Consider the following 140,880-nt stretch of genomic DNA (forward strand, 5'->3'; position numbering starts at 1 on the left):
TTCACTAAAAAAAAAACTCATTTTTTTAATTATTGAAAATTAAGTTTCATATCTAATATATATAAAATATTTATTTCTGTAATAGATAGATGAGAAAGATATTAAATAAGAATAATTTATTAATTTAATTATCAATTGTGTATTTTAAATTTTTTGAATTAGCGTATTTTTATAGAAATTTCTGTTATGTAATTTTGTTTAATAACTTAATTTACATAAATTTTTCTTTTAATCTTTAAATTATATTTTAACTTTTTTAAGAGTAAAGGTAAAATCATAATTGAGAAATATATAAACTCATTTAAATTTATTTTAAATAATATTTTTTGGTCTTGATTTATATTTATTATTATTTAAACTATCATCCTTATAAAATTAAGTTTTATATTGGTTTTACTGTTTTCAATAATAGTACTTATGAAATGTTACAAATTTTGTACCAAATTTTAACAATTTAATAAAATATATTTTAATTAATACAATATAAAAATCTAATGTTAAAAAGAGCCTTCTACTGTTGGTGTACTATGTAAACAGCAAATTTCAACTCATAAAAAATTCAAAATAGATTTTTACTTGTCTGTAAATTTTAGTGAAGAGCCGTGCCACGTGTCATGTAGCCAAGGTAAGTTGTTTAGTGGCAAAGGCGGCTAAGGACAAAATGATAAGCTTCAATTTTCACAGTTACTCCGCAGCGAAAACATTCTTTATACAGAATCCTTTGCCATCAGCGCCCAAATCTTGGACCCCACGCTCCAACTCAGTTTAACACGTTGTCAAATGGGTCCATGCTTTTTCCCTTTTCAAGCCTCTCCCGCGAAACCCGTATTAAGCCGTAAAACGCTGTCGTATTGCTCAATCATCTTCCTCCCCATAATTTCAACTTTTCTTCAACCCCTCCCTCTCTCTCGATCTCGACGAGACCAACCGCTCCCCCTACCCCTAAATCTAGCGCAACTGAGATAAGTAAATATTAGTAGAGTGATGGATCGGAGGAGGACAGGGAGTCCGGTGTACGGGCGGCAGTGGAGCGGGGGATCAAGCAGCTCGGGGTCATCGTCTCCGGCACATCCTCAGTCGCGTGTTCAGCTAGGTGCAAACAGTGGTTTCTCAACTATCAAACGCACACAAAACGTTGCCGCAAAAGCCGCCGCTCAACGACTTGCTCAAGTCATGGCTTCGCAGACCACCGATGACGATGAGGAAGACGACGATCTAGGGTTCCGGTTCGGTGGTCCTCCTGTACCTTCTAGCTTCTCCAATAACGGTTTAAATCACAGTACTTTTCCGGCGATCTCAATAGCTCGGCCTAATAGATCTCCCTCCCCTGCGGTAATAACTTTGAATTGAAGTGAGATAAGGAGGTTTTTCTTCGCTCTTTTTGCGGATTTGAATTTTTTGATCTGATTTTCTCTTTTTGTTTGTTTTGATTAGTTAGGTCGGAATTTTGTAGAGCATGCTCCATCGGTGCGGTCAACGTCAGCAGGGAGGCCGGCAGCAAGGTCAACAACGACAACTTTGATGCCGCCGAGTAGAACTTCAGCTCGTACTCCAATTACTATACCTCCGATTGATCCTCCTAAACGGAGCAGAGATAAAAGGTTCGAGTTCATGAAATTTATTGCTTTAACGATATATATGTATAAATTTTATAGATGCTTAATTAACTTCAAAACTTCGAGGATGTACTTCATGTAAATATTTACTAAAACATTTCAGATCATGAAGTCGTTTTCACCCTACTTTTAGCTATTTGCACAAGTAGCATGCTTCATAATTTGACTTACTTGTGAGAGAAAACAGGAAAACGGTGTTTTTGCACGTGGTGGTATCTGAAGTTGTAGGGAGAGTAAAATAAGACAGATGAATCTTTTAATAGATGGACACTTCAAATTATGTTTAAGATTTATAGTAATCGAGTTGGCAAGACAACAAGAGATTGGTAGATACTAAGAATTTAAAATGATCAACCGAATCAACTGCTTTCATGTTAGTACGTTTCTTAATGTTGCATCAGTTTATGGCAGTTTATGGGAATCTCACGTGGTTTTTCTGTTCTACTTTTTCTTATGATACTGTGATCCAAACTTTTATAACTGGAATTATCGTAGATCTTAGGATGTCCTGCCATCATCTTTTTGTTTATGACCTATATTCTTCTATCTTTTGGCAAAAACGTCTAAGCCTCAACTCATATTCACTTTCCTGTTCTCTGTATGCCTAATCGTTCATATACTTTTGTTTTTTCTCATTGTTCCGTGGAGTATTGTTGGTTTCAAATGCCTGCATTTGAAAATCTTTTATGTTGTGTAATGGGGGAAAAACAAGGATTTCAATCTTTTTGTAATACAATATATTTTAAGAAATAAAATTATGTAATTGGAAAGCATTGCAGGTTTACAGCTGATGTAGGACAACTCAAAGCAAAAGATGCTGGAGATCAGCGTGAAGCTTCTGCACTCCGCGATGAAGTAATTCACTGGCATTTATCTATTTATTTTTTGACATCTGAATCCTATTAACTCTCAAATTTATTATTCTAATATAGATTCTGTCGCTGCATAGTTTAAAATGCAATAATGCCTGTGAACGTGCACCAAACCTTTTGTATATAGTTCATATTTGAAGCTAATGTATGCTATGTTGCAGCTTGATATGCTACAAGAAGAGAATGAGAACCTGCTTGACAAGGTGCACTAGCTGAGTCGAAAGAACTAAATTTTGATTATTAGGCTTGTGTTATCTGTGACATGTAACACTTATGCCCGTTCATGCTGTGCAGCTTCATTCTGCTGAAGAAAGACGTGAGGAAGCAGAGGCAAGAGCTAGGGAGCTTGAGAAACAGGTGTGTTACTCTGTCTTCAGTTGCAAGATCTTTGTCTCCCGCTTGTTACTGTTTGAATGGCTTATCCTATTAAAATGTTTAGCATCATCTGACTTGTTTCATCTAAAGTGTTTCTACTCTATGAACCATTTTTTGTTGATGTGGGGCACTTAAGTAATTTCAACTTGATGACACAAGCTAAATGCATATGTTAATATTTCAGAAGTCTTTCCTAGTTTTCCTTTAAGTACATATCCTGTCGCTTCCTGTGCTGTTTATCTCTTGGAGGGCTTAGCTTTATGTATTTGGTGGATTTCGTTGTATAATTCATCTTACACCTACATAAGTTAGGTTCTCCAGCTTACGAGGTGTCTATTTGTGTTGTTGGTTCTTGATATATAAATTCCTTCCATAGGCATATTCTTGAATAAGCATGTTCCATTTTAAGCAACTTTTTCTTTTAACTTGTGAACATGTTTCATCATTGAGATATAAGTGAAGTCAGTGTTTGAGTTGTGAACTGCAAGGTTGCATAAATGAGCAATATCCATTGTTTATTAGGTTTACTGCATTCATTCATCTGCTTCTTAAATTCAATGTTAACAGGTTGCTTCCTTAGGAGAAGGTGTATCTCTGGAAGCCAAATTATTAAGTAGGTAAGTGTGTGTCCTGTGCATTTGCTAGCGGTGTTATTTATCATCACTGTATGATGCTGTGTGATTTTTCTGTAGGAAGGAAGCAGCTTTGCGTCAAAGAGAGGTAAAACAGAACATCATACTATAGAGTCTAAAGATTGGTTGGACCAGGTTTAGCTTTACTTCTTTCATATCATCAGGTTCATGAATTGAATATTATGTCATTACTCGACATATTTTTCCTATGTATAACTGTGCCTGGAACAACAGTATCGGTTACGTCTTTCTGTGTCTCTTAGCTCTCTATAGCTCTTTATCCCAAAGTGCTAAAATTGAGTTCTTTGTTACTTTATTTAAGTTGCCAAATATTCTTCTCATTATAAGCAAAGAAACTGTAAATTGTTCTTCCTTGCAGGCTGCTCTTAAGGCTGCAAAACAGATGAAGGATGGTAGGGAGGAGGAAATTGCAGCCCTTCGTTCAGAACTTGAGGTAAAGTGTGCCAATGATGCTAACGCATAGGAGTGAATTGATTCGGAAAGTGATTCTATGACTTTCTTTTGATCAGAACTTGAAGGATGGGACTGCAACAGCGGTGGAACAGCTTCGTGAAGCAGAATCTGAAGCAAAAGCTCTTCGCTCAATGACCCAAAGAATGGTTTTGACTCAGGAAGAGATGGTTTGTCTACTCATCTTCAAATCACTTTTTTTGCTACACGCTTATATTCTAATTGTATGCTAAATCTATTTTGTAGGAGGAAGTCGTCCTGAAAAGATGTTGGCTTGCTCGTTACTGGGGATTGGCTGTACAGCATGGTTATAAACTATCACTTTCTTCTTAAGCAAGGAAATAATTTACATCCTAATTGTACCAAATATCTTTCATAAAAAGTAAAATTTAATCCCATGCATGTGATTTAGTGCACCTTTGGCATGAAATTTTGACCTTCCCTAAGATTCATGAAGTTCAAGAATCTTATTGTATGTATGACTTGGTCAGTAAAGTTTTCCTTTTGTCGATCTAAGATTTGTATTGCTAATGGGCACATTCTGCAAGTGCGGGTGCCAACTTTATTATTGTTCTTTTTTGAGCTAAGATATACAGTGCTTTGTTGATGGAATGTTCATTTTTCACTCCTATAGAATTGATTCATTCTATTCCTTCTTTGCAGTCATTTTATTTTTTAAAACCGAACAGGACTCATTTTCCTGAAACTGCTACTGGATTTTGCAGGCATATGTGCAGATATAGCAGTGTCAAAGCATGAACATTGGTCTGCATTGGCTCCTCTTCCGTTTGAAATTATTGTTTCTGCAGGACAAAAGGCTAAAGAGGAGGCCTGGGATAGAGGCTAGTTCAAATTCTCACCATATCCCATTTACTCCCTCTTTTTAAATGTTAATTTTTTGGTCATTAAAGTTGTAGAAATGGTACAGGCGCTGGTGATCTAGACCGGAGTAAACTTGTCCGAGATCTGAATGATCTGACAGGAGAAGGAAATATTGAGAGTATGCTTTCAGTTGAAATGGCCCTAAGGGAATTAGCATCTTTAAAGGTTGATTCTTTTTTGTTGCAAAGGAAAATTAAAAACATAAACTTTTTTCTAATCCGTTTGCATGCCTTTAGTATATGTACTTTTCCTGAATGTTACACACTAGTTCTTCTATATAAATTCATATATGCTACATCCATGATGGTTTATGCCTACTTATTAATTATTTAAAATTTTTGTTGTAGTCATACGTCTTCCCCTCCATCATGCATTTACATGAAGTTCCATTTTCTATTACCTATTTATTTCTTGTGCACTGCTGTAAAATACCACTTTATTTATTCAAATTCATTGCTGTTTTCAGGTTGAAGATGCTGTTATACAAGCATTGGGAAGACACAGACGCCTGAGTTTGCATCGTCAGTCTGTCTCAGGTTCGATTTATTTATACTACATGCAAACACCCTTAGCTCCTTTCTTTTTCCACTTTATCTTGCATTTTTTGTTGATGTCCTATAAAATGGAGTGAAACTAGTGACAGTCCTATCCACCTTTTCGTCCTAAAGAAACAGTCCCCTATAATTATTTTGTTTCTTCGCTGCCAATTCTTTCCCTTCTACATTACATTTGTTGGAGATCATATTCTGATATGAGCAAAATATCATGCTTTAGTATTTATCCTTTGTACTTGTATTTTATTTTCAGATTCCAAATCTCCTGGTGATCCGAAGTTGATAGATGCATTTGGTAAGGGATTCACTTTGTAGTCCGTCAATAATGCACTATCATATCAAACAGCATTTGTTCATTTTGGTTTAGGGAAAACTCTTGCCTCGATTAGTTCAAGATGATTTGCTGGTTGTTTATCTTTTTTTATTTTATTTATTTATATATTTTGCCTTTCAACTGCAGAACTAAGTGAAGAGGAGGGAGAAGATGTTCTTTTCAAAGAGGTTAGTCACTCTTTTCATCGAAATCTTTGACATGTTGGTCATATGTGAACCTTCAAAGCAAAATCTCTTTTCTCATTCTATGATGATTTTCTCTTAGTTATCTTGGCCTCTTTGCCTTTCTATTGTCTCTAGATCGTTGTTATGTATATGTATTATAAATGTGTTCCTCCTCCTCCTCCTCTCTCTCTCAGTCTTCATGATTATATTGGGGCTAATTCGCTGGCTTGCCCCTTTTTATGCATAGCCATATCTATTCCCTGTAGGGGACATTAAAGAACATATTTATTTTTTTCTTTTCATATGCATGATAGCCAGTTATGCATGGTCATTGCCGATTAAATTTTAATGATTTAGGTATGCAATTATCTCAACAAATAAAAACTGTCCATCAATTAACTGCATCTTGCGACCACATCAACTTTCAGTAAAACAATTTTCCGTTTATTTTGAGGGTAGCAGGCTCGTTTTTAAACACCACATCAAGTTCTGAATTCATTAGTAAATTCAGTAGTGTTATGCCATCATAGTAGGTTTGCACTACAGTTTCCCGTGCTGTAGAAAGCTTGATTAATTTCAGAAATTCCGTGTTCTTATAACTTGCAACTGTTGTAGGCTTGGTTAACATATTTCTGGAGAAGAGCCAAAGTACATGGTATAGAGGAGGATATTGCAGAAGATCGACTTCAGTTTTGGATCAGCCGTAGTGGGCAAACCCCTACTTCACATGATGCAGTGGATGGTAAAAGCCCACCCATTTTATTTTAGTTTAGTTTATTTTTCCCTAAAAACACGGCTTATGGTAGTGAATATAATTTTGGTTATACTTTACGAAACATATACGCGTTAAAATTATCATTACATAAAGTTGAAGAGGTAGAAAAGAGTGAGTAATGTGCTGCTATTTTAAAAGAATCAAACGCGGCATTTCTAGTAAAAATATCTGATTGGCTTGCGATCATGTGGCAGTTGATCGAGGTTTGTTTGAGCTGCAGAAGTTGGGGATAGAACAGCAACTTTGGGAAGCATCTCGTAAAGAAATTGACCACCCATCTGCTGCCTCGTTGTCTAATAACAATGATCCGGAGAACTCTTTGTGAATGAATTGTCTTCAGCTATCTTGATAAGTTTGCGTCAATTTTTTGAAGTTTGTATATTTATTGTTCAATTTTTGTTGACTTTTCATATTAATTTTGATTATAGCATTTTCTTAAATTCCACATGTTCGATTTCTTGGGTGTGGACTATACGATACATGGTGTAATAGATGTTGATACTTGTTTTGAGTTTCAAACGAAGAAGATTCAAAGGCAACATTTTGAAACATTATACTTTAAATCAAAGACAACCCCCGCCCCCTCTTTGTTCTTTTCCATTGTGGTTGGCTGCGATCTTAAATCTTGCACCGGAATTTTATGAATAAAAAAAATAAAGGTTAGAGAGAGCTTGTATCTAATTTAAAAGTTAGAGAAAATACATGAAAGTGTTTTTCATATAACAAAAATAAGAAAACGCTAGTTCGCTAGTTCGCTTTTTCTCCATTCTGCAACTTAATTTAATATAACCCAACAAAAAAAAAGGGAAGCAAAGCTGAAAGTGAAGCTTTGCTTATATTATAATTAATACTATTATTCTTGGAAGTGTTCAAAAGTCATATTATCTTTAGACACATTTTCCAACTCCCATTTCCATTCAACCTATACCTAATTTAATTTAATTTTCAAACAAAAAGTCTAGTTTAGTTAATCACATTTCAAATTCCCCAACCAAACTTTTTCCATAGCATACTATTACTATTAAATGATTTTGCAAGGAGTTAACTTGTTTCTTTTAGCTATATACAAATATAAATTATTTAATAATCTTTTAATTTTTTATAAAATAAAAAGAAATGTTTGAACCTTTATGTATTAAATTATTATAAAAGATTGTTTGATGTACTACAGGTAATGATTTTAAATTTTATCAGTAATTTTTTAATATTTAAAACTGGTTAGTTGTGACAATTTCAAAGAAAATCTTTAATATAATGATTAGTTAAAACTTTAAAATTTTATATAGTATCCTACATTTTTGTCTACCTCCAAAAGTAAAAAGAATAGTTGGAGTAGTAGGTAATCTAATGAAATCACATTTGAAGAATGAAAAAGTGAACAGCCTTTCAATATACTTTAATTGGGAATGATGAAATAGAAATTCTCCCCAAAAAAATCAGTGACATTTTGGCTGTTCAATGATGATAACCAAATAAAGCTCCTTTCTAAAGTTTTAAAAATAAAATAAAAACTTGAATCACTAAATCATATTTCTTTTTTCCCAACTTAATATTTTTTATCACAGTTGGTACCTAAATTATATTCTATTATTCAAATTACTCCAACCATTAAAAAAATTCAACACTTTTAAATTAAAATTAAATTATAAGAATGAAATTAAATTATAAAGAATTAAATTTAATTAAATAAAAACTTTTCAACTTTTTACTCCTTCCTTTTTTCACAATTCTTTCTTTGCAATTCTTTCATCATTTTTATTCAATTCCTTCCTAGTATTTGAATTCCATGATATATGTGGGTTTATCTCATTATATTCACCCAACATTAATTATTTTATACAAATTATATAGAAAATAATGAGAAAAGTTATTTTAAGAAAAATAATACATAAATTTTGAATAAGATGAAATGAATTGAAATTGAGGTTTAAAAAATCTCGTTAAAAATTGAGTTTGGAAAGATTTCTCAACAGGTTCTTATACTTTCCATCTATGGAATTATTGGGTAAAAACAAAAGAAATGAATATATTAATAAATTTTAAAAATAAACCTTAAAGAATAGTATTCAATATTTTTAAAAATTTTAATTAAAAATTATCATATATCATAAAATAATTGATTCAGAAAGATTTTTAACAACTGTATGTAATGTGAATAACACGGATTTAATTTAAGTACCACTTTAGATAATATATATAATTTAAACACTTGTGACTAAAAAAAATATATGCACCATTTGATTGTTTAGGCTATAAAAATTTCAGTTCTTTTTTATCTATTTTACAATTTTTCATAAAATAAATATTAAAAAAAAATCAATTTCTTCAACACAAAAGCGGGGGGCAATTCTTTTTATAATAAACTGATACCCAACATGAAACAGCTAAACAAGGAGATGAAATTTGTCCTCTTGCTGTTTGTTTTTTGGTCTGTTCATATCCATTTCTTTCTTTCATTCTTTTTTTCTATTTTATTTTCCCAGGAAACTAACCCCACTTCAACCAGCAGAATCTTTTTTTTTTCCAGAGGTGGTCCAAAGAATCATTGTGATATCTTCATATCCTAATAATATTATCACGATTAATTACAATAAATATTAATATTATAAGAACTCAAACAGTGAAATAACAATGCATGTATATAAATATCCCTAGATACAAGTACACACCAAGAATTTGACATTACATAAAAGCATGCTGGATCATTTCATATGCTTTTTACTGTACAGAAAAATAAAGAGGGTCCTCACTGGAAGCCATGATAAGCTGTTCTGAAGCTATAATGGGAAACATGTGGTGTGTATGGAGCAATGCTTGAAAAAAAGTGAAAAAAAAGTAGTATCCTCAGGACATCAATTCTCATTATTAAAAGAAACCCAAATCCATCAACATGTAAATACATAAAGAAAAAAGATTATGTTAAATTGTAAAATTTAATAAAGATTAAAATTTGCTAGCTGACTTGCTGTTTTCCACTTAACTTTTCTTTTATTATATTTACTATTAAGATCCATTCATGTCAGTCAACTAAATGCTGTTGAAGTGAATTTTTTTAATGCAAAACTTGTAACTTAAAGTAATCACACTTCTATAATGAAAAAAAAAATTTCCCAAGCAATAACTTGGTTAATTTAGACTGAACATTTGTACTTGCAGAGCAAGAAAAGATGATCAGTCCATACATTTACTGGAAAAAAAACAAAGGAATATTCACTGTTGGTATTGGACCTGTCAATGAAGTTTCAGTCAGTGAAGAAGATTAAGAAGTGGGATTTGTTTTGTTGTTTTAAACTAAACTTGATGATTTTTATTTTCAGATATATTTTTCTGAGAAATATAGAGGAAAAAGTCATCAACTAAAGCCACTTTCCATGGAACATGCTATATGTTTTTTTCCCTAGTCAAAAAGGATATGTATATATGTATACAAAGTGTTTATAGGTAGTCTTTGTTGGTTCAATTCTAGAAAAAAAGGGTTTTTTTTTATTTTTCACAAAAAAACAAAAGCAACATAACTGTAATGTCTCAGAGCCAATTCAGATTTTCAGGTCCCAGATTCCATTCTTTTTTTCTCTTTCTAACCAGTATTATATGCTGACTAGGTTCCAATACAAAGCACTGTTTCCAGTCATTGTGGTCTCTCACACATCTCTTTCAACACCATTTTCATGCCTGCAAGCAAAAAGTTAGAACTGTAATGATAATAAAAAAACATACACCTATACTCTATAGCTTATTTATTTAGTACTCCACCCTTACCCTCTTGTCCTCCACCGACCTGCATTTTCACTCTTGATTCCCTGAAACTATGTGTTCTTCATCATGGAAAACCATGGCGGTCGCTTTGTTATTGATAGAGCTGTGGTTTACCATTGAATCTTCTGTAGCTCACCCTGATAAAATTGTTAAGCTTCCAGGGCAACCCCCTCGCTTGAGCTTTCAACAGTTTTCAGGGTACGTTACGGTGGATTACAAGAAGCATAAAGCCCTGTTTTACTACTTTGTTGAAGCTGAAACAGATCCTGCATCTAAGCCTTTAGTCCTTTGGTTAAATGGAGGTCTGCATTTTAGTTTTCTTTAATTTCCCATGGGAACTGGAAATTTTTGGGTTTTTCATGGTTTTTATCACTTGGGTTCCAACAGGGCCTGGCTGTTCTTCACTTGGAGTTGGGGCATTCTCTGAAAATGGACCATTCAGACCAAATGGAGAGTTTCTAGTTAAAAATGATTACAGCTGGAACAGAGGTTTTTTAGACAGTTTTACTCTTTCAATCTCTCGTTTATGAATTATCGATTCCTGAGATGATTAATCAACTTCATCTGGTGTTTGCAGAAGCCAATATGTTATATTTAGAGACACCAATTGGAGTAGGGTTTTCTTATTCCACAAACACCTCTTCTTATGAAGCAGTGGATGATGAGATCACTGGTATTTTTATTTCCACCCATAAAGTTCCATTATTTAATTCAGTTACTAGCCTTCAAGTTACATCTTTGTTCTTCCTTTAGATATATAACAGTCCGTTTGCTGTGGTTTTTAACAAAAGTTTATAGACAAAACAGTGTTTTTCTTTTTCTTTTTCATTTTCTACTTTTTGGTAGTATATAACCTTTTGAGTACTTTTCATGGAAGTTCTTAAGCTTTTCTTTGTTTGGTATTTAATTATTTTCTTTCTGGGTTTTTACATTAAAGATTGTTCTTTTCTTCTAAAGTTCCTTTTTTTCTTTTTTTAACTTTTCAAGCCAGGGACAATCTTGTGTTCTTGCAAAACTGGTATAATAAATTTCCAAATTACAGGCACAGGGATTTGTATATTACAGGAGAAAGCTATGCAGGTACTTAAATATTTTATATGTATTCTAAATTCCATATACTGTAAATTTGATGCAAATTAATGACTGAATCTCTATGAACAGGCCATTATATTCCTCAACTTGCAAAACTTATGGTTGAATTCAACAAGAAGCAAAATCTGTTCAATTTAAAAGGAATTGCTGTGAGTATATTACTCTGTTAACTTCAAATTTGCATGATAAAGAAATGGTAATCTCCAATACCAGGATTCGGACATCTTCTATGCATCATTTTGCATTCCAAGATTTGGTGTCAGCCCTTGTCTGCAGGTCCTTTCGTCCCCATGAGTATTGTGTGGGTGACGATCAAATCACCGATACCTGCATAATGTAAGGAAAGAGATCCGAAGTGCGGTCATTACATTAATCAACTTGAAGTAATGTATTTCGTTCTTTGCAGCTTGGTAATCCAGTTATGGAATTTGCGACTGATTTCAATTCAAGGGCAGAATATTTCTGGTCCCATGGATTGATATCGGACTCGACCTACAAAATGTTCACTTCTGTCTGCAACTATTCTCGATATGTCAGCGAGTACTATAGAGACTCGGTTTCACCGTCTTGTTCGAAAGTGATGAGTCAAGTAAGCAGAGAAACCAGTAAATTTGTGGACAAATATGATGTTACACTTGATGTCTGCATATCATCAGTGCTCTCACAATCAATGGCTATAAATCCTCAGGTAAACTCTTCCCTGCAAAACCATGCATGGCCTCGACTTATTTGAACTGAGATATTTTGTTTTACCATACAGCAAGTATCTGAAAGGGTAGACGTATGTGTCGAAGACAAGATCGTGAATTATCTAAACCAAAAGGATGTCCAAAAAGCTCTTCATGCTCGGCTTGTTGGAGTCCGCCGATGGACCGTGTGCAGCAAGTAATAATCCTTGACCAAGCTAAAATTACATTGTAATAATCCTGGATTTTTCTGGTTATGATCTTAAGCTTCTTCTATCATTTTTGTTGACAGCATACTGGATTATCAGCTGCTGAACCTCGAGATGCCTACAATCTCCATTGTTGGTTCACTAATCAAATCCGGGATACCAGTCTTGGTTTACAGGTAAAAATCACAATGCCATATAGCCATAAAAACATTCGGGGCTCATACAAATGATGAATCTTACAGCGGAGATCAAGATTCTGTTATACCATTGACGGGAAGCCGCTCCCTGGTAAGCCGACTGGCAAAGGAGTTAGAACTTGAAACAACGGTGCCTTACAGAGTTTGGTTTGAAGGGAAACAGGTATTTTTTTCGTCTACATTGCTTTGACTTTTCGTTTTCCTTGAAGTATTTGTATTCAGAAACCGTGTCCGATCCACTGTAGTGATTTTTTTCAGGTTGGTGGATGGACTCAAGTTTATGGTAATATCCTGTCATTTGCTACAATCAGAGGTGCTTCTCATGAAGCTCCTTTCTCACAGCCTGAAAGATCACTCATGTTATTTAAATCATTCCTTGAAGGAAAGCCTCTACCAGAAGTTTTTTGAATCAATAAGTTCATGTTCATCATAATTTGTTTGAGAAAAAGCACAAAATCTGTTTGTCTCAAATTTGCATAAACCTGAAAAAATGAAAGTTGAGTGCAATTTTTCCTTTTCAAATCTGGTTTTTGTTGACATGTGAAAAAAAATTATTTGTAAATAGATGTTGGAAGAAATCATGGAATGCCAATATGCTCTCTGCAGTTTTCAGCCACTTGGATCTTACAAACATTTGCTTGAATTGATATGAAAACCAGGGACCATGTGAAGGTGGCCTCTGGGAACTAATTATTTTAGAGCCTGAGAGCCATCATCATTGCAGAAAAGCATGAGATAAAATGAACCCACATCCCATTTTGCAGTCAAATTATAAGTACTATTTAGCTTGTTGGAGAAGGGAATTGATGTGTTACCTTGTTAGTTACTGAAGAATAAGCCATTGAGTGAAGCTCTTTTTTTTCTGGGACATACAGTTTAGCCATTATCAGTGAAATAATCTAGAAAAAGTGTAACCTACAGTGAATTGTTGAATTCATAATTGCAGGGAATGGTTCCCAAGTGATGAACTTTGAGGGGTCAGAGACAACACGGACTGTAGTTTTGGCTCCCAAGTTTCCATTATTTGTTTGCCCAGCCTAGTAAAAGATGAAATGACACACAAAAACCCAATTTCATCAAGCAAAATTAAAACTTTTAAAACCTTCTCAAGTAGTTGGACATTCATTAAATATTGAACTCAATCATTCTGGCAACTTGTATGCAAAATTATTGAAGGCCAAAGATTTGGGTAAAAGTAAAGGCCGATTGAAGGGCAAATTGGTTTTTGCAATATATCCACAACCCAAAAGTTCACGGGCTTGGTCAAGAAATATTAAACACACACTCCTACTCCTTCATTCACTAACCAAACCCAATGCCAGCCACCCTCGCTGCAGCTCATTAAATTTAATTCTTCTTTTTTAATTTTATGTTTAGGTTTCTAGTTATATTTCCAAACAATATCGTCTTCAAAATTCGCACCCAACATTTATTGGTAACTTATTTAAGTTTTATGTAAATATTTGATAGATAATATTCTTTTCGCCATGATATAATATATGAATGTTTTAGATATATATTAATTATAAATGTATTTCTATAATATATATCAAAATTTATAAAAATTAGCATTAGCTCTCCTCTTTGTTGGGGATTTTCAAATTTCTTAATAATTTATTTATTTAAATAATAATATAAATCAATTTTAAACTAAATTTTATTTAAAATAATTCAATTTTTATTTATTATGAACATAGAATTTTATTATTATGTGAGAGTAGGTATATATATTTTAAATTAACCTGTATATGGATCAATTCTTTTACATAAATAATTTTAAAATATACAAATATTGTGCAAGTGAATCAAGTAAGAAGATATGGAGTTGAAGTATTTAAATACATCATTTAAAATTAGGGATAAATATTAAAATTATATATGATTTTAAGTTAATGTGTAAAGTCATACATGAATTTTAATTTTCTATAATTATATATATAAAATTTTTATTCGATTCTATTTTTACAAATTACTAACAATATTATCGAATTAACATTATTTTACGTTGATATATTGCATACACAAACAGTTCTATTAATCTAATATGAAAAAATGTATGTGTTCATTTCTTTACATGTGTACTATAAAATCAAAATCAAAGTTTCATGAATACATATGAATCACAGTTCAAATTTCATTTGTCAATGTGTATGTATAAATTTAATATTTATCCCTTAAAATAAAATAATTTTTCTAAAATAATAAAATAAATATTTATATAATTTTATTTTTAAAAACCTTTAATTGGATTTGTATCTTAAATTGATCCCCAAGTCAATATACAATCCAATTATTTTAAAACATCATTTAATTTCTTTAAATAAAATATTTTTCAATTAAATATATATAGGATTAATATACAGATACATTAGAGTTTTAAGATTTCACAAGCAATATTAAATGTTAACAATAAAATATTAAAATAATAAATATTTTAAAAAGAGACACATGACAACAATAAAATGATAAAAACAAAATGATAAAAACATTAAGCTATGCACATCGACATGCCAAGCTACAATATTTCATGTGTATGATTTTTATAGTTGTTGATAAGTTTAAAATGTTTCAAATTTTGTATAGAGTTGACTCACCTTGACCTGATCTAATTTTCGCCTATAACTACTCATTGTTTTGTTCTAAATTTTATAATATTCTGATTGTGGTACATGACAATATGAGAGTTGATCTAAAAGACACCCACAAGTGACCTTTCAATTTATATTATCTAGAATGTCATTTAATGGTTGATTATCCACGTACCTCTTATCACGCATAAGAAATGACCATCTAATCACCCGTTGAGACCATTAAATCATTTGTTATTAATGAATATGCTTTTCTTGAAGAAAGGAGCACTCAGGAATCACTATGCCTCCCATTAAACTACAAATTGAAGTTTTTGAGAATTTTAAAATGAAAGCACTTCCCCATACTTTCCCTTCATCAGGAATAAATCTTCTTGTAAGGGTGAACCGTTTCAAATTGTCACTCACTAATTTATCTATAAACAGCTACTCGTGAGAATAACTTATGGATGGTCTTAAGGCATGATCACTTTATAACCTACCTCTCGATTGGGGGACTGTTGTTATATCCGTACCTCAATTTGAATCCGATTGGACCCTTCATTAGGCCACATAAGGCCCACTTAATGGCATAGTTTGTAACACCCCCTACCCGTAGCCATTGCCGGAATAGGTACGAGGTATTACCGGAGTTTATTGAACATTTTCAGATAATTCTAAGTCATTTATTATTCATATTTTGAAAATAATCATAACGTCTCTCTATTGGGCCCTTGAAGCCCCAAACATACATTAAAAACCAACTGCAATTAAATTGGGATCATAAAAAAATTCGCAAAATCTTAAATATTTTCATTTAAGTACTTACCATTTCAATGCTTCTTATAATTAAACATGTTACCATTCAATCAATAGCTTGACACTTGTCTAAGCGTCAAACAACATCATTGTTAGTATACTTGCACATATTTCATATAAATTCAACATTGATATACTTATTTTCTCGACATGTCACGCTTGAGTTTAATAATTGTCTTTAGTTACATAATTTCCTTGTATCAACATATCAAAGATATTCATATATGTACATATCATGAAACATATCATTCTCTTACCGTTTCTTCATAAGTATATATCAATCATTTCACTATATCAATATTTCATGCTCCATCATTTTTATTTATTTTATGTATATTTGTTCCGGTAAAGTTTATATCAAACTTAACATAAATTATATTCCATGTACTTATTCTTATTTCGTTTATCTATCTTCATAATTATTTCATACAACTATTTTGTACATACATTTCCATATGACCAGTTCTTGTAAACATTTCACACAACCATTTCATATAACCATTCGTCATCTGATACATATTACCTGAATATCAATTGTTCAATAGATGTCATCGCGTCTCTCATCCACGGTCTTATTTATCTTTGACATGATGCCATAGTGTCTTTCAACTATGGTCTTACTTATTTTCTGTCAGGTTGCCATGGTATCTTTCAACCATGTTCTTACACATTTTATATACTGTTGCCATGGTGTCTTTCAACCATGGCCTTACATATTTCATATCATGTTGCCATGGTGTCTTTCAACCATGGTCTTACACATTTCATATCATGTTGCCATGGTATCTTTCAACCATGGTCTTACACATTTCATATCCTGTTGCCATGGTGTCTTTCAACCATGGTCTTACACATTTCATATCATGTTGCCATGGTGTCTTTCAACCATGGTCTTACACATTTCATATCATGTTGCCATGGTATCTTTCAACCATGGTCTTACACATTTCATTTCAGAAAGCACACTCCCGCGAACCTCATCCTTACAGCGGGATTACCAATTCAGGCTAAATCCCCTGTAATATAAACTCATAGAGTATTGTCGGGATTACCAATCCAGGCTAAATCCCCTGCAATGACAATTACTCTAATGAGCTTGGATCTCAATTACCAGTCCAGGCTAAATTCAGACCCTAATTCGGATTACCCATCCGGGCTAAATCCATTTTACACGTATTTTTTGGGAGGGCTATATCAAAATAGGATCACCCGTCCGGGCTAGATCCTTTTTACAGTCAATTCCTTTTCCAATGATCCATCGAATTCCATTCCATTCAACCGGGATTTATTTTCAATTTATATCGAGTATTATCAATATTTCATCAATTATCATGAATTGAACATTCAAATCATATTTTCATCATATAACCACATATTTCAAGTATTTAAAAATATAATTCAAGTTACACAAACTTACCTCATTACTTGTTTGTGTTTATAATTTCATTAATCCGATATCTTTTCTTTTCCATGATCAAGTCTTATATTTGAGTCGTCCGGATCTTTATAAATAAATTTGATCATCATTTTCGTTCATTTCATATTCTAATGCACTTAATTAATGCTCTAGGCAAAATTACCATTTTGCCCCTAAACTTTTAATTAATAACGATTTCATCTTTAGGGTTAGGAAAATAAAATTCTTGCAATTTAATCCTTATTTCCAGCTATTATTCTCATACATATTGATAACAGTCCATGAATTCTATAAAATATCAGAATTTTCCATAATTTCTACTCTTTTCAATTTAATCCCTAAAACATGTTTTCCCTCGATCTTGAACTAAATTAATAATTTCATTCAATATTATAATTTAAATAATAAAATAATCCATTTCATGCAATTTGGTCATTTCTAACATTTTTACAAAATTGCCCATAAAGTTTTACTTTTATTCAATTTAGTCCCTGAGCCTAAAATATGCAAATTAGCCATGCTAGATGAATATTCATACATATTTGTCCTCCTCATACTCTCCATTCCACATCCTTAATGTATATACACACTTGTAAGTAACATTATTTATAATTTTATTATTTACTTTTATAAATATTCAAGCTGTTTATCGCATCATAATCACTAAATTATTTATATCTAGAGATATAGAACTCCAAATTAAGATCTTCTAATTTTCCCTGAAACTAGACTCATATATATTCTTTCTATAAAATTTTCAGAATTTTTGGTTTAGCAAATAAGTACAATTTATTCTTTAAATTCATCCTTATTCTGTTGTCTAACAGTTGTGACCCTTCTTCACTAAAAATTAATTATCTCCTCATACAGAATTCGAATGATTCTCCCGTTTGTTTCTCTTGAAAATAGACTCATTCAGTATTCTAAATATATAAATTTAAGCCCATAATTATTTTTATAAAATTTTTTATGATTTTTAAAAGTCAGAATAGGGGAACCCAAAATCATTCTGACCTTGTCTCACAAAATTAATCATATTTCATGATTTACAATTCCATTGCTTACATCGTTTATTCTATAAGAAACTAGACTTAATAAGATTTAATTTCATATTTTATTCATCCTATAATTAGATTTATATAATTTTTGATGATTTTTCAAAGTTAGACTACTACTGCTGTCCAAAACTGTTCTAGTGCAAGATATTAATTACCATGTTATAACACCCTTATTTTCTTTTTCTACACCATTTCTCATCACTTTTTCTTATTTTCTCTTCACTAACATATCAAGAATATAGGACCTTATGTAAGAAAACTCTACTATTACATTATTTCCATGCTTTGTCAATAATAACAAACTTAAAAACATATTGAAATCTTGATGTACTTACCTTGTTCTATTGATACTAATCTTTAACTTGATTTTCTCTCTCCTCCAGCTTCTATTTCTTAAATCCAAATTGATATTCTAACTCCTCATGGTCTCCTTAACATTTTTCTCTCTTAGTAGCTATGGAAATTCTTTTGATTTCTAGGTGAAAATGGTGAATTTTTGGTGGAAGGACCAAATTGTAAAGAAAGAAAACTTCTTTTCTTCTTCCTCTCTCTCACGTTGGTTTGCATGGGAAAGAAAAGATGATGATTCTTAATCTTTCTTTTCTTATATATACTAAATAAAATAATAATAAAATAATAAAATATCATTTAAAAATTAATTTAAAGTATTAATAAACTAATATTTATTTATTTAATTTATCTAAAATATCTCCAACATCATCATTGTCTCTAGATTTCTCTCTCTTCCAATTGACCATTTTGCCCTTAGTGATCTTTTAAATTTTCATTCTTGAGTCATCACTTAATTTGGTAAAATTGCAATTTAGTCCCTCATAATTCTTCACCTATTCAATTTGGTCCTAATTCATCAATTTTCCTTGGTTTCTAGATCATTCCACCCTTAAAATATTTGCACTATTAGTCCTTCAACTTTTCATATTTATATTTTAATCCCTCAAATTTTAAGTATTTACTCCTGGGCCATAAACTTTTCTCACTTTTACAATTTAGTCTTTTCTTAAATCAGTATATCATAATATACTTCCCAGTGACATAACTCAATTTTTCCTGTTCTTGTGACTTTATTTCCTTATTTTACTATATTAAGGATAATATCTTATTGTAGAAATTTTCAGGGTGTTACATAGTTGGGTAGGAACCACACTTATTTATAATTACTCAAAGGTATTAACATTGTAGGATGACTACTCTCCATTCACAAAGCCCTAATACACCAAGCATTCATCCTGAGTATCTCTAAATGAATTGGTCTTTCTCGTTATCGCCCTTCTCTTCCTCCATCTTTTATTGATACCTTATATCAACAAAATTTTCAATATTAATTTAGTTTTTCTTATAAAATTAAATCAAATAAATTTATAAAAAAATCAATAAATTATGATAAAATATAATATTTATAAAATGTAAAAAAAAATTATTTTAGTAAATATAATAGGAAGCCAACCTTGAGAATTATATTAAAACAAACTCATCCCACACTAAAATCCGTGTTTTCGTTGGAGACGACATTATTGAAAAGGACAATTATGAACTTCGAATATTAATAATATAAAAAAAACCATTTTTTAAAAACCCCTTATAAAATCAGGTGGGATGAAAACCAATGGATTTCAGATATTTTTTTGGTCATCCTTAATAATAGACCCAAAATACACAAAACAACAAGGGTAGGCTACTCTTTGGTTTGTATCTCTTACATGATACAGCCTTTATTACATTTAAATTTGGTCCATTGTGTGATATTTGGTTATAGATTCAGTAGGCCCTCCACAGTAAATATTTATTTTTATGTTTTTATCTTTAAATTTGAGAAAAAAAGATTACCTGAAAAAGACTAGAGAAGTGAGAAGGGACAGAGGTGGGTGTATATGAAGGTGAAATCATCAAGAAATGAAGGGTATCACGAGATGCTTGGGAGCCCTTCCATGCAAATTATTTCTGACATTGACATAATTATTATATTTCTTTACATATTTCCAATTTTTAAAATTACAATCTTCACATAAATCCCATTTCCGAGCAAGTTTAATATTCTCACTTATAAAATTTAAAGTTTAAAAATCATAAATAAATTTCCTTATAAGATTTAATTAAATATAAGTTATGGAATCGAAAAAGAAGGTACACTCAAAGTTGCAAAACGGTCGTTAAGGCTTCTAGTGTCTTCATCGACAAAGCCAAAGAAGGAAGGTCGCTTTTTCGGTTAATAAAGCTTACATTTTTATTTTTAATAAAAAACAAAAAAAAGGTGTCCTTTTAGCATGTAAACGAATCACTAATAAATATTAAACAATTTATAAATTGACTATAATCAGAGTACAAAAAGAGTAAAAATTTCTGAACCCTTTTTTATATATATATTTTACATATTTGGCAACAAAAAGTGGATTCATTTTGCTATTTGGAGAATGTAGATAACCTTATATATTTAATTATATTATTCATAATCTATTATTTTATTTATTTAATCCATTTTTTGTTGATTCAATCTAAAAGCTTTTGCCCTTTTCCTTCTGCAGCTTTCTTCTCCACTCTCTCTTTCTCTCTCTTTCAAAGCTGTCTCTTTATTTAAGTCCGTAACCGCTCAACAAAACAAACTCAGCTTTGCTTCTCTCACTTTCCCAAGAAAGACAATTTTAGGAAAAAAAAAGTTTTTTTTTTTTTTATGCAGGAGCGAGAGTTGTCCAGAAAAGCATGCTTTCAAGGGTGAATAGCGGTTTGGTTTGGATGGAAGGTACTAAAGAAGATGAACACTCATCTTCATGGAACAGAACCAACGGTAATAACAACAACAACAACAACAGTGTTATAATGGAGAACAAAGAAATGATGGGTTCTTCTTTATCTTCATTCAAATCCATGTTAGATGATGACTGGTACGTTCCAAACAATGGTATTTCGAGCCATCATGATATTAGAGAACTTTCGTTTTCTCCAAATCTTGGTGACCATCAAGATAATCTCTTGCTGCATCATCATCATCATCAGCAGCAGCAGCAGCGACCAGTGGATTCTTCTTCTTCATGTTCACCATCTTCCTCTGTTTTCAACAATATTGACCCATCTCAGGTACAGTTCTTTTTGCAGCCAAAACCAAGCTTATCTTCGTTCCTTAATGTTGTTTCTAATAACCCTTTAGACCATGGGTTTGATTTGGGTGAAATTGGGTTCCTTGACAACCAAGCAACGACAAATGCTAATGCTTTATTAAACCGGGAACATACTGGGGTTTTGGGTGGTTTCACCGATTTAAGCCCTGGTAATCAGTTAGACACTGCTAATTCCTGCCCCGAGACTCAATTCTCGGGTTCTCGAGTGGTTCAGCTGACGGAAAACGGTGGTGGGTTCGCCGGTTTTCAAGGGTTTAATGAGAATCCAGGTAATCCTCTGTTTCTAAATAGGTCTAAGCTGCTAAGACCATTGGATAGCTTCCCTTCAGTGGGAGCACAGCCAACTCTGTTCCAAAAAAGAGCTGCTTTGAGGAAGAATTTAGCTGATAATGGAGGGAATTACGGGGTTTTAAGTGGAGGAAACATTAATGCTCCCAGTGGAACTGAGGGGGATAAAGGGAAGAAAGAAATGAACAAAGAGAATGAAAAGAAAAAAATTTACAACAGAGATGAACTAGAAGATGTAAGCATTGATGGGTCAGCTTTGAATTATGATTCAGATGAGTTCACTGAGAATAACAAAGTTGAGGAAGCTCTTAAAAATGGTGGGAACACCTCAAATGCAAACAGTACTGTTACTGGAGGAGATCAAAAGGGTAAAAGGAAAGGTCTTCCTGCTAAAAACTTAATGGCCGAGAGGCGCCGTCGAAAGAAACTCAATGATAGGCTTTACATGTTGCGGTCAGTTGTTCCAAAGATTAGCAAAGTAAGAATGTCCCTTCACTTTCCTTTTCGTTTGTATCTCGTGAATGCAGAGTATAAATTATTGTGTCTATGAGTGTATGTGCTAAGCTTTATTGTTTTGCTTTCATGGTGTTACATTTTTTGCATTTTATGTGAATGAATGGTATCAAATGCTTAAGAGAAAGTTGCATTAATGTCTCTCACATGGAGTCTGGTAAGAGTGTTTTAAATGTCAACTTAATTATTTGGACCCCATTTCAGTAAGTGAAGGCTGTTATATTCTCCTTGCTTTTTACATTCCGTTGCATTCGAATCATTCATGGCGTTTAGTAGTTTTCATCAGTTATTTGGTTGTTTAAATTCGTGATACTGATGTTGACGATATATGGCCATAGAAAGGGATAATCGGTAATACTAAGTTTCTGCTGTTAATTGATGGTCGTATGATTTACATTATCCTTTGTACTAATAGATGGATAGAGCATCTATTCTTGGGGATGCCATTGAGTACCTGAAGGAACTACTGCAAAGGATCAATGATCTCCATAACGAATTGGAGTCGAACCCTGGTACCTCTTCGCTCACACCTACAACCAGTTTCCATCCTTTGACTCCCACTCCGGCTACCTTGCCTTGTCGTATCAAGGATGAACTTTGCCCTAGTTCATTACCGAGTCCCAATGGGCAGCCAGCAAGGGTAAAAACTCATCTCTTTAGATTGAAAAGTTGCATTCAGATTTCTTTCTATTGTATATGTTTAGTTCATTCTTGTTTCTAGCATACTTGAGCTCAGTTCGATGTATATATAGGTTGAAGTAAGGCTGAGAGAAGGAAAAGCTGTAAACATCCACATGTTTTGTGGGCGCAGACCAGGCCTTTTGCTCTCAACAATGAGGGCTTTGGACAGCCTTGGGCTTGATATTCAACAAGCGGTCATTAGCTGTTTTAATGGCTTCGCCATGGATATCTTTCGAGCTGAGGTACAATCTCTGACCATCATAAACTTTCTCATTTCCTTTTTAAACAAGCTAAGGTCAAGCAACAAAGGAAAAGCCTGAACCGTGTACTGCTTAATCAATGTTACTCCTCTGACTCTTCATTTTCTTAAAATACCTGTATCCGACATCCACTGTCATATGTTGAAAAACTTGAACTACCCTTATCCGACACGTTTTCATTTGATGTGTTCATATTTTTCAGCAATGCAAGGAAGGGCAAGACATCCATCCTGAGCAGATCAAAGCTGTACTATTGGATTCAGCTGGTTTCAACAATATGATTTAGGGTTCTTCAGCAAATTCTATCAAACAAGCAAATTGCACTTTTGTTTCAAGTGTTTACAAGTCGATTGTGCCAAACAAATCAAAAGACAATAGTAGTGAGAGAACAACATGAGAGCTTTTAAATTAATTTGAACTGGTGGGAAACTCGCCATTAACTGAACTTTTGGTAGATACTCATCTTTTTTTCAGCAATTTAGAATTCTATTGTCTGAATTTTTGGGTTTTATTAGGATAAGCTTCTCATGACTGCTGCGTTTGGTCCCCCCCCCCCCCCCCCCACCCGATAATGACCAGGGCAAGGTGGTCTGTGTTGCATGATAAGTAAATAAATTCAAGTTTGATTTGGATAAAGCTCTAACTTCCGATTTAATTTGAGCACCGTATTCGAGGCTCGAATTAGTTTCATCTCAACTTTGGGTTTTCACTCAGGTGTTAATTTTCAGACGGGCGAATCTAAGGGCATGGTCAGGCCCGGCCTCCCTAAAATGTAAAATTATCATTTAAGTTTTTAATTTTTTTAAAAATTTTAAATTAATAAAGATAAAATTACATTTCAGCCTCTTAAAATTATAAAAAATTAATTTAATAACTTTAAAAAATTAAAATTTTATCCGACCCTTCTATAAAATTGTTCTAGCTTTGTTCCTGATTTCAAGTGCTTGGTCCCTTTTCAAGTTTTTCTTCGGGTGTAAAAATCTCAGTGCTATGAAAGGACTTGGGCTAGCAGAGATCCCTCAACTTTTTGGGGGCTCTAGTTACTTAGTTCGTTTTGGGTTTTTTATTGCTGGATCCATTGTTCTGTTTTAGGCTTGGTTCTTTGAATCCAAAAATGATCTCAAGGTTTCCAATGGGTTTTGAGGTCTCTCTTGCATATAGGAGTATCGATACTCCTGCTATGGCTGCCTGTTGTCCCTCTAATGCACACCTTGTTTCTTCCTTGTGCTTTAAGGTTTCGTTTTCCGGCATGGTTAGCCTCCAGCGCTAGCGTTTATGCCATGGGATTTCTGCTAGCTTTTGCTGAACAGTTCTAATAAATTAAAATTGGTAATATTTCCAATGGAAAATTAAGAAGAGAGAATATTATTTATCAGACAATGCATGTGAGAGATCATTAAAGATTGCACTGTCCAACCTTTAAAAGACCCTAGGAAAGATGTACTTTTTTTTTTTTAAGTAACAAAGTTATGAACATGGTTTTATTTCCGTAAAGATAGTGTAAGATTTGGTCGGTTGGTATAACCCTGTTTTTGTTTAAGCAATGGTAATTTATATAAATGAGAAAAATCCCTTAACAAACGCAACTTTCTCGTTAGTAACATCAGCATGCATGAACTGACTTTTGGTGGAAAAGACATCATCTTACCAAATCTGTACTCCTTTTGCTTCACCAAAAACATGCGTATAGGAATAGTAAGGTTGTCAGGATCGTATCTGGCCTTTTTACTTTTGTTTTGACACTGATACAGCATATTCTGATAAAATCTTTTTTTTTTTTTAAAAATCATATATTTTATATTTCAATTCCTTTAGCTTTACATATAAAAGCAAATATTTTACGTAAAAATAAAAATTTTAATTATATCAATGTCCCCAAAATTATATTAATTATATCTATAATTTATAAAAATATAAAAATAGCCGACTGAGGTGAAGACGGTATTATTATTTTAGGTCCCAGGGGGTCTGGTGATTTGATCAGACCTGGAGAACTGCACTGCACTGCGCTGCCCTGTACACTTCATTCACCCAGTTTCGTAAAAGTGATTAGATAAATATTATTATGTCAAAGTAGACCATGGAAAATTTAATTTTGACAGGATACCAAATTATTTTCGCAGGAGAAAGTAAGAAGCCATGTGTGATTATTCAAAACCCAACCCCACTAGTCGACCGGCCACCACTGGTCAACGAGATAGGAATTCCACCGTTAACGTCGTAGTCAACAATGGAATGACTTCACTTACAAAATACAATGGATCTGGCTATAAAAGCAGATAAGAGAGTAGCATTACTTGGCAACCGCATTACAATATTTTCGATGACTATCTATACAGTGCGGAAAATGCACCAATTTTTTTATGACTTAAAAAAAAGTATTACTTTTAATTGAAAAGACATTAGGTGGCTGTATTAACCCTACTTACATTCACAGCTTGAAGAAAAAGGGGTTGAAACATCTATATGTACATAGGAAGAAGAGAAGGGGGGTGGGGGAGGAGGGGGTTGCAAAAGCAAGGCCGGTGTACACATGCTTGAAATTCAGATTCGGGTATACATATTTATATGTATATATAAAAATAAAAATAAAAATAAAAAACAACATACGCTATTGATGCCACAACATTATCCAAAATCGGATCAGACCAGTCGTGCTCATCTTATATCTGGATTCCGATTTGTGAGGCAAACTTGATGCTAATAGACTCGCAAACCAATTTTAACAGGACAAATTTTACCATGCCACTCCCCATGTCTCCATCAAAAATCTGAAACAACAAAAAAATGCCAGAGGTTTTACACATTATGTAATATAATACCCTTTGAAATGATAAAAAAATATATGGTATACGCACCTAGAGAGTTACCCTGAACAATTCTTTGCACTAGATGCTGATGGACAGTTTACTTCTTTTGCAACTGTACCCTCTGAAGGAACTGGAATGTCCTCAAACTTTGAACCCAACGACCCTGGCTTCATCTTCTGGACCTCTTCCCTAGTGTAGATACCAATCTTGCGGACCATGGCACAAAATTCCCTAATTCACAAGCAAGTATTGAAAAAAGGTATAAATCATCTATAACGAGTTAAAATGAAATCGAATAATGCAAGAAATCTTACTGCCAAGGATCATCGCCAACAAGCATCATATCACCCTCATCATCAGTATAAACAACAAGCCAGTTCTTTTGAGGGGCCATTAATTCACCTCCAAACTCAAATAATTGATCCAATTCAGCGATCAACTCATCATAGTTGTTGAACTTAGTAAGGTCCACAGACCTTCCAAGAGCAGTCCCCTGCATAAGAACCTGAAAATAAAAAGAAATTTGAGCAAGTCCCTTCGCAGATTTCATAACGGCAAGCTTAACTATCAAAGACAAGAGAAAGAACCTTAGTACAACTCCTAGTTGAAGCAGTAGACGGTTTGCTTTGAAACTCCCGTGCATGGGGCTGACCCATTTTCTCCTGCTCATTAAAAGCAGAAACATCCTCTGCCATCTGGGAGGCGTTTGAATTTTCAGACCTTTTATCAGATTTAAGTGCATGAATTTGGTGCAATGCAGCTTGCATATGTCCTACAGGCTTGGCGAAAGCACTAATATGGGAGACTGCAGGCCCTGAAGCGCTAGAGATACTTATGAGAGGAATACCAAAGAGCTTGCAGTTTCCTTCTCTAGATTTTCCATTCTTATGCTCTTGAACCAATGATGTTTTCGGCATTAAATCTCTTGAATGGACTGAATTATCATAACAAGAAGTGGATGGGGGAGGCATCAACCAATTACCACGTGTGCATTCAATCCTACGACCTTCAAGTATAGGGTAGTCACCAAAACCACAAAATCTACCATTTCCCCGTGCCTGATAAGGCACATCCGAACCTTGCAAAGGAGGGTCTGTACTACTGTCAGACAACTTGAGTGAGAGACCAGATGGCAGGAGGGACCAAGCGCCAAGCTTCCCTTCTTGATCTAGTAATTGTTTTTTCCCCGAATTACCAGCTACTGAAGTTTGATCAACAACGGATGGATAATATCCACGTGATGTATCAGCATTCGACCCAAAACCTGAGAGCAAATCTGTGTAAGTTGGTTCATGCCTCCTAGAGGGCATCCAATTCTCTGACCCAAATTTTCTTTCACCATGAGCTACATCAATCTTCTCATCATCTATTGAAGGTGGCCACATCACTGACCTATCAGCAGTGTCAGAATCATTACTCTCAGCAAATGTGCCTCTCAAGGTCGAGAATTCTTGACCTTGCAAGACCCTTGAAAATGAACTGGCCGGCAAAGGGTCTACAGTAACTTTGGAAGAACCTGAATGATGAACTTGGTTAATACATCTTTCCAGACAAGCTGGTTCCGTGAAAACTAAAATACAATTTCAAACACATCACCTACCTTCCCTAGTAAGTACAGAGGAATCAGGGGATGAAGATACAGCATTAGTTCGAGGCCTTTTTGGCCGGGGCATTGGAAGGGGATTAAGGGCAGGAGGAGACAAAGCATGTTCAATTTTCCAAGGAGAAACTCTCTCGGGACGAGGTATTGTAGACGTTTCATCCCATCGCACCTATAAGAGAAATTTGAACACTGTTAAAAAATTTGCATAGCAAAACCTACCAAAACTTGATAAGATTAAATAATTCTACCTTCAGGCATCTCCATTTGGAACCCTGCCACCTCTTTGGATCAGCATCTTCGATTCCAACTATTGTTCCAGTAAACCTGAATACAAAATATTAAAACACATTATCTCAACTTGTTCACATATCGAGTTGGAAACTTTACCCTTAGTAGAAATTTCATGAATGAGATAGTTTTCATGTAGCCAGAAAAGAAGAACATGAGTTGTACCTCTGTTCAGGAGCTTCTTCACCTTCAAATCTCATTTTGAACCTCATCCCTATTGAGTAATTGTTCTTTACAGACTCCATGTACTGATTAAATGGAACAATGAACTCAGCTGGACTTGTTCTGTAACAGAAAATTGAAAAGGTCAAATACAAGAAACAACAATAAATTCCTCTATCAAAACAGAAATGTCACAATTGAAGTTGTATCACCCAGTAATCTATTTTGAGAAGTTCAGAATATCACGCATGAAAAATTTACACTGCATGTCAAAATGGAAGCTTGATCTACAAACCTGGGTTTGTAATACACAGTGAATATGGTTCTGGTAGTGTAGGCATGCCATGCTGTCGCTAGCACACCAAGATGCATGCTATGACTTGATATAACCGATGAAGGAACATTGCCCTGCTGTCTCAATGCTCGCCGTACACCAACGCGCAATTCTCCATTCTCGCCTCTACATAATACAAGTCAATTAGGCATATAAATCCTGAAGCTCCAGCAAATAATTCAATAGTAAAACCCAATTCATAGCACAAAACAAGCAGGCAAACCTTAAAAATATAAATGCATCCCCAGCAACAAGCTTCTTGGAGCTAACAAAAACACTCCAACCGCTTTGAAGCAAGTGTCTTCGTGGCTGACCTGGTAGTATCCAGTTTAATCAAATTGTAAATTAAACCGGTTTTACCTCAACAAGAGATAAATTGAAGAAAACTAAGCGACAAAAAATTATGACCAGTACTAGTAAAGGACATTTTATAACGGAACTCAGTGGAACAGCTCCACTGTGCATTATCTATAAGCATGATAACCAATTGGCTTGAAGTATTACCCCTGAAGATATGCCGGAATCGCCACTCATTTCCATGCAAATCCTTAGAAACCAGCTCCTGTGTTGGAGGTTGCAGCGACATATCCTGTTAATGAACAAGCCCAGATGGATCAAAACCAAGTTAAAATACAGGAAAGAAAAAAAGGAACCAGACATCAATGGCCGACAGACACAAACCAGTGGTGGAAGACATTCATCAGCATGCCGCCTGAGCACTGAAAATCCACCATGGGTACTCGTATCTGAAGCAGTCAGGGTTTTGCAAAACGAATGCACTTGGAACCGTGGGGGTTCAAGAATGGGAGGCTCCTTGTCCACCATGTTCTCATCTTGCTAGAAACATTAGACAAAGCAAAGAACACAACATTAGAAACACAAATCCTACAATAAGGCAACAAAATACAGGAAAAAAAGGACCAAAGCTTACAGTATGTTCAGGAAGCAAAGTCACTTGAGCAAAAACCTCATCAGTATCCGGTTCAGCCTATAGAATTAACAAGAAAAAGTTATTCTTCCCATTCGTAAAACAAAACTCGGGAAAAAAATAGAAAATCGCTATAATAGAGGAGCAAGGTTACCTTTAATTGTACGTTAATCACACGACAAAGGATCTTTGGTGGAAGGTCATACACCGGCATCTGCTGTTCTGATACCTGATGAGTAGACGCCTCCACCTGACGCCCCAGGGACTCAAAGTTAATAAAGCAAATTAAAAAACTCACCCGCAATGGACGTTAATTTCTCAATGTGACTTTGAGGGAGAAGAAAATGGGAGAGAGAAAGTAGAAACGAAACCTGTTCTATGTGACCTTGAGGAAAGTAGAACACGCGCTCTCCTTCGCGAGGGACCGTCACCAGAGGTCCAGCACATGCATGCCATAGCTCCGTATACAGCGCCCTTTCGGGGTCTACGGTTTCTACATACAAAACGAAACCAGAAGAACATTAAAACGACAGGAAAATATAGATAACTCGAGATCAACAATAATGGAGAAAGGAAAACCAGAAACGGAAGTGAGAAGAAAAAGGGGTTAAAGTTTATACCTCTGACGGCAGCTGTACGAGCGGAATGACCGTTCTGCCCTTCCATGGTGTTCCTAGTATCTCGTGGCTCAGTATAACCGGAAGAAAAACTATCTCCTCTTCCGTTGACACAATTTCCTTTTATCGATATCTCCGACGTAGTCATTTCTTCAAGAAAAAATCTTTTAGCTCAAATCTCACATCTGCTACACTCTCAAACTCCTCAAATCTATACTAAAAAAGCCCTAATCTAAAATCCCACTCAAATCTACCAGCGGTTCAAACATCAATAACCAAAGCTTCCCTTTTTCCACAGAAAATCAACTATCTCTCCGAGACTTCAAAGAAAACCTAACGAAATTAGAACACCAAACCTATACTTCTCACAGTTTATCAACAATCTTCTCGATTCACGCATCCAATCAATCAAAATCCACTTTTTTTTAATCTATCTAAAGTCGTTTTCACTTCCCCTTCTGCAAACAAACACACCACAGCCTCTCTATCTTCTTCTCTTCCACCTTACATCAATTGCAGCAGAAGCAACAGATGAAAAATTAGAGCTCGTAAACACCAAAAAAAAAAAAACTTTTTCCCCCTTATCTCTTTCTCTCTGTTTGTTGTTTTTTTTTTCTCGTGTCTGTCTGTCTGTGTCGGGATGAGGGGTCGAGAAGACTTAACCAAGGGTGAGTCAAAACCGTGGAAGGAAAATGGGAATGATATAAACCAAGGTAAGATTTTAACCCACTGAAAAACCGTCAACCGGCATTAACCCGTCCGATTACCAGTTGTCGTACCGGCTACATCCGGTGGACTTATCAGGGGAGGTAGGAATCGAGGGGACCAGATAGTACTAGGGGGAGGGGCAGGCAGATTTAAAATATAATTAAATTTTCTATTAAAAAGGGGTTAATTAAATAAAGGCGGCTTTCCGTTGTGTTTCCGTCAATAGTTGGCAAGTAACGGCGTTTGTCTTGACGTTAGTGGGGGTGGGAAAAGGTTGGTCTGTTTTTACGGGAGGGGAAATGGGGTTTGTCGTGCTATTAACGGGCAGGTTTGGATGGATGTGAACTGAAAATAGGTTAAGAAAGATAATAGCAAAAAAATAAAAAGGCTAAGGCTACTGTGGTTTCAGGTAGGGCTGAGTGTGCGTAGTTAACACCACCCGGTGTATCTTAGCAAAGTTTTGCATTCTTGCCTTTTTCTCTCACTGTGCGCACCTTGTGAATGAGATTTTTGTACAAAATATCTCGCTCCTTGAAATATTAATCATATGATATCTTATCACCTTTTTTTCATTTCTTATCTGTCATTTACTTCACCACCCTATTTTTTTTATTTTTTAACTTTGGTGTAATTCTGCCCTAGTCTCTATAATTTTCGAATTATTCAAATATATCCTTTCTATTTTTATTATCTTAAAAAGTAATCTCCATTTTTGGAAAATTAAGATCTAAGGAATATGTTATATTTCACAGAGAATTTTGAAATCTCTTAAGTTAAAGTTTTTTTTGGTATAAAATATACCATTCTGCCAATTTTTTTTGGGTAAACTATAAATATAGTTATTTTTGTTTGCCTTATATTACATTTTAGTTGTTTTGTTTGAAATTTTACGTTTTAGTCACTTACGTTATCGTTTTGTTACGAAGTAGTCATTCTACCATTAAACTCCATTACCTCCCTAATAATACTACATGACAGTCCAAATAGGTTTTAAATGTTAACTTGGATGTCTTGTTACTAGGATGAAAATAGATTTTAAATTAAATAAATTTAATTTTGGACTACCAAGTAGAACATCCAAGTTAGCACTTAAAATCCATTTGGACTGTAGCGCAGGACCACCGTTAGAGAGGTAACGGAGTTTAACGGAAGAGTGACCACTTCTTAACAAAACAATAACGCGAGTGACTAAAACGTAATATTTTAAATATTAATGACTAAGATGTAATATGAGGTAAAAAAAAGTGGTTATTTTTAAATTTACCCAATATTTTTTATACTAGAATTACATTCTAATAAAAAATCCATATAATAAATAACCATTTATTGGCAGCACTGGAAACTTTTGTAGTGATAATCTGGGCTATTAGGAATCATGGGAATGATGTCCATGGAGCTTCCTTGTAAAGAAAACAAGAGCTTTTTCCCACAGCAGCATGGTCGACATGATAAAGAAGACTGCAAATGCATCAATTTGTAGAATTAACAAGAAACCTCCTTTGCCTTGATTAATTTTGGTGCAACCTTTGACTTGATCTCTTGATACTATTATCCAAGATGATGATGATATTTTTGTGTTGGGTGCAACTACTTTGACAAATCCCAGGGTCCACGATGCCTACATAGCTGGGGCTTCAACACCGCAGTCGTCAATGTTATCAACAAGCCATTCTCCTTGTCTGAATCTAATTGGATTGGAGACTATCCTCCCTTAATTCATCAAAGTTGTAATGAATGATAAATATATTATTATATTATGAGTAATACATCTTTTTGTTACATGATTATTATTATTTGAATAATTTTATTATAATTTTTGATCATATATGATCTTTTTGATACAATGCCTAAAACTACTCATAATCCTTTTTCTAACCCATAAATAGGAGGATAATGCGCTTCAACGCACTAGAACCAGGGGCGAAGCTTGAAAAAAAATTTTAGAGGTGAAATTAAGTTGTAATTTTTACAATAGTAAAAATGTAATTTCACTATTTTAATAGTCTATATCTTTATAATTTTTAAAGAATTAAATCAAATTTTTATCAATTTAGAAAGGGTCAATGTGTAATTTTACCTTTATTAATTTAAAATTTTAAAAAGTTTAAAAGGCCTAAACATAAAGTTTTTCATTTTAGGAGGGTTACGGCCTGCCAAAGACCTGGCTTGAACCCACATCCTCTTATATCGGGAACAATGCTCATGCCAATTGAGCTAACTAAATCGACTTACACAATGGCAGAGCCAAGGGGAGCTAGTAGGGCCTGACCCCCTAAAATGGAAAATTTTTACTTAAGCCCTTTGTAATTTATAAAATTTTAAATTTGTAATAGTAAAATTACACTTTAGCCCCAAAATAATAAAAAATAATTTAATCTTTTAAAAATTATAAATATATAGTCTATTAAAATATTGAAATTATATTTTACTATCGTAAAAATATATAATTTAATTTTAACCCCAAAAGAAATTTTCTGGCTCTGCCATTGAACTTTACGATTATTATTTTGATAGTTTTTTTCATATTTTTATTTAGTTTTTAAATAAATATCTAAAATTATTTAACATAAAATATCTTCTCCCACCTTCTAAATATGTGATTTTCATACATATAAATACATGATAAAAATTTTAATTATTATATTATAAATTCGTGTCATAAATTAATCGGATATAAACTATTAAAATAACTTTAGTTTCCAAAACAAAATTGTATTATTTTTAAGTTGTTGTTTTTATTCACACGAGATACTATAACTTTCAAACTCATTATTTTATCATTTTAAAAATCATACTTATTTTTTATAAATATAATTTTAATATTCACGTGTCATAATTTAATTAATGGCGATTAGTTTCTTCATTTAAAAAATTGCCATTTATCAACATTGTACATTTGTCACGAGAAGTTCGAAATTTTATAATAGTTACTATTATTATTTGTCAAGATAATAGTAGCAGTTAATTAAGTAGACGGAACGAGAAATTGAACGGACAAGTCACGTGTAAGCGCAAAGTGTCAGCGTAATGGGACCCACGTGTATTGTCTAAAGCAGCAAATGGTGGAATCTTTGTCCGACAAATTATTTACAAACAAAATATATTGTTCAATTACAGTAATTTGCAATTGCAAGAAACGATTTTGAATTTACTACAGTAAAACTGTGATTTTCACTCGCTTCCTATACTAGTAATAATAATTTTTGCTGTGTTTATGAAAATAAATTAAATAAAATTTATAAAAAAATCATTTTAAATGTAAAAAGAAAGATGTACATACATTTTCTGAAATACCATCTGTGTGAAAAACTTTTATTTTAATACCACATTTTTTTTCTTTATTATTAATTGTTGTTTTATTCATGAAATAAATTGAATTTTTATAAAAATAAGAAAAATATATTGATTAAATCGGTTAAAATATCTTTATGATTAGAATTAAATCATTATAAATAAGGAAATACTAAAATTTATCACATGTATATGTGTATAAAATCACTATTTAAAATATAAGCGTGTATTTAAAAGTAACATATAATAGTTGACTGAATATTAACTCAGTTAGTATTGGTATTATTATATGTGTAGAAGTACGTGAGTTTTTTTTTTAAATAATATTGTTATAAGTTCTGATCACATCTGTTTTTTTTATTTAATACTTAAAACTACTCATAGCCCCTTTCAAACTTGAGCCCACGTCCTCCTACATTGGCAATAATGTACTGCCAATCGTGTTAAGACTCAATCAGTAGGAGGATGTGAGTTTAAACGGGCTGAAATAAGTTTATCCTCTTATCTAAAGTTTGGGAAGGAGTTTTGCCTAGTTCTAGGCATATTTGTAAGAAAAAACACAATAAACACTAAAAATGTAAGTCTTGAAACTAAATAATAGGAATTTTAAATAGGCAAGTACATCATATTAAGAATATTAAATGTGCTTAAATTGTTTATTATAGCAATATAATTTTGATAGCACATCAAAATTTTACCAGTGATAAATAGAAAATTCAATATTAAAAATCTAATTATAAAAATTAAATAATAAATTGACTTGTTACACTAACTCGATCAATCACATTATCTATATATATATGATGTGGATGAGCTTAAAGTTACTCAAGAATGATTCTTGGTTTAGTAGTAAAAAACTTGTTTACGAATCTATTATACGCGTATTTCATATATATTAATTTTCTCTCAATTAAATTACTACTTGATTAACTCATAATATTAACTTATTCAAAAGTTTAAATAATAATATATAATACTAAATATTTGAATTTCATATTGAATTTAAATTTAAATTTGCATAATTGAAACTTTATCCAATATTAATAAAAAGAGTAATATTAAATCTCAACATTAACAATAAAACAAATATGAAGAATAAAAAAAAATAAATTCAATATAAAATTAGGAGTAAAAATTCACACCCACTTGGATCTGAGCACCCAATCAGAACGTTTGCCTTTTGCGACGAAGTCAATAGCTCCGAATTTTCTAACCCATGGTGTGGAATTACATAAATGACCCTTGCCCACTCAAATGGTTAGAATAATGTGGACTTCTCACCTCTGCAAGTGTAATTATGACTTGCCCTCACACCACAAGTATTTATTTCAATAAATAAATAATAAGTATAATATATGTCAAGATTTTTAGAAATGTAACAAAACTAAAAATAGGTAAAATAAAAAATTTAAAAAATTGTGTCAGGTGGAGTGAAACATCAGCGTCGGTGAATTGGACCGGACGTGTATCTGGTAGCTGTAGCAGAGCAGGGAGGCAGGCATGCAGACGCAAAACAGGACTTACCACTCTCAATACGTTATTCAAGTGAATCTCTCCCTTAAAACTAATGATTATCATTCACTTTAATTTTTAAGACCAAAGCATGTATAATATAGAAGAATGAATCAACAAAAATTAGTTGAATTCATTAAAAACTAAAAAATTTATTAAAAATCATTTTAAATAGCTGAAATTAGTGTAAATATTCTGAATTCAATTAATTAGATTGATGCGATTAAATCAATCATTAATCTGATAATTTCAATATTAAAGTATTTATATTATTCTTGTGTGTGTTGTAAATAATAATAATAATAATAATAATAATAATGCAAAAGAAAGGGCATGGCAATGAGTTCGAATCAGAGAAAGGGGCCCACAACAATGTTTCCTATTAAGTTTACAGTAATCAGAGAGTGGGGCCCACATAACCACTGTCCCCCTTTGCTTAGTATCTTTGGACAATCCTTTAATCCCCTCTTCTCTTTCGCCTTGACCCCTAACTCATGGACCAAACACCTTTTCCTCCCCTAATCTTATCATTATTACTTTTTAATCCATATATTATATGTTTAAACCAATTAAACTGATTTTTAAAAAAATGGTGTTAGCTTGCTGTAGGCACCCTTTTGATGCGAACACGCCCCAGTGTGTTTAAATTAAAAGGCAATATTTTTTTTTCACTGAGACACACCTACCTCTGCCTGTATTACTCGAATAAATACACGAGAACATGAACAAGTGACATCATTATTCTTTTACCCCCTTTAATTTATTTGTTTTAACTTTTATATAAATATTATATAGTTATTGTTTAATATGCGGATGATAATATAAAAATTATCTTGAGAAATATTTTTAAAGAACGTAAAATAATAATATGTTAATATTCCAATGATTTTCTTTACTGTTTGTAAAATATGATTGATTGCCACGTCATCAGATGTAGGGCCAACAGCGGTTACGGACTTGAAACGGATTGGATTACGGTTTTTGGACTTTACATTTTTCTATTTTGGATGTGTTATAGCGGATCTGAAATGGGAATTGTATGCAGTTTAAAGTCTGTAAGAAGCTGACGGAGGAGCAATGTTCGCATGCCACGCGTTACGGATGTCAGTTTCAGGGGACACGTGGGTTTCTCCATTAAATGCCAGAAATAGCTTTGGACGATTTCTTAACTGAGTTAAAGAATTGGTTGCGTCTTATCACGCTGGTTGCGTGACTTGTTGTTAAGTGGAGGATCGGATTGTTTCTTGTTACGAGATTACGTCATTAAAACTGTTATTCACGTTATTTTTATTTTATATAAACCCTAATTTTGAACATAATTATAATTTCTTTTAACATCAAATAACAAGTTTTACTGAATTAAAAAAAAATTAAAAAAAGAGAGAGGAATTATTGTATAGGGAGTGGGGGACAGAGAGACAGAGAGAAAAGAAGAGACTAATCTTTTGATTAAGAAATAATTAAAGAGATAATCATGGAAGGGAGGGTGGCACATCAACATTGGGTTTAGGATAATACTTTAATAAAGAAAGAAATTAAAGGCATTTGGAGGGGGAGTTGGGCACCCCTTATCTGATAACACTTTAATTAAAGCTTTTGGAAATGGACACTTTTGTTAGGAAAAAGGGAACGGACGACTACTCTTTTGTCTTAACTAAACTAATTTTATTTTATTCCACCAATCAAAAATAATGTTTTAATTAATTAATTAGTCACCCACGAAATTTTAATATAAATCACTTTCCACAAATTCAGTTGTGCCTGCTGTCTTGTATTCTTCTTTATTTTTATTTTTATTTTACATGTCCTACATTAATCTTAAATTAAAATTTGTAATTATTTTTCTCAATTATATCGTTGTAAAAATTGGAACTGATGTCACTAAATGATATGCGTCTCATAAATATCATCATAAAAACTTTTGAATTTCATAAACAATTAATAAATAATTTTCTATCATAGTTTTAAAAATATGCATCACATATTAAATTAATAAAAAACGAGCACCCATTAAATCAATGCATGCAATAACATATCGTTGGTCAATATAAGCATATACTTATTTTTGCATTCAAAAATGGATTACAAAATTTTCAACGTGTGGCTTCTTTTTTATTTTTATTTTATGGGGTTGGCAACTTGGTTATAAGAAAAATGTGAAGTCGTTTTCAAGGAATGAGTCAAAACGACAAAGAGCCGTTCGCTAGGAATTCTCAACAACAACGTAAAACGACATGGACTTAGACTTAAGAGATGCTCGGTATATTCTAAACCAAACTTGGTATGCAGAAGGAGATGCTCTTTGATTGGGATAAGTTGTCACCTTTGATGTTGTTTTTTCTTCTATTTATGGGCTAAAATCAGCAAATTCCGAACACAACAACAAAATTCAAACACATTAATTAGAAAACAGTGCAGGGCAGAGAAATTCATTTACCACAACCTCTTGTCGAATCGATGCCCACTTGATTGACAATAGCCATCACAGCAAGTTGAACGTTTATGTACATTTCTAAAAAATAAAAATTCTTTAAAATATTTTAATTAATATTTTTATTTAAATTCGTATCCATTCAATTTAAATTTTTTGGAATAGAGTTTGATTATATGAAAAGAAGATTGAATTTTTAAGTTGAAGTTAAGTTTTTTGTAGTTTTGTAAAGAGAATATTTATTTTAGGTGCATTAAGATATACATTTTAATCGCTCTTCGATACTTAAGTTAATAAGAAAAATAATGTTTGAATAAGAAGAGTTGACTAACGATAATAAATTTCGACTTATACCTCATTTGGAAGGATTGATTAGTGATTCAAGTAAGAGCAATGTGCAAATGTTCAAGTAGTATATCAAAGCAACTCTTGATTGTCTAATAGGTAGAGTGGACTAATTGTGATGCAACCCACATCGGAAAAGGAAAGGCAAAATCCTAGTGTATTTAGGCAGTGAAATGCATTTAACCAACACATTACTGATTTCTATGCATCACCTTAGTAAGGTTATTGTTTAATATTTGGCTTGCAAACTACAATTACTAATGCATTGGAGTCCTAAATGGATCATAACATTCCTCGAATTGAGTTAAAACCCAACATATTCTAAAAATCTTAATTTATTCTTCGAAATGCTCATCCAAGCAGTACAAGAGCACTAATTAATTGAATAAAAATATCAAGGAAAAGATGGTGTTCCCTCAAACATATCAAGTGTCTGTCTTTGCCAGCAAAGACAATAACGTGCCATTCATTATTCAAATATTTTTTTCCCCATAATTAATCTTCCACTGTTGCACAGTTATCCAATTAAAATACTCGCTGCTTTTGATTCTTTTATTATCAGTTTCTTTGGGTAATCGTAGATTGCCTCCCTCAGTGAAGACAAAAGCAATCTCTTTCTCGGGAACCTCTTTAATTTAACCTATTTCTAATGCATTTACAATTACCAAAAATGTGATTACCATTACTTTAATGATGCTCTCTTGACAGCATGGTGGGAGAAGCCTAACGCTATAAAATAATCATATACGGTATAATTATAAAATATCATCAAATACGGTAGATGTCTGCCACCTGTTTTTTCAACACTCACCCTATAAATATAATATAATTAAAAATTAGGTAAAATTATCATTTAATTAAAAAATATATAAAATGTTCTTTAAACTATTTAAATTAGTTTATTTAAATAATTAACCTATTTGAAAGATTTTTTTATTAATTACTTGGTTATAAAATTCATTTTTTAATAAAAAAATTTCAACTAGAGAGCTTTAATGGATGATTTGACGACCTGTATAGTAGATTAATACCTATAGATGAGCAGAAGAATATGCTTAGATCTAAGTTGATTTAAGAAAATTGTTTGAATTTTGGTTCGTAAATGTGTGCATTCAAAACTATTCCATAAAAAAAAACCTTAATTGCATAAGAGAAGGAGAATAAATTTTTTGATTGGTGCCGATGCGAACAAATAAAATCACATATCAACGATTTTAATAGTCTTATGACTTAAATAAAAATTTTAAATAATTTAATAATTATTTTATAATTTTTTAAAATTATATGACTAAAAATAAACTTACCATTGAAAAAAACTTAAATCTAAAGTAAATTCAAGAAAACTTTAGGCATAATATAATAAAAAACATTGAAACTTAAAAATCTAAGATCTCGATATTAGGAAGAGGAAGAAGTCATGATTGGGTGATATATAGTTTTACCATGCAAATTGTAATTGATTAGACAGTGTATGAATTTCTTGTGGTTGAAGTAATATCTTTAGAGAAAAAGGGTGGTCGTCAAGGAGACACAATTTCATGGAACCTTATCGATAATGGAAGCACTCTTTGGAGAGATATTGTTGATCATATTTTGGACAATAAAAACTTAACTATTTAGGGAAATCTTGTTTGGAAATCAACATTAAACTTTCTTTTTTCTTTTATAAATGAAAAAAAAAAGTAGCAAAATCCGTAAGAAAGACGACGAGTCAGGCATGTACAGGGCTCAATCTCTTCTGCTAGGGTTGAATTGTTAGTTCATTCATTTTTTCATTTATATATAGTTTCAAGGAATATTGATTTAACACGACACTAAAAATCTCTAACATAATGTGAAGTCCCCTTTTCTCAAATTCCATCACGTTCACATACATGCACTCTATGATCCAAATAGTTTCACCCACAATCACAATGCCTTTCCCATAAACAAAACATATAATATATATGTCCTGACCATGTAACTATAAATCACGATAAAATCTAGTTAAAGAGTCACGTCATGATGAGAAAATTTATAAAATCACGTTGTTAATTCGAAACTTTATAATTTTTGCAATTTGATTCATTTCAATTTTTAGTTAGTAAAAGAGTTTTCGTAAATTCGTACAAAGTTTAAAAAAGAGTATATATTTAACTATTTAAATATATAATTACGTTAAATTAAATATTTTTTGTTGTACTTACTCTGACGACGAATGGGATACTTTGTAGTTCAGACCTGACGATTGTGTCAAATGACAGAGTGTTATATTTATACATATTTCTCTCAACAACACCAATTTTTATCACCTTCAAAACACTTCTTAAACATGTTTTAAGATTAAAATATAAATCCATCATTATATTAACGTATAAATTATGAATTTTAAAGTTATCAAACTATATATGCATGTTTATTTTCCTCACGAAATGATAGGAGTTGGCATAAAAAAATAATTATGTTGTCGCTTTGAATCATATTAATTAGGAAAAAAAAGAAACATTTGGGAATTATAAAGGGCTAAAGAGGCAATATATACCAATATTTTTTTTAATTAGCTAAATAGTTTTTTTTTTTTTAAATTAGAGAAATAGGTGGATTTTAAAGAAAGAATGTGAGAGTAGGTCTAACTGGACAAGTTTTTTTTGACATGTCCAACTAGACATATTTTATTTAGAATTTTTAAAAAATACTAACTAGACACATGTTATTTAACATGTCAGTAAAAAATTCGTCCAATTGAATACACTTTCATATTTTCTCTTTAAAATTAACCTATTTTTTTTATCTAAAAAAAACCTATTTCACTAATTAAAAAAATTGACATATTTTGCCATTATAAAGACTCAGGTAACTTTCACTATATAAAGACTTTTCTTTTTCTTTTTTTATAGATATTAACAATTGTGTTTGTTACAAGTCGTCTCGATTTTTTATTTTATTTTATTTTACTTTCTACGACGCATGGCGTGTAGTCCCCTCCCTTTATTAAATGGGGACCAGTCACTGCTCAAAATATCCTTATTATTAATTTTATTCATCAAAAATATGGACACCAATTATTTTTGGTCTGAAATTTTGTGTCTAATAAATTACATTCAATCTCTAATAAATCTAGAGTTGAGTTGATTTCTAAGTATGATATGTGGTTTTAAAATTATATTTTAGAATTCTAATATAATTTTCAAATAATTTTAAATTTCATCCTCAATAGAATATGAAATATTATTAATCTATCAATAAAATTTATTAGTCTTTTAACATAATAAAATGTAAAAAAATAATTCAATGAAGGAATTTAATTGATTTTGTATGATATTTCTATTGTTATGAAAAAAATTATAGTCACAAATTATTCGGGCACTGGGTTAATTGAAAAAAATTAAAACACTACTTTCATTGTTTAAAAAAAAAAAGAGAGAGAACATATGGGTAAATTATATATAAATTTTCATTTAAAATTCATTATTTTTAAAAATATAAAATTATATATAATTTTTTTCACCAAATTGAGTTTCACAATTTCTAATATATTTCTAGTTGTGAAGTGAAATAACTAATTTAATTGCATTAGGGATTTTCCAATGGGCCAAAAAGAAACGGATTTTGGAGTCAATTGACCCACTAACTTTATCAAACAAAGGTATACCATTGGAGCATGAAAGTTTCATTCATGTTTGTTATCATTAAAAGCAAACATATTGTTTGGTAGAAAATATTGGACCACACCTATCTTTCCTTATCAAGGAGAATTAAAAGAAATTGTAGCCATGGTATTATTATTATTATAATAACGTGACCAATTGGTCCACACTCTCCTATCCCCATCTCCCTTAAGAGCCACTCTCGTGCATACCAATTCACTTGATATGGCTCAATTGGTGATACTTTCCCCCCTATCAACCTACACATTCCTATATTATTTGCCTTACCTTCTGCCTTGCCCTTTTTCTTTCTCACTTTGATAAAGGGATGAAAAAAGAAAAATAATGGAGTACTATTTTTCTTATTTGGAAAGAGAGAGAGGGATCAAGACCTTACAATTGAGTCGAAACGTGTTTATATTTGATGCGTTGATATTGTATATAATTCTATGCATCGTTTGTGAATCAAAGATACACCAACAAAAAAAAAGAGTTAGAACTATATTCATCATGTTGATGTCAATTTTGAGAGAAATAGAGGTTGAAATGAGTAAATGGTGAGTGATCTACGAAAAGAAAAAATTGAATAAAAAGACATTGAGATTTAATCCTCGAAATATCCTTGGATGATTAAATTACTAAAGTTGCAAATGGAAGATAATATAGAATAAGGTTGTAGAGTAACAAGGTGTGTGCAAACCTCACTTGTGATGTGCATGGGAATTTATATGCTTTTGTGTCCTATGTTTAATAACCCTTAGATATTTTTATTTGTCTAGACTTGAACATGTGTTTACTTCCTTAAATCTGAATACGAGTAAGTAAAATTCGATTCGATTCGAAAAAAAATTCAAATTTCGAGTTAATCGAATTGAGTTGTTCGAATTATTCGAGTAAACTCAAATAAAAAATTTCAGATTTCGAGTTCGAGTTGAGTTGAATTTTTACAATTAGAATAATTTGAATAACAGATTAGTATAATTACCGTTTTGGTCCCTATTAATTTTGAAAATAAGAAAATAGGTCTCTCTTAACAAAAATTACAAAAAAATCAAATTAATTTTCAAAATTTTAAAATATTTATAGAAATTCTAATATTATATTTTTTAAAAGTTATAAATTTTAAAAACTAAAAATATATTAAAAATCTAATAAAATAATAATTTTAGAATATAAATAAGTGATTAATGATTCAAGTTTATCATACTAAAATATCTTCTTCTTTTTTTTATTATTTTGCTTTAAAAAGTTTTCAAATATATATTGTCTCAATTTTTTGTATTGTAACATGGAAATAGTTATATTGTACAAGATTTTAATTTAACATTATTAATTTTTCTCATTTAACTCAAACGGTTTCACTCGATTCAATCGGATGCTCACCCCTAATTCGAGTTATCCGAAAATCTAAATAAAAAAGACAAAACTACATTGTTTTGATAAATGTTTACATTTTCTAAAGTTAAAAGTCAAAACTCTCAAGTTAAAAGGCACAATTACGTTGCTTTGATAAATATTTACCCATTAGTCTTACTTTCCTTCCCGAATCGCCCCACTCACCTTTTTTCCGTTACTCAAAATCAATCTAAAAGCTTGTACTTCGTCTAGTTGTAAAATAATCGGTCCATGTAAACAGATCATTAAGTATAAATAATAAGATTCGTTAATTCAATTTGAAATTTTTTGACTCGATTTGAAAAAAATTTAAATTGAATTCGGTTGCTAAAATAGGATTTGTCAATTTGACTAACTCGAAATTTTTTAACTCGATTCGACTCGACTTGATCTAATACTCACCCTTAAATCTGAGCCCATAAAATGTTAAATATTAAGACATTTAATTTTAATTTTATTCATATATATATTTTTTATTTGAATATAAATTAATGCATTGAAGGTTAACCCATGATAAATTAGCACTGCATGTGATACGGGTTAAAAGGGAAATAATAAAAGATTATTGGAGTACTCTCTCAATATTATATAAAATAATAGTTGGAGGCAATAAATGCATATCCTCTATATAAATGTTTCAGTTAAACCCACTAACTAAAAAGGTTTGAGTTGGGACATTATGAGACCCATGGGCATTTCCACTATATCAGTCCGAAAACACGAGCCAAGAAAACCCCGAAATTATGGGCTTTAGCGAAATATGTTGTTGGGTATTCTTTGTTGCATTCAGATGTAGATTAGTGGTTCAACCGGACAGTTCGATTAATGCTTGAACTGATTTATTATTAATTGAATTATTTGAAATATAAAAATCTTAATGCATTATTGGATCGATTAACTGAATTAATTAAAATTTATGTATATTTTATATTTTTTAAAGTTCAAAAACTTTAAATAGAAGTTGAAACAACAAATAAGATATTAAAAACACTACATAATTTTTAAATTTAACAACCAAAGAAAAGTTTAAAATTATATATAATATATATATTTTTATTTTGATTAATTGGTTAATTTGGTCAATTTTCTCATTTTGAACCGAATTAATTGATAACTGAAATTTCAAAAATCATTAACCAACCTCCAACCGAATTAAATTCGCCACCAATTAATTAATCGAATTAGACCAATTCAATCGGTTAATTTAATTTTAATCGAACCATAATTATATTGTTTGGTGTATTAATTAAAATTAAATACGTAATATAATTTTAAATGAAATACAATAAAATAAAAAGAATGAAATTTATTTTCTATTAGCGATAACTAAGTTCTTATCTATTTAAAAATTTTCACACTTTTTTTTTATAAGAGAAAAATTATCTAACAACTTTTATTTGTGAGTTATCGAACATGTTTAAAAATTAAATTGTCAAAAATATTAATTTTGAGTTTAATTTTTATCACTTTATCAAACATGGCTTTAATTTCAATTTATTTTAGGATTTTAATTGAGTTTTGTTTAGATTGAGTTTATTTTATTGTATATAGATAGTCCTTGATGAATCTTTAAATTTTTAAGGGTTTGAAGGAAAAATTATGAAAGTTCAAATCATACATTTGGAAAATTACGTTTAATTATTTCTCCTCTCTGTTTAAAATTTTAATTATGTTAGTCTTGCATTTTACTTTTTAAATATTTTTAAAATATGAATTTATATTTCATATTTAATTAATTATTTAAATTACGAGCATGCAAAGTTCCTCGTAATAAATTTAATGGATCCATGAATACGGTGAATTTTTATTCTCCAGTTTCGTTTGAGAAGGCAACTAGTTAAACGTAATTCAACCTATTTACTAAAAGTAGCTCCACCAGCTAGCAGAGTCTCCACTGAAAGTGTAATGACTCAAAATTTACGGGCATCGAAAAAAGTACATTATAGGGCCTTGGTCTCAGTAAACCGAACCCGTAAATAATTATTAGAAATATCTATGAGTCTAGTAGTGTGTCTAATTAGGTTTTAATTAGGTGAATTTAGCTTAATTAAGAGTAATTAGGAAAAATGACTAAATTAAATAAGGGACAAAAGTTGAATTATAAATTAATAAAAAGAAAGGGGGACCAAAATGGAAAATATGCCATTTGATATAATTGAGGTGGCAACTAGATTGAAAAAATCTGAGATTTTTCTTAGGTATATATAGAGGTGTTCATGGGCCGAGCAACTCGGCCTGGCCCGAAGGCCGACCTGAAATGTGGGAGGGTTTGAGAAAAAATATATGCCCAAAAAATGAGCTTGGACAAAAAAATAAGGCCCATTTAAAAAATGGGCCAGGCCTCGGTAAGGAATTTTTAGCCCGGCCCAAATTTACTAAAGGACAAAAAAATCTGCATTTTTTTTATTTTTAAATATTATTTTTTGATTGTTTTCTCTCTATTTTGCTACTATTTTACTATTATATTGCTACTATTTTGTTGTTATTGTTTGGATATTATATAAAATTTATTTTATTGTTAATTTTGTTATTACTTTAAAGACATTTGTTAATTATTTTTTATTATTTTAGAGGCATTTGTTTGTTAAGTTGTATCTATCTTAGTATTATTTAAGTCTCACGTATTTTTTAAAATTTATTTTAATTTGTTGGGAAATATTTATTTTGATGTTTTTAGTATTTTTGATGTATTATATATATTTAAAAATAATATAAAATAATATAAAAATTAATCTGGGTAGGCTTGGCGAGCCTGTGTTTTAGTATTTTTATCCGGATCAGACTTGGGCAAAATTTTAGGTTCGGCAGGCCGAGCCCAATAAATGGGCATGATTTTTAGTTGAGCCTGGCCTGGCTCATGAACACCTCTAGGTATATATATTATATATTATTATTAATTGAAATTAAATAAATACAAAAGTATGATAATAAAAATATACATGTGTAAAAATTATATTTGTACAATTGTAATTTACATACATAATTTACTTACAATTTAAGTATAAAGATATTTTATGATTATTAATTATATTAAAAGATTTTTATACGATAAATAAATTAAATTCATGATAAGTGGATGGTGATGATGATATACAAATGTAACAATGTATAAATCTACATTTGTAACATATGTATTTGTGTATTAAATAAATACTTATTATATTTATTATTATTTAATTGATATTATAGTATTAAATTAATGAATAAATTAATAAGTTGTCAAATGTAAAGTGTTAGTAAAATACAAGTGTGATAAATTATGTACATACAATTATAATATTTTTTATTTAATTACTTTTTATTTAAGTAAATAAATATTTATTATTTATTAATATTATATTATTATATGATGAAATAGATTACATCAAGACAAATGTAGAGTGGAGATAATGTATAATTGTAACATATATATTTGCTATCAAATAGATATTTATAAATTAAGTAGTTAATATATATATTAAGTTATAACTATAAAGAAAATAAGAAAAGAAACAAAAAAAGGAAATAAAACATAGAAAGAAACAGAGAAAGCCATTCGAAAGTGGGAAAGGAAAGAAAGAAAGAAAAAAAAAAGAAGAGAAACTAAAGTTTTAAAGCTTGAAATTTAATTTGCAAATAACCTGAGGCATCGGTATCAAAAGGAAAGGAAAGGAAAAAGTTGTCGATGAGTAATCGAACAAATTCAGGTTTGTACTATTATAATTCAAATTATTTATTTATTCATTAAATGTTAAATTAAATTATATATTTGGTAAGTAAATTATGAGGTAAGTGTTGTTATGGAATTGAATGATAATTGAAATGGTTGTTAAATAAATTTTAGTATTGGATTATGATTGAATCGTTGAATTGAAAGAGAATTTGAGATTTAAAGTGAAGTTGAATTGAATGAGAAATATATATGTTAGTATTGAATTGTATTTTGATTTGTGAATGGAAAGTGTATTTGATTTTGAAAATGAAATCGTGATTTAAGTGGAATTGATGTGAATATTGATTGAAATAGAGAAAATGAATTAAATACCCTATTAATTAGTCGGGCTAAGTCGGATATAGTTGGCATGCTATAGGATTGGAAGTGTTCAGGGATACTTCGACCTCGAGTCGATGAGACACTGGGTGTCACTATTGTACTTCGGATAGATTCAATGATGTAACACCCCCTACCCATATCCGTCGCCGGAATAGAGTACGAAGTATTACCAAGGAGTACGAAACACTTACAAATAATTTAAATAATTTATCTTCACCAATATTTTAATACATTTATGAATCAATTTAAGGTATTCAACCAAGCCTTATATTTATCATCGCTTGTTCATTTCGTAGCGATATCACTTATGATAAAATCATAATTATTTGTAACTCAAACTTACTAAATACAAGCCATACCAATGGCTAGTTATAGATACATCATCCATAAGCCAGCATTGACTAATCAATCAATCTATACGTGCCATTATAATCATAATTCATTTGCCATACTTACTAAAATAGGCCGATGGATAGTGTGAGTGATCTCCGCCGAGCTTCCTAACTATCGAGCTTTCGAAAAATCACTCATTTAAAATTCAATATAAACATAAAAAAATGCAATCATATTGATCACGAGCCCTAACACATAACCTCATCACCCCTGTCAATCGTACACTTCATATAAATAATAAGAAATATGTATGGGCTCAATTCTTATTAAATTTCTCATATATATATACACAATTTCACGTTATGTAATCATATAACATATATCAGCCATATCTCTATACTTTGAATATATTTTCATAACAACTTATCTTGATTTCATATTATTTCATATTTGAGCTTAAATAACCAAAGTATTTGAAATACTATCTTTATGCAAATAGTACACATGAGATACATAATTCCATAATTATGAATGAACACATTTACCAAATGTAATGACCCAAATTTTACGGTTATCGGGAAAGTGAATTTTCGGGTCTCCATTTCTAAAAAAATAGATTCGTAAATATTTATTAAAAATATTTACGAAGTCAATTGAATGGTTAAGTAGACTTTAATTAAGTAAATTTAGCTTAATTAAGAGTAATTAGTGGAAATGATTAAATTGAATTAAGTGTGAAAGTTTAATTATAGAATAAAGAAAAGTGAAGGGACTAAATAAGAAATAAGCCAAAAGAGGTGACAAATGTATGGTTAAAATAAGTTAAATGTGTACAAATATAAATGGTACACATGTATTATACATGTGTATTTACTTATTATATAAGTAAAATAATAATTAAAATATATTATATTAATATTATTTTATATTAATTAATTAAATAAAATAAAAAATAAAATAAAGAAATAAATGAAATAAAAGAAATGAAAAAGAAAAACAAAGAAAACGAAACATAGAATAACAGGGGAGAAAGAAAGGAAAGAAAGAACGAAAGGGAGAAAAGGGAAAATCAAGCTTTTGAAGCTTTAAACTTTAATAGTCAATGTGGTACCGAAAATCTCGGCTAAGGAATGACAAGACAAAATCGACGGGAGTTAGCTCGAAAATTACGGTTTGTATTTCTATAATCCGAACTCAGTCATTATTTGTTATATTTATATACATATGACAATTGTTAGTGTTAGAATTATGATGTTTTACAATCGAAATGGATTGATTTTGGTATGTGACGAATTTATCAAATTTATATTGATTAAAATCATTTTGATTGAATTTATATTGATTGAAATATATATTATATATATGATTTATGTAAAATTTGAATATTGAATGAATGTTATATTGAAAATTATATTGATTGGAATATGAGGAATTGATATGAATATATGACATTTGTGATAATTGAATATTTGATATTGAAAAGTGAATTGAGTTGTATTGAATTATGAATTAATGTGAATAATTGAAATATATTTGTTGAATTGAATGAAAATATATGAAATTATGAAAATGTGTGAATATATGTGATTATTAGAATGGTATATTGATGAAAGATTTATTAAATTGAGAAAGTAAATTGAATACCCTATTAACAGTATCGGACCAAATTGGATACAAATGGCATGCCATTGGATTTATGATGTGATCAGGAGATTTGTAGTTCGGCCGAGAAGATGTTTCTGTTATTATATACTTCAGTTTATCTGAAGAGGCATTTAATGCCTTATTGGTGTGTTTAGAAGGATATGATATACTGGTGTGTCATGGAGGATTTATAATATTCCGGGTGTGTTTGGGTTGGATATTCTGGTGTGTTTGGGAGGAATCCACATATCTATCAGAGTCCGAGTCTTGTTAATAGGGGTAAATAAGTGAAAAGATAAATCGAGTGAATTTGATTGATTGAGCTATTGGAATGAAATGAGAAATTGAATTGAGAATTGAAATTGAGATATGAGATTGAAAACATGAACCAAAAGGTTCATGAAATGAGTGAAGTTAAATGGATGATGATTGATGTTAGAATGAATTAAAATGGTATATTGTTAAGAAGTAAAGTGTGAATACAAATGAATTGTGAATATATGGCTTGTATAGAATTTTTATGGTAAGTAAATGAAACTTATCTATAAAATAAATAAATAAATAGTTATATTTGTTATTGTGATTTTAAGTTTAATTATTATATTATCAAGTGTTCGGATTATAGAAATACCACTGAGTGTATACTCAGCGTACGGTTTGTTTCCGTACGCAGGTTAAGTTAAGGCTAGATTGTCGAATCAGCATTCCAGGCCGATCCCGAATTCAATGAGGTAAAGTACGTTGAGTATTGATAATGGCATGTACCTAGGATGTTTAATGAGAATCATTTAAGTTGTAAAAGTATTAATGAACTAAGTAAATTATGGTTGGCAACGGTATATAGTATGAATTTTGAAATATAAAAAAAAAATTCGTATTGATTCTAAATTAGTTCCAAATTAAATTTACTGTCCATATTAGACCGCGAGGGTCCATTAAAGGGACGACATCTTAAAACTAGGATGAGTATGAATATTTATTTTAATTAATGACTGAAATTGGACTGTACTGACTGGTAATGTTTCGTAACCCTGTTTCGACGATGGTATAGGGTTAGGGGACGTTACATTTAGTGGTATCAGAGCTAACCGGGTTTAGCCGATTCTAGGATTAAGTCAAGTACTGAAAAGATTCTGAAGGTACATGCCATGATTGAGTCGAAATTAAGTCGGGATCGGATGTTGATATATTTGTTTGGTACTGTTTTATAGTTGAAATGTTAGATGAACATATCGATGGCATTGATTACGAATTATATACTGGAGATGAATAGTTTGGTGAATTAAATGAAAACTAAATCGGTAATATTGAGTATTAACTCAATAAGTAATTAATTATTGAATGTTGACTGATGAAATAATAGAGAAATAGATAATATATAACTGTTTAGAATTATAACTAATGCTGCACAGTGAATAGAAGAAATTGTATCTGCTACGACATCTACCCCTCCTGTTTCTCAATCGGTTCTCGAAGTGCTTCAAGGTACGGAGTTTGTCTAAACGGGTAAGTTATCTGTTGCTAATATTTCGTAAATATAGTGTGGATGAATTGAGAACTAAAGCTGAAAATGATTTTGAAAGAACTGAAATCTAGTTAGAGAATATTATCGGGATTGTAAATGAATATTCTGTTCAACGATTAAATGTTAGAAAGGTATGATATTTCTGTTAAAAAGATTCAGCTTGTCAGCGGTGGAAAATATTGATTTCTGTTGTTATTCAGAAAGGGTTATTTGGAAATTTTCTGAGATGAGTTCTGAAAGATATATACATCAATTGGAGATTTCTTGATCAGAAATGTACAGAATTCTTGAAGCTTAAACAGGATTATATGATCGTAACTGTGTATGAAGGGAATTTGTTTGATTGAATAAGTATAACAGAGGGTGTATTCCGATAGAAACCGTATGATACAAATGGGTTGAAGATGGTTTAAATAAAGACAGAAGCTGGATAATATAGAATAAGGAATGGAATATGTGTTAGACATGATTCTTCTTATTATTATTTTAGTGATTGTTCAAGGAAAGTTGAAAAGATATTATTCAGAATTCAAGACCGAGTAACACAACTATCAGAGGTAGATTACTCTGTAACTTCGGAAATATGGGTGATAGTCGAAGTGTGATAAAGGACTTCACTGAAAAATCTGGAGCATGAACATCAGCCACGGCATATGTTAATCGTATAAAAGAAGATATTTCTCTGTCGAATGTCATTACAGCATCCATTAAAGATTTACCTGTTGAGTTCGCTGAATTTTTGGTTGAAGTATCAAATTTCCAGGTCAGTATTTATTGATTGATAGAATCTATATGAACTATCTGATAATGATACTAAGGTACTGTTTTCTGATCGATTTGATATTATTATTGTTCGATGTGATTCTGAGAATGGAATGGTTAATTTTGCACGATATTTGTGATAAATTATAAGCAGAAGTATAATATCTTGCAAGATCAAGATGATGAAATGTTTTGTTGAATCAGAGAAGATTGAACTAAATGTCTATTGTGATATTGAACATGCCGACACAGATATATGCCAGAAAGGGGTCATAGTATTTACCTTGCTTATGTATTGAATATTAAAGTATTCAAGTTAAGGTTTAAATCAGTGACAATAGTTGAGAGAATTCTGATGTGTTTCCAGAACAGTTGCCCGAACTACTGTTGATTGAAGAAGTTGAATATGTTATAGATTTTGTGACTGAAATGATAGTGAAAAATATATTTGAAATCAGAGGTTTTCTAAAACTAGTCAGTTATTACAGAAAGATGTGGAATTGGAATGATCTGATAGACGTTAGCAAGGTTCTGATTAGTTGAAAGCTCAGTTAACTAAAGCATTTGTTCTGGTTTAATATGAAATCCAGTCAAGAAACTTGTGATTTACGAGATAGCAGTGTTTTGATGCAAAAAAGAAAACTAATAAATTATATTTTAGGAAGTTAGAATTACATGAGAAGAATTATTTGATACTTGATTTAGAAATGATAGTTATTGTTCTTGCATTAAAAGATCAAGAAATGATAATTGATTATCATCCGGAAAAGGTAAATGAAGGTATGTATATTTGAATTGAAAGTTCTGCTTTGTGTTATAAGTTATGGACATCCGACTGTTATTACTTGATGATGGCTCAAGTGTAGTTGAGATAAAAGTTAAACTGACTTGTTTACAACAGTCTGCAAAGCTCAAAAATGTGATAACGAGTTATCGGTTAAATGGGTATAGTATACAAATGACCTTTGATTAAATATTTCAGATTGAATCTAATGATTGCCTATTATGTAGAGATAGAAGCTGTACCAAAGAATTCAGAAACTTATACAGAAGATTTTTACATGAAATTTATAGTAGTAACATGTCTATACATTTTGGAAGAAATAAGTTGTACTGTGATTCGAAGCAAATGTGGTGATGACTTGGAATGAAAAGCGGTAGTTTGAACTTGTATATAAATGTTTATATCAGATACAGATACCTTCAGAACTATTACAACTAATGATAATAATAGAATGGAAATGGAATAGAATTTATATGGGTTTGGATTGAAATCATCTCTATCTGCGAAAAGAAAGATGATATTTGAATGATCATTAAAGGTATGGTGAAGTCTGCATATTTTGTTCTGGTATGAATAAATTTCTTACTTATAACTGTCTGAAATATGGGTTTTTGGGATCGTTAGATTCATGGTATGGTAAATTTTATTATTTCTGATTGAAATACATGGTTTATATTCTGACTCTAGAACAAATATAAGAAGTTTGAGGTATATAATAATAGTTTACCGCACTGCATGAAGCTCTATATGTTGAAATGTAAAACTTCACAGTATCTGATTGAATATGGTGAGAAAATAAAAATACAAGGCTGTTTGATTTGTGAAATTGAATAAGAGTGGAAGAGATTGAAAAAGAGAGGTCGGCTACTTAGGTACCTGAAATTATAGAAAGAGTTAGTCGGTAATGAATTGATTGGTTTCACCTCCGAAGCTACACAAAATTTGTGATGCTCAGAAAATGTAGGTCAAATCTCTTATATGTTAGCTTGACAAGGGATATTGAAATTTAAATTGATTCATTGTATGAAGAAGAAGAACCGATTGAGATACTAGATTGCAATGTGAAGTTACAATACTGATGAATCAATATGGGAATCGAAAGAAACAGTGAGACTTTTATACCCCTACCTCTTTTCAGGTAAATTTCGAGGACGAAATTCATTAAAGCGGGGGAGAATTGTAATGACCCAAATTTTACGGTTATCGGGAAAGTGAATTTTCGGGTCTCCATTTCTAAAAAAATAGATTTGTAAATATTTATTAAAAATATTTACGAAGTCAATTGAATGATTAATTAGACTTTAATTAAGTAAATTTAGCTTAATTAAGAGTAATTAGTGGAAATGATTAAATTGAATTAAGTGTGAAAGTTTAATTATAGAATAAAGAAAAGTGAAGGGACTAAATAAGAAATAAACCAAAAAGAGGTGACAAATGTATGGTTAAAATAAGTTAAATGTGTACAAATATAAATGGTACACATGTATTATACATGTGTATTTACTTATTATATAAGTAAAATAATAATAATTAAAATATATTATATTAATATTATATTATATTAATTAATTAAATAAAATAAAGAAATAAAATAAAGAAATAAATGAAATAAAAGAAATGAAAAAGAAAAACAAAGAAAACGAAACAGAGAAGAACAAGGGAGAAAGAAAGGAAAGAAAGAAAGAAAGGGAGAAAAGAGAAAATCAAGGTTTTGAAGCTTTAAACTTTAATAGTCAATGTGGTACCGAAAATCTCGGCTAAGGAAGGACAAGACAAAGTCGACGGGAGTTAGCTCAAAAATTACGGTTTGTATTTCTATAATCCGAACTCAGTCATTATTTGTTATATTTATATACATATGACAATTGTTAGTGTTAGAATTATGATGTTTTACAATCGAAATCGATTGATTTTGGTATGTGATGAATTTATCAAATTTATGTTGATTGAAATCATTTTGATTGAATTTATATTGATTGAAATATATATTATATATATGATTTATGTAAAAATCTGAATATTGAATGAATGTTATATTGAAAAATTATATTGATTGGAATATGAGGAATTGATATGAATATACGACATTTGTGATAATTGAATATTTGATATTGAAAAGTGAATTCGCTTGTATTGAATTATGAATTAATGTGAATAATTGAAATATATTTGTTGAATTGAATGAAAATATATGAAATTATGAAAATGTGTGAATATATGTGATTATTAGAATGGTATATTAATGAAAGATTTATTAAATTGAGAAAGTGAATTGAATACCCTATTAACAGTATCGGACCAGATTGGATACAAATGGCATGCCATTGGATTTATGATGTGATCAAGAGATTTGTAGTTCGGCCGAGAAGATGTTTCTGTTATTATATACTTCGGTTTATTTGAAGAGGCATTTAATGCCTTATTGGTGTGTTTGGGAGGATATGGTATACTGGTGTGTTATGGAGGATTTATAATATTCCGGGTGTGTTTGGGTTGGATATTCTGGTGTGTTTGGGAGGAATCCACGTATTTATCAGAGTCCGAGTCTTGTTAATAGGGGTAAATAAGTGAAAAGATAAATCGAGTGAATTTGATTGATTGAGCTATTGGAATGAAATGAGAAATTGAATTGAGAATTGAAATTGAGATATGAGATTGAAAACATGAACCAAAAGGTTCATGAAATGAGTGAAGTTAAAATGGATGATGATTGATGTTAGAATGAATTAAAATGGTATATTGTTAAGAAGTAAAATGTGAATACAAATGAATTGTGAATATATTGTAAAGAATTTTTATGGTAAGTAAATGAAACTTATCTATAAAATAAATAAATGAATAGTTATATTTGTTATTGTGATTTTAAGTTTAATTGTTTTATTATCAAGTGTTCGGATTATAGAAATACCACTGAGTGTATACTCAGCGTACGGTTTGTTTCCGTGCGCAGGTTAAGTTAAGGCTAGACTGTCGAATCAGCATTCCAGGCCGATCCCGAATTCAATGAGGTAAAGTATGTTGAGTATTGATAATGGCATGTACCTAGGATGTTTAATGAGAGTCATTTAAGTTGTAAAAGTATTGATGAACTAAGTAAATTATGGTTGGCAACGGTATATAGTATGAATTTTGAAATATAAAAAAAAAAATCGTATTGATTCTAAATTAGTTCCAAATTGAATTTACTATCCATATTGGACCGCGAGGGCCAATTAAAGGGACGACATCTTAAAACTAGGATGAGTATGAATATTTATTTTAATTAATGACTGAAATTGGACTGTACTGACTGGTAATGTTTCGTAACCTGTTTCGACGATGGTATAGGGTTAGGAGACGTTACACCAAACATATTTCATATTCATATATCAATGCCTCATGTCTCCATATATCAATAACTGTCATTTTCATGAATTTTGAGTTCAATTTCATAATTATTTGTCTCGTGTTCAGTTTATTCTATGTCGGAACTTTATTCATTAAATCATTTGAAATATCAATACATATGGAGAGCATACTCAAGATGAACAATTATATAATCACAAATGAATTCATTCATCAACCAAGTTCTAAACTCATGTCATATAAACTCGTACTTCCTTATATCACATAATTCCATGTAACACTTACCAAACTTTGTCAAATTAGTGAACGTCTTACGGAATTGAGTACTTCATTTTCTCGATGCCATAGTTCAATTATGGTCTTACAAATCTTCACATAATGATGCCATAGCCCAACTATGGTCTTACAAATATTCACATATCGATGCCATAGCCTAGCTATGGTATTAGACGGATCACATATCTCACCGATGCCATATCCTAGATATGGTCTTACACAGAAGCACATAATCACATCACACCGATGCCAAGCCCAACTATGGTCTTATACGGATCACATATCACATATCGATGCCATAACCCAGCTATGGTCTTACACAGATCACATATCTCACTGATGCTGTAACACCCCCTACTCGTATTCATTGCCGGAATAGGGTACGAGGTATTATCGGAGTTTACTGAACATTTTCAGATAATTTTGAGTAATTTATTATTCATATTTTGAAATAATCATAACGTCTCTCTATTGGGCCCTCGAAGCCCAAAACATACATTAGAAACCAACTGGAATAAAATCGAGATCATAAAAAAAAATTTCGCAAAATCTTAAATTATATTTTCATCTAAGTACTTACCATTTCATTGCTCCTTATAATTAAACTTGTTACCATTCAATCAATAGCTTGACACTTGTCTAAGCGTCAAACAACAACATTATTAGTATACTTGCACATATTTCATATAAATTCAACATTGATATACCTATTTTCTCAACATATCACACTTGAGTTTAATAATAGTCTCAACTTACATAATTTCCTTGTATCAACATATCAAAGATAATTATATATGTACATGTCACAAAATATATTATTCTCTTACTGTTTCTTCATAAGCATATATCATTCATTTCGTTATATCAATATTTCATGCACCATCATTTCCTTATATCTTGTATATATTTATTTCGGTAATAGTTCGTATTAAACTTAACATAATTTAAATTCCATGTACCTATACTTATTTCATTTATCTATTTTCTTAATTATTTCATACAACTATTTTGTACATATATTTTCATATGACCAATTCCTGTAAACATTTCACACAACCATTTCATATAACCATTCCATCTGATACATATTACCTGAATATCGATTGTTCAATAGATATATTGGCGTTTCTCTTCCCCGATCTTATTTATCTTCGACATGATGTCATAGTATCTTTCAACTATAGTTTTACTCGTTTTCTGTCATGTTGCCATGGTATCTTTCAACCATGGTCTTACTCATTTCATGTCAGGTTGCCATGGTATCTTTCAACCATGGTCTTATTCATTTCATATCACGTTGCCATGGTATCTTTCAACCATGGTCTTACACATTTCATATCAGGTTGCCATGCCATGGTCTTACACATTTCACATCAAGTTGCCATGGTATCTTTCAACCATGATCTTACACATTTCATATCAGGTTGCCATGGTATCTTTCAACCATGGTTTTACACATTCCATATCAAAGAGCACACTCCCGAACCTCATCCTTACAGTGGGATTACCAGTCCAGGCTAAATCCCCTACAACGACAATTACTCTAATGAGCTTGGATCTGAATTACCAGTCCAGGCTAAATTCAGACCCTAATTCGGATTACCCGTCCGGGCTAAATCCATTTTCCATATAATCTTCGGGAGGGCTATATCAGGATAGGATCATCCGTCCGGGCTAGATCCTTTTTACTGTCAATTCCTTTTCAGAGATCCATCGAAATTTCCTTTCATTCAATTGGGATTTCTTCCTCTTTTTATCAAATATATCAATGTTTCATTAATTTTCATACAATGAACATTCAAATCATATTCACATCAATAACATACAATCTCAAGCATTTAAGAATATAATTCAAGTTACACGAACTTACTTGGCGAAATTGCAGAAATATCAAAGATTAAGGGACATTTTGAAAATTTACCATTTTCCCAATTTTCACCCGATCTTAAATTGAAAATTTCATTCAATTTATTAATTTAGATAATAAAAAAAATTCATTCCATTCAATTTGGTCATTTTTGACATTTTTACAAAATTACCCCCTAAAGTTTTACTTTTATTCAATTTAGTCCTTAAGCCTAAAACATGCAAATTAGCCATGCTAGCTGGATATTCATATATATTTTCCTCCTCCTCCTCTCCATTCCACATCCTTAATGTATATAACACACTTGTAAGTAACATTATCTATAATCTTTATTATTTACTTTTATGAATATTCAAGCTGTCCATCTATGTCATAGTCACTAAATTATTTATATCTGAACCTATATAACTCCAAATTAAGATCTGCTAATTTTTCCTGAAACTAGACTCATATATCTTCTTACCATAAAATTTTCAGAATTTTTTGTTTAGCCAATAAGTACAGTTTATTCTTTAAAGTTACCCCTGTTCTGCTGTCTAACAGTTCCAACTCTTCTTCACTAAAAATTAATTATATCCTCGTACAAGATTCAAATGATGTTTTCGTTTGTTTCTATCGAAAATAGGCTCATTAGGGATTCTAAACATATAAATTTAAGCCCCTAATTATTTTTATCCAATTTTTGATGATTTTACAAAGTCAAAACAGGGGAACCTGAAATCATTCTGACCTTGTCTCATAAAATTTATTATATCTCATGATTCACAATTCCATTGCTTATATCATTTCTTTTATAAGAAACTAGACTCAATAAGCTTTAATTTCATATTTTATTCATCCTCTAATTCGATTTATACAATTTTTGGTGATTTTTCAAAGTTACACTACTGCTGCTGTCCAAAACAGTTTTAGTGAAAAATGTTGATATCCATTTTGCCCCAAATTTCACAGTTTATACAATTCAGTCCTTGCTCAATTAACCCCTCAATTGAGCTAATTTTTCTCAATTAATACTTTAGTCTATCATTTTAAACTTCTTCATAACCCCTAAAAATCAGAACTTTAGCATTAGACATTAATTCCAAACTCTTTCTTAATTAGGTCCTAAAATGAATTTCCATCAATTTTACTTGATAAAATCATCATATACCAAAATTAAAGCTTCAATTATATGATTATTCATCATATTATTTCAGAACTCATCCATAAAAACTTTAAAAATTAGCCATGGAATCAAAAACTAATGAAATAGTAAGTTGGACCCAATTGTAAAATTCCAAAAACATAGAAATTTCAAGGAGAAAGCAAGAATTAAACTTACATGAAGCTAGAGCATGAAAACCAGCTTGAACCCCCTTCCATGGCTGTTTTTCAGCTGATGAATATGAAGAGAAATGAAGAGAATTCTAGATATTCCAATTTAGTCCCATTTTTATTTAGCTAATTTTGGCAATTTTCCAATTTTGCCCTTATTTCACCCATTTCCTGATTTTTCTCAGCTATTGCCGCCCAAAATATCTCCTTTAGGCTTATTTTCACTTTAGGTCCTTCCTCATTTGACAATTGAGCTATTTAATCCTTTTAGCAACTTTTACACATTTTCCAATTTAATCCTTTTTATTTAATTGACCACCCAAACGTCAACATTTTCTAACGAAATTTTAATACTGCTTTATTGACATTCCGTAAATATTTATAAAAATATTTATGGCTCGGTTTATACCATCGAGATCTCGATACCTCTTTTTCTCAATTTCTTAACCAAATAAATCTTTATAAAACACAATTTACTATTCCAAAATCTTTTAAAAACTACATTTGGCTCGTAAATATTAAATAATATAATCTACGAGTTCATTTGTAGGATTTGATGGTCTCGAACCACTATTTTCGACATCGTTGAAATTCAGGCTATTACAGATGTCATATCTCAGATATGGTCTTACACAAAAGCACATAATCACATCATACCGATGCCATAGCCTAACTATGGTCTTATACGGATCGCATATCACATGTTGCCATGGTCCAAACATAGTCTTTTCCGTTAATTCGTCTTAGCCAATGAACGAAAGTACTCAACCCTGCGTTCTACTCAATTTGAACATTTAATTCAATTTTCATACTTTTACAATATTTACAATTTAATAACGAACATTTGAAATAAAATATTATATCATTACTAATTCAACGTTTATCGTTTTATAATCGGGCATGTGATCAATTTATACACAAGTCATTCATATATTTTTCCTCCTCCCCCTCTCCATCCACATCCTTAGTATAAATAACACACTTGTAAGTAACCTTATCCATAATTTTCACTAATTACTTATGTGAATATTCAAGCTATTCACCCGTGTCATAGTCACTAAATTATTTTTATCTTGAGCTACAGAACTCCAAATTAAGATCCACTAATTTTCCCTGAAACTAGACTCACGTATCTTTTTACCATAAAATTTTCAGAATTTTTTGTTTTACCAACAAGTACAGTTTATTCTTTAAAGTCACCCCTATTCTGTTGTCTGACAGTTCCGACCCTTATTCACTAAAAAATAATTATCTCCTCATACAGAATTTGAATGATGTTTTCGTTTATTTATATTGAAAATAGACTCATTCAGGATTCTAAACATATAAATTTAAGCCCCTAATTGTTTTTATACATTTTTTTATGATTTTCTAAAGTTAAAAGGGGAACCCAAAATCATTCTGATATTGTCTCACAAAATTTATTATATCTTATGATTTACAATTCCATTGCTTACATCGTTTCTTCTATAAAAAAACTAGACTCAATAAGCTTTAATTTCATATTTTATTCATCCTATAATTTGATTTATAAAATTTTTTGTGATTTTTCAAAATTGGACTACTGCTGCTGTCCAAAACAATTTTAGTGGAAAATGTTGATTTCTATTTTGCCCCAAATTTCCCAGTTCATACAATTCAGTTATTGATCAATTAACCCATCAATTGAGATAATTTTTCTCAATTAATACTTTATTCTATCATTTTAAACTACTTTATAACCCTTTAAAATTAGAACTTTAGCATTAAATCTTATTTCCAAACTCTTTAACAATTAGGTTCTAAAATCAATTTCCATCAATTTTACTTGATAAAATCATCATATATCAAAATTAAAGCTTCAATTCTATGTTTACTCATCATATGCTTCCAGCACTCATCCATAACAACTTTAAAAATTAGCCATGGAATCAAAAACTAATGAAATAGTAAGTTGGACCCAATTATAATAGTCCAAAAACATAAAAATTTCAAGGAAAATGCAAGAATTAAACTTACATGAAGCTAGAGTATGAAAACCAGCTTGAACCCTCTTCCATGGCTGTTTTTCAGCTAATGAATATGAAAAGAAATGAAGAGAATTCTAGATATTCCCATTTAGTCCTATTTTTATTTAGCTAATTTTGGCAATTTTCCAATTTTACCTTTATTTCACCTATTTCCTGATTTTTCTCAACTACTGCTGCCCAAAATATCTCTTTTGAGCTTATTTGCACTTTAGGTCCTTCCTCATTTGAAAATTGAGCTATTTAATCTTTTTAGTAACTTTTACACCTTTTTCAGTTTAGTCATTTTTATTTAATTAACCACTCAAACGTTAAAATTTTCTGACGAAATTTTATTACTACCTTATTGATACTCCATAAATATTTATAAAAATATTTATAAAAATATTTACGGATAAAATCAAGGTCTCGATACTTGTTTTCCTCAATTTCTTGACTTAATAAATCTTTATAAAACACAAATTACAAATTCAAAAATCTCTCAAAAATCACATTTGGCTCACAATTATTAAATAAATAAATTTATGAGTTTATTTTCCGAATGTAGTGGTCTCGAACAACTATTTTCGACATCATTGAAAGTCGGCTATTACAAATGAGGTACTGGGTACCACTTTACTTCGGCTAGGCCGATAAGACACTGGGTGCCAACTTTACTTCGAACTATCCGATGAGTCACTAGGTGCCATTCTAGTGTGTTTGGTTGGATCCGTGTATCCGCCAAAGTCCGGGTCTATTAATAGAGTGAAAAATTGAAATGAGAAATTTAAATTGTGGATTGAAATTGAGATTGAAAATGAAAGGCATGAACTAAACGTTGATGTAGTGAAGAAATTGAAGTCTATGATATTTGATTGAAACTGATAAATAGTTGATATTGTGTTACTATTATTAACGAATGAAGTTTAAGAATGAGTTAATATTTGAGAAAATTCAAATTTTATATGTTTAATATTTATATTTCATTATTTTTATTATAGTTTGAATTATAGTAATACCACTGAGTATGTCTATACTCAGCGTATGGTTATTTTCTGTGCGTAGGTCAGTAAGAGTCAAAATCTAGTCCAGCATTCGAACCAATCCCAATTTCAGCAACCTTGGTGATGTATATTTTATTTTGGTATATGTGGCATGCACCTAGGTTGTATTTTGAGTTAATATGGTTTTGGATTGTAAGGATAATATGTGATGATTTAACTTGGTAAATGAAAAATTAAATAAATGGTTATATCATTGAGCTTGGTATGTTTTAGATGTTTACATGTATGAATTGAATTGGTTATATCATTGATATTGGATTGGTTTCGGTTTGAAATTGCAGGGAAGTTTAGATGTATATAAATGAGGTTATATTGAGCTAATTTTTTTTTAAAACATTTATGAAAATTCTCCGAGCACTTGGATAAGTCCCAATCCATTTCTAATACGTGTTTTGGGCCTCAATGGTCCATTATAGGGACTTAAGGATTAAATTTATATTTTGTATGTTAACTATTTGTGAGTTATTTGTAATTTGTTCGATATATTCGATAATGTTCCGTAACCCTGTTCAAGTGACGGTATAAAATTTGAGGGTGTTACTAAAAGTGCATTGTCACATTCTAATTCTACTTGCCTGAATCCTTTCTCCCATGTCATGCTTACACCTTCATATATTGCATGTACTTCAATCCGGAAAATTGATTCCTTTTACTCACCACTATAAAAAAACCCACATAATTTAACGTTTTAATTGGGTTTTAATTTAATTATTCGACAGTTTAATTATCTATTTGGTTTGTGTTGATTTGAGTGTTAATAATTTGTAATTTTAAATTACATTTTATGCAGATAATACTTTAATAATAAATTATATAATATTAATGAAAAAATTAAAATATATAATGATTAGTTATCTCGATATAGTAAAACATTTTTATTATCAAATTATGTTTTTACACGTTAAAGTTGGAAATATTAAAATATTCATGAGGTTTTTTATACAATTAAATACTTATGAGATGAAAAATCTAAATTATAATACACATTTTAATTGCTTTAACCGTTAAAATATTTGCATAAAAAACAATATAAAATATAAACAAATTAAAATTCAAAACTCCAACTATAGACTATTTACTACTCCCCCCTCTTATTGGTGGGATTGACTTGATGAAAAATGGTGGGGTAAGCACTCTCGAGCAGTTGTGCCACCTTTCCCCCCTGCAGCCCGCATCATTACCATGAATCCCATGCCATTAACAAACAATGCTGACTTCTAAATTTTATATATAAAATATTTGAGAGGAATCATGTAAAATTAAAATCGTCTTATATAACTTTATAATTAATATTTTAATTATTAAATTATTGATTTATTAATATAATTATACTTAATTTTTGAGTTGATCGATATATCTATTATATCGATATAAAATATTATTTATATTAATATATATTTAACTATTGAAATTTGTTAATTAAAATAAATAATTTACTTTAAACATGAAATGCATAATTTATATAAATGTATAGTATTTAATATTTTAAAATAAATTTGGTTTTTTAATGTTGGTTAATTTCTAAATAAAATCTGGTGTTTTCACGAATATTACATTGACAAAAATTGATAAAATTGAGAGGCCCATTTATGATATAAACCCTATTATAAATATTCAATCATATCTTACGTTGAAGGGATCAACTTAAATCGACGAGACCTTACTTACTTTATATAATCTATAAGTCATTTTATAATTATTCTTTGTGTAGATATTAAATTTAAAAAAAATGCTAAACACAAGACAGCGTGTCCATGTACTTATTATAAGCTGTCAAGAACCCTTTTTTTTTTTAAAAAAGAAGTTGTCTTTTGAATGCTTTGATATCAAGGAAATTCCAATCCAATTCTTTAAGCAAACTCATATCTTCTATGCTCATTGATTCATTGCTTACGAGGTTGATTCTTTAACACTTTTATATCATTTTCTTCTTTTAATTTATTTTTCTTCTATTTTGCATGTATTTTTATATTCAACTTATTTATCAAATTGCATTTCCTATTTGTAATAAATAATTTTATATTTAAATCTCAGGCTAAAGTAGTTAAAAGAATTTTTAATTAGCTAAATGAGTCAGATTTTTTTTTTAAAAATTTCAAGGATAAATTGTTTTTAGAGAATGTGTGATTTTTTGAAAATTTCATAGAAACCGCGTCTAATTAAGTGTAGTTTCCTTGATATGTTATCAAAAAATTCACCAACTGAAGTGTTTTCACATACTCTCTAAAAAAAATCAATAAACAGTTTTTTGACATATTTAATTAATTTAGCATAAATTTTACTGATAATTCATAATAATGACTAATAAACACGTTGAACTTTTTAAGTGATTTGAAATCACAAAATTTTTTTCTTTAAGTTAAAAATAATATATTGGCTTAAATATATAAAATGATTTAAAATATATTATATAGTTATATAATTTATGTATATAACATAAAATATAAAAATAAAGTTGCTCTATAGGTATAACTAACCTAAAACGCGTTTTCTGTTTATTTTGGAAAAAGAAAGAATGTGGGCTATATTTGCCCATTTCCATACATTGTCTAAGAACTTGAAAGAAGCTAAGTATTTTACTTTAGTCTCCATAATTTTTAATTTTCAATTTATAAAAAAAAAAAAACCAGTTCAGCCCCCCCTCTCTCTTTTTCACTTTTGAATTATTTTCTTCTTTTTTTCCATTGTTTTTTTTCTTTTTTCGGTTCATGCATAGGCATCATTTATCGAGTTGAGAAAACAGAGCTAGTGAGTATAGTTAGCGATGGGAAATTGCTGCTCGGACGTTGGCGGCGGGATGACGGCTATAGGTGGCACCGCCCCGTCGACTTCCACTAGCAACCAAAACGACGCTGCTGATTGGTATTTCAAGTCTCATGGCATACACGGCATCTTCTCTCAGATCGAGGTCCTTTTTTCTTTCTTTTTTTTTTTTGTCAGTTACTTCTGTGATAATGAATAGAGTGCCTAGTTTTTGCTTAGAATAAAAGGTCCAATCTACTTTGTTACCGAGTAGATGATTGGCTAATTGATTTACCGAGTAGGAAATTTTGGGTATTTTAGTATTTAAATTTGGAGTTCTTGATTTTGATAGTGTTGAATAGATAAGCTGGTTTCTGATTCATTTTCTCTAAATTTTGAGCTTTTCTTCTTCATCATCATCTTCTTTGCGAACTCTATACTGTTCATTGACTTTTCTGCGCAATGTTTTGCAGTTATCGTTTTCTGCTACGAGTTTGCGAGACCGGGATGTGTTCTCCAAGGTATGTAAGTATATGAATGAACTGCAAAACTGTCGCTAACTCTACAAGCAATGATGTAGTTAAGAAATCCAGTGCCTTAATTTTGCTGTACCATATTTGACCTTGTTGTTGAAATTAACATTATGTGAAAAAAAAAAGTCAGTAAATATTTTTCGAAAAAAAGTTCTTAATTCTAAGCTTAAGGGGCAACACGATGATATTGTATTAGTTGATAGCTGGTATTAGAATTTTTGGAGGGTGTTTTCTATGTGCGCTGACTTAATGATGCCTTTGAATAAATGGAATTAGGAAATAAGGTTCGAGGAGTGGGAAGTGGGGAGTTGAAGGCAAGAAGTCTCATTGTATGGAGAAAGTCTGTCACTAAACCTAAACTTAGATGCCATATAGATAGGTTAGAATTAAATGGTGCATTTAACGCAACCAATGAAAAGATGCTAGCTCATCATGCACCGAAGAAGGGTGTGGTGTGGTCTTGTGTGATTAGCTGTCAGAGTAGTAGTGTTGACTAAAAGTTATGGATCATCCTATGTTTCAAGGATAAAATGTGCAAGACACTCATATTGCTAAATACTTAAAAAACTCCATTACCAAGCAATATGAGCTCGATGAATCCAAGGATCATGACACTAACTCTATGGATACAGCCATTATCTTGATTGAATCTTTAGGTAACAACTTGATATGGACAGATTGGTAAATCTAACATGCATCAAAAGTAAGTCTCTGCTTAGCTTTGTTTGAATGCTTAGTTGGCCTCTTACAACATTTTCATTTACAGTTTTTGTATTAACTAATAATATTTATGTACTTCACTCTCATGCTTTATTCTTTGGTCACAAGAATTGTATTTTGTTTGCAGAAAACTTAGCCTGATATCTCATAAGTTTTGTTTGCTTTAGAGTGATCCTATGGTGGTGGTTTATATTCAAGAAAGAGATGGAGCATTTACAGAAGTATTTCGTACTGAAGTAGTTCTGAATTCATTGAATCCTACATGGATAACAAAGTATACAATTACTTACCAATTTGAGATTGTCCAAATATTGCTGTAAGTTCTATTCTTCAAATCATATTTTTGGGTTCAGCAAAATGATTATTTGATTTGTTTCACTGTAATTGAACTTGTTTGATTTTCCATTATCTCAGGTTTCGTGTCTTTGATATTGACACTCAGTTTCATAATGTCGAAGTAAAGGTATATTTGATTAATGCTACCTTTTCTTGTCCTTCCTCTTCACTCTGCCTCCTTAAACAGTTTAGTTTAGAAAATGATAAACTTGATGGATATATATTGTATTTGTTCTAGTTGTTTGGGATTTGTTTTCTCTGAAGTAGTTTTTTACCGTACTTATTTACATTTGTTTTATTTGGAAATATGATTTGACTTTGTTAACGAACCCAATTTACAACATTTCTCCTAATGTTACCCTCCTAATAGAGCATACAAGCATGAAATTTTTGGTTGATAACTTTCACTCCTTCACAGATGCTTAAGCTGGAGGAGCAGCAATCTCTAGGTGAAGCAAGTTGTGCATTGTCAGAGGTATAGACAAGTATCTTCTTAGTTGTCTTTCCTTATCTAGTGCCTGTCCCTGTTAACCAGGGTATTTGAATACGAAGTTCTAATATAATGGAATGCCTTACTTTAGTTGAACACACTTGGGTTTAAAATAAAATAAAATGTTCTTCGCTTGCTGTTTTGCAGCTTATGCTTAATTTCATTTACTTTACAATTTTCAATATAGTTAATCATCAAATAATCTTTACATCTTACAGATTGTAAGCAAACCAAACAGGTCATTAATCTTGGATCTTGTACAAAGGGAGGAATCTGTCCCATCAACTCATTCCCAACACCGAGGAAAGCTTACTGTGCATGCTGAAGAATGTTTTAGCTCAAAGACTACAGCAGAGATGACGTTAAAGTGTTTAAATTTGGAATCTAAGGATCTCTTCTCAAAAAGCGTAGGCATTGCTAATTTCAGTTTCTCTCTCGTATTTGATCAGGAATATTAGTTATCTTTTGGTTTACTTTTGGACTTGTCTTGCAGGATCCTTTTTTGGTAATATCAAAAGTCGTTGAGAGTGGAATGTCTATTCCTGTCTGTAAAACTGAAGTCTCAAAGAATGATCTCAACCCAACATGGAAGCCGGTATTTTTAAATATTCAACAAGTGGGAAGCAAGGTATAGCAAGTTCTTATTTATACTTTTTAACAATGATCTACTATTTCTTTAATTTCTTACATAGCAGTGCAAGTTTGATCGTGCTCAGACATGCCTTATTGGAAACAACCATTTTTTTTCCCATCAAATTGTTTATTCTTCTTGTTTGTAATCCTGATCTTGCTCAAAATTCAGAGATCTTTAACCATGGAATTGGTTATTGCTTAACAGCTATATAAATATGCAGGTTTTTGCTTAACATGTGTAGATGGTTTCGTCATTGATGTTAAGCATTTGTCTATAAGCTGTGTTTCTGTTTCTTGCTTATTTTCTGAATTATCATTTTCAAAATGAACTTGCAGGATAGTCCATTAGTGATAGAGTGTTTTAACTTCAACAGCAATGGCAAACACGATCTGATTGGGTAATTGTAGATCTTACTTTCTTATGTTTCTTTTCTTTTAGACACCTGCTGATGTAGCTTCTTTTTATTTATTTATTTATTTATTTTTTGGGGGGGGGGTGTGGTTTATCAGAAAAGTCCAGAAGTCATTAGCAGATTTGGAAAAGCTTCATACTGGAAGGGAAGGAGAAAATTTATTTTTGCCAACTCCGGTTGGGCATGATAACCAGAACAAGGTTTAACTATTTCAACTGAAAGTAATTGCATGGTGAACTTTCTTTTCAGCTTTATTTTACTAATTTGCTAATCATGATGTAGGCTTTAAAAAGCAAGCTTTTTGTGGAAAAATATTCTGAGACAGTCCAATATACCTTCCTGGATTACCTAGCTGCGGGTTTTGAACTTAACTTTATGGTTGCTATTGATTTCACTGGTACTTTCCTGTTTACTCTTATAATGGATATTTGACCGATTAAAATTCTGCCAGTTGCAATCCTTTATGTCAACTATTAAGCACGTCTCTTTTTCTGTCTTTTCCTATTATGTTTAACAACAGAACATGCCACATCTTTAATGAAGTTAAATATGAACATAAAATCTGAACTACAGCGAACTTTTTAGATGAAGATAGTTTAGTGAATTAAACAAATAGTTTTTAAGGACACTTCTGCTATTATCCCTTCTTGCTTCTCTCTGTTTCCATTTCCCCCTAGCTTAACAATTTTTTTAGGGTGAATCACCTAAAACATGCTGTAAGTATATAGGTCTTAGGTTTGAATGTTGCTGCAGTCTGCATCTTAAGACCTTAGGATTTACTTTTATAAATCTGAAACTAGTTGAAGTGTGATATGGCTGCATATCCCAGTTCAGCAGAAGTACCATAATACGTTCGTACTTTTTTTTTAATTCTTATTTCTGGTCTATCAGCTTCAAACGGAAATCCCCGGCTCCCAGATTCCTTGCATTACATTGATCCATCAGGACGGCTGAATGCATACCAGAAAGTAAGAAATGGATCCCTTCACTAGTTCCCTTTTCTTTTCTTTCTTCATGTACCTAAGAAAATGTTGCGCATCTTTAAACCAGGCAATCTATGAGGTCGGAGAGGTATTGCAGTTTTATGATGCAGACAAGCGCTTTCCAGCTTGGGGATTTGGAGCACGGCCCATTGATGGTCCAGTTTCTCACTGTTTCAACTTGAATGGAAGCAGTAACTACTGTGAGGTAAGCTGTTGCTAGCATCAATCTATTTTCTGTATCTTGTACACTTATCTGTTGTGCTCTCTGTTCCTCAATATTAACAAAGTACCGTTGTCTCCAGGTTGAAGGAATTCGAGGAATTATGATGGCCTACACCAGTGCCCTTTTTAATGTGTCACTTGCAGGGCCAACACTGTTTGGGCATGTGATTAATAGAGCTGCTATGATTGCCAGCCAATCCCTGGCAAATGATGCTAAAAAATACTTTGTTTTGTTGATAATCACGGTAAGATATAGAAAAAAAAAAAAAAAAAAGGATGGCTTTTCCTAGCAGCTGGATGAAGTTCATATAAACATTTGGGCATGTGATCTTGTATTCTTGACTGGAAAAAGGTTGCTAATTTTGCCACTGCTTCTGATGGTTGTTAATATTGCTCTAGGATGGGGTAATAACTGATCTCCAAGAAACCAAAGATGCCCTTGTAAAAGCATCGGATCTCCCATTGTCTATTCTCATAGTTGGTGTTGGAGGAGCCGACTTCAAAGAAATGGAGGTACTTGTTATTTTATATCACCCCAATTATATCCATTAGAGGGAGAATGCTAACCAGGTCTCGTTTACAGATTTTGGATGCAGACAAGGGGGAAAGACTAGAAAGTTCAACCGGACGTGTTGCTTCCCGTGATATCGTTCAATTTGTTCCATTTAGAGATGTACAAAGTAAGTCATCTACACACTCTGATATTTCGGAAATGTTTTGTATTTGGGATTATATAACAATTGATTTTCACTTTGCAGACGGGCCTTCTGTTGTTCAAGAACTTCTAGCAGAGTTACCATCACAATTTTTAGCCTACATGCGAAGTAGAGAGATTAAACCATGCAGTTAGATTTTTATACAGAATGTACATATCAAAATTATTGTTCGAGTTTGCCTCTTATAAGTTGTAAATGCTACGGTGGCATAGCAATGCTTAAACTTGCCTTGAAAGAGCCAACAGAATCTATTGGCATTATGACGGTAGATTGAAGATTAATCAGTCGACCAAAAATCACAGGGCTGTCGGTAAATTGTTTGTCATATCCATCGTCCACAATGGGTTGTACAGAGACGGATTTACAATGACTGCAACCAATGAAAGAGGGGGCAAAACCAATGGGAAATTGTTTGGCATTGTTTGTGACTATACCATTTTTTTCCTTTTAATAATGATTGGCTGTTTTTGGAACAATGTTCAAACTCAAATTAGTAGCTACAGTTTCTCCTGGTTGAATGGTGGCAATTGGGTAGTATGGATGGTAATGTTGTTATTAGCAGTCACTAGAGCTTATGGTGTTTGTCCAAAGCTAGGAAACAATTAATAGCTACGTTGATGTGCAACACCAAGCATCGGCAGAGCATGGTGGACCGATATTATACTTGAAATCCAGGTTGAAGATTCATTTGGGGTTTAAATTTTAAGTGAATTTTAAGTTTAAAATAGGGATTATTTTTATTTTCGGATTTTTGAAAAATAAAAATACTTGAAATTTAGAGAAAATAAGTTATTTTCTTTAGAAACTTTTATATAATTAGAAATATTAAAACAATGGATCTTAAATTTAAATTTAAGCAGTGAAATGATCTTGAATTAAACACTTTTTAATATTACATCTTTAATTTTAATATTTCTCATATTTCTATTATGAAAATAGGTATCAAACTTGTTTTAATATTTTTATTTTTGAATTTAACATATATGGTTTCCAGTTTTCAAAAACATAAATAATTGAAATTACTTTCTGAAAATAAAACAAATTTCGCAAATGAAAGGGAGTTGGATTTTGAAAAGCCTATATCACTACATTATTTCTAGATTTGCTGAGTACTCTTTACACAATTTTGTTATTTTTGCTAGTTTAGACGCCTTAAATTATTTTCTTTTTCTAAAATTTTGATTATAAGGTTTTCAAACCTTTTCTAGAAATTATCATTCACTTTTGTTTTTTGGGTTTACTTTATTTTTAATTTTTAAATTTAAAAGTTATATTTTAATATTTTATATATTTTTAATTTTCATTTCAAATTATATCACATAAGGTTTTACATGTTATTGAATGGTTAAATTAATGGTTTCAACAATGGAAGGACATGATTGATATAACATTTATAACTTGGAGATGTAATTTACACACCTAAAGTTTAGGGACTAATTTAAAATGAGAATTATAATTTGAGAATGTCTAGTGCAACATGTAAATGGATTGAATCACAAGTGAAACAAAAAAATTTTACTCAAAATTTTAATTGACATTAATCTCACTACTAATTTAATCCCTTCTAAATAATTATTTGGGACATAAATTTGGTAACAACTTCAACATTAGGGTTTAAACTTTTGTTTTGTCTATATTAATCATTAAACTTGATAATTGTTTCTATATTGGGGCCTAAGTTAGGTAATTGCTCCCATATTGAAACTTGAACCTTTTTTGCCCAAGTTAATCATTCAATTGGACAATTGTTCTCATATTCGGACTTGAACTTGAAAATTATTCTCACATCGAATCTGCACTTTAAGGTTTCTAAAGAAATATCAGGAACTAATTTAGACTAAAAAATTAATACCTCGTGTGAGAAATAATTGTCAAGTTCAAGCTCTAAAAAATAATTTATCTTCTTTAATTTTTTTTTGGCTAGGGTAGAAAGGGAAAGCAATTAAATCGACATTCACAAAATATTCAACATACAAGTCATTAGAAATTCTAATACTAGACCAAAGACTATATTGCTTCCACCTCCCAAACGTATTTGAACTATGAAGAGGAGACTTTGACGAAGGAGTGGGCCTAAGTTGTCTATTAAAGTTGGGCTGAATATAGAATTATGCAAATTCCACACATTCTCTATTTTCGGATTTTCAAGTCAACACCTAGTCAACCCCTTGTGGAAAAAAACCCAAACAAACAGAGGACCATAATTTGTACAAATCACCTTTTTTTTTTAAAAAAAAAATTTTGTTTTTAGGTTTTTTTTTATTTACTTTTTTTTTAAACGAAAATCATGTTTTAAAATATTAAAAAGACTTGAACATCCATTCCTTTATAATCATCATAAATTTTTTAAATAAATATTTTGTTGATATTTTCAACCCATTAAGTTTTACTTGACCGGTGATATTTATACCTATATATTAAAGTAAGGTTCAAACCCGTGATGTCTATACCTATATCAAAGTAAGATTTAAAGTAATTAATTTTATAATGTTATTAATAAGTTTAATATTTTTATAATATAATTAATTATTTCAAATAGTTAATATCGTTAACTTTTAATTAAAATATTTCGTGGTTCTATATAATTTAAAAGTAGATTTATAAATCCAAAAAGTTGAGGGATTAAATTTTTGAAAATGAAAATAGGAGGACTAAATTTCAAATTTATAAACTATAGAGACTTCGAGTCATGGTTGCTTGAACCACACTGAACTAGTCAGAGTATCAATTTGGTTCAGAAAGAGGTATTAAATCAATTAACCTACAAACTAGTACGGACATGTTAAACCAAGCTAAAAGTAAGATTGAACTGGTTTTTAATTTTTAAAACATTTTTCTTTTTAATGATTTATTCAATTAAACCATACAGAATAGTGGCCTGACTAGTTCAATAACCAATTTAGTTCTGAAAATCTTGCTTAAAGTATATTTTAATTGTCACTCCCAAAATTAGGCTTAGAAGAAATAGGAATTAAATTTAAATTTTTATTTCTTTAAAGCATAGGGTAGGAGAATTTGGAATGCCTTAAAAATTATTTTTGTTAAGGAACTAACAAGAATAAGTTTGTTGATTCAGTAGTAAAGTCTTAACTTACTCATAAGTCCCAAGTTTAAAACACGTGCACCTTTTAGTCAAAATATTTTATTTTCACCTCATAAAAGTACTGAATTTTCAAAAAAGACCATCCCAAAATTGTTTATTTAATTTAATCTTTAATTTAAATTAATCCTAATCCTAAATGAAATCATAAAACCTATTTCAAATAGGGAAAATAATTTTATAAATAGAAAATCTTTTTAAAACTTAGATTTTTTATATGGAAAATTTTTCAAGAAAAACTCTCAAAGTTCATATTCTTTTCTTCTCCATAGCCGAGCCAATTTTCAATCAAAATTGAACCCCACATATATGCGAACCATTATGTATGTGAATCCCCATATATGTGAGCCATATGTATGTGAACCCCACATATTTGCAAACTATATGTGAACCCCCATGTGCGAAAGCTATATGCGCAAACCTTATATGTGCGAACTCTAAATGCGAACTCATATGTAAACCCTTGTATGATTTAGTATTCGATCTCTTAATATATATTATGTGAACCCTATATGTGCGAACCCTACATATGAACCTATTATGTATGTGTTAACCGAACTAAACATGTTAATATCCCAATGTTAATTCAAATGAAAAAAATTGTATATGTGAAATTGTTGCATAAAGAATTGCATATGTGAAATTGATATGAATTAATTGCATAAATACATGCTAATGATTGTTAGTATGAAAATTCATACACTGTATTGAAAGGTAAATGTGCTTGATAAGCATAGAAATTGATTATCGATTGGTAAATAGCATGACATGCTGAATTTTTGTGTACAATTACATGAAATCAGGTATGAAGGATGGAGGAGTTCTGTAGGAGAAATTGACAATTTAAGTCCACAACGAAAGTCAATACTGCACGAATTAGGTGGCAATGTCATCGAAATCGGGAAACTGGAATGGTAAGTTATTGTAGTAAAAGTCATTGTCACAGATGAAAAGTGAGCGGCCATTGTCACCGGGAAACCCGGGATGGTCAATTACTGACATGTGTTTTAGTGTGTCTTGCTCGAGGGCGAATAGGATGGATGGGTGAGAATTTAAAATTCATAATTGCATTGTATCATGAACATAATCTGTACATACAGTGCTGGTTACTGAATGTTCCTTTCATTATGCTTAATTTGCTCAGATGCTATAAATTGAATGTTTTTATTGTTGCACGATTATATGTAGTGATTTAAAAATTAGACTCACACTGAGCTGTTATAAGCTTACTCCCCCTTTTTCTTACCTCTCAGGTAACACAAAAAACTAGGATGTGAAATGGCATCGAATAACACTCGGACTAGTAGCTCATTTTTTTTTATTTTTTATTTTAAAGTTTCCATTAAAGTTTTCTTAAATTGTTTTTAGGTTGTAATTATTAATTATTTCTTACTTCTATATCTTAGGTTGGGATTGTTTAGCTTTTTAATTTTAAGCATGATAGTTAATACTTTGATAATTAAATGCTAATTGGTTTAGAAATTTATTATTCTTATTATTGTTTTTCGTTGTTTTTGCAAAATACTTAAAGAGTTTTAATAAGTTTTTAAAACTTAACTATTTTCTCAAAATTTCTCATTAATAATGCTGTAATTGAATTGCTAAGTAAAGTTAGTTTGATTAATGAATTTTTTCCTAAAAATAAAATAGTAATTTTCAAACAATCCAGCTCAAACAAAAGAATGACTTTACACGATCATTTTGGTGATCAAATATAACACTTTTTAACTTACCCGAAACTCCTAAGTCGAGTCAAGGGTGTTACATTAAATTTTCAAATTTTAGTTTATAATTTGATAGAAACAAATAACTAACTCAATGCAAAGCGGGATAAACCATATTAGTTTTTAGTATTCTATAAAATATATTTTTATAACTTTTTTTTTTTTTTTGAATATGTTACAAGCATTTATCGGAGAAGTCAAAACAAACACACTTAGGGTGCTCCGCCCGTTAATGCACTACCACATCCCACGAAATAAAGGAAACCAACAGTTAGCAAAAGCAAACAAGACCCAGAAAAAAAGAAAAATAGAGAACGGAAGCAGCTGAAAACCCATCGTCTTCCCCAGCTGCGCATGCATGTCCGATAATGTTAGTTTTATTAAACTTTCCGCCTTGAAATAGATCAACGTTTTATAAAGATAATCCAAATTAAGGGTGTATCACGTTTTTGTTATACAATTATATATTTTATCGAGAAAAAATTAAAGGGTGTTTACAATCCCTCACTTTTATTTATTTATTTCGTGTTTTAATACTCAAATAAAAGAAAATGAGAGGAAAAAAATGTTAAAATTTTTAATATTTAATAAAAAGTAGTTCTGTCCTTCAAATATTTTATTATTAACTCTATTTTTAAAATTTGTATTCAATAAAATTTAATACTATCTTATTATAATATTTGGAAAAAATGGAATAACTTTTAAATTTTTTTTGGTGGTATAGTCACATGTATCATCATCCGCTTTATAGTTTGAGCCTAATCTTGTTTGGGTTAGGAGTGGTATTCAAATAAAACCTATTAATAATGTGGATACCATAATTTAAACTTGATCCAAATACATAGAAAATAAATCCATTTCCATTTATTAATTTTAAAAATATATTTATTGATAATAAAAATACTACAATAAAATAAAAACATGGAATAAATAGATATTTTTTGGATTATTAGGAACTTTTTTAATTTGTTTCAAAAAAATTAGCAATTTTATTATCCACAACTATCTTTTTAATTTTGTTTTCAAGACATTAACAATCATTTCATTATTGTTTTAAATAAAAATATTTTTATATATTATGATTTATAGACAATATTGTTTTTTTTATATTTTTAGATTAATTTAATTTTAATTTTATATGTTATTATGTAAAATATTAGAATTGAAATTCTAATTTAAAATAAATCACTTAACTTAGGGTTTAGAAAAAGAAAATTGATTTCCATAAACAAATAAGAAAATTTCTCAATCAAGGCATGTTTATGTTTTTATCTTTTTTTTCAAAATAGTACTTAAACTTCTATTTTATGATACAATTAACCTCTTTCTTCTAATAATAATAAGATATGATGATGTGATATTTTAAAATTATGACAAACCGTCTCTTATAAATAAAAAATAAATATATAAATTAATTAAATCTAAAATATGTAGAAAATATAAATATATAATGTGAAAAATATAAAAATCATAAAATTGTATAAAAATACAATAAGTTGGAACAATATTTAAATCGTATTGAAAGAAAATAAAAATTAGAAACAATTTTTATTTAAATATTAGGAACAATGTTTATAAGAAATTGAAATTACGAACAATATTTATAAAAGAGATACTGTGAATTTAAGGAACATTTTAAATATTTTATAATTTTTTTTTACAAAGATGTAACAATATCTTTTTCCTTTTATTTTTTTTTCTTTCTTCCTTTATTTATTTATGTTTTGTTGATTTTGTTTTCTTCTCTCTTCATCTTCTTCCCCATACCCCTAGTCGTCGCATGTCCCTCCATTGCCGATCAACTTTCTCTAGCCAGCTTGAAAAGAGCACAAGAATGTTTTTCTCCGTCTGCTTCCCCTTATTATTTTTAATGGTTAGATTACCAAAGCTCCACGAAATTGAAGCCTAAACCTTTCGATATTACAACTCTGATATGTCACATTCATCATTGGATCATTGCCGTTAGGACTCTCCAATGAATATTTCGAACCTCTCCAATCACTCATTAGCCAAAACTTGATGGGCCTTTCTTTCCTATTTTTCTTCTTTCTTTACCCACCTTTCTTAGTGTAGCGACGTAAAAATTTTAGCTTGGTCGCTAATTGTGGCAATTTGTTGAAAACTTGAAAATTGAAGTTTGATTTTTTTGAAACATAAACTGAAAAACGAAAATAAAGAGGGGAGTCGCCACCGACCCTTTTTATAGGTGTGATCGGACACCTAATAAATTTATTTTTAAAACAAAAGAAGGCCGAGTTTAGGTCTACGTTAAAATCAGAGACAAAGTAGGGCTCGGGAGTCAGTTACGCGCGAGGAAGGTATTAGCACCGTCGCGACACCCAAAATTGGTATCTTTTAAACATGTGTTGTCTTAATTTTCAAGAAGGCTAGTTCAATTTAAATTCCAATCGTGATCCGATTTAAAAGACGAGAACTTTCAATTTTTGATTTTTGAGAAGGATATACCATTTTAACATGAGCCGACAAATTTCATCCAACATAGCGATGAAATTTACGACTTAATGTTAAATCGATATATTGCCTCGATTAGTAATTAAAACATAAAAGATATTCATGAAATAAGAATTTAAAATAAATCAAAGATGCAAACAATGTCATTATCAATGAAAATGTTAACATAATACTAGAGCAGTAGCAAAACAGAATAATAATATTTAAAAGAGAAATAAAACCAAACATGAACAAATATAAAGTACATTTAGTAATAATAATATAAGGTAACATATAAATATGCAAAAATATAATATATGACATATATATATGATGTATGAAAATATAATGTCTAATAGACATATATGTGCAATATTACTAAATATATACGTACTAGATACAAGTACACATAGTATAATTGAACATATACAATAATATTAGGAATACTATGGACAAGGAAAATACATTTATACTAATAATAGTAAAAGATGTATGTACACCAAATAATAATATAATAAGTAGCAATAGGGAAAATAATAAATACAAAATCAATAATACGACATACACAAATGATACAAATAAGGAAGGTATATATATATACGTATGATAAAATAAATGTATTAAAATTAATAACAAATACAATACGGGTAAAAATAAATATATACGTGATATATACGTAATGTGGTACTAAGAAAATATATATATACAATATAGTATTTAAAATATATATACATAAGATGGTATAGAAATATGTACTTGGAAATGTATAAGAACTATATATAACTAGTAATATTAAAATATATATAACATATATAGAACATATACAATACATGCATCTTTAGAAGTGATAATAATAATAAGAAAACTATTTTGTACACTATACACATACTTATACACATATATATATATAAATAATAGTATTAGAAATCCTATAGTATAAAGATATATAACTGATAATATTAAAATATATACATGATAATATATATAAAAGATATATGTATATATAAATATATAATATAATATTAAAATATAATAAGACAACATAAAAATCATGATACAAATAAAGTATAGTATTAAGAACACATATATATAATACATGAAGAATATACATAATACTAAAATATTTAGGTAATATATACGTATTAAAAAAACTAGTAATAATATTACCTAGGTATATACAAATATATCAAGTATATATATGTATTATAAATATATAAATATATAACAAAGCATAAACTAATAATAATAATAATAATAATAATAATAATAATAATAATAATAATAATGATGATGATGATAACATTGGAATATAAAAGAAACAAACATAATATTAATAAAATATTAAAATAAAGTGAAATAAAAATATTAAATATGAAAATATATATATGTATACACGTACATAATAAAAATATATACTAATACATAATAATAATAATAGTAATACTAACAATGCTAATAATATAAAAATAACAAGGATATTTAATAAAGATATAAAAATAAACGAAAAAAAGGACTAAAATTAAATTAAAAACAAAGTTGTGGGGCCAATTTGAAATAAAAACAAAGAAAAGGGACTTAATTGTAAGCGCGTGAAACGTTGGGGGACCGAAACAGCAATATTTCCACTCCCTCTAAACGCAGCGCATTGACAGGACTAATTTGATAACCTCAAAAAATCATGGGGCCGAATTGAAAACCATAAAAAACTTAATTGCGAAGCATCAAAAAAGCGGAAGGACTGCACGCATAAATATCCCATTCAAACGAAAACACGCGGATCCTCTAGCGGGTCGAGTCGGATGGGTCGGGTATGGCCAAAACGACTTCGTTTTGGGGCTTAAGTGTAGCCCCCAAAATGACGCCGTTTTGGAGGGCTATATAAGGCCTAAAATAACCAAAAAAAATCATTTGGTGAGAGGGAAAGAAAAAAAAAAAGGAGAGGAAGAAGAGAGAAGGGGAGAGGGAGAGGGAGCTCCGGCTTAGGGGCCGGTCACCGGTCCGTCACCAGACCTTCGCCGATTCTACTTTTTTTTTTATTTTTTTGTATTCTTTTTTTGTACTAATTTTATGTTTATACTAAATAAAAAAAATAAAGAAATGTGTATATATATATATGTATGCAAAAATCGAAAGAAATAAAGAGAAAAAAATGCAACTTTTTCATTTACTCCTCGTTTGTTTGAACAACCACTATTGTCTGTTTATTGAAGTCTATAAATTTCTTTCGATGTTTACGAAGAATCAAGGAAGAAAAAGGAAGACCCATTTCAGTTTTCTATTCGGCTTTTATAGCCTATTTTGTTACATACTTTGTTATTATTTTTTTGCTATTCTTGCTTCTGCTTTGTTTGTCTGTTGTTTTTGCAGGGCATGGCCGGTGCTGGTGGTGGGAGTGTCAGATGGTATGGGCAGTGCCGGGTCTCGGGCAGAGGAGGAAGTGGTCTGACAGCTCGCGTGGGGGCTGAGTGGTCGTGCACATAGGGCAACGACGCCAGAAAATTTTTTAGAATCTTGGGCCTACCGGGCTTCACTGTTTTGGGCTGGTGTTGGGTTTTAATTGTTTAGGTTAGTTTGGGTTTTGATAGTGGGTCTGATGGGTTAATGTTTAGGTATTGGGCTGATGAAATTGGAGTGGGTATTAGGTTGGAATGGGTTGTAGTGGGCCATTCGGGTTTGGGTTAGATATTGGGCTGTTTTGTATTGGGTTTTAAGGAGTTTGGGTAATTGGGTTGTATTTGGGCCAAAATTGGCCTACAACACTTGGTTCTCTAATTGTGATGCTTTTCAAGTTTTGTAGGTTTGTTGGTGATGGAGGGACATGAGTTGACTATGGTTGTAGGGAAGAAGGAAAGAAAAAACATGAAAGAAGAAAAATAAAATGGAAAAAAAAAAGGAAAAAAAACAAGTGAAAAATAAATAAATAAATAAATAGAAGGGAATAGGTGTTTTTTTCACACATATATATATCATATGAGAAATTATTTAGCAAAATAGGTAGATTTGAACGTGGACCGTTTGATGTCTAAAAACTGCTCAGCAACAGTTAGACAGGTGGGAAATGTTGGGGTGAACCAGAAAAATTTGGATAGAGCCTGATCTAAATGTTAGCTAGGTAAGCATCTTGTAGTAAGAGGAGTAGTTATGAACTCTGTAGACCATCCCCATGGTGTGGTAGAGGGAGAGCTCCAATTAGTAGAAAAAAAGCACTTGGAAGAAAAAGTAGAAAAATGAATAAATATAGTGATAATTTGATTCTTCGTCGACGGAGTAAACAGGAGAAATTATTTCTTTCTTTGTCTTTACAAAAACAAAAAAAAAATATTTTTAAAGTAAAAAAAATGGTGCGTTGACTAAAAAAATCCTTAATAAAGTTAGGAAGTGATATACAAGAAATAAATTTTATATTTGTTATTTATATAATATTAATTTAAATTAATTAAAGATAAAATAATTATTATAAAATTTTAAATTTTTCATATAAAGATTTTATATAAATAAATTTAATTTCTCAATTTATCTATTAATTAATGTAATTTAAGTAAATATAAATAATAATGACAAGTGATGACTTTTAATTGTTTCAAAATTTCTCTTTTGTATAATCACCGATCATATTAGCATAGATATCAGACGAAAATGATAACTTAATATTTATTAAAATCAACAGAAGTTATTTTGATTAATTTGAATTGATTGGACATTAATAACCTCTGTCGTGTTAGAGATTTCCTTCGATTCCAACCCAAAAAAATTAAAAAATTTGAAACCCTAACACTAACTCCGTTATAAAACAACTCCGACCCTAAAAAGAATTATCTCCTAAATTTAAGCACAAAAAAATTAGTTTCAATTTTTCTTAAAAATTTTTAGTTATTCAAGTTAAGTCAAGTCAAGTCAAATAAATTTGTTTAAGTACTTAAAAAAGTTAATTAGTTATGTTAAAATTTTTGGATAATATGAATAAAAAGTTGAAGAACATAAATATCATATATATTTAAAATTTCTTTTAAAACAAAATAAGAAAAAAAAGATAATAATTAATATGATAAATTTAATTTGATAATTGTTAAGGCCTCAAAATTTTTATTTTGAATTAAAAAACACATTTGAATATTTTATATATTTTAGAAGATTTTAATATTTTTGTATAATCTTTAATTTTTGAATATAGATTTATATTTAAAAAATAAATATATTGAATTTTTAAGACTATTTTGAATTTATTGTGATTTTTAGATGGACCAGTTTGCACATTTTGAAACTACCAGGGACCTAATGAGTATTTAAATGAACTTGTTATTTGAATTGTAAAATTCAATTCGACTCGAAACTCGAAAAATCGAATTATTTATTCAAAAAATCTGAAAAACTCGATTAAAATATTTTTAAATTTTTTAATCAAATATTGGAGTTTTAGATTTTAGTACAAATTCATCACCTCAGAAGTACAGAAATAAAATGTAGGCTTAAGTAAAGCAATGAATTTCTATATTCTATATTAATTTTCACTTGACTTTCTATACTATATATCTATCTACAATTTAATAAACATTTTGACTGTTGAGTTGTGAAACTGATAGAAAAGAATTAAAGTTAATTCCTTGAAATAATTTTTAAAATTCAAGATATTAAATTCTTTTATTTTTTTAAATATATATTTTATAATTTTCCAAAATATAGCTTTCAAAATATGTTTTATATATAATTAGATGTGGAAGAAAGAAAAACTAATAAGATGTGGTTCCTACTACATATAACAGTTTCTTTTATCAAAATCTTTTAAAGATTTTATTTCAATAAAATATCTAATATAATATACTTTTTAACTTAAAATTAAAACAACAAATGCTATTATAAGCGAGGTTAATATGTAATTTGTCACTAAATTTGTTCAAAAATATTTAGTTGGTGTCTGAATTACTTTTATTTATTTGGTGCTCGAATTTGTATTTCATTATCAAAATTAGTACCTCCACCAATATAGTTGGTTCTGTACAGGTTTCAGTTGCACTAGTCGATGGGCACCATTCGATAATAAATCGGAACTACCGATTTTATTTTTTGCACCAACGTAAATCTCAATCTGTACCGATTGCATCGACTCGTTTCGGCCAATTCCGATTGCACAGGTTAATGCATAAATAATATTAAAAATAGATAAATTTATTATTTTTTTACCAACTTCAAAAATTTTGTATTAACCAATGTAAAGGAACATATTTAAAATTTAAGTATGAAAATTAATAAATAAATAAATTAAAGGAAAAAACACAAAATTCCTAAAAGCTTCACCAACATAACTTTATGTGTATGTTTTAATTAAACTTTTATTTTATATATTTAATATGAGAGGATTTTATTGTAAATTTTTAAATAATGTTGTGGATAATTTTTAAGTTTAACGAGGGATGTTGTTTTTCCTTGTTTTTTTTAATTTGTTAAATGATAAAATTTTATTTGTGAAATTTATTTTATATAATCAATTAAAATTTTATATTTGAAATTATTTAATTTACTTCATATGACATATTTAAATATTTTTCAAAAAATCGGTAAATCTAAAACGGTACATTGAAACAGACCAGTATCAATACATACCAGTTTCAATAGAAAAACAGTGCGTCCATTGATACGGTAATGACTACCTTAACCTCTATACTAATATTTTTAGTTTGTGCTTCCGTGACACTAATGACTAATCTGATAGTGACACATAATAATCTCTTAATATGACATGTGGTAGACATAAATTAATTAAAAATATATTTTTTCAAAAAAAAAAAAAACTTTGACAAAGATATATTTAAATCTAAACATCCATTTCTTCATATTCCTTCTAAATGTATTTTGATTATATTTTTCTTGAGAGAGAAAATACATATATATTATATGTGTGTAGATAGGCTTTTCAGCATTTTCAGCTATCTTCATCCCTTTGTTCACACTCAGTCTTAAGCAGAACCTTTCTCCGCTCTTGGCATCTCCTTGTGTTAATCTTTTGTCTGTAAATATTTGTTCCTTCTTTCCCCTTTATTTTCTTATCGATTTAATCAATTTTTTCAAATCATTTCCATGTTTATTGCTTTGAGTTATGCCGAGAAAAACTACATATATATAATCATTGCTTTTCTGCTGTTTCGATTTTGCATGATATATATATATAGAGAGAGAGAGAGAAATTAACAGGTAAAGCAGAGGGAGAATCGTGAAAGATTCATAAGGTGGATCTAAGACAAGGGAAGAGGCCATTGCCGCCGTCCGATCATGAATCGGAAGAGAAAGAGGAAGCACCCCCTCAGTTCTACACGGCTAGGTCTCAACAAGACACCAACGCCATGATTCAAGCCCTAACTCACGTTATTGGAAACGATAATGATAATAATAATCCACTACTTGTTCAACTTCATCACCATAATCAATACCAATACCAATCTCAACATCAACCTCAAGGTACATATCTTTATATAAATTTATTTTTGGGTTATTTTGCTTTTTACCATTTGGATCTCTTTCTTATTATTTCGTTAATTTGATTTACTATTAAGTAACCGTCATAAACCCTAATTGCTTATATTTTTCTGCAAAATGAAAGAAAACAAACACTAATGATTGAGAAAGATTTCAAATGATTGCAGGTTATCTAAGCCTATATTTATATATTTCTTGCTTTTTTTGTTTGTGTTTTTAAGAAAGTATGAAAGTTAATTTGCTCCCATAACAATTAAAGCTAAATTTCTGCAGTTAAAGTTTGTTGTCTTTATGTTTCTATACCGGGATACATAAACTTTGAAAAATGTGTAATGCATGAACTACAAATTTGGGTAATTTTATATATAAAAATTGATTCAATTTAACAATTTATTAGAATAGACATAGATATAATATCATTTTAACTTTACATATTGTATAAACTAATGATTATGCTTGTTTAATATAAAAGAAAATGATGTATTTAATTTTTAAATATGTATAGTTAAATCGTAATCAATTTTTTTGTGTATATATTTTAATAAAATCAAATTTAATAAAGATCAAAATTTATGTATCAAGTTATAAATTCCTCCAACTGTTTCAAATGTCTTTTTTTTGTGCTCTTCCTTTCTTCCTTTGCGGCTATGGTTGGTGGAAGATTTCATATTACAGTCGTTATTCATGTCATAACTTAGCATATATCGTCTTTCTTTTTTCTTTTTCTTTTTTTGTTTATTTGTAAAATGCGTGAATGTGAAGTTATTCTTTGATTCTTTTTAACATTTTACAAAACGCAAACAAACAAAAAAAGAAAAGGAAAAAGCACATGTAAAAAAATTATCGTCTGATTAATTTGTTAGTTTAATCCTTAATTAAAATAATAATAAGATTTTGTTTAAGGGAACGTGAGGAGAATACATTATAGAGGAGTTAGGCAAAGGCCATGGGGCAAATGGGCGGCTGAGATAAGAGACCCAAATAAGGCTGCTCGCGTTTGGCTTGGAACCTTTGCCACAGCTGAAGCCGCTGCCATAGCTTATGATGAAGCTGCTCTTAGGTTTAAAGGAAGCAAAGCAAAGCTTAACTTCCCTGAAAGAGTTCAACGAAGTTCGGGATCAGGTTATCTCACAATTAGCCATGTAGTGGAACGGGTGCCGCCGCCTCTTCCACCACGACATTCTCAACCAACGTTTCCCAATATATCTGATGATCAGCTTCTTAGCGGCGGAAGCAATGGTGGAGAAGCTGTCAGCCGTCCAGCTTTTACTTCACAGTATCCCACAACTCTATCTTCATCTTCATCTTCCACAACATTAACATCTAAGCTACAACAAGAGGACTTGGGTGGGTTTTTGCTGAAGAATATTGGTGGTTCATCACCGAGTTCGGATCCTCCGAAGAATAAGAGACAATGTTACGATTATTACTATTCAAGAGAATAGTTTAGTCGGTTTCAGGTTTACTTTATAATTTGGGAAACAAATTAAACTGTCCACAATTATCTGTTTTGGATTTCTCTTTTGCTTTCATTTATTTTCGTTAATGCTTTTTTTGTTTAAAACCCCTTAATAATCAACTCTTGGTTTCTTTTTTCAAGTTTTCAGCTATCAATTTCAGTTGGTTTTGATGAAATTTTTAGGTGTTTCCAATTATAGAAGTGTTCCTGCACCTTATTACTAGCTCTCTTTGAAGGAAATAATATATATTCTTAGAACTTGGAAAAGAATAATAAAGTGGAAATAGTTGGAAATTAAGAATAATATCCTCAAGATACTATGGTCGAAAGAGTGCATTAGCTTTAGTTTCTTAGCATGCAAGAAATCTGTGGGGTTAAATTCCTGTGGGTTAGAATCCATATTTTAGGTTTGTTAGTTCATGCAATACAATATTTTTTAATTAAGATGTGATACCGATGAGTGTTAAATTCGAATAACAGTATTTACAAATTTGAAAGTAGATCAAGTAACCCTTAAATCTTACTTTTTTGTATTTCTTTATATTCATATAAGAGATAAAAATTAATTATATGATACTTGTACCTAAGGTCGAAGTCAAAAAACTTTTTAGGGACGAATAAAATTTTAATTTTAATATTCTATATCTTTATAATTTTTAAAGTATTAAATCAAATTTTTATAATTTTAGAAGTGCCAAAGTTTAATTTTACTTTTACTAATTTAAAATTTTAAAAAAATTTAAAAGGCCTAAATAACAATTTTTCATTTTAGGAGAGACCAAGGCTGCTGCCAACCCCCTAGATTCGCCTTGCTTGTATGTCAAGTTGATACAGTTTGAGAATTTGATTAAGGGTCAATTTAGTATTGTTTTTAAAAAGTATTTTTGAGAAAAAAATACTTTTGGGATAAAATATTATTAAACAAGCTACATTTTAAGAGAAAAAATGTGCTTTTCTCAAACCAAATATTAGCCTAAAAATACTTTTTTAAAAGTTGAAAATTTTAATTTCTCCTATTTTTTCTTAAAACACTTTTAATAAATAATATTAAACTGAGCTTACTAAGTAAAAGAGTTAAGTGCTTAATTTATAATTCTTCTTAAAAAAACATGAAAAATATTTTTAAAAATTGTAAAACATAAAACATTATATGGTGAAATATATTTTAGATATTATGATTGCCTAATATATATAAACGGATAAGGAAGCAATCACGTACAAATTATAGTATAATGATAGAAAGAGAAATAATAGAAATGGTCAAAAATATAATTATGAAAAACAAATTAAATAGGGTGGTCCACCCAATGTGGCCATGACTGCTATTAATACGGCGGGCTTTTATATGGGCCGACACGCTTTCTAGCCGAATCCTGCCAAGAAACTTTGACCCATTATAATTACTATTAGCCATTAGCTAATTAAAATATTTTTCACATTTTGACTGAATCATTTTCAATGAGTCAGCCAAACTTAGAATTAAATAAATTATACTCAGATTTTTGGTAATGAGTTTTTTAGGGTAATTAAATATAGTGACAGAGTAAGGGAAATTTTTTGTCGTAATTAAATTATATATTTTATAATACTAAAAATATAATTTATGATTTTAATAATCTATATATTTATAATTTTAAAAATTAAATCAATTTTTATTATTTTTAGAATTAAAATACAAATTTATCATTATTTATTTAATATTTTATAAATTATAAAAATTTAAATAAAAAATTTCTATTTAAATATTGGAAACCTTAAAGTATTTTTGTTTTTAATGTAAAATTTAATTGTATGTTAAGAATTTTAAAGAAAAACAAGCATTGATCACCCCGGTAATGCTGGGGCCTTGCTTTTTATTTATTTAATAATAAAATTTTAATTTAATTAGGTTAAATAATAATTATTCATTAAATTTGTGTTAATTATATAAATTTAATTTAGGGTAATTGTTTTAATTAGGTACAATTCTCAAATAGATTCATAAGCGAATATGTAAACCTAAATATTTAAATACATTGTTTAAGAAAAATCATGATAAAGTCAAATATCATACTATAAAAAGAGTGAATAAGTGGATTTGAGTTTTAAAATATATTTAAAATTAATATAAAAATAATAATCAAGTAGTTTTATATTTCAATTTTTTCCCTAACTAGTTAGATATACAAAGTTTACTCATAAGTTTATTTAGACATCAATTACTTTAAATGTCTATACTTATTTTAAGTTAAATGTTTTATTAAGTTGGCGGCTCGAGTTAATAGAGTACTAACTCGATTATTAAATTACTAAAATACCTTCTCATATACAAATTAAACTATATTTTTATATGTTATTTTATCTTTTACATAATATATCAATAAAATTTAATCATAATGAGATTTGAACCTAGAATATCATGCATGGTAAATAATTAATTTTACCATTGACTTATATTTAAAATCTTAATAAATATATTTATTATATAACTTTTCACTCGGATTGTGATGCGCTATAAATATAATATTATTTTAAATAAAATTTTGTTAAGTACTAGGGGCAAAGTTAAAAATTATTTTAGGGGACGAAATTAAATTGTAATTTTTATGATAGTAAAAATATAATTTTGAAGGACTAAATCAAAATTTTATCATTTTTAATGGGTAAAAGTGTAGTTTTATATTTACTAATTTAAAATTTTAAAAGGTCAAAATATAATTTTTTATTTTAGAGGGGCATGGTCCTACTAACCCCTAAATTTAACCCTGTTTTAAGTTGAATTATTATAAAAAAAACCACTTGAATGTTTTTAAGAATTTTAATAATTTAAGTGAATGAATTTATAAAATTAAATTAAATTAAGTTAACAAGCTAATACAAAAATATATGCTGAAATGAGATAGGAGAAAATAAATAAACATGAAATGAAATAAAAAATAACATAATATAAATATATGAATATCTTGACACAAACAATTAACTATATATTAAATAAAATAACATACTATAAATGGTATACTAACTAAAAGACAAAACTACTTGTAAGAAGGGATTGAGAATAATAAAATAATAATATTTCTATCCAATTAATATTAATATAGTTACATCCTTTTTTTTTTTTTGAGAACTTTAAAGCAACTAGTATTTTTATTTTAAAATTAATCATTAAGTCCTTCAAGAAGACTTTTGAAACATTGCATGATTATTAACCTAATATATATAATCAATATTTATAACCTCAAATTGCTTTTTTTTTTTTTTTTTACCAATGATACAAATAAAAACAAAATAATTCGTATACAATGTCAAGACAAAAAAGCCCCTTGAAAATGACTAAAAGGAGTTCATTTCATTTGAAAACTTGTAACGTTTTCCTATTAATTATAAAAACAAAACACGCGTGATTGGTCTCTTTGTAAAAAGTACATTGATGTTTAAACCAAATCTTCTTAAAATTGTTCTATATTTTTTTAGTAAAAAAGTAAATTTAATTCAAGTCTCAAATGAATTAAAAAATTATACTAAATGGGAATTGAGTCTTAGCTCGGTTGGTATCGATATTGTTATCAATGTAGGAAGGGGTTGTGGGTTCGAGCTAGAGTTGTCTAAGGTCGGGCCCTAACAAAAATTTAGGCTCAACTAAAAAATGGGTCTAAATTTTTTACCAAACCCGACTAATATAAAATACTAAAACTCCGGCATGACTCCCTTTTTAATTTTTTAAAATTTTATTTTTTGTATAAATTTTTTAAAAAATATAATACATTAAATACACTAAAATTATTAAAATAAATGTTTTCTAACAGATTAAAAATAAATTTTTAAAAAATCTATATATTTAAATAATATTAAGATAAGTGTAACTTAACAAGTATATGTCTCTAAAATAGTAGCAAGATTACCGATAAAACAAGTGTTGTACAATATCCCAATATTAACAACAAAATAATAGGAACATAATAATGAAATGGTAGTAAAACAATGGCAAAAAGTGAGAAAACAACAACAAAAATACCAATGATTTTTTTATTGAAAATTCAGGCTAAGCCGAACTAGACTCGGGCCAAAAAGCTTACTTGATGCCTAATTCATTTTTTAAACGGGTCTTTTTTTTTTAATCCTATATTTTTATCTGAACCCTTTTATTTTTTAAGCAACTCGTCCTATAAACATCTTTAATTTGAGTGCATTAAATTATATTTATTATCTTATTTAAAAGTTAAAAGAGATAACGATTAGTTTTAAGTATTATATATATATATATATATTGAAAAAGTGCTATATAAACAGTTGTTTACAGCTGAATTATGGAGAATTATAGAATAGGTGTCAAACTATGCGGCTGTCGCCACATATTCCCTCTTCCTTTTTGGGTAATTCGAAATTAATAGTTGACTTTGATATACATTTGCAAGACGCTGCGTTACCTTCATTCTCCTACATATTGCAAAATCCAAAACTGTATATCCCTGCATTTCTACATCAAAAAACCCAATGGGTCATACCACCAATTATTCTAATTTTATTTCCATAAAAGGCCAAATTTCTTTTAAACAAATATCAAAAAATAAATTTGAGAAAACCCATTATTTATTTATTATAAAATTGTGAAATTGAGATCTGGGTGGAAAGTCAATTATTTCTAGAAACATGGAAATAGAGTTAAAACCTGTTGTGGATCAAAATTATTGGGTCTAGTCAATAGACGCCAACGCGTTTCTAAAGTTTGTCAACAGACATTTAGTGATTATAATCCATTCTGCTTTAACACAAAGTCTTCCACAAAATGTTATCCACCAAAGAAAAATGAAAAATGGTGAAATTCTATAAATGGTCCTTATATTATACATATTTTTTTTTACGGGTTTAGCCATTCACAACTTGTAGATACGAATGAAGGTAGATATCATCCCCTACTCTGGGTCCCCGAACCATCATCCTTCTCCAGGCCTCATGGAACACTAGTGATAATCTCCATCAACAACTTTAAAATATGTATTTTTAGTTTAATTTTTTTTTACTAATTATATTGATTAAGTTGATGTGACCTATTTTAAAGTGCCATGTTCACTGGGGTTTTTTTTTTTATAATAGAAAAAATAGGATGGTTCTTAGGATTTTTGAACACAGTGAATGAAATTGTGTAAAAATGGAAAATTTGGGGGACCCAGAATTGGAACATAAATTGGGCTCCGTTTTGTTGAACTTAATGGGCTCTGGATTAGAGCAAAATTGGGTTCATTGACTACAGCAAAAATAATTCGGGTTTTTGATTTCAGACTTACAGATTTAAACCATTAACTTATATTTTTATGAGCAGGGATGTTATGATTATTAGCTTCTAGGGTTTAAATATTTTATGTTCATTTGATTTTTATAAATAAAAGTTTTATATAATATATATGAGTGAATATTTAGTGTATTGACAGTATTTTTTCATTCCTTAAAATTTTGATATATGTTTCAATTTTTCTGATCAAAACATGTATTATTTTTAAAAAATATTTATTTTAAATATTTTACTATATTTTTATAAGACGCTTGTCAACTCTCTAACATTATCTATGAAGTTTAAAAACCCTACCAGTAATATACCAAATATCTTTTCACTATTTTTTTTTACCATAATTCATCGTATCTGTGGGGGACAAAATTATTTTTAAATAAGAGTTTTTCAAAACATATATTTTGGGGTAAGAAGCAACGTGTCTATAACGTTGATTATGGATTGTAGAATATGTCGGTATTACTAAAAAGTGAAGATCCTTACAGTTTAATCCCTGATAATCTTTGGTTTATAAAATCATAATTTTGACTAGTTTTGAGATAGGAAACCTATAAATCATATGTTGTTGATTATGGATTGTTATCTTGAATCAAGCTTAGACTTCAAAACTTAAAGTTGATCTAGAACTAAACTTCTAGATTCAAACTTTGAATTGAGCTTGGACTACTTAAAACTTGAGTTTGGTTAAGCTCATTTATACCCTGGGTTTAACCCTGTACCAGAGATTTCAGTGTTACATGTACTGCATAATCTATCTTGTATCTGTAAATTAATGACAAAAAAAACCCAGAAAATTGCACCCAAAAAAAAAAATATAGCCAAGAGAAAAGCCAAGGGTCTTCACTCAAGATTATGGAAAGGAGTTAAAATTTTACAGACTATGACCATATATATTTATATATAACCATGAATCATTCTTGCAAGACAAACGATCCCTCTATCCTTTTCTCCATTGGCTGTGAAGGGGCAAAATTTAGTGGTGAAAACATACCATTGAAACTAGAGGCGGGTGCAGGCTTGAATTCATAAGGACCTTCCTTCACTCCCCAAACCTGTTAACAAACAAATATTACATATAAAGCACATTCAATGAAGGGTTCCAACCAATTGTTTAGCAAAATAAGGAGAATTGTAATACTACGAGTTGTAGAAGACCGTGAAGAACGACCTGATTTCCATCGTCGTCATAACCCCTATCCCAGGTATGTATCTCATTGTTCTTCAAAATTGTAAGTTCTGAAGTGCAGAATGCTGCTCCATTCTGGAAAGAACGCACAAAAAGAAAAAAATAGAAAAACGTGAAACATCATTCGTTGCAATAGAAAACTCTGTACTGACTACTTCATAAATCATCATCCACTGCAGCAATACAAGATAAATCATGTTCTCAAACTTGCAAGGTTGGCAACAAAATAAGTCGACAAAATGAGAACAGGATTTAATGGTGAGTATAGTACCCATGAATTTGGGAATCCACCTGGTGGAGTTGAACCTTCGTATAAACAGCGTTTCCCCCTCTCACAGCGTTTGAGATATATAGTTGTCAGATGTTCAGCAATATCCTGTTCATATCACATGATGTTATTAACAGAACAAGAAATTATAGTTATCAAAATGGCCAAATCTAGGGATTCAACTTAAATTTAAACAGGAAAATTCTTATTCTCAAATTACAAATGATCATTAACCACTTAATAGCTATCAAAAGAAAAGAAAGTTGATTAACATTTTTTTTAAAACCAAAGCATAATAAGCTATGAGAAGATAGGAACAGCCAACACAAGCAACATGCACATCGGAAGCGGAGAAATCTTCAAACTGCAAATGAAAAATCAGAGAAATCATATACATGCCATGCACAAAAGAGAATAATGTGAAAACACTTACATCAATAACTTCTTCAGGTAGTGGGCGTTGATCCCTTGGACGATCGCAGAAATTCTTGTATTCATCTGCATCTCTAATTGCGTAAGAACTTACCTGTGCCCATTAGATAAAAGTAGAAATCAAAAGGCCAACTAGCTCCAAAGGCATTGTTGAAGGTAATAGGTGATCAAATAAACATGTACATAATTATAAAGCAGATTGTTATCGTGAATACAGTGATCATAATCGAGATTACTCAACAATCTTATTGTAAAGCAGAGCAGATACAAACCTCAACATCACATTTCAAATCCTTTGGACAAGGCTTCACCATGAAAAACCTCTGCAACCAAAAATACAGTCAGAATAGTACGATGTAAAGGCATTCCGCTGAAAAGCGTAGAGAGATCAAAGGAAATATGTGAAGAATAAAAGCCCGAATTTTTATTAAAACTTCCATTAGCATAGATTGTGTGTTCAGTGTATCCTTTATCCTTTGTGCAACATAAATTTACCTGCCGAAAAGGTTTCTGGGGAGTCCTCCAAAATGCCTAACCCATAAAAAGTGAAAACTATTACATGGATATCTGAAAATTCAAAAGCAGAAAGATTCAACTGGAAGTGCCTTGGCAAACCTGTTCGAAATATAAAACATTTGAACCATCCACCATCTCCGTTGCTGGGCAAGTAAGTGCTCTACAATGATAAAATTTCTTAATTTTAGCAGTATTTAAAAAGAAAAACTAGCAATTGGCAAATACCCATTGCTGGAAATAACATAAATCATAAGCTAAACTAATAATCAAACAAACAAGTAAACTATAATTAACTTCCCCACAATTTAGAAAAGTAAAAGGGTTAAAAACTTAAAATTATATTCTATTTTTTTTCCTGTATACGGTAAATTTAAAAAAGAAGAAGAAGAAGAATAGTACCTGATGTTGAAGTAACTATCTGGATTTCTGTAGGCTTGCTCCAGCGAGAACTACCATAAAAAAACAGGAATTGAGATGAAATGCAATCAAATTAAAATTAAAAAAAAGAAGAAGAAAGAATTGAAGTACCTTTTCGCCGCTAAGAGAACGAGCAACGATTCTAGCGTGGTCCCAACGAGTGGTGGATTTGGTAAACCTCTTGAGCAAAAGGGCGCCTCCAATTAACACCAGCGTCTTCACTACCAAACCTCGAGCTCGACTCCATCCATTCGAGTCCGACTCTGAATCCCTTCCCATATAATTTTTATATATTTATTTGTAATTAATTCCTTAATCTTCTCACCTCATCCAAACATCCACCATCTTATTATTCCTCTTCCTTTTTCAGAAATAAAAGCAGAGCAAAAACTAAAAATTTTTGTGATAAAGGAAAGGGGGAGGGACTCCAAGCTTTTTTATTTCTTCTCAAGTGAAATGAAACGGATTGGGGGATTGAAGTTTCGGGTATCGGGTACTACTGCTATTGTCAGCGTTTGCCACGCAACCCCTTTTATTTTTCACAGCTTTGCATTATTAGACCTTCTATTTGAGTTTATTTAATATTTTAGATATCCCAACATGGTGGCAAAAATATTATATTGTACGTAGAAAGTCTAGATTCGATTTCAAGCAACTTTAATTTTTTCCTCTAATTTTGAAAATGATACGTAAAATAATCTTGATTAGATTTATTGATATAGTTATAGAGTTGTTAATAGGTGAAGATGGATTATGGTCTGACTTCAAAAAATTTCAAGCTCATGTTAGTATCCATTTGACCTCAAAAGTCTATTTTATTGTTCAAGATATTAATACAAAGTAAAAAATATTTTTATTCCAAAATGGAATTGAGATTTCGCCATAAAAACTTTTCACCGCCGGTGATAGGGACATCGTGACCTTTCTGAAAATCATCCCATCCTCTCACACATGGCTGACCAGGAGTTGCTCGTGTCTCGGGAGCTGAATGGTTCAGGTTTTTCAACACCTTCCCTTGTACTGCGGAGAAGACCTATACAGTATACACCCAAAACCCCATATAAGTAACATAGGGTCATATGACAAACAAGAATGCAACTTTTGTATATGCTTTAGCTCGTGTCTCACCGGATTACCACTCACTGCTTCAGGCGGTCGTTCTTGGCCTGTTAGCCATCTCCGGAGGTCTGGGTTTTCCTACAGAGGATACATGTAAAACACTAAGACAAATTGACACATTTGGACTTTATGCAAAGCTTTATGTGAACATGTGCATGTTATCAACAAGCAAAGGATTAAATTGATGAGTGAAGGGTCGAGCTTAATAATTAATTTATAAGCCAAAAACTGGTTGCTGATAAGACTAGATAGAATTGCAACAGGCCATGATTGGTAAAAAGCAATGATCAACAGCTGACTGAGTTAACTCGGCCAGGTAAGGGCTTATTATTGATAACAGGAGAAGATTACCAGATATGGGACCTGGATTTGTATGCAGATAACCTTAACAGTACATGTTTAACCAAAGGAACCGAGTATCATTACATGACATTAAAAGACTTAAAAATCAAAATTCCATAACGATAGGCTCTAAATTTAAATCAACCAGGGAAAGACAACTGAAAACAGTAAACAGTAACCTAGATTAAGAATCTTTCATACTTAAATTGTTTAGAAAAAGCATTAGAAGTCAAGAATTCTTTAATTATATTATATTGCTCAACCACCATGAATACATAATATCATCCACCACAAGCAAGAGCTTAATGCATGTAAATTTGGCTTGTAAGTTATAGTGGCCAACCAACAATTAACATTTTCAAGAACAGAGAATACCAAATCAAGGACATGAACTAGAGCTTTAATTCCATTTTCATCCATGGAGTAGATATGTTCCTCCACCCATTTTCCCAGAACCAAATCCAGCTCCAAAAATCCTCTCTGTTAAATTTCTTATAACAATCTATTGAAAGGAAGAAAGGAAGAACCCATCAAAACGGTAGTTAAATTTCTTATGACTAGAACCAGAAAAAGTACCCAAAAGGAAATTGAAAATATTAACATGTTAAACAGACGCCTTTTGCTTTCTTCGGTTGAAAGGTCCATTTCTAATGACTGAGCGTTACTAATATTGGTGGATGAGAATCTTGAAACCCAACCATATTGTGGCCTGATAAGAAAGCGAAATGTTTTCAAGCAAAAAAAAAAAAACAGATGAAGGTGAAAAGAAAAATAAAAAGTTGATCTGTACCTGAAAATGGTCGTGGTCCGGTTGGCAATGGTGGAGGATTTAACAAGTCGTTGGGCGTTGAGAAGAGCTCTTCTGAGCATTGGCTTGAGGAACTATTATGGAGAAAGGGAAGAAACTACATACAGATACAAGAGACTGAGGTGAAAATCGTGGGCCTTCATAAGACAAATAATCAGCCCGGGAACTCTACTGACGATGGCATTGCAGTGATCTTGGATCACATGAAACTTCAAAATATCTCAGGACCGAATGAATTGAATGCAGTCCAGAAATGGGAAAAGTATAATTTGGATTTAAATCATTTTAGATTTCGATTGTTTTCAATGTTTGGGTTATCCAAAGAATAAACATATTTTGATTTCAAAAACATTATTATAGAATTCCAGGTAATGTTTGCTCCCTGCAAATGTGTATAATTTTTCATTAAAAAATCAACAACAAATACTAAAAAAGAGAATAAGAGTGGAGGCAATTATACTTGGGTCTTTTAAGGTTTGACAGAAAGCAGCATTGATTCATATGTTCGGGTTTAGTTTGGTGCTACGTATGGGCCAAATTGCTTCTAAAACAAGTTACTTTCAACTGTTTCCTCGAATCTTCAAGAATAGAACAAATTTTTTACTCTACAATGCAAAACTTGATTTACTCAAAAGTTGATTTCTCGTCTCTCTGCAAAAAACTTTCCAGTTATTGCTTGGTCAGAAAGCAAAGCAAGCCAGACTCCAGTGTCAGCTGCAACCTCAGGAGAAATATTGCCTGCCCAACCTGTCATTGCAGTCTTCACCCATCCTGGACAATAACAGTTGATATATATCTTTTCGCCTTGTGGTCGATCGCATAGTTCTTTGGCCACCAATCTGGTGTAAGCATTGACAGCAAGTTTAGATACAGAGTAATCAGTGAATGTTTGAGGCCATCCACCTGATTGCCAAGTTTCATCTTCAACTTGTTGTAAGAAACTAGACACTGTTTTATCAATCAATTCCTCTGAGAGAGTTTCCAAATTAGTTAGTTTTTCTCTCAAAGTTGCATCTTGAATTCTCTGCCAAAAAAAAGAGCCTAAATTTAGTTCGAAGTATACAAAAAATCAAATACATGGCAATCCTTAGTCTTATTCACAATGGTTAAAATATATGCATTTTTCTGTAGATGTGCACGGTCACATAGCTATGCTAGAAGAAGCAGAGCAGAGCCAGAATCAAAAGATTCAGGAAGGAAGTGACCATATTTACTCACATTAGAGACCCACTAATCGTTGCATTAAGAAATCATTAAAGACCTTAATTCTAAAAAAAAAAAAAAAGTGGGTTGATCCTGTAGATAAAGGAAGAAAATTATTTACTTACATTGCGGCGGCCGTTTAGTCTGCCTAGCCGTGAGCTTACATTAACGATACGAGCACTAGCAGCGGAAGGTTTCATTACTGGTATCATTGCTTTAATCATATTTTTAGTGCCATAATAATTGGTGTCAACTACCTGTCGTGCGAATTCCACAGAATTATCGAACCCGAGGTTGAAGTTAACACCTGCATTATTCACCTGCAAATATAAACGTCAAAAGTAAAACAATGCAAAAGGTTGGCCAAAGCACTAAGCTAAGCTAAATTATAATAAAACAGAAAGCAATAAACAATAAAAACCTGAAATATTAATGAGTTTTCACCTTACCAGGATATCAATGCCACCGTATTTTTGTTTTATCCATTCAACAAACGCTGAAATTGATTCACCATCCAAGATATCAAGCTGATGAACATCATAACTGAAACCCCCTTCTTGTAAGGCCTTGGTTGCTTCAATGCCGACACTAATGTTCCTTGATGTTAGTATTACTGTCAATCCATGCCCGGCAAGTTGTCTTGCAATCTCAAACCCGATTCCTCTATTAGCACCAGTTACAACTGCAACAGTTTCTTGTGACCACCACCTGAAAAATGAAACAAAAGAAATTCCTCTATTCAGCTATTATCATTCGAATTGTTCTAAATCAAAGTAACATGGGGATTTCGATCAAAATATACAAAAACAATCTAATTATTTTCCCCTACAATGTTGAAATACCAATCTGGGTGATTACCAAAATCAAAGGGAAAAAAAGGGTTTGAGGGAAAGAAAGAAAGGAAGTACCTTTGATGATCAGAATAAGGAATGGTCCTGAGAAGTGAAATCTCTTGGAGTCTCTTTTCTCTTCTCTCCTTGTTTCTTTCCTTTTTCCCTGACATATCCTAGTGTTTGCTCTGTCTTTCAGGTGGGGGGCAATTTTGAGGTGACGAGTCAAAATGGAGAAGGAGCAAGTGAATCGATGCACGGAGCTGAAACGCAAATAATAAGGTCTAGTAAAGTTATTGGACTGAAACCTGGTTGTGACGGCTGATTACTTGTCTGGTCTCTCTAAACTTTGGAGTTGGTTCTTGGTTGTCGAATGTTTTAGGTGTAATTCTTAATTTAATCCCTATACTTTACCAAATTTAAGAAATTAGTTTTTCCATTTTAATTTGTTATAATTTGGTCCTCAAACTTAAAAGCTCAACAAATTGGCGAACACTGTTAAACTTTGTCATTGATTTGAGCAAATTATACGTAAGAAGTTAGCAAAAATATCAGTTCTGCAAATTAGCAAAAAATTGTGGTTGAAATATAAATTAATTTTTAGTTTTTGTAAAGAATGATGACCAAATTCTATAAATTAAAGTGGAATATTAATTTTAAAATTTTTATAAATTAGATCAATATTTTAAGGTTTTTAAGTCGTATTTCTGAATGTGGTACAGATTAGTTGCTATGCAAATAGACTCAATAGACAAAATAATTGCTATATATTGTTTAAATTTAAACATAAATTATTTATGTTAATCTTTAGTAGAATGTAACAAGTTGATGAACCATCACAATTTTATTTAAAAATTTTTATTTCTTACAATTAATTTAATTGCTAATTTTTATACTTTTAAATTGAATAAGGAAAGGTTTCACAAGAATTGAATCTTAAACTTAAACTTGATCCCTTGGAATTAATGCTAATAGTGAACACACACATATATATATATATATATATATATAACTACTTGCAATTAGTGGTTGATAAAATATATTTGAAAATTTGAGATTATGTTAATAAAAACAAGGTCAATTAATGCATAATGGTTTTCTAGAATAATTATTGTATAATGTTAAGTAGGATTATTATGAATCACATATAAATCAAGCTATCAAATATCCTATTTAATTAGTTTTTTTTTATAAATATAACCCACTTGTAAAATTAAAAGTTTGTAGAGTTAAAATATTCATTGTCACTATATTAGGCCTGAAAACACCAAAAGATGGTGAATTTATATTTTATGAAATTTGAAAAGAAATTTAAAATAAAAGAGGATTAATTTGATATAATAAATATATAATGATTGGACTGTAATAGTTTATTTTTACTATTTTGGTATATCTCAACCAAGAATTTGTCAATTCACTGTATTGAATTGATACCTTATGGGAACATTAATGTATAATCTTTACAATTTTATCTTTTCACAAGTTTAGATAGAAATTTCCTTAAGTTTTATTGCTAAATTAGATTTTTTTTAATTTTCGTAACTCAGTTAAAACTCTCCTAATATATAATCGATGATATAAAAAAGAGTAAACAAATAAATCTTTACAATGCGCATGTTTCCAAAAATTATGCTCTTAATGAAATTGAATGAGAATAACAAAAGTTGTTGGGGATGAAAAAAAGTTGTTGGAATAATTTATTCCGTGACATTTTTTCATCTCTGCACATTAAGGTATCGATTGATCCCGGATTGATCCTCTATACTAAAATATCTAAAATAAACCGAAATGAGTTTAAAATATGTCCAAAACATTGACATTTAAACATTAATTGTTGAGAAATTTTCTTTTGTTTTCAATATAAATGGCTTAAAAAACGAAAAAAAGTCTTAAACGAAATGTTTGATTAAAAAATTTCATATATAATTAAAAAGGAACATCTTTAAATTTATGTGGATTTAGTTTCATTATGGGGAGATTAAAGATTGATGGGGATTTTACCTAACAAATTATTATAGAAAGAGAGAAGATGGATTTAACGTAACACCTTTTGAGAATTCCATTCCCCAATGAGCTGTATGGTGTATTAATTACGCATTTCTGAATATATTTTCCTTCCACCATGTGCTGCCACGAAACTTAGAGCCAATATTGTGGATTCCCGGAGGATTAGAAGATAAAAGAAAACCTGTGGGAGATTCTCCTAAGATTTTCTAGTTTAGGGTTGGTTTTGGATTTTGCAGGAAAGATATGCCGCATCAATTACACATGTCGATTTAATACAAGTTGGATCATTTTCCTCATCACCTAAAATTTTCTTATGCTATTTTAGATCCAAATCCACACACCCAATTTTGATTTGCGCGCGGTTCCATCAAACTAAATTTTTTTACTGTAAAAAACATATTATTTCAGTAATAAATGTTGAATCAATATTATTTTAATAATAAATTGATTTATTCATTTTATTTTAATAATTTTCTTCATTATATTGATTTAGGTTTAGTTTGGATGGACAGTTTGCAATTATTATAAAAATAACGGTGACAGTGAAATTAGATATTGTAGTAATATTATAATGTGAGATAAAAAATGAATTAACTGCAACGTACCGCACCCAACTGTCCATCCAAATTTTATCTTACTCTTCTTTTGACTTTTTTTAAACCCTAAATAAGAAAGACAACCTCATTTAGTGAAAGTCATTAACCCTTTCTTAAATTTCCATATTAAAACTTGCATCCTATTTGAAAACCCTATTTTAACAAAATTTAACTATCTCTGAATTATTCGTAACTGTATAATACAGAGGTGATGATTTAATTAACATACTTTTTTTATTAACTAACATCTCTTATTTTTATTGACTCCTTTAATTTTAATTTAATTAATTTAATAATTTAATCTAAAGAGCTCAAATCCAAATTATTGTTCAATTTTCTTTTACAGTTTGACATAATTTTGGACCTAATAAGAGCCAAACCATATTTTATAAGATTTAAACCTACGACAGGTTTTGAAGATTCACGTGCTACTGAATTAAACTAATATCACTTTCTTATCATAATAAATAAAATTGTAAAAAATCCTTTCATTTGTAACCCTAATACATCTTATATGATATATACTGATATCACTTTCTTATCATAATAAATAAAATTGTAAAAAAAAAATCCTTTTATTTGTAGCCCTAATACATCTTATATGAGAAAATGATAGATTGAGCAAAGTTGCATCATAGGTTGTGTTCAAAATTCAAAAATTTTTTGGTTTAGAGTTTAGGTTATATGTTTGGTCAGTGATAAGTCTTTTCTTTCGCATGTGATTTATCTTTTCGATATCCAAAATGATAGGGTGAGGGATTTAAATTGTGGAATGTTTGGTTTATATAAGCAGCAAGGTGAGAGAAGAAAAGCAAGATAAAATTCGAAAGATGATCCCATTGTTGACTGATTCATTTATTGCGAGCTTCTCCCTCGTATTGCAGCGACACTGATGTACAAAATATTTCAGAGATGTACAGATTTCTCGAGTTTAAAAACTACATTGAGCGTATTTTTCGTAGGAGTTCAGTTGATTTTTTTTTTTCAAATTCAAGAATTTTTTCAAGGTTTAAATAATTAATTTTTAAGTTTAGGGCTTCTTGAACACTTTAGCAAATAAAATTTGTGTATGATTCCTACAATTTGTTCATTATATTTGAGTTTTTAGGATGAGGAAACTGAGCAGTGAGTGAAGCAAAGCATTGTGTGTGTATAGTGAGAAGTAGGGCATATATGCAGCTCAAGTGGGTACGTATATGATTTAATATTATCAAAGAATAACTTCCATATATCTATATTACTATCTATCTGGTTAGGTTAATCCTGAAAAGAAAAGCCTGAGATATTCACTTGACTCTTGCAATATGGAATAAGTCATTAAGTCAATTTAAAAAAGCTCACTGATCCTTTTATTCTTAAAAGATTTAAAGGTTCCAAGTTGACACAGAATACATGCACAAATGCCAAAAAAAAGTCAATGGAGTAATGTAAAAGGATGGATGTTATTGCATGTGAGAGTTTCATCCAAAGCTAGTTGACAAATAAAGCAAGGGGCAATTATCTCTATATAAACCCATCGCCCATAGAGGTTTATGAGACAAGTACAAGCAACGAAAGCATTAATCTAAATGAATATTTGTAGAGTAATTTATGAAGAAACTAAACGGAGAAGGTTCCAGTTTCCCTCAAAGGCTTCCAATGTCCTTCGTTGGAGCCTGCGAAGGATACTGAAAGGCTTACTCCCTCTTGAATTCCGCCACAATTTTGATTGCTTTCAGCTGCATGCATATATAGAGATGATTTGAGGCACGCATTGCTATAGCAGCCTCCTCAAGCTGTTCAAAAAAACAAAAAAAAATGGAGTTTAAAGGTAAAGCAATGATCCTAATTTCTCATATATTTAACATCCTGTTCGTTTCTATATACTCAATAATCTGCAAATCCTAGGATCCATCTCAAGGCCTTAAATAGCTGTTGTAACATGATTTCATGGCTGCTTCTTTGTTGTTTCCGTCATCAATATTTATCGTAATCAACCATGATAGTTAGTATTACTCTATCACTGAAGCTAGCAGCTGGCAGCTTCAATATATTACACGTACAGTTTGGTGCATCAGAAGTGTAGGGTCTCACAAAAGGTTGCAGACCCCAAATATTCCGAATACAATCACTGACAAAAAAGGAATTGTTGTGCAAAAATCGTGAATTTGTCATCCTACATGGCCAAAGTTGACCTTTCTTAATATTATTATTACCCAATATACCAAACAAAACATGGAAAGCCTCGGAGCCACAACAGTTAGTGTAACTCAACTTTGGCATACTCGCCAACGGGAGTTACGCTTTATGGGTCGAGACGTTGAGAAGTGGAATATCGGGTTGAGACCCCTACGATTAATTGGATTTTTTTTTTTTTTTACTTGCAGCTCCAGAGATGGTTAAGGGTCATTTCCACCAGTGCACGTGGCATATTGCAGCTCGTTAATTCCTTGAGGACTTCACGTCGATAAGCTCCCTGATTTAGAGTTTATAAATATATATATATTTATTAGGGGTTGAGAAACATCATAGAGGTACAAGGGGCAAGATCTCTGAAACTTACTTGCATTGAGATTATGTTTTCTTGTCTTCTGGTTCTTAGAACTTATGATGGGATCCAAACGGCACTAGCCCTTCCAACGGTTGTTCCGAGTTCATAGGATGTTACCAAGGATACACTCCCATTAAACAAAACATTTGTTTGCTTTCAACATCTTGGGGCTTTTCATAACATGTCAGAAAATACCAGGAAATGTCTTTGTAAGTTGCTTTCATTGGTTAATAAGTAATAACATGCAGTCTACATTGTGGAGTACTCTCTATAAATAAATCCAATAGCTAAACTATTACTCAACACACCTGACCTGACCTGCCTTTTTCATTTCATTTGCAAGTGATATCAGAGGAAACCAAGAGACCCAACAATCTTTAACTCTCTCCCTCAAAGGCTATTCTGGTATATGGGTATGCAAATCCTTGTTACTTGGAGTAGCCGTTGAGGTGAGAGCGTTATAGAATATTGGCTGTCTTTCTATTCATTGATCCGATTCGATCTCGATGGCTGTGCTGGAACCAGGTAGCTTTTTTCATCTACTTTACCTCAACTTCATATAGCTGATCACTGCTTAATTTATAAATGCATGCAGTTTTCTATTATATATAAGAGCATCATCAGATGGCTTTGCTGCATTTTCAATAATACTATACATGAAAAAAAGCATAAATATATTACCAACCTTAAACAACTATACAATTAATTTATTAGAATAAGATTGTCAATCACCCCAAAAACATGTCAGAATTAACATTACTGCAATAAATTGGGTTGAAGTCTTAACAATGGCTTGTCTAAAAACTTGGCTACTAAGGTCAATACTCACAATCATAACAAAATAATATTCTTGGCTGTAATACATAATAGATCTTTGAAGTTTATTTTATGAGGGAAAAGGGAACAACTCTTACACAGGACAAGACCTTCACAAAAGAAAAAAAATAAGGAAGATGATAGGGTGTTTTGGATAGCCTGATTTGGTAAAGCAGATACATAAAGATAGTATTAAGAGGTAAAGTATGAGTAATTTCTGTCATATTTTCAAAAACAGATAATGAACTCCCATGTTTACTCTCTTATTTTCTCTTTTCGCTCTAAAAAACACTCAACAACAGCCATCAATAAACATAAATTAAAATACAAATAAAACCGATACGAAATATATCCTTTCTCCAACATTTCTATCTCTGAATTGTGCAATTTTCTTTGACATTTTATTAGTATTATTATGCAATATTTTATTTCATTATAAAGACAAAAGCAGCTTAAGACCAGAGTGGTCAAACTTACAAATAAACACTTTATTCAGATGCCCGCCAATCAAACAAAAGACATATAGACAACACACCTTCATCAAAGCTGAAGCTACATCATAAGAAACATCAACCAGATCTAACATACTACAAGGATCACAATAAAACAACAAAAGACAAATAACTAGAATAGCGTTGAACTCAGCTTTACCACCATGACCAAAACATATTCTGCCTATCCACCACCCTTAGCTGTAATACTCTCAGATTTCCATTCGGGCGTTTTACTTAAATGTCTGAATGTAAATATGTGATTATTATCAAACATGCTTGAAGTTATTTTAATTAAAAAAAATAGTTTCACTTAAACTACAATGGGTTTTTAATCATAAAAGTGTAGCAAACTAATCTGAAAATGACCACAAATGCCGCCTTTCATTTACAGCTCCTGAATACCTCTTTCCCTACAACCATGATTCATTTGAGAAATCACGACAAAGCCAGTCCATGCCATGGGACATTTCCCTGCCTTTCTTATTGGTGGAACAAGAGTTACAAGACTTGCCAATTTTATTAAATCCCTTACATACTCATAATTTGTGTTAGATGTTGCCTCAGCTGCAAGTGTATACATGGAAAAAGAAAATCATCTTATCGAATTTAAACCATTTTTTTTCTTTTATAAAAAAAAAAAAGAATACTATTAAGGTGATGATGGTATATGCATGGAAATCAAGATCCACTAATGGGCCCTGACCCGAACCATTCCCTCTTTTAGATCCGGCAAAACAATTAAGCAAAGAATAAATAAAAACGGGTTTTCCAAAAAAAGTACTATTCCAAATATCCTGCAGAAGGTAGGTTGCTTGATTTGCATACGTGTCAAAAATCAATTTGCTGACTTCACGTGGCACGAATTGTACAGTGCCATGAAGATCTATAAAAATCAGCAACATACGGTTAAAGCTTCGATTTTTAGTCTTAGATTTAGGATTCAGATTAAAAGAATATATAAGAAAGAAAAGATTTCCAATCTGTAATCAGTGCTAGGGTTCTTTGGATTGATGATAATGATGGGGCGTTTTGCGCTTCTTGTCTTCTTAGCGTTCGCGTCGATGCAGCTTCTCTGCATTGCCGCTGATCATGATGCTGCGGTATTTCATTTTTATATTCACGTCGATCTGCTAAGAATAATTGAATCTGTTATAATTAAGAATGTAATTTTTGTTTTGTTTGGATTTGCTTTAGATTTTTTATGATTCATTTGAAGAGCCATTCAATGGGCGATGGATCGTCTCTGAAAAAGATGATTATAAAGGTGAATGTTATTGTTTTTCCTTTCATGGATCTCATCAGTGGAAATCATCGTATAGATTTCGGTTTCTGTCATTCCTCTTCTTATTATTTTGTTTGAAAATGTTGATTTATTCGATATTTGGATTGTCTTATTTGATTGTTTGCTATTTAAATTGTATTGATCATGCAAGCTTATTATCGTACTAGAGAAGATACTATCTGGAATGATGATATGGACATTATAGCCTGGATTGGAACATTGTACTTGAAATAGAATTAAGAAAAATGCTCTTTAATAATCTGAAATTATAGAAGCCAAATATGCATAGAAGGAAAGATAAAAAGATGGATCATTAAAAAAGTGGAAATGGTGATAAGGTGCTTTAATGATGGCTGTAATTTATACCATGTCTTGGATCCTGTTTTGTTAGCTTTGTGATGCATTGGAAATTTGATGTTTTTTTTCTGATGTCGAATTGTATACCCTGAAATTTTTTGGACTTACGGTTTTTTTGCCATTTAATGTACCTCAATGTGCCTATTGCATGTTTTAGGGAGTGACAAATTTACGTTGATGTGGTTTCGGGGGTTGCAGGTATATGGGAGCATTCAGAGAGTGAAGGGCACGATGACTTTGGGCTTCTAGTGACCGAGAAGGCACGGAAGTACGCAATAGTGAAAGAGCTGGAGGAGCCTGTGAATCTCAGGGATGGAACCACTGTGCTTCAGTACGAGGCTCGCTTCCAGAATGGACTTGAATGTGGTGGTGCATACCTGAAATACCTTAGACCTCAGGAAGCTGGGTGGAAGCCTAAGGAATTTGACAATGGATCCCCTTACTCTATCATGTTTGGCCCTGACATGTGTGGATTAACAAACAAGGTGCACTTTATCCTGAAGCAGAAGAATCCTAAATCTGGGGAATATGTTGAACATCATCTTATTGACCCACCGCGCGTCCCATCTGACAAGCTTTCTCATGTCTATACTGCCATCTTGAAGCCTGACAATGAGATTAGCATTCTGATTGATGGAGAGGTGAAGAAGAAGGGAAACTTCCTCTCAGCTCAAGATTTTGATCCTCCAATTATCGCTGCCAAGACTATTCCTGACCCAAATGAAAAGAAACCCGAGGACTGGGACGATAGAGTCAGAATTCCTGATCCTAATGCTGTGAAGCCTGATGATTGGGATGAAAATGCACCCATGGAAATTGAAGATATGGAGGCTGTGAAACCGGAAGGATGGTTAGACGATGAGCCTGAAGAGATAGATGATCCTGAGGCAACCAAGCCAGAAGATTGGGATGATGAAGAGGATGGTGTATGGGAAGCCCCCAAAATTGACAACCCAAAGTGTCAGACAGCTCCTGGTTGTGGTGAATGGAAGAGACCGATGAAGAGGAACCCAGCTTTTAAAGGAATATGGAATCCTCCTCTAGTCGACAACCCCAATTACAAGGGTATTTGGAAGCCTCGGGACATCCCAAACCCTAACTACTTCGAGCTTGACAAGCCTTACTTTGACCCTATCGCTGCAATTGGTATCGAGATTTGGACAATGCAAGAAGGTATATTGTTTGACAATATTTTGATAGCCAAAGACGAGAATGTTGCTAAGTCATACCGGGACACCACATGGAAACCGAAGTTTGTGGTTGAGAAGGAAAAACAGAAGGCGGAGGAAGAAGCTGCAGGTTCGGATGATCTCGGTGGCTTCCAGGTAAATGCTCTTGCATGCTTACTTATTTTGGTGATTCACTCTTTTATACCATATAACTAAACATTCTCCATACCTCTGCTGCAGAAGGTGGTCTTCGATGTCCTATACAAGTTTGCTGATATTCCTTTCTTAAGCAAATATAAGCTCCAAATTCTTGTAAGTTCCTTTAGTGTCCTTTTTCATATGCAGATTATTGTTTCATTGGTGGATTTCATCAAAAACTTGAGTTTTTTTTTCTTTCTTGTAGGACTTCATTGAGAAGGGTGAGAAACAACCCAACCTCACCATTGGTGTCCTGGTCTCCATTGTGGTGGTTATCTTGACAGCTATCTTCATGCTCATTTTTAGTGGGAAGAAACAAGTGAGTATTTCCTGACTGGTAACCGTGTTTTCGTGTTTGAATAACTGATTGGATAAAACTATGCGCAGCAGCCAAGAGTAGAGAAGAAAACAGAGGTGGCTGCTGATACATCAAATGATCAAGGAAGCAGTGGAGAAAAGCCAGCTGAAGAGGAAAAGGAGGAGGAAAAGGAGAATGAAACTGGTGGTGCTGCTCCCCGCCAAAGGAGGCGTGACACTTGAAAGCTTGGCTTGGCTGGTGATTATCAGTTTCACTTTTGCGCAGTTTTTTTTGTTTTTATTTTTGCGGTTTAGGTGTTTCCGTAGCTGAAACATTTTTGGTAATTGTTGATTTTTGAGTTTCACTTCTGAATGTTTTTGATGTATGAATGAATGAAAGGAAAATTGTAAATGAGACGTTTTTTTTTCCTGCCCAAGTAGACCGGCGGTTTATGATGTGCCTGTTAAACCAAAGCATGGCTTTTATTCAATCCACTTCAATCATTAACACCTGAAAACCCAGTGAGGACTCCATGGGTTTTTTACTAAACTAGGACAAAAAAAATAAAAAAATTTCAAAATAATACAAATGAAAAACTATGTACCAAAATGGTACATTTGGGGTGGTGCCGCCTATGACAGAGGCATGACCACCCCATGTCCAATCAAAAATTATTGTTGTTGTCTGTTAAATTGCGGCACGGGATTGAAATGTAATAATATAATATATTCAGGGACCTATTATGTAATTGTTTTATTTAGAATGACAGCTGAAAAAAAGGAATAAGGGTGCCGCAATTTAACAGACAGCAACAGTAATTTTTTATTGGACATGGGGTGATCATATTTTTACCATAGGCGACACCACTTCAAATGTACCATTTTGGTACATAATTTTTCATTTGTATTATTTTGAATTTTTTCTTTTTTTGTCCTAGTTTAGTAAAAAACCTTGACTCCGTTAAATATCCACAAGAATTTTTGATCTGACAAAATTTTTTATTGAAATTCTTTTTTTAATTTACTGATTTTTTAAAAATATAAAACAAAAATAATATTAAAAGATATTATAATATGATTGGTTTGTTGGAATTAAATATAATTGTAATAGAATAGAATAATAGAAATATTGTTCGAATGGAACACGATTGTTGTATTAGAAAATTTGAATTTTGAAAAAAATTTAATATTTATTTAAGAAATTAAATTTTAATATATATATTCTAAATTAAATACGTTATTCTTTTAATATTTTTAAAATTTAATCTATATCAATTTGCTTATTTTTTAAAAATAAATTGATAAATTATGTTTTTTAGAATAAACAATCTTTTGTTAATAAAAATATTAAAAATTTTAAACTTGCTTTTTAATAAAAATTAAAAATTAACAAAATTTAAATTTTATTTAATAATAATTTCAAAATCTAGCATCACATTCTTAATCACCTCTTCAAAGTGATTGGTACAATTAACATTTTTCCTAGTAATTTTCCTTTTTTGGTAATATTTTCCAAGTATTTTTCCGTGTATATAAAACCAAATCTGATTTAATATTTTACTGTAGACTGATTAATATTTAACATTTATATTGTACTTTTATTGGTTTGATGTACAAATTTCAAATCAAATTTGAAAATCCAATTACATTTATTTAAATTTAAACTTACTTTTTAATTTACAACTTAAATTTTAAAATTCCAAAATTAAACTTAAAATATCTCAAACTCGATAAATTTGATTTACAACTTAACATAACTTTGAAATAATTCAAATTCAAAATAATTTAAATCTAATTAAATAATTATAACTCAAAATATTCAAACGTAAATTGAAAATAATCCAAAACCGGAACTCAAAATTTTAAAGCAAATACTGTAACCGAACAATTTAAAACCCAAATTCATAATATGAATAAATCTGTTTATTTATGTTACAAAATGAAAAAGTTTGATGTTTATCTTTGTTTGTAAACATAATTTTAAGACTTTCTTTTCCGAACAAATACTTAATTTTTGAAGTTATACGAATATGTAAAAATATTTTTAAAAAATTTATTAACAATAATTATAAGTGGAGTGATAAAAATCTAGTTTATAAATCTTATTATTAAAGAAAAACGAAAACACTATTTATTATGATTTAAAAGAAAAATATATTAAATTTTCCATTAACACCAACTCACTCAATCACTCAGAGGTTATAGTTTTTTGGTTTTATAACAAGTATAGAAGATCACAAGAAAACATCCATAAACTCTTTCCAACGGGGAAAAGAAAATGTCTATAACGTCCTCGCATGGAAACAAAAGAGAAGTGCTACAGTTCAGCCTTATTTAAACAATGTTCAAAACAAATGTCAGCCGCGCTACCAAAAATAAAGGATTAAATAAAGAAAAAGAAAAAAGAAAAGCAGTCAAAATTTAAGCAAGTTTAGGCTGAGAATCTCTTCTAGGTGCTCTTTTAACTACCTATATAACTACTAAAAGTACTCATTTGGGGTAATCATAACTCCCAAAGTGAAGGAGGGGTTTACCTTCAAGTGATTAATATTAATAAATCTATCGGCGACCAGCCCCCGTCTTCTTAGCAGCAGCTGCTGCAAGTGTAGGAAGATCCTCATCATCATCCGAATCCACGTCTCCATATTGCCAAATTCCACGCCTACCAGTTTTTGCCTCCTCCTGAAAGTTCTCTAAGTTGTCAATCACCGATTTTCTATCCTTGGATTCCCATCTCTTCCTTTTCTCCAACCTAGCTAGTCCCTCCTGAAATAGTTATCAACCAGTCAAGAAACTAGATAAGCATGGTAGATGATCATCTTTGTCTCTATCTTTTTTTTTTTTTTTTTTGGTAAAATAGAAACGAATAATTCATTCAAACCTGGAGCATTGCAGCATTAATGCTAAGGTCTGACTTCTCAGCAACGAGAGTTACAATGAGAACGGTGCCAGTTCCTTTTCCCTTGACTTTTCCGCCAGAAACATCCCTTTCCTCTATCATAGCAGTAAACTGCAGTGAGCTTCCCATTGTCTGCTCACTCAAAAACTGAGCAGCTTCGGTACCAAATTCATCATCCAGGCTCGGAACTTTAAGGAATGCAAGACTACATAGCTGAGCAAGCCCAGGAGACGCTGATAATGAAGGATCAAGAGGTCGTAATTGACTGTATGGAACCTCCTCTTGATTCCCATAATCAATATAAAACACTTCAAAGTTGTCAGTAGGAGATTGAACTCCTCCTCGAGGTGCATTGACAATCTTCACAAGGCAAAAGTGGAATACAAGAACATGTCAGAATGGCATACAAAGATTGCATAACAGGCAAGCAAGAAAGGAAAAGGCCATCCCCACGAAAGTGTAAAATATAAGCCATACAAAAAAGAATTGAAAAGAATAAAACAAAGGACACAGAAGTTAGAACAAACCATTGCACGATTCCAGGAATTATCCATACTAAACTGAGCAAGGACGATGTCACCCTTCTTAGGGTTAAAGGCACCAATCACAGGAGCTTCTTGGATAGTTAAAGATGCAAGCTGTTTTTGGATAGCTGATACTCTCTGATCTCCCACTGTCTGGACATAAAATTTTCCGCCACCCAATATTTCTGTAACCACCACCTGAAAATAACAAGAAAAGTAAATTAACCGATTTCTTGACAGTAGAAAAGCACCATTTAGTTCAGTTCTTAGAGCACCTGTAGCAGTTCTTTTTGCTTGTTTTCAACAGTGGCAGGTCCATTGGAAACTTCCTCTCCTTCAACATAGTTCTCCCAAATCTACACATAAAAGCGTAAAGATAAATAAAGCCAGAAAGTTTAATTAGCATTAGCAAAAGAAAATTGGCAAAAGAAAGATATGAACTGCTTCTTACTTTCAGCTTCTTCCTCTTGGCAGATAGCTCAGCCTGTTCAAGAAGATGAGCATCAGGAATCCTATCACTACCAAATGAAGTTTGTAGCTTAGCCAGGCCAGCCTCAAGAAGCGTCACAGCCACATTGGTTTTTGATTCCCACAAAGATCCCAAAAATGTTCCAGTTCTATCAACAGTTTCAACTTCAACCTGTGTAGAAAAACATACACTAATTAAAAACAAAAACAAATACAAAAATGGCAGACAAGCAGTTGACAGAGAGAGACCCATACCACCACATCTCTCTGCATGATCTTTCGTCTCATCAGAGCTATGGCTTCATCTGAGTAGGGCTCCTCGCGACCAGGACATCTGACACCAGAAAATGAAAAGGCAATGCTACAAGTTTCCTTTGGGATCAACAACTTGAAACGATGACCACTAAGGACATATTCCACAATAGCTGGAATCCTGCCACGATTCAGGAATGGCAGGAAATCCCTAGCTTTCTTGGCTGATGCCTGGTAGTATACAAGAAATGGAAATTGGAATTCAGATAAGAAATAGAAATATAACAGAAAGAAAATAATCAAAATAAAAGGAGATCACCAACCATTGTAAGGTCTTGAATGTGCATGACCGGAGGATCCTTCGCAGAATGAATTCCCTTCTTCCCAGAAATAGCACGGGATTCAGCAGCCAGAAGGGCATCATAATAGTTTGATCTTTCCTCAAAATCTCTATGTCTTATCACAGTGCCAAAGCCACGTCCAACAACCAACTCGGCCACATTCAAGCCAGGCTGCTGGCTGCCAGCTGCAGATGCGTTTGCTGCAGAAACCTCATCACCATCACCCTTGATGGAAGACAGGAGGAAGACTGAGCCAAAATCCATTACCCTTGAATCTGCAGATGCAGCAGGAGCTCCATCTGCCATGGGGACTTTCCTGGAATATTCCATTTGTACACTCACCTAATAAAAGCAAGTTGACAAATTAAAAATATATGTTCAACACTACCAGAATAAGATATAAATGAGCAGGTGTTCAAACCTGTTTTCCTACAAGGCGTGTTCTTAAAAATTCCCTTGCTTCACGGGCATAGGCAGTTGGCTTTTCAACTCTTCGAGGATTGCCCATTTTTGGACATCTAATGCTTGAAAGATTGACTCGGCGCTCAGCAAGAGGACTGCCATAAGGGATAGAATCATCAGCCACAACAATGCAGTCCCCACTAACAACCTCCACAACCTGAGAAAAAAATATACTTCCATAAATAATTACAAAATCAAGAACCTGCTAATACAATAACATGAAAAGAATAATTCCATTACCTTTCCTGTGAAGTTTTGATCACGAATTGCCTTGGAATTTGTAGCTGGCGGTACATAGTTTGTCCACATCCTCAGCCGAGCTTTCTTGGCTTGAAGCTCTGCAGACTTCAAACGCCGCTTGGCATCATCCTCCATCATATTAGCACTCCATTCAACATATTTTGCTAGACCCTTTATTTGAGAAGAAATGGTTAGGATGAGAGATGAGGGGAGAGAGAGAATTCAGAGTATATCAACATAAATTCATGGAAAGGAAGTATGCATGTTTTGTTTCGTAAAAATATCAGGATGAAATGACTCGGATAAACCAAGAAACAGTTTAGCTATAAACTGACGAGGGTATAATAAAATTTACAAGCAAAAGAAGAAAAAAAACTAACTTATGTTAAATAAAAAACACGAATTCTATAAATTATAATTCAGTAATAGTCCAATGTTATATCATTGATTAAACCAATGTTGGGGCCAAGAACATACATTTTCCACAAGCTCCAAAGCGAGGTCTTTTGCTGTATCACCTTCAGGATAATAAACTGACCCAATCAAATTGCTGAATTTGTCTACACCTTCGAGGACAATACGAACCTACAAAATTAACCCTGAATTTAGGCTATTATACAAAAAGAATGCATACATGAATGATACTTGTCAACTTAAAAGTATTCATTCCCTCACCTCTCTATTCAAACAGCGAACTTCTGTAAAATATTTTGCTTCTGGTCCAAACGGATCAGGAGAAACTTCAGAAGAAGCTGTCGATGATGCAGCAAGCCTCTGTGCCGATGTTAAGGCAGCCCGTGGCTCAGCTGAAGCATCTCCATTTTGTTCATCAGAAGTCAAATCTGTTTCAACAACAGTTTCGGCAGCAGCCCTTCTACCCATTGAAGGGGCCTAAATAAACAGGAAAAGGATATTCAAAAAGCAAACTCATATGATGAACCCCAAAAAGTAGACTAAAAGTTATGAATTAGAACTTGTACCTGGATACCAGCAACAAAGACCTGCACAAACTGAAAATCTGGAAGCAAATAGACTCGAACAGTACTACCATCGCGAACCTGCTCAACGATACCTTGCATTGGACTGCCCTTATTTGCAGCCAGAAGACCCATGGCATCCAAGTTACTTGGGTCACCAATGGCAGAAGGAGGTAAATTACGTATAGAAGCCTCAGCAGCACCAGGTACCTACAACCACAATTACAAAGATCATGACCGTTAAAAACTACTCTTTGCTAAATCAGTGAGTCAAATATATAATGGACTGCTACAAAGGGGAAAAAGATTACCTTGCTCCATCGACCCACGCCTTGTTGTTTGGCCTGTTCTTCAAGACGTAGCAATTCAGCAAGGAAAGGACTTGCTTCCCCTTTCTGCTGTCCTTGTTCCCTAACCTGTAGAAGCCCAGCTCAGTTAAACTGAGTACAAAAAAAATAAACCTTTCCCAGTGTTTTTACAAACTGAAAAGCAAATAACCTTAGCCCAGCCTTCAGAGACAACCAACATTGCAACATTTTTGTCACCACCAAGGTAAACAGACCCAAATTCTCGGCCTATGCTTGGTACTGCATATTCGACTCTAAAAGTGACTTCCTGAACACAGAATAAATTAATTTAGATACACATGTTCTAAACAACCAAGCGTCACCTATAACAAGTAAAAACAATAACCAGAATAATTCAAAAGAAACAGCACCTTTCCAATGCAGAGCTTCCTCAAATACTCTCTGCTGTCCCAGGCAAATGGCTCATCAACACCTCCTCTTCGGGCCTATTAATTAGAGGAAAAAGGAAGAGCAAGAAAATAAGCATCAGCTGGAAGTTTTACTCAAAAGATATGCAACAAAAATGTTTATCTTAGACGTTGGAAATTATACAATTAAAACACATAAAGCGACTCTCATCCAACAAAATCATTATCCAAACAAAAACTAAATTAATCAGCAAGAAAAAGTAAAACAAACATACAAACCATCATTTAATAGCGAACTAATCCAAAAGCAAACTTGCATTCAAATGAGCTTTACCAGTCTAGGAGCAATGAGAGAAGCCAAGGTAATGGTTTTCTCAGGTGGAGGTCCAGGCCTGTTACTGGTCAAGGCCATTATCACCAAGCTATCCCCCGATGGAACTGCTTTGACTCTCCCTTTGTACCATCCCGTGCCACTAGCAGTTGAAGCCGCCATCGCCAACGGCTAAGATCTACATAAAGAATTAGCAAACAGTCCACTTTCTACATCAGTATTTCTATGAACATACAAAAAACATTTGCAATTCTAAATAATAGAATTCAAACAAATCCAGATCTGTAACATCGGACTAATAGCATCTTCGAAACGACCGACAATTCATCGTTTAATCTTATAAAACGCTACATGCATCACGAAAACGTCAATATATTAATAACTGAACCGATCTAAAAACTTGATCTGTTAATTTCTCAAACAAAAGCAACGAAAAACAACATAAATAAAATCATTGCATGAAAAAAATCAGATTATAGCAATGCAAACGGAATAGATCTAATACTAAAAACATGAAGAATTATCGGTACTGATATTTTTACCTGGATCAGCTGAGGAAAACCGAAGCCTTATTGATCTATCAAAAATATGGATTGAAAGATTTTATTTAGGCTCCGTTTATTATATCTCAGTGTTATTTTAGAGGAAAATAAATAAATAAATTAAAGAAGGAAGAAAAACACGAGACAAGATAGAGACGGCGATCAGAGAGAGAGAGAGGTTGGAGATCGTGTTAAGAGGAGGGGTCAATATGTAAACGGAGAGGTAGGCGAGGTGGGCGATGAATATTTATATACCCTCCTTTTTAGGTAAAATTTACATGGAGTGCCACGGAATTTACGGTCCTTTTTGATATTGACCAAAGTGACACTGATACTGCCTATGGGGTTAGATTTCCTAATTCAGAATTGCGTCAAATTTTAGTGATGCGTTAGGAAAAATAATAAATTTAAGGCTTAATATATACATTCATCCCTGAACTTAATAATTTTTCTCAAATTAGACCTTAAACTCTTTTTGGATCAGATTAACTCTAAACTTAACAACTGTTATATAGACCAGCCCTACAACTAATGTCATCAATTTTTTTTTTTAATTGTGACAAAATCAATCAACCCTGTGTAACTAAAAATTCAAAATATAATTTTATTACCATAGTTTTTTAGTTCTTCTCGATCTTTTAACTTTTCTCTTTATCACCCATTTAGAAGTTTAGAATCAATTCCCTTACCTAACTACTCACTCATCTCTTCATCAAATGGAGGTTGATTTTGATCACAAGGTTTCAAACACTTACCAACAACAATTTCATCTCCAAATGTTTGTAAATCAACATTCAAAATTTTTTTTGGCTGAAAATATGTGAAGAATCTTAAAATAGAAAATTACATAGTAAATGCTTAATAGAAAAACTAAAGAAAATAAAGAAAAATATATTAAACTGTGAGAAAAAAAACCCTAAGAAATCTCCTTGTATATATATTAAACAAAATCCCAGAAAATAATATATAGATTTCTTTTTTAATTCCGACTTTTCTGGGTTTTAATTTTCTTTATACAAGGTTCGGTTTCCATGAGCTATTTTTTTATCCTCAATTTTGCTATTCTTTTTATATTTTATTCATGAAAATCTACGTCTTTTCCATCCCCATCTCATGGCCTCAACTCAAACTATTTCTTATATTGCTTTTTCCAAGTACAAAAGGTGTAAGTAAAAAAAAAAAAAACTAAATTAATATCAATTAGTGTAGAGACAATTCTTTACAATTATAAAATGGGCACTTTTATTTATTGTGGAGGAATAGAGTAATGAATGAGACGTGGATGAGTAGAGGAAGTCTATTTGAGTTTTCTTGATTTTTTTTTTTTTTTTTTTTGGTAGTATTCTTCAATATTTGAATTTGAACAAACCACGGAGGAAAAAAGGAATCTAAAGCAGATTCAGAATAAAATAAAATAAAATAAAATAAAAAGGTCCAAAAATGGGTACTGATGAAATGTTTGAGAGAGATGGGAGAATCTGGAAGAAGAAAATCAAAGATTTGTAATACAAAAACAAAATTCAAGATTAAATTATTTCAAGAAAATGAAAACATTCTTAGTTTATATGTTTATAAATATATAGATAAACAAATAATACATGTCAGAATGATATATTAGTTTCCGTCACTAAAATTTTAAAAAAAGTAAACGAAGTTAGCCTCAAGGACTAATGTAAGTAACACTTGTATAATAAAAAAGAAGTCTAAAAACTAATGTAAATTACATTCTAGCAACAACGAGTTTTGATCGTGAAAATGAAAAGCACCGAATTATACTGCGAAAATTAAACTCTTCTCAAATATGCGAAACCTTTTTATTTTTAATAGTGAATGTGAAAAATACTCCTTTGTAATTTATAAGCAATCACTACCACTAGATATGAATTGTAAAATTAAAATATTAGAAAAAGACCAAATAATACTACACTCAAGATTCACTGGGTATTTGAAAAACTCTTCTATCTACAAACACTTTACTGAAAATATAATAAAATAAATTTTATTTTATGAACCTTTTAATGATATTATCTATGATTCATTTTTAATTATTTAATGATATTTTAGTAATTATTTTTATGTTACTAGCATATAATTTTGATAATTATTTTACCGCGAACCTTGAATCCCGAACATTGAGTCTTAAACCCTAAACTTTAAATTATAAATTTTAAACTCTAATCTCGAACTCAAACTTAAATTCGAAATGTTTAGAGGTTAGTGTTCGAGTTTAGAGTTTGGAGATCGAGATTCAAGGTTGGGTTCAAGGCTCAAGCTCAAGTTAGGGGGTTAGGTCAAAGTTTAGGGTTTGAGATTCGAGAGTTGAAGTCGGGATTTAGGATTAGGAATTCAAAATTTAAGGTTTAACGATAAAAATTTACCAAAATTATGACATAAAAAAATTATTGAAATGTTATTGAATAATTAAAAGATGACCATAAATAATATGATAGAAAAAGTCCATAAAAAATTTCTCCACAATAAAAAAATTGAAAAACATGTTTTTCTTAAGGATAATACTTATCCAGAAATCCCCAAAAAAGAAATGGCTTCTAACTAAAAGCATTTTATTAACTAAAATACTTAAAGCAATTATTAAGTTTCTTATTTAATTGAAAAGGAAAAATAAAATAATCAAAGGTGTTAATTTTTTATCATTGGATCCATCTGTTAAGGTTTTAAAAATGATAAAAAAGAAAGATTTGACGAACTGACGGATTGTGTAGCGCCACGGTGGATGCACAATAAGGCAAAACATGCTATTTTGTTCAATAACCTAAAACCTATGCTAGTTCCTTTTTTTATATTTTCTTTTCAATTGTGATACTGGGAAAGAAAACCCACATGTAAAATATATTCTAATGTACAAAAAAGAATTCTAAGTTAGTATTTTAAAGATAATATCATACTTGTACAATTATACAGTGCATGTGTGTGATTCCAAGCAAGTAAAGACAAAGTATCTTAAACACTATCTTACGGTTCTTACCTACTTGTCCTTTAAGGAAAGGCAAAGGGCCACAACGCTTGATTCATGAATTTCATTGCTTGGTGGTATAAACAACATTGGGAATAAAGTTGTCCGTTAAGGAATGTGGATAAAGCCTGCCTCGCTTTCTGCCTCAATTTGCTGTTCCCTTACATGAATCTACTTTTTGCTTGTTCAAGCAAATATTACAGTATCTATTTTTTTCAGCAGTATGACATAAAATAGATTCATGAGGTGGTACAAAGAAGGGGAATATAAGATTAGAAAGAATATGAAAATGACTTCCCTCTCGGAATTTTTTAGTACATAAAGTTTTTATCCACTTTTTTTTTTTTTTGGTACATAAGATTAGGTTGTCGGCCATATACTTCAATTTCATCAATTCATTCCACAATGGTTTTGTTGTTAGACATGGTTCAACTTACTTGGGCTTGGGAATTTCAAGGTAAGATCTAAGGTTTTTTACTGTATAAAACCTCTTAAGGGTGCATAGCAGAGCATGTTTTCTCTTTGGACATTGGATTAGCATCACATGTACTAGCTATCCCGTGCCAATGGCCAGATATGCATGGGCTAATATTAGACTTCAACTAGTTCCATGCTCTCAATGCATTCTTGCTGATATTTTAATTTTTGTTTGAAGAGAAATTCATTAATATGTAAATCATTATAATCAAAAGAAAAGAATTATTATGATTCTCAAACATTAAAAAATAAGTTCAAAGAAATACATATTAAAGAAAAAATATATGAACATACAACGAAAAGTTAAGTCATACCAGAAAAAACATCTAACCCTAAGAAATAACGCCAATAAAAACGTGAATGCTATGGATACAAAATCACATCATGGAGGCATAGCCACCAGAATGGATCAAACGAGTTGTTATATGCCATGAAAAATACAGCCTTGAATCCATACCATGACTATAAGCAGGTTTTTTTGCGTATTATATAACCCCTGATATTTCAGTCAATCATCCATTGTTTGCAATTTCTACCCACTTTGTCGCTAAATATATTAGTAGATTATTACCGAAAGGGATCAGAAATGATTCAATGCCTCGCACTTATCTTAATTAGTAAATAACTGAAATACAGGGATGTATCTTTTTCCCTAGGCTAGGGTCTCTCATGACAACCATCGTTTTTAGACAAAAGAAGCCGTAGTCTAATAATAAGGAAATTAAGGAGTTGCAAATATTGAAATTTGAACATCAGGTATTTTAGATGGTAGCTACTTCTTAATGTGGATTGCAGGATAAGTATCATTTTTCTTTAATTCTATGTACAAGGTTTACATGGGTTGGCTTGAAATTTGAATGGTAAGTTCAATTTCAAATGGATTAAAAAAAAAAAATTTTATTTCCAACTAACCTCTGAGATAAAATAATTGGTTTTGTATAAAATTTTCAAATCAACTACGATATTATGTTGCCTAGAAGGAAGAGAGAAGAAGACTCCCCTCCATTTTGCAGCTATGAAAGGGAGGGTTAATGTAATCAGCGAAATGCTTTCGAGTAGTGACAGAGTGTATTGAAGGTGTGACAGTTAAAAGAGAAACCTGTTTGCGCCTAGCCATCAAGAACAGCCAGTTTGAGGCCATTAAAGTTATGGTTGAATGGATTCTAGAGATGGAGAAAGAAGACATCTTAAATCTCAAGGACGAGCTAGGCAATACTATTCTGCATCTAGCAATACTCATCAAGTTTTTCGATATCGCTTTTCATGATCGAAACCCTTACAAACATATTTCCATTGCAGTTGGAGCTTCATATTTGTGCCGTTGCATTGTTTTTCACATACAACACTGCAACGACCACCATTGCACACCAAGTAGTTTAAGCATCTTCATCTTCATCCACGACGGTATTTTCTGCAGTCACACAACTTATAACTAAGTTGCTGAAACGGCTAATAAAGGTGTTCAAAGAACTTGTAATGGACATCATCCAAAGAATGAAAATTCCTTGAAATATTACTTGTAATACCCCATACCTGTACCTGAGACCGGGATAGGATACAAGGCATTACCGAGATTTTTAGAATAATTTCAATTAATTTATATTATTTAGTATTCATTTGCATGTTTCATGTAACATTCTTTTCATATATTCAATTCAAAATATCATATAAAATACGATACAATACTTAAATTTTCATATTTACATGCTCATGCAGGATATACGAACCTACCTGACTAAATTGCAGAAATACCAAGATTTAGGGGCATATTGGTATTTTACCATATTCCCAAATTTCACCCAATCTTAAATTGATAATTTCATTCAATTTATTAATTTAGATAATAAAACAATTCATTCCCTTCAATTTAGTCATTTTCGACATTTTTACAAAATTACCTATAAAGTTTTACTTTTATTCAATTTAGTCCTTGAGCCTAAAACATACAAATTAGCCATGCTAGCTGAATATTCATACATATTTTTCCTCCTCCTCCTCTCCATTCCACATCCTTAGTATAAACAACACACTTGTAGGTAACATTACCCATAATTTTCACTATCTACTTATGTGAATATTCAAGTTGTTCATCTGTGTCATAGTCACTAAATTATTTTTATCTTGAGCTATAGAACTCCAAATTAAGATCCGCTAATTTTATCTGAAACTAGACTCATATACATTCTTACCATAAAAAATTCATAATTTTTGGTTGGGCCAATTAATACAGTTTATTCATTAAAGTCTCCCCTGTTCTGCTGTCTGACAGTTTCGACCCTTCTTCACTAAAAATTAATTATCTTCTTGTACAGGATTCGAATGATGTCCTCGTTTATTTCTCTTGAAAATAGACTCATTCAGGATTCTAAACATATAAATTTAAGCCTCTAATTATTTTTATCCAATTTTTTATGATTTTCCAAAATCAGAACAGGGGAACTCGAAATCATTCTGACTTTGTCTCATAAAAGTTATTGTATCTCATGATTTACAATCCTATTGCTTACATAATTTCTTTTATAAGAAACTAGACTCAATAAGATTTAATTTCATATTTTATTCATCCTCTAATTCGATTTATATAATTTTTGGTGATTTTTCAAAGTTAGACTACTGCTGCTGTCTAAAACAGTTTTAGTGCAAAATGTTGATTTCCATTTTGCCCCAAATTTCACAATTCATACAATTCAGTCCTTGCTCAATTAACCCCTCAATTAAGATAATTTTCTCAATTAATACTTTTTCTAGACATTATAAGTTATTTCATAACTATTGAAATTCAGAATTTCCATATGGAACTCTAACTTCAAACTCTTTTACAATTAGGTCCCAAACATTCACTTTCTATTCAATTCTTTCAATAAAATCAGCATATAAATAATTTAAAGCTCTAATTTCATGAAAAATCATCATATACTTCCAGCACATATTCATAGCAGCTTTAAATTTCTTTCATAGAATCAAAAACTAATGAATTCAACAAGTGGACCTAGTTGTAAAAGTCACAAAAATATAAAAATTTCAAGGAGAAATCAAGAATTAAACTTTCATGAAGCTAGAGTATGAAAACCAGCTTGAACCCTCCTCCATGGCTATTTTTCAGCTGATGAATATGAAGAGAAATGAAGAGAGTTCTAGATATTCCAATTTAGTCCCATTTAGCCAATTTTGACAATTTTCCAATTTTGCCCTTATTTCATCCATTTCCTGATTTTTCTCAACTATTGCCGCCAAAAATATCTCCTTTAGGATTATTTTCACTTTAGGTCCTTACTCATTTGACAATTGAGCTATTTAATCCTTTAGCAACTTTTACACTCTTTTCAATTTAGTCCTTTTTATTTAATTAACCACCCAAACGTCAAAATTTTCTGACTAAATTTTAATACTACCTCACCAACACTCCATAAATATTTCTAAAAATATTTATGGCTCAATTTATGAAGTCGAGGTCTCGATACCTCACTCTCGACCCAATTTACCTAATTAATTCTTTTAAATCACCAAATTCACTAATTCAAAAATGCTTTTATATTCGCATTTGACTCATAGGTATTAATTTATTAAATTTTTAACTCACCCGTCGGATTTGGTGATCTCAAATCTCTATTCTCGATACCACTGAAAATTAGGCTGTTACATTACTGATTAAAATTGCTATTAGTCCATGTACTTCTTCAACATTTAAGATTTAGTCCCTGTACTTTACAAGTAAAAAGTCAATCCCCTACTCTTTCAATCTCAATTCATTATAGTTGTTTGTAATTTCTTCAAAATTTGTTAACTTAACATATTTAGTTTTTGTCAATCATATACAATGTCATATGATGACAGTCTAATTAACATGCCAAGTTGACATATTCGGTATAATCTTAATCACCAAAATTTACGAAAAACAAAATAAATTAAATGCTCAATTTGTATTAAATATTGTAATTATTTAAGTTTATTTTTACCTAATTATTATTTAGATACTATCTATCCTTAAACATTGCAGTTATTAAACTTTATTTTTGTTAAATTAATATTTAAATACTATTTTATATCAATTACCTAATTAAATTAAAAATATTACTAAATTTATCATAAAAAATTATAAAAGAAATAAAAGAAATAAAATTAAAAAACAACTTTGAAAAACTTTGGGGTCAAACACAAATAGATCTTTTTCTTAGACACTAATTATAATATAATAATAATAAATAATTTAAAACTCAAAAGCACTTAATTTTTTTACAATACTAAGAGGGTTAGGGTCACTGCTAACTTTAATTTTGATAGAAAGTACTAATAATGTTAATAGTAAGATTAAAAATAAAAACACGTAAATTTTAACTTTTAAGTACAGAAATTAAATTTTAAATTTTATCAAAATACAAAAATAACAACATATTTTAACCAATATTAATGTATCATAATTAAATTTTTGTGTTTTATAAGTTTAGCATATTATTGTATTTTTATTGGTTTTTCTAAATCTCCAATCATGCCATAAAATTTTCATTTCGTATTCTATGAATGCAATTGTGCTGTATGTATAATTTTTCTTGAGATTTTATTATATCTTATTATAGTAGATTCGGTAAGATATTTTTAAATCAACAATAATGATTAAAAGAGAGACATAAAGAAATTATAATAGCATGATTAAGCTATATTAAAGAGAGACATAAAGAAATTATAATAGCATGATTAAGCTATATTAAATATTAAGAAATTAAAATGATGACACGAATAAGTTAAATTGATTATTGAATATATTATTTTTTTAAAAATTTATTTATTTATTGCAAATCTATCAACTGTGAATTAACAAAATTTTTCTCTTTTATTTCAATTATTGATTTAAAAGGAATCCTATTATAATGGATATTTAAATAAATGTGACCTTCAGCATAAATAATATTTGTTCAAAGAGGCATGGAGCGTAGTTTTTTTAATTAAGCCCAAATAAGTAAAAGCGTGGATCCAGGGCGGAACAAGGACCCACATGATTTCCACGGGCTTCATCGATCTCACTGGTTTTAGGTTTAGGTTATTCTCATTCTTCTGATAAAACCCTAATTTTTATTCCTATAAATACATAGCCACCATGGTATTTTTCTTCGTCGCAGTTGCGCTAGTCTCATCCTGTTATCTGCTTTTCACTTTGATTTTTCTTTTTTTAAAATTCAGTATCTCCTTCGATTTTTTTATTAAAAATTTTCGATTGTTTTGTTTTAGTTTGATTTTCTTTCATCGGAGAAGTTAATCGTAAATAAGATCGCAGTGATGACCTCATGAAATTCAAGCTCAACAGACCGGAATGCAGGCTTCTCATCTGAGAACTTTGCGTGTCGACCACCCCGCTGAACTGAGCGATCTATTCCTCTCGTTCTCCGTTTAAAATTTATTTTTGAAGTTTTTCATTATTTTTTAGAAAACATTAATTTTGGAGGTTGCAATGAGGATTCACAGCTCCCTCTTCTGATATTGTTGAAGAAATTAGCTGGCAGAATCGAACCTATAACTTTTTCGCCACCACTGAGCAATCTCTTTTTTTTTCATTGATTTTTTTTATAAATCAAATGAGTTTTTTTTCCAATTTTCTTAGTTTCTTATTTTTAGTGAATTATATTGTTAGGTGTGGATTTTTGGTAGTTGATGATGATGAAGCAAGAATTTTATATATAATCCAACACTTGATCTGAGATATTCATTATCGAGTGATGTTCAAACCATTGCTTCTGAATCTGCTTAACTATGATTTTAAAGATTTCAATTCGAGTATTTTTCAGTGTATTTTTTTTTATTTCAGACTTGATTAAGAATCTAGTAGGCTTGCAATGTCTTGATAATCATCAAATGATGAATTTGGAAAAAAAAAATCTTAGGACACCTTCCTACATAGCTTTAATATTAAAGCTATGGATGAGAAGAACATTTCCTTTCTGATGATGAGTGATGACCATTGTGCAAGTAATGTCCCCGGTAACTATTCTGTTTTTGGTAACGGAACCGGGATTTTGGTAATTCAATATTCAAAAAAAGAAATATTTTAAAATTAAAACACATTAGACCTATTTATTTACTGGTCGATTTGAAATTTGAACTGAGCTTTAAGTAAATGAAATTTGAACATACAGTGCTTGTTCAAATTTATTAGCTATTGTATAAGTTCTTTATTCTCTTATATTGAAATGCAATGAAAGAAGTTTCGATTCGGAAAAGGGTTTTACTGCTTAGCAAATGATTATAGAGCAGTAGTCCCCTTGAGTAGACATTATGATGAATAATCCAATCTACAGTGTAATCCCAGCCAGTCATTACACCATCTCTGACAACGAAGGATAAATGAGAATCTCTTAGAAACGAGAACCACCATCAAAAAAACAAATAAAAGCACCTGGAACAGAGGATAGGCAGCGAAGAACATCAGAATCACTAGATTCTAAAATCTGGTTCAGCTATTTCAGCTTTTAACAAGAAAAGAACCATGCTTCACCGCCATTTTTTCTGATTTGGCTTGCACAAGTGCATTAGTTTCATCAGTGACTGCTGCGATTCCTGCTAAACACAATTCTGAGTCGATAATGATAAGGGTAATGATAAAATTGAATTCAAGTTTGTGAGCATGAAATTTATATGCCAGACCTCTAGAATTTATGCAAGATTAAGTGAGTCGGAATTAGTTTGATAATATTGACAATTCCGAGTTGATAATGTGATAGGATTGAATGAAGTTTGTGAGCATGAAATTGCGTAATCGGAATTAGTTTGATCAGATTGAAACAGAGTACCCATACCTTGAAAAATGAATCCATAAAGATTTGCCACTAGAAACTGCACATTAAACAAATAAGATGGAAGGCACATGCTGAACTTTGTAAAAATCTTCACCTCGAAACCTATCCACAAATGCTTTTGGCATCTCTTCAATATCCAACTCACGGAGAGCACCAAGTGATTTCATTCCTTCGGGAAGCATCTTCAAGTTTGCACAATTGATGATCCGAAAACTCCTAAGCCTTAGCACTGCACCTTCTTCAAGATTTAACTCTTCCAAGCATTCTAGTGAGTGAAACTCTAAGAACTCAAGTTGGGGAAAGCCGTTGACTGATATTGTCATTTTTTGTCCATCATAGGAGTGTGCTTTTAGTCTCAAAATCAGTAATCTCGGCAGATTCTCAATTACCCTCACCGAGTCTTGCTTGAGATGAGTATGTTCTAATGTCAACTGAGTCAGATTTGGTGGGAATTCATGTGAGCTAGGTAACTTTCTTACCGTTCCTCTGATATGCAACTTGATGAGATTTTGAAGAGCAGAAAGTTGAGTGAGTGGTGGAAAATCAGCATCTTCAGCACGCAGGTACAGGGATTGAAGTTGTACAAGTGCCAAAATGGAATTGAATATTTCAGTAGCTTTCAAGCTGAAGTTTCCTCTGATTCCCAATTTTCGCAGGCTGGTTAACTTTGCAGGGTTGTTTTGCATCCATTTTTCTACATTTATTTCTGATAGAACCTGGAGATGCAGCAGTGTGTCGACTCGCAGAGGCCCTCCGTATTTATGGCCGCACATATAAAGATGCCGTAACTTAATTAGCTTCCATATTACATTGGGAATAATTTTCAGATGAAGATTTGCTGCAACATCAAGTGTCTGCAGATTTCGCAAAGAACTTATGGATGGCGAAAGCTCCTGCAAGTTGGTCTCCTTCAACCCTAAGTACTTCAAATGAATTAGCACCCCAATTATACTTGAAACCTTACTACATGGTATGCCGTCCAACTCTAGGATTCTGAGCAATTTGAAGCTTTTGCCAATATAGTCCAGATCACTGACTTCCATTTTATAAGGATCATTTATATAATAATTAACCTGGCTTTGGTTATGATCAACTCTAAAGAATAGGAGTGACCGGAGTTGGGGATTCGAATACTTGCATTGAGGCCACTGAAAGGTTGAGTAGATGGCATGACGACGAGATTTTGCTGAAGGCTGGAGATTTTGACACCCTTGAATCTCATGAAAGCTCTCAGCTTTGGCCTTTGAGAGGGATAGATCTCGGAGAAGATCATGAAGACGGCATTGTTTAACTCTGTCGTTGACACTCCACTTGGCTACTTGAACCATGTTTCTCTCGATTAACTCATTCAAGTAATCCTCTGCAACGTCCTCCATCCTTTCCCCTTGCTGCGGAATCAAACCCTCTGCAATCCACAGCCTAAATAGTTTGTGGGAGGGAATCAAGCGGTCCTCTGGGAATTGGCCTAGATGTAGGAAGCAAGATTTGAGGTAATATGGCAAATCATTATAACTCAAAGCTAGTATGGCTGACACTCCATCTGCATCTCGTGCGAAGAGTGAGTGCATGTTGGAAAGAACCCTTTTCCATTCCCCCAGATTTTTTTTCGTTGAAAGCAATCCTCCCACCACAATGATGGCAAGTGGTAATCCAGCACATTTTGCTACAATCTCTTTCCCTGTTTCCTCCAACTGCGGTGAACCGTATGAGTCGTTGTTATGAATGAAAGCTTTCTTGCAGAACAACATCCAGCCATCTTCTTCACTAAGAAAATGCAAATGATAGGGAATACTTTGAGCATCTGCTTTCAAAGCAATACCCTTGTTGCGTGTTGTTAGCATCACTCTGCTTCCATTACTTCTGTCAGGAAAAGCCTTTGCAATCGAATTCCATGCTTCGATACTCCATACGTCATCCAAGACTACCAAATATCGCTTCTTTCTTAGGTGTTCAAAGAGAATACCTTCGAGTTCTTCTTCTCCCAAACTTTCCAATTTCCTTCTTGGTGATCCCACTTGCTTTATAATTGCCTCAAGTAGGTCTTTACTACTGAATTCCTGGGAAACATAAACCCATGCTCGAGAACGAAAACAAGCCTGGATATCACCATGATTGTAAACCTTTTTTGCCAGAGTTGTCTTTCCGATGCCCCCCATTCCGACTATTGAAATCGCATGCCATTGGTCATCGGTCTTGACAAGTTGTTTCACAAGCTTATCTATGTCTTCGTCCAGGCCAACAATATCCTTCTCTTCACCGCGAGGAGATGATCTTCTCAGCTTCCGAAGCCTCTCCCTTGCAGTACTGATACCTTCCCCAATGTTTCTGATGCCGTACGTTTCACGACTAGCAGATATATTAACGATTCTTCCTCGGATTTGAAGAAGCTCATTAGCGATGTTGGAGCGATATTTCCATTCTTTGAAAACGGAAGCAGACCTTTTGAAGAAGTTGTTTTTCTTGAGGGACTCCATTCTGAGGAGGAACTTGTCGATGAGATCCTCAGCGTCATAGGCAACATTTCTGATATCGGACACCCAGTTGCGCACTCTCTCGTCGTCATCTTGCTTTGCTTCTGCATCCTTTAAGAAACATCTCATCCGAACCAATTCCTCTTGTAGACGCTCCACATGTTTTCTAACATCCGTGTGAAAATCAATTTCTTCCAGTATGTCAGCTAGTCTTTCTCCAACAAAGGAAACTGCAGCTTCCGCCATGCTAACCGGCCAAAGGTGGCTGGAACGATTTTTTTCTTTTGGAAGAGGGTTGCAATGAACTTCAGTATGCAATAATTGCCTTAAACTGAGAACATTTCTTGAAGATCGAAGTCGGTAAACACCGAAGAAGTCTCCTTTTTGGGTCCACGTGCAGGAGTCAATTTTGTAATATCCTCCTTATTTAATTCCTTTGTGGAAAAATTATTTGACAGACTTCACTCAATCAATTAAAAGAAGAAATGCTTTGATTATTTTGTTTACATGTAGTGATGATGTGGAATACAGTAGTAAAGAAAAGAAAATAGAGAAAAGTTAAAAGAAAGTAAATCAATACGTATTATATTATTTGAATAATTAAAATTAGAAAAGAAAATAAAAATAAAGTAATTTTAATATTTTTTTCAATAAACAGTGAAAATGAAAAGAAATGATTAGTTATAATGAATTTTTCTAGTAATAACTTCTTATTTTTAGTAATAATATCCTTTCTTTAGGCAAAAGAAATTATAATGACTTTTTTATATATAATTTTAACATTTTCATAAAACTATTTATAAAATATAAAAATGATAAAAATATTTTATCTTAAAATTTTGTTTTATTTTCTTTTTCTAGTTTTCCCAAACAAAAATTGGAGAAAATAAAGAATTCTTAATTTCATTGTTTAAAATAATGTTAATCTGCAGTTTACTCCTTGGACTTGTTGAAAAGTATTTAATTGACACTTAAACTTTTTAAATTTATATTTTGTTACACACATTGTTTGATTTCTTAATTGTATAAAATTTTTAAGGGTTAACATATAATTTACCCTTGAATTTATCTAAAAGCAACTCAATTTGTTAAAAGGTACTTAACTGGTACATAAACTTATCCAAAAAATTATTTTTAAAATTAATTTATATTTTAAAATATTTTTAATTTTTAATTTATGTTTATATTATTATAAAATTGATTATTAGTGTCATATCAACACAAACTAATAATATCAATTAAATAAAACCGACTAAATATTTTTAAACAATCTCAAAGAGAGACTACATATTATCTCTTTAAATTAAAATCTCTATTCAAACAATATGATTTTATTTCCTTCTCCTTCCCCACTCCCAAATAAACATAAGGTAATTTAATTTTTGTTCTTTGTCCGTTATTGCTTTGCCGAAATTTCCAGTCATTTACCGTGAAAGTGGTGCCGAAATTTCCAGTCATTTACGGCCACATAGTGTCAAACCAGTAAGAACAGAAAACCTGTGCCTTAATGCAAGAATATTACGTATTATATGTTGACTCGAGGTTTTTCTAGTCGCAGACTTCTTGGTTTTTAGTCATAATTTATTTTCCTTTTAATAGCTCTAAAGTTTATAGGTTTTCATATATTTGAGCGCTTTATTTATAAAATAGTCCGTTTATCAATCTGTTCCGGTGTCAGTCATGGGAATATATTCCTTTCCAAGGCTGGTATCAGCCCACTTCTTGATGTTGTTTATAGCACATGTTTATTCATTAAATTCTGATGAGTCATCTGCTCTTCTGGCCTTGAAAGCCTGTATCAGTCCTGCTTATCAAAATGTCTTGGCAAACAACTGGACAACAGCTACTTCAGTTTGTAATTGGATTGGTGTCATTTGTGGTGGCCAACCCCAGAGGGTCGTAGCCTTGAGCCTTTCTTTCATGGGTCTAGATGGCACCCTCCCTCCAGTTGGTAACCTATTACACACTTTTATGGTTTTTTCCGAACCTGTTAGTTTTGTACCTTGAAAAGAGTAGACTCAATTCCTTGAACTGTGAGGAGCCTGCCTACCAACATGGTTCATGGTTCTATACGTGGAAAACTATTTTGTAGGTACAACTCCATCAGCTTTAGGCAGCATAACTTCGTTGAAGAAGATCGATTTGAGCTACAATAAGCTCTCAGGTTCCATTGCTTCTACCATTTTTAATTTGTCTTCACTTCAGATAATTGATCTTAGCCACAATATGCTAGCTGGTAATCTTCCAGCAGACATGGCCAACCGTCTTCCAGAATTAAAGGAGCTTTATCTCTCTGGGAATCAACTTTATGGACAGATCCCAAGCAGTTTGTTCAACTACCGACAGCTAAAAGTACTATGTTTGTCTTCTAACAGTTTAACAGGAAATATATCTATAAATCTTGGGAACTTGACCATGCTCAAGGACTTGGATCTTAGCACTAACAACTTTGAAGGTATGCCTGATTGCCTATTTGAATCAGACCATTTTTAGTATAACTACCAATCTTTGAAACATGTTTTTTTTTTGTCTTGATTCGGAAAGTCAATAAGCTTTGAACTTCAGGAATTCATCTACTAGGACTTTTTCTATTAGCTGTAAAACTAACTAATTAATTGTAATTTTTACTAGTAGCAGGTTTTTTAACTGATCATAAAATTTACTTCTATATCTTGAAAGTAAGTTTCATTTTAATTTGTCATCTTTAGATTCTAAGATTGATAGTAAAAAATATTTTAAAATTTTGGTTCTTCTTTTTTGATTAACCCTTCTTGTAGTACAAGTCATCAAAATGATCCACTATCTAACTCATATTATAAAATTGACGATATTGATATGGAGTCATGACCACATGAAATGAATGGATCAAAATCATACCTAATAATGAACTTTTCTTCGTTCTTCTCTATACCAGTTTTCAGTTTAATTGTAGTGTTTCATTAGATGATTTATCCTGACAATCTATAGGCACAGTTCATAATTTCCGTTTTTAGTATTTACTTTACCAAGATGTTTCTTTGTAATTGTTTTAATGTAGGTCGCATTCCAAGCAGTATTGGTAACTGTTCATCACTCAAGACAATAAACTTCAGCGAAAACAACTTGGAAGGTATACCATAGTACTTAGCTAAGCTAGGTTGATAAACCTGTTTGTTAGCCTGGATCGCAAAACAAAGCACCATCTTGAAATGGGTTGAAGTAACTACAACGTCTTTTCTTATACCGGTTGATCAAATATATCTTGATGCCAAAAAGGACTAAGGGGAAAATTGATGACCGGGGGGGGGGGGGGGGTTTCAACTTAAGAGGAATTTATTGCTATGTTGCATGGACTCTTCAAAATTTTTGAAGTATGTCCAACACACTTTGGGAATTTGTCCGAGGATATGGCCTTCTAAATACAAGGACAATACAAAATGAAGAAATGCCCTTGTGAGATGCATACCCATATTTGAAACTCACGCCCGATTCTGAGTATACATATGTATGTTGTATGCATCCTCTTCCATGGAGGTGGCATAAATGACTTAGGAAATCTTCCACCGATATCTCATGCATTACTAGTTGCAAGGCTTAATATCTCATGCATTTCGCATATCATGTAAAAGTACAGGTAGAAACAAGCAGGGTAAGTTCGTATGTGACCTTTTGTTGTGTAGGGGATGAACAAAAACCTGGCTTCTTTTTGGGAGATAGAATCAGCTATTGCCTGTTTTAGGAAGGTTGCATCATGTTGACTATGATAAAGTTATAGTGCTTGTGTATTTCATTCAGTCCCCTTTGGAGAAGTTAAGGCTTTTTTCTAGAAATAGCACCGTTAAATAATGGTTAACTTCCTAATGAAACCTCAAGTAACAATGTTAGTAGAAATTGTAGAATTCAGTGAAAGCAAATCTTGTGACTCTTACTTGGGCATGTAAGTTTTATATATGGCAGGTGCAATACCATCAGAGATTGGCCTCTTCCTTCCAAATCTTCTTGAGCTTCAACTTCGGGGAAATAAATTTCAGGGAACCATCCCTAGCTCCATCGCGAATGCATCTAAACTCACTTTGTTGGACTTGGCTGATAACTCATTTACTGGCCCTATTCCTATGACAATTGGCAGTCTGAGAAATCTCCAAAAACTTGATTTAGGACACAATCAGTTAAGCAGTGAATCCTACACTCCAGAATCAAGCTTTATAAATTCATTAACAGATAACAGGAATTTGAGAAAGATAGTGTTATCAGGCAATCCTCTGGATACCATGCTCCCTATGTCTATTGGAAATCTCTCCACTTCTCTTGAATATCTTGAGTTAACTAATTGCAAACTTAAGGGCAGCATTCCCGCTGAAGTTGGCAGCTTAAGCAGCTTGATTTCCTTAAAGCTAGGAAACAATGCATTGACAGGTGTTATTCCAGGTACAATTGGACATCTGGAAAACCTGCAAAGTTTGCAACTTCAAGGTAATAAATTACAAGGATTCATTCCTTATGATCTTTGTCTGTTGGGACGGATGTTTGAATTGTTTTTAGGTGGCAATGAGCTCTCTGGGTCCATACCAAAATGCCTAAGTAATCTCATCGCTCTGAGGAACCTCAGCTTAAGCTCTAATAGATTGACTTCCACGATACCGTCCAGCTTGTGGAGCCTTGTGGATATACTGGCCATAAACCTGTCATCAAATTCTTTACAGGGGTCTCTCCCATTAAGCATTAGATATCCGAGAGCTTTGGTCGAAATTGATTTGTCAAATAATCAGTTATCAGGCCACATCCCAGTCAGTATTACGTGCAATCTAGTTTACCTCTCTTTTGCAGTAAATAGATTGCATGGTCCCATTCCAGAATCCCTTGGTGGGGCTATGGCCTTGGAATTCTTGGATCTCTCTCGTAACAACCTGTCCGGCGTAATTCCAAAATCCTTGGAAAAACTCCATTACCTTATATATTTTAATGTGTCTTTTAATCAACTCGAAGGGGAGATACCTGGTGCGGGATCCTTTGCTAACTTCACAGCCCAATCATATTTGATGAACAAAGCACTTTGCGGTGCAGCACGATTGCAAGTTCGGCATTGCAGGACTAAATCGACTGGTAAAAGATTGCCGAAGACTATTTTGCTTCTTACAATGATTCTGCTGCCAGTTACTGCATCAATTTGTTTCCTATCACTAGTATACAGGGTCATAAAACACTTCCGGGAAAAGGTATACAGGGTCATAAAGCACTGCCTGGAAAAGCAAGAGGATCCACTCTTAACAACAAACAGAACAATTTTGTACCAAGAAATTGTGCTAGCGACAGATGGATTTAGTGAAAGCAACCTTCTTGGCACTGGAAGTTTTGGTTTTGTTTACAAGGGAAAAATGAAAGAGGAGAAGAACGTTGCCATAAAGGTTTTCGATTTGAATCTAGAGAGAGGAATGAAGAGTTTTCAGGTTGAATCTGAATTACTGACTAAAGTTGGTCACCCTAATCTTGTCAAACTAATGAACAGCTGCAGTGATAACAATTTTGGAGCCTTGGTGCTGGAATACATGCCCAATGGAACCCTGGATAAGTGGCTTTACACTCACAATTATTTTTTGAATCTCTTGCAAAGACTTGATATAATGATAGAAGTTGCATCAGCTATGAGCTACCTTCATTCAGAACATATCATTCACTGTGATTTGAAACCTACCAATGTCCTGCTGGATGAAGACATGGTTGCTCGTGTAAGTGATTTCAGCATTGCCAAACTCCTAGATGGCAGAGATGCTGCAGTGCAAACAGGGACCATGGCCACTATTGGGTACATGGCACCAGGTACTAATGTTATATATGAAATTTGATTCATATGTGTGATTTCTCTGTGATTTGTATTTTGAAAGCTAATTGTTATTGACGCAATGTACTAAACTGTAGAGTATGGATCGAGTGGAATTGTATCTGAAAAAACAGATATCTACAGCTTTGGTATTCTACTGATGGAAACATTCTCTGGAAAGAAGCCTACAGATAATACATTTAATGGAGAAATGAATTTGAGGAGCTGGATATTTGAGTCATTACCTAATGCAGTGGACAGAATCATTGATGTCACTTTGCTGAAAAATGATCAGGAAGACATAGCAGCTAAAACAAGATGCATAAAATCAATCATGAAAGTTGCTTGGTTTTGTACTGTAGAATCGTTTTCTAAGAGGAAGACTATGATAGAAGTTGAGTGCAAGCTCTGTAGGATAAAATCCCGCTTTTTAAGAGATGCCAAATTGATAGAAGAATGTGAAGTAACCCAAATGGCATTGCATCCTAGGATTTTGTTTCGAGAGCTTAAGTTAGCAACAGATGGATTTAGTGAAAGAAACCTGCTTGACTCGGGGAAATCTAGCTTTGTGTACAAAGGAACTCTGGAAGACAAGTGCGTCGTTGCAATAAAGATTTTTAATCTACAGAAAAGAGGGTTAGAAGGTTTTGAAGCTCACTGTCAAGCATTGTCATTTATTCGTCATCGGAATGTTGTTAAACTCCTGAAATGTTGCAGTGACATTGATTTCAAAGCCTTGGTGGTAGAATACATGCCCAACGGGTCTCTCCAAAACTATCTACACCCTGGCATGAATATCTTCAACTTTCACCAAAGACTCGAAATAATGATAAACGTGGCATCTGCTTTGTCTTACCTTCATTCTATGCGTGTCATTCACTGCAATTTAAACCCCACCAATGTCTTGCTAGATGAGGATATGGTAACTTATACTGTCTATTGCATTGCATGCTTATGTGATTCATCTTATGAATATATGGTGTTGATATGTACTCAATTTTCATTTTTGGTTTGGAGGGGGTTGTGGCAGGTTGCTCGCATAAGTGGCTTCAGCATTGCCAAATTCTTAGACAAAGGAAGTGCTGCAACAATAACCACTACAATGGCAGAAACTCCTGGTTATATAGCACCAGGTGATCTAATTTCTTGGGCTTATTTCTTTATAATGGTTTCAAGTATGGATAAAATTTTTATAATTCCTATTATTACTATCTTCCATGCAGAGTATGAATCAACTGGAAATGTTTCCGAAAAAACTGATGTATACAGTTTTGGTATCCTATTGATGGAAACATTTACCATATTAAACCCAATAGAAATGAATTGGAGGAGCCGGATTTGCGACTCATTACAATCAGAAGATAAAATCGTAGGCCTCAATTTTCAGCAGACTGATCAGGAAGGCTTCACTGCTACTTCAACACTGACTACAAGATTTTTACGTACGATCCTGAGATTGATTTATTGTTGCACTTCAGAGTTGCCTGATGAGAGAAAGGGTATGTGGGAAGTTGAAACAGAGCTCGTAAGGTTGAAACAACATGTTGGAACATTGGCAGCAACAAAGCAAAAACAAATTTGAATTTTGCAAAGAAAGTGTTGAAGTTGGCCTGCATGCAGCACATGAAGCAGCCAAGGAGCAGACCACGCAGCTCAAGTCATGCGGATGAAGTGCATGCAACTCGTAAAAGGTCAAGCTGCTGTATGTTACTTGGATGAAATACAGCAGCATACAAATGTACCGTATGTTGTCCGGATGAAGTAAGGTTTTATAGCAAGCGACCTGTATATGATTTGACAAAAACTTTTTGACTGGATAAAGTTAGTCAAGTACTTACCAGTTCTAGACAGGTCCTAGGTTATCATTATAATGTTTTTAAAGTTTGTTTACTTGCACAAGTTAAATTTATTGCTCTTTCTGTGTAATAGTATTATATATGTACATTTTTCTTTAACAAAAATGTAAGAGAGAAGTCAGTTTTTTGTTTCTCCTTCAACATCTGAGTTTTGCTTCTGTTTTTCATCTTTCAACACAAATTTTAGATCTTTTGTTCTTGTTTTTGTGATAAAAAACCTAACAGAGAGCTATATGAAACCGAAGCAAAAATGAGTAAATGCAGAGTCTGAACAACAAAAAATGAGGAAAATCAATCCATTTCATTGATAATTTCAAAATATATGTAAGTTACAAAGTAAATTGGACAGTTAACTAATAACATAACTGCTCCCTCTAATATTTGACTAATACAAACTTGAATTACACACAAAAGCAAGCTGACATATCAGCTACTACATCAATTTCAAATCAAATTCTAATCCTACTAACTTTGTGAACAAATTACAAGGTAACTAAACAAAGTTACATAGGAACAAAATGAACAAAACAAAGCCAACTAGTTGCTACTCTCGATTCAACTCTAATGCTGGTCTGCTTGGTGAGCTGCTTTTGTTTCTGCTGCTGGTCACTTGTTGCATTGCAGGCCAATGCTTAACACTACTCCTTGGACTGTATGCTACAAACACCAATCATTTCTCTTAAGACCTCGAACCTTGTTGTACCAAGTGGTTTAGTCAAAATATCAACCAATTGATCTTGTGAGTTGCAATGAATGAGATTAACTTCTTTGGATTGTTCAGCCTCTCGAACAAAGTGGAATGATAAACCGTAATTTATACATATTTTTATCCTATGTTTAACGCATTTTATGAATGATTTTCCATAAGAATTGGTGAATTCGATGCTCTTAATGCTTTAATTTCATGTTTTATACCTAGGAGAGCATAGGAGAGCGAAAGGAATGAGAAACGTGCCAAAACGGAGAAAATGGGCCAAAATACGAAATCAACACGGCCTGGACCTCCTCACACGAGCAGACCACAAGACCGTGTCAATCTGGCAGAATCGAAGCACGACTCACACGGGTATAGCACACGCCCATGCCATTCTAACAAGCTCGAACACGGCCTGAAGTCATCGAATAGGGGCGTGTCAAACGGGCGTGTCCCTACCGAGCCCAAATTGAGTCCAATTTGGAAAAGGCCACTTTTGAGGGCTCATAGGCATTCCAAAGCCTATAAATACACCCTAGAGGAGGAAGAAAAGGGAGACGGATAATAGGGGGTAAGAAATTACTCCAAGGAAGCCGATTGATCCATCTTAGAAGCCGGATTCATCATCAAGACTTAAGATCTCTCCTCAATTTCCCTTCAGGAGTTTTGGGTTTTCTTTATATTTTGTGTTCTTTATTCTTCTGAGATGTTTTCTTATTTAGTTATGAACTAAAACCCCTAAATACCTAAAGGGAATGAAACCTAAGACGAATCTTGTTATTATTTTCTGAATCGTATGATAAATATTTAACTTTTTCTTAATTATGTGTTCTTAATTCTTGTTTTGATATCCCAGGATACTGATTCAAGACATGCTCTTATTCAAAGGAGGAATAGACCCTGTCTGATAAGGGGACAAAATTTTGCCTCTAAACTTTTATTTAATGATGATTTCATCCTTAGGGTCAGGAAAATAAAATTATCACTTTATCACTAAACTTTTATTTAATGATGATTTCATCCTTAGGGTCAGGAAAATAAAATTCTTACAATTTAATCCTTATTTCCAGCTATTATTCTCATACATATTGATAACAGCCCATGAATTCTATAAAATATCAGAATTTTCCATAATTTCAATACTTTTCAATTTAATCCCTAAAACATATTTTTCCCCGATCTTGAACTAAATTAATAATTTCGTTTAATTTTTAATTTAAATAATAAAATAATCCATTTCATACAATTTGGTTATTTTTGAAATTTTTACAAAATTTCCCATAAAGTTTTACTTTTATTCAATTTAGTCCCTGAGCCTAAAACATGCAAATTAGTCATGCTAGATGAATATTCATACATATTTTTATCCTCCTCCTCTCCATTCCACATCCTTAAATTTATATAATATGCTTATAAGTAACATTATCAATAATTTTACTATTTACTTATATGTAGATTCAAAGTTGTCCATTTGAGTCATAGTCACTAAATTATTTATATCTTGAGTTACAAAACTCCAAATTAAGATCCGTTAATTTTACCTGAAACTAGACTCAAATATATTCTTACCATAAAATTTTCAGAATTTTTAGTTTAACCAATTAGTATAGTTTATTCATTAAAGTCAACCCTGTTCTGCTATCTGACAGTTCTGACCCTTCTTCACTAAAAATTAATTATCTCCTTGTACAGAATTCAAATAATGTTCCCGTTTATTTCTCTTGAAAATAAATATAAATTTTATTCCATAATTATTTTTCTCCAATTTTTTATTATTTTCCAAAGTCAGAACAGCAGAACCCGAATTCATTCTGACCTTGTCTTACAAAATTCATTATATCTCATGATTTACAAATCCATTGCTTACACCGTTTCTTCTATGAGAAACTAGACTCAATAAGCTTTAATTTCATATTTTTTTCATATTATAATTCGATTTATAAAATTTATGGTGATTTTTTAAAGTTAGTCTACTACTGTTGTCCAATATTGTTTTAGTGCAAGCTGTTTATTACCAATTTTCCCCTAAGCTTTTAATAAATAACAATTTCGTCCCTACTCAATTAGCCTCTCAATTGAGATGATTTTTCTCAATTAACACTTTATTCTATCACTTTAAACTATTTTACAACTTTTGGAAATCATAATTTCAGCACTAGACTTTAATTCCAAACATTTTCACAATTAGGTCCTAAAATCAATTTCCATCAATTTTACTTGATAAAATTAGCATATATCAAAATTAAAGCATCAATTCTATGCTTATTCATCATATTCTTCCAGCTCTCATCCATAATAACTTTAAAAATTAGCCATGAAATCAAAAACTAATGAAATAGTAAGTTGGACCCAATTGCAAAAGTCCAAAAACATAGAAATTTCAAGAGAAAGCAAGAATTAAACTTACATGTAGCTAGAGAATAAAAACCAGCTTTAACCCTCTTCCATGGCTGTTTTTCAGCTGATGAAAATAAAGAAAAATGAAGAGAATTCTAGATATTCCAATTTGGTCCATTTTTATTTAGCTTATTTTGGCAATTTTCCAATTTTGCCCTCATTTCACCCTTTTCCTGATTTTTCTCAGCTATTGCAGCCCAAAATATCTCCTTTGGGCTTATTTTCACTTTAGGTCCTTCCTCATTTGACAATTGAGCTATTTAATCCTTTTAGCAACTTTTACACCTTTTTCAATTTAGTCTTTTTTATTTAATTAATCACCCAAACGTTAAAATTTTCTGACAAAATTTTAATACTACTTTATTGATACTCCATAAATATTTATAAAGATATTTACGGCTCGATTTATAAATTGAGATCTCGATAACTGTTTTATTTAATTTCTTGACTTAATAAATCTTTATAAAACACAAATTACTAATTTAAAAATCTCTCAAAAATCACATTTGGCTCATAATTATTAAATAAATAAATTTACGAGCTTATTTTTTGAATTTAGTGGTCTCGAACCACTATTCCCGACATCATTGAAAGTCGGTTATTACATGAAATGTGTTGTATCACAACAATGCATGAATCTCGACAGTAGATTAACAACATGCATGAGGTCAGGTCTAGTTGCTGTTAAGTAAAGCAAACAACCAACTAAGCTTCGGTACTCCTTCTCATCAACTCTCTCTTGACTTTCAAAGCTAGTCAGCTTCTTTCCTTGAGCCAATGGTGTGCTCACTGCTTTGCAGTTTGTCATGCAAAACTTATTTAGGATATTCAAGGCAAAGGCATGTTGACTGATGAAAATACCTTGATCAGACTGGTTCACTTCCATGCCAAGGAAGTATGTCATGATCCCCAAGTCTGTCACGTCAAATACTTTTTGCATTTGTGCTTTGAAATCATTGATCAAATCACTTTTGCTTCCAGTTACTAGCAAATCATCCAAATAGATTGAAACAATCAGCAAGTTTTCATCTTTTGACTTTTTTACATAAAGTGTTGGCTCACTCAGGCTTTTCTCAAACCCGAGTTTAGATAGGTATGCATCAACCCTATCATACCAAGCTCTAAGTGCCTGTTTCAGACCATACAGAGCCTTCTTCAGTCTATAGACTTTATCTTCCTCCCCTAGGACTTTAAATCTATCTGGCTGCTCAATGTAAATCTCTTCCTTAAGGAAACCATTCAAAAAAACTGACTTGACATCAAGTTGATGAATTCTCCATTGTTTCTGTGCAGCCAAGGCAAACAGGAGCTTGGTTGTGTCAAGCCTTGCTACTGGAGAAAATGTCTCCATGAAATTAATGCCATACTGCTGGCTATACCCTTTCACTACAAGCCTTGCCTTGTGCTTGTTTAATGAGCCATCAGCATTGAATTTGGCTCTAAAAACCTACTTGACACCAATAACTTTCTTCTGGTCTGGCCTATTAACCAAATCCCATGTCTCATTCTTATGAATCATATCAAGCTCAGCTTCCATAGCCTTTTTCTAGCACTTGTCCCTTACAGCTTCTTCAAAGCTCGAAGGCTCAACTATTGCAACATTACATCTATGGTAGATGTCTGCAATGGTTCTGGTGCCTCTCACAGGAAGATCATCAATGTCTGCATTGCAAGATTCATTTTCAACTGACTTTAAGCTGCTATCAAATTGCTCTTCTTCAAACTAGCTTGCATCTGAACCATCTCAACTCCAAACATTCTCTTCATCAAATCTGATATCCCTACTCACCAAAATTTTCTTTGTTGAGGGATCATATATTCTGTAGTCCTTCTTAGTACTGCTGTAATCAAAAAATATACCAGGAGCAGACCTTCTCTTAAGTTTGGTTCTTCTTTCAGTTGGAATGAGGACATAACACACACATCCAAACACTTTCAGATAAGGAATAGATGGTTTGAGCCCATAGCCCATACCAGGCTTCAAAAGGTGTTTTGTCCTTTACAGCATGAGTTGGAAACTTGTTAAGTAGGTACACTGAGGTATTGACAGCCTCAGCCCAAAATTTACTTGGAAGTTTGCTTTGAAATAGCAAACATCTAGCCATATCCATCACTGTCCTATTTTTCCTTTAACAAACTCCATTTTGTTGTGGAGTATAAACTGTTGTTAATTGATGGTGGATCCCTGCCTGCTTACAAAGTTTTTGAAACCTCTCAGACAAGT

General features: G+C 31.5%; 13 protein-coding genes, 2 long non-coding RNA genes and 4 other non-coding genes across 29 annotated transcripts; 13 read left to right on the forward strand and 6 right to left on the reverse strand.

Moving 5' to 3' along the window:
* The first annotated feature begins 772 nt into the window (after nucleotides 1-772).
* Nucleotides 773-7,248, forward strand: LOC108479988 (coiled-coil domain-containing protein SCD2-like). Its single transcript, XM_017782872.2, has 17 exons — nucleotides 773-1,332; nucleotides 1,435-1,601; nucleotides 2,396-2,471; nucleotides 2,650-2,691; nucleotides 2,783-2,845; nucleotides 3,431-3,480; nucleotides 3,556-3,583; nucleotides 3,875-3,949; nucleotides 4,026-4,136; nucleotides 4,213-4,273; nucleotides 4,692-4,808; nucleotides 4,895-5,013; nucleotides 5,315-5,384; nucleotides 5,656-5,697; nucleotides 5,863-5,903; nucleotides 6,516-6,642; nucleotides 6,870-7,248. The coding sequence occupies exons 1-17, from the start codon at nucleotides 985-987 to the stop codon at nucleotides 6,998-7,000; spliced, it is 1,668 nt and encodes a 555-aa protein (XP_017638361.1). The 5' UTR covers nucleotides 773-984; the 3' UTR covers nucleotides 7,001-7,248.
* A 2,877-nt stretch (nucleotides 7,249-10,125) lies between these two features.
* On the forward strand, nucleotides 10,126-13,193 carry LOC108477166 (serine carboxypeptidase-like 45). Its single transcript, XM_017779632.2, has 10 exons — nucleotides 10,126-10,733; nucleotides 10,819-10,920; nucleotides 11,009-11,104; nucleotides 11,419-11,511; nucleotides 11,593-11,672; nucleotides 11,930-12,211; nucleotides 12,284-12,408; nucleotides 12,502-12,594; nucleotides 12,661-12,778; nucleotides 12,874-13,193. Exons 1-10 carry the CDS (start codon nucleotides 10,484-10,486, stop codon nucleotides 13,021-13,023), a joined length of 1,389 nt encoding a protein of 462 aa, XP_017635121.1. The 5' UTR covers nucleotides 10,126-10,483; the 3' UTR covers nucleotides 13,024-13,193.
* A 7,773-nt stretch (nucleotides 13,194-20,966) lies between these two features.
* LOC108479974 (transcription factor ICE1-like) lies at nucleotides 20,967-23,847 on the forward strand. The gene is made up of 4 exons (XM_017782854.2): nucleotides 20,967-22,373; nucleotides 22,824-23,048; nucleotides 23,161-23,331; nucleotides 23,552-23,847. Exons 1-4 carry the CDS (start codon nucleotides 21,192-21,194, stop codon nucleotides 23,633-23,635), a joined length of 1,662 nt encoding a protein of 553 aa, XP_017638343.1. The 5' UTR covers nucleotides 20,967-21,191; the 3' UTR covers nucleotides 23,636-23,847.
* A 1,613-nt stretch (nucleotides 23,848-25,460) lies between these two features.
* Nucleotides 25,461-30,976, reverse strand: LOC108479288 (auxin response factor 2B-like). Its single transcript, XM_053021574.1, has 15 exons — nucleotides 30,095-30,976; nucleotides 29,846-29,967; nucleotides 29,629-29,724; nucleotides 29,478-29,534; nucleotides 29,228-29,383; nucleotides 29,051-29,135; nucleotides 28,770-28,860; nucleotides 28,508-28,672; nucleotides 28,216-28,335; nucleotides 28,011-28,086; nucleotides 27,760-27,931; nucleotides 26,747-27,675; nucleotides 26,474-26,664; nucleotides 26,220-26,390; nucleotides 25,461-26,120 (listed from the first exon to the last, which is right to left on the reverse strand). Exons 1-15 carry the CDS (start codon nucleotides 30,237-30,239, stop codon nucleotides 26,087-26,089), a joined length of 2,610 nt encoding a protein of 869 aa, XP_052877534.1. The 5' UTR covers nucleotides 30,240-30,976; the 3' UTR covers nucleotides 25,461-26,086.
* Nucleotides 30,977-54,092: 23,116 nt separating this feature from the next.
* Nucleotides 54,093-55,670, forward strand: LOC128283563 (uncharacterized). Its single transcript, XR_008273935.1, has 2 exons — nucleotides 54,093-54,285; nucleotides 55,431-55,670. It is a non-coding gene; the product is annotated as an uncharacterized LOC128283563 (long non-coding RNA).
* Nucleotides 55,671-64,807: 9,137 nt separating this feature from the next.
* LOC108476557 (protein BONZAI 2-like) lies at nucleotides 64,808-70,595 on the forward strand. Of its 3 annotated transcripts, none has more exons than XM_053021890.1 (16): nucleotides 64,808-65,239; nucleotides 65,547-65,598; nucleotides 66,494-66,642; nucleotides 66,741-66,789; nucleotides 67,081-67,137; nucleotides 67,371-67,559; nucleotides 67,646-67,780; nucleotides 68,122-68,183; nucleotides 68,296-68,398; nucleotides 68,481-68,595; nucleotides 69,090-69,166; nucleotides 69,249-69,386; nucleotides 69,484-69,648; nucleotides 69,803-69,916; nucleotides 69,987-70,083; nucleotides 70,162-70,595. In XM_053021890.1, the coding sequence occupies exons 1-16, from the start codon at nucleotides 65,208-65,210 to the stop codon at nucleotides 70,251-70,253; spliced, it is 1,626 nt and encodes a 541-aa protein (XP_052877850.1). In that variant the 5' UTR covers nucleotides 64,808-65,207; the 3' UTR covers nucleotides 70,254-70,595. The 3 variants fall into 3 exon arrangements, with proteins under 3 accessions (XP_052877850.1, XP_017634279.1, XP_017634280.1); XM_017778790.2 differs by having other exon boundaries at nucleotides 64,810-65,239; nucleotides 65,547-65,594; XM_017778791.2 differs by having other exon boundaries at nucleotides 65,150-65,239; nucleotides 65,547-65,594; nucleotides 66,454-66,642.
* Nucleotides 70,596-83,229: 12,634 nt separating this feature from the next.
* On the forward strand, nucleotides 83,230-85,497 carry LOC108478581 (ethylene-responsive transcription factor ERF114-like). 2 transcript variants are annotated; one of them, XM_017781043.2, is made up of 3 exons: nucleotides 83,230-83,398; nucleotides 83,559-83,844; nucleotides 84,766-85,497. In XM_017781043.2, the coding sequence occupies exons 2-3, from the start codon at nucleotides 83,730-83,732 to the stop codon at nucleotides 85,305-85,307; spliced, it is 657 nt and encodes a 218-aa protein (XP_017636532.1). In that variant the 5' UTR covers nucleotides 83,230-83,398; nucleotides 83,559-83,729; the 3' UTR covers nucleotides 85,308-85,497. The 2 variants fall into 2 exon arrangements, with proteins under 2 accessions (XP_017636532.1, XP_017636535.1); XM_017781046.2 differs by having other exon boundaries at nucleotides 83,230-83,394.
* Nucleotides 85,498-89,535: 4,038 nt separating this feature from the next.
* LOC108477244 (chromophore lyase CRL, chloroplastic-like) lies at nucleotides 89,536-93,974 on the reverse strand. 2 transcript variants are annotated; one of them, XM_053021813.1, is made up of 10 exons: nucleotides 93,518-93,974; nucleotides 93,389-93,438; nucleotides 93,089-93,149; nucleotides 92,969-93,004; nucleotides 92,746-92,796; nucleotides 92,475-92,567; nucleotides 92,045-92,149; nucleotides 91,756-91,848; nucleotides 91,579-91,639; nucleotides 89,536-89,777 (listed from the first exon to the last, which is right to left on the reverse strand). In XM_053021813.1, the coding sequence occupies exons 1-10, from the start codon at nucleotides 93,683-93,685 to the stop codon at nucleotides 89,635-89,637; spliced, it is 861 nt and encodes a 286-aa protein (XP_052877773.1). In that variant the 5' UTR covers nucleotides 93,686-93,974; the 3' UTR covers nucleotides 89,536-89,634. The 2 variants fall into 2 exon arrangements, with proteins under 2 accessions (XP_052877773.1, XP_017635225.1); XM_017779736.2 differs by lacking the exon at nucleotides 89,536-89,777 and having other exon boundaries at nucleotides 91,267-91,639; nucleotides 93,518-93,972.
* A 227-nt stretch (nucleotides 93,975-94,201) lies between these two features.
* Nucleotides 94,202-98,073, reverse strand: LOC108477329 (uncharacterized). 2 transcript variants are annotated; one of them, XM_053021812.1, is made up of 8 exons: nucleotides 97,787-98,073; nucleotides 97,328-97,586; nucleotides 97,004-97,198; nucleotides 95,658-96,699; nucleotides 95,469-95,576; nucleotides 95,243-95,369; nucleotides 94,535-94,603; nucleotides 94,202-94,439 (listed from the first exon to the last, which is right to left on the reverse strand). In XM_053021812.1, exons 1-4 carry the CDS (start codon nucleotides 97,879-97,881, stop codon nucleotides 96,304-96,306), a joined length of 945 nt encoding a protein of 314 aa, XP_052877772.1. In that variant the 5' UTR covers nucleotides 97,882-98,073; the 3' UTR covers nucleotides 94,202-94,439; nucleotides 94,535-94,603; nucleotides 95,243-95,369; nucleotides 95,469-95,576; nucleotides 95,658-96,303. The 2 variants fall into 2 exon arrangements, with proteins under 2 accessions (XP_052877772.1, XP_017635324.1); XM_017779835.2 differs by having other exon boundaries at nucleotides 95,243-95,576.
* LOC108477330 (succinate dehydrogenase assembly factor 2, mitochondrial-like) lies at nucleotides 94,260-95,737 on the reverse strand. Its single transcript, XM_053022403.1, has 5 exons — nucleotides 95,658-95,737; nucleotides 95,444-95,576; nucleotides 95,243-95,347; nucleotides 94,535-94,603; nucleotides 94,260-94,439 (listed from the first exon to the last, which is right to left on the reverse strand). The coding sequence occupies exons 1-5, from the start codon at nucleotides 95,735-95,737 to the stop codon at nucleotides 94,260-94,262; spliced, it is 567 nt and encodes a 188-aa protein (XP_052878363.1).
* A 3,705-nt stretch (nucleotides 98,074-101,778) lies between the features above and the next one.
* LOC128283424 (uncharacterized) lies at nucleotides 101,779-103,120 on the forward strand. The gene is made up of 2 exons (XR_008273766.1): nucleotides 101,779-102,121; nucleotides 102,678-103,120. It is a non-coding gene; the product is annotated as an uncharacterized LOC128283424 (long non-coding RNA).
* Nucleotides 103,121-105,040: 1,920 nt separating this feature from the next.
* Nucleotides 105,041-107,866, forward strand: LOC108477400 (calnexin homolog). 3 transcript variants are annotated; one of them, XM_017779933.2, is made up of 6 exons: nucleotides 105,041-105,251; nucleotides 105,346-105,415; nucleotides 105,989-107,115; nucleotides 107,200-107,271; nucleotides 107,363-107,476; nucleotides 107,545-107,866. In XM_017779933.2, the coding sequence occupies exons 1-6, from the start codon at nucleotides 105,162-105,164 to the stop codon at nucleotides 107,695-107,697; spliced, it is 1,626 nt and encodes a 541-aa protein (XP_017635422.1). In that variant the 5' UTR covers nucleotides 105,041-105,161; the 3' UTR covers nucleotides 107,698-107,866. The 3 variants fall into 3 exon arrangements, with proteins under 3 accessions (XP_017635422.1, XP_017635423.1, XP_017635425.1); XM_017779934.2 differs by having other exon boundaries at nucleotides 107,548-107,866; XM_017779936.2 differs by having other exon boundaries at nucleotides 107,203-107,271.
* A 1,822-nt stretch (nucleotides 107,867-109,688) lies between these two features.
* LOC108479294 (ribonuclease TUDOR 1-like) lies at nucleotides 109,689-115,592 on the reverse strand. The gene is made up of 17 exons (XM_017781802.2): nucleotides 115,206-115,592; nucleotides 114,667-114,841; nucleotides 114,336-114,410; nucleotides 114,116-114,232; nucleotides 113,929-114,033; nucleotides 113,621-113,827; nucleotides 113,316-113,531; nucleotides 113,118-113,225; nucleotides 112,641-112,811; nucleotides 112,360-112,557; nucleotides 111,921-112,280; nucleotides 111,601-111,828; nucleotides 111,329-111,517; nucleotides 111,153-111,233; nucleotides 110,881-111,075; nucleotides 110,336-110,713; nucleotides 109,689-110,220 (listed from the first exon to the last, which is right to left on the reverse strand). Exons 2-17 carry the CDS (start codon nucleotides 114,823-114,825, stop codon nucleotides 110,014-110,016), a joined length of 2,994 nt encoding a protein of 997 aa, XP_017637291.1. The 5' UTR covers nucleotides 114,826-114,841; nucleotides 115,206-115,592; the 3' UTR covers nucleotides 109,689-110,013.
* Nucleotides 115,593-123,917: 8,325 nt separating this feature from the next.
* LOC128284596 (small nucleolar RNA Z107/R87) lies at nucleotides 123,918-124,019 on the forward strand. Its single transcript, XR_008275021.1, has one exon. It is a non-coding gene; the product is annotated as a small nucleolar RNA Z107/R87 (small nucleolar RNA).
* Nucleotides 124,020-124,089: 70 nt separating this feature from the next.
* On the forward strand, nucleotides 124,090-124,187 carry LOC128284982 (small nucleolar RNA R30/Z108). Its single transcript, XR_008275398.1, has one exon. It is a non-coding gene; the product is annotated as a small nucleolar RNA R30/Z108 (small nucleolar RNA).
* A 109-nt stretch (nucleotides 124,188-124,296) lies between these two features.
* Nucleotides 124,297-124,392, forward strand: LOC128284602 (small nucleolar RNA snoR31). The gene has a single exon (XR_008275027.1). It is a non-coding gene; the product is annotated as a small nucleolar RNA snoR31 (small nucleolar RNA).
* A 100-nt stretch (nucleotides 124,393-124,492) lies between these two features.
* Nucleotides 124,493-124,597, forward strand: LOC128284593 (small nucleolar RNA snoR31/Z110/Z27). Its single transcript, XR_008275018.1, has one exon. It is a non-coding gene; the product is annotated as a small nucleolar RNA snoR31/Z110/Z27 (small nucleolar RNA).
* Nucleotides 124,598-124,718: 121 nt separating this feature from the next.
* Nucleotides 124,719-128,424, reverse strand: LOC108477410 (putative disease resistance protein At1g50180). 4 transcript variants are annotated; one of them, XR_008274562.1, is made up of 3 exons: nucleotides 125,442-128,423; nucleotides 125,131-125,202; nucleotides 124,719-125,041 (listed from the first exon to the last, which is right to left on the reverse strand). XR_008274562.1 is itself a non-coding variant. In XM_053022019.1 (2 exons), exon 1 carries the CDS (start codon nucleotides 128,156-128,158, stop codon nucleotides 125,486-125,488), a length of 2,673 nt encoding a protein of 890 aa, XP_052877979.1. In that variant the 5' UTR covers nucleotides 128,159-128,424; the 3' UTR covers nucleotides 124,719-125,217; nucleotides 125,442-125,485. The 4 variants fall into 4 exon arrangements, 2 of the variants coding, with proteins under 2 accessions (XP_052877979.1, XP_052877978.1); XR_008274561.1 differs by having other exon boundaries at nucleotides 124,719-124,972; nucleotides 125,042-125,202; XM_053022019.1 differs by having other exon boundaries at nucleotides 124,719-125,217; nucleotides 125,442-128,424.
* Nucleotides 128,425-129,329: 905 nt separating this feature from the next.
* On the forward strand, nucleotides 129,330-135,706 carry LOC108477618 (receptor kinase-like protein Xa21). The gene is made up of 7 exons (XM_017780139.2): nucleotides 129,330-129,863; nucleotides 130,005-130,367; nucleotides 130,950-131,021; nucleotides 131,849-133,708; nucleotides 133,808-134,631; nucleotides 134,740-134,842; nucleotides 134,933-135,706. Exons 1-7 carry the CDS (start codon nucleotides 129,593-129,595, stop codon nucleotides 135,289-135,291), a joined length of 3,852 nt encoding a protein of 1,283 aa, XP_017635628.1. The 5' UTR covers nucleotides 129,330-129,592; the 3' UTR covers nucleotides 135,292-135,706.
* Nucleotides 135,707-140,880: the final 5,174 nt, after the last annotated feature.

Source organism: Gossypium arboreum, chromosome 11 (assembly GCF_025698485.1).
Source record: "Gossypium arboreum isolate Shixiya-1 chromosome 11, ASM2569848v2, whole genome shotgun sequence".
Lineage (NCBI taxonomy): Eukaryota > Viridiplantae > Streptophyta > Magnoliopsida > Malvales > Malvaceae > Gossypium > Gossypium arboreum.

Excerpts from the sequence above, each read along its gene's own strand:
- LOC108479988 (XM_017782872.2), top strand. The coding sequence starts at position 985 with ATGGATCGGAGGAGGACAGGGAGTCCGGTGTACGGGCGGCAGTGGAGC. Across the intron at positions 3,950-4,025 it reads CCCTTCGTTCAGAACTTGAG|AACTTGAAGGATGGGACTGC; the intron begins GTAAAGTGTGCC and ends TCTTTTGATCAG. Across the intron at positions 5,385-5,655 it reads GCATCGTCAGTCTGTCTCAG|ATTCCAAATCTCCTGGTGAT; the intron begins GTTCGATTTATT and ends TTTTATTTTCAG.
- LOC108477166 (XM_017779632.2), top strand. The coding sequence starts at position 10,484 with ATGTGTTCTTCATCATGGAAAACCATGGCGGTCGCTTTGTTATTGATA. Across the intron at positions 11,105-11,418 it reads AGTGGATGATGAGATCACTG|CCAGGGACAATCTTGTGTTC; the intron begins GTATTTTTATTT and ends TAACTTTTCAAG. Across the intron at positions 12,779-12,873 it reads TTTGGTTTGAAGGGAAACAG|GTTGGTGGATGGACTCAAGT; the intron begins GTATTTTTTTCG and ends GATTTTTTTCAG.
- LOC108479974 (XM_017782854.2), top strand. The coding sequence starts at position 21,192 with ATGCTTTCAAGGGTGAATAGCGGTTTGGTTTGGATGGAAGGTACTAAA. Across the intron at positions 22,374-22,823 it reads TTGTTCCAAAGATTAGCAAA|ATGGATAGAGCATCTATTCT; the intron begins GTAAGAATGTCC and ends TTGTACTAATAG. Across the intron at positions 23,049-23,160 it reads CCAATGGGCAGCCAGCAAGG|GTTGAAGTAAGGCTGAGAGA; the intron begins GTAAAAACTCAT and ends ATGTATATATAG.
- LOC108479288 (XM_053021574.1), bottom strand. The coding sequence starts at position 30,239 with ATGACTACGTCGGAGATATCGATAAAAGGAAATTGTGTCAACGGAAGA. Across the intron at positions 29,968-30,094 it reads TCGTACAGCTGCCGTCAGAG|AAACCGTAGACCCCGAAAGG; the intron begins GTATAAACTTTA and ends TTTTGTATGTAG. Across the intron at positions 26,391-26,473 it reads GTTGGCGATGATCCTTGGCA|GGAATTTTGTGCCATGGTCC; the intron begins GTAAGATTTCTT and ends CTTGTGAATTAG.
- LOC108476557 (XM_017778790.2), top strand. The coding sequence starts at position 65,096 with ATGGGAAATTGCTGCTCGGACGTTGGCGGCGGGATGACGGCTATAGGT. Across the intron at positions 67,138-67,370 it reads CAAGTTGTGCATTGTCAGAG|ATTGTAAGCAAACCAAACAG; the intron begins GTATAGACAAGT and ends TACATCTTACAG. Across the intron at positions 68,596-69,089 it reads GGTTGCTATTGATTTCACTG|CTTCAAACGGAAATCCCCGG; the intron begins GTACTTTCCTGT and ends CTGGTCTATCAG.
- LOC108478581 (XM_017781043.2), top strand. The coding sequence starts at position 83,730 with ATGATTCAAGCCCTAACTCACGTTATTGGAAACGATAATGATAATAAT. Across the intron at positions 83,845-84,765 it reads ATCTCAACATCAACCTCAAG|GGAACGTGAGGAGAATACAT; the intron begins GTACATATCTTT and ends ATTTTGTTTAAG.
- LOC108477244 (XM_053021813.1), bottom strand. The coding sequence starts at position 93,685 with ATGGGAAGGGATTCAGAGTCGGACTCGAATGGATGGAGTCGAGCTCGA. Across the intron at positions 93,005-93,088 it reads ATGTTTTATATTTCGAACAG|GCATTTTGGAGGACTCCCCA; the intron begins GTTTGCCAAGGC and ends TTTATGGGTTAG. Across the intron at positions 89,778-91,578 it reads ACCCGCCTCTAGTTTCAATG|AAATGCAGGGATATACAGTT; the intron begins GTATGTTTTCAC and ends TTTTTGATGTAG.
- LOC108477330 (XM_053022403.1), bottom strand. The coding sequence starts at position 95,737 with ATGCTCAGAAGAGCTCTTCTCAACGCCCAACGACTTGTTAAATCCTCC. Across the intron at positions 95,348-95,443 it reads TATTTTCAATTTCCTTTTGG|AGAGGATTTTTGGAGCTGGA; the intron begins GTACTTTTTCTG and ends GAAATTTAACAG. Across the intron at positions 94,440-94,534 it reads AAGCAGTGAGTGGTAATCCG|GTCTTCTCCGCAGTACAAGG; the intron begins GTGAGACACGAG and ends TATACTGTATAG.
- LOC108477329 (XM_053021812.1), bottom strand. The coding sequence starts at position 97,881 with ATGTCAGGGAAAAAGGAAAGAAACAAGGAGAGAAGAGAAAAGAGACTC. Across the intron at positions 97,199-97,327 it reads ACGGTGGCATTGATATCCTG|GTGAATAATGCAGGTGTTAA; the intron begins GTAAGGTGAAAA and ends TTATATTTGCAG. Across the intron at positions 96,700-97,003 it reads GACTAAACGGCCGCCGCAAT|AGAATTCAAGATGCAACTTT; the intron begins GTAAGTAAATAA and ends TTTTTTTGGCAG.
- LOC108477400 (XM_017779933.2), top strand. The coding sequence starts at position 105,162 with ATGATAATGATGGGGCGTTTTGCGCTTCTTGTCTTCTTAGCGTTCGCG. Across the intron at positions 105,252-105,345 it reads CCGCTGATCATGATGCTGCG|ATTTTTTATGATTCATTTGA; the intron begins GTATTTCATTTT and ends GATTTGCTTTAG. Across the intron at positions 105,416-105,988 it reads TGAAAAAGATGATTATAAAG|GTATATGGGAGCATTCAGAG; the intron begins GTGAATGTTATT and ends CGGGGGTTGCAG.
- LOC108479294 (XM_017781802.2), bottom strand. The coding sequence starts at position 114,825 with ATGGCGGCTTCAACTGCTAGTGGCACGGGATGGTACAAAGGGAGAGTC. Across the intron at positions 114,411-114,666 it reads CTCTCATTGCTCCTAGACTG|GCCCGAAGAGGAGGTGTTGA; the intron begins GTAAAGCTCATT and ends TCTAATTAATAG. Across the intron at positions 112,558-112,640 it reads ATCAAAACTTCACAGGAAAG|GTTGTGGAGGTTGTTAGTGG; the intron begins GTAATGGAATTA and ends TTTTTTTCTCAG.
- LOC108477410 (XM_053022019.1), bottom strand. The coding sequence starts at position 128,158 with ATGGCGGAAGCTGCAGTTTCCTTTGTTGGAGAAAGACTAGCTGACATA.
- LOC108477618 (XM_017780139.2), top strand. The coding sequence starts at position 129,593 with ATGGGAATATATTCCTTTCCAAGGCTGGTATCAGCCCACTTCTTGATG. Across the intron at positions 129,864-130,004 it reads TGGCACCCTCCCTCCAGTTG|GTACAACTCCATCAGCTTTA; the intron begins GTAACCTATTAC and ends ACTATTTTGTAG. Across the intron at positions 134,843-134,932 it reads TCCTGGTTATATAGCACCAG|AGTATGAATCAACTGGAAAT; the intron begins GTGATCTAATTT and ends TCTTCCATGCAG.